The 144,179-nt window shown below is 27.5% G+C and overlaps 10 protein-coding genes across 12 annotated transcripts in view; 5 read left to right on the top strand and 5 right to left on the bottom strand.

The window, feature by feature from the left end:
- Positions 1-7,039, bottom strand: part of mus201 (rad2 superfamily protein mus201) — a 15,924-nt gene extending 8,885 nt beyond the window's left edge. For both annotated transcript variants that reach the window (XM_089215623.1, XM_089215624.1), the window contains exons 1-5: positions 6,829-7,039; positions 3,802-3,977; positions 724-938; positions 439-607; positions 149-365 (exon numbers count right to left, since the gene is read on the bottom strand). In XM_089215623.1, coding sequence (XP_089071749.1) covers positions 149-365; positions 439-607; positions 724-938; positions 3,802-3,977; positions 6,829-6,916 — 865 coding nt within the window. In that variant the 5' untranslated portion in view covers positions 6,917-7,039. The remainder of the gene's footprint in view (positions 1-148; positions 366-438; positions 608-723; positions 939-3,801; positions 3,978-6,828) is intronic.
- Positions 7,040-25,685: 18,646 nt separating this feature from the next.
- LOC149061721 (uncharacterized) lies at positions 25,686-27,511 on the top strand. The gene is made up of 2 exons (XM_089217777.1): positions 25,686-25,767; positions 26,263-27,511. Exon 2 carries the CDS (start codon positions 26,326-26,328, stop codon positions 26,866-26,868), a length of 543 nt encoding a protein of 180 aa, XP_089073903.1. The 5' UTR covers positions 25,686-25,767; positions 26,263-26,325; the 3' UTR covers positions 26,869-27,511.
- Positions 27,512-33,348: 5,837 nt separating this feature from the next.
- Positions 33,349-43,579, bottom strand: LOC107169828 (recombining binding protein suppressor of hairless-like). Its single transcript, XM_015519714.2, has 2 exons — positions 42,858-43,579; positions 33,349-36,920 (listed from the first exon to the last, which is right to left on the bottom strand). Exon 2 carries the CDS (start codon positions 36,914-36,916, stop codon positions 35,369-35,371), a length of 1,548 nt encoding a protein of 515 aa, XP_015375200.1. The 5' UTR covers positions 36,917-36,920; positions 42,858-43,579; the 3' UTR covers positions 33,349-35,368.
- A 1,781-nt stretch (positions 43,580-45,360) lies between these two features.
- On the bottom strand, positions 45,361-46,981 carry LOC149061720 (uncharacterized). The gene is made up of 4 exons (XM_089215084.1): positions 46,968-46,981; positions 46,133-46,301; positions 46,053-46,081; positions 45,361-45,967 (listed from the first exon to the last, which is right to left on the bottom strand). Exons 1-4 carry the CDS (start codon positions 46,979-46,981, stop codon positions 45,361-45,363), a joined length of 819 nt encoding a protein of 272 aa, XP_089071210.1.
- Positions 46,982-69,008: 22,027 nt separating this feature from the next.
- LOC149061719 (piezo-type mechanosensitive ion channel component-like) lies at positions 69,009-88,375 on the top strand. Its single transcript, XM_089215083.1, has 34 exons — positions 69,009-69,072; positions 69,431-69,526; positions 75,222-75,359; positions 75,422-75,863; positions 75,940-76,075; positions 76,192-76,314; positions 76,391-76,630; positions 76,705-76,935; positions 77,066-77,214; positions 77,274-77,565; positions 77,697-77,867; positions 77,959-78,094; positions 78,157-78,335; positions 78,421-78,622; positions 78,700-78,789; positions 78,851-78,995; positions 79,059-79,244; positions 79,490-79,644; positions 79,710-80,009; positions 80,071-80,300; positions 81,911-82,002; positions 82,092-82,335; positions 82,406-82,590; positions 82,648-82,770; positions 82,858-82,996; positions 83,112-83,290; positions 83,361-83,522; positions 83,585-83,711; positions 83,839-84,074; positions 84,575-84,771; positions 85,022-85,285; positions 87,650-87,905; positions 88,060-88,183; positions 88,247-88,375. The coding sequence occupies exons 1-34, from the start codon at positions 69,009-69,011 to the stop codon at positions 88,373-88,375; spliced, it is 6,162 nt and encodes a 2,053-aa protein (XP_089071209.1).
- A 5,141-nt stretch (positions 88,376-93,516) lies between these two features.
- Positions 93,517-112,336, bottom strand: Su(dx) (WW domain containing E3 ubiquitin protein ligase suppressor of deltex). The gene is made up of 14 exons (XM_015519712.2): positions 111,727-112,336; positions 101,747-101,902; positions 100,699-100,840; positions 100,312-100,628; positions 100,166-100,255; positions 99,940-100,099; positions 99,608-99,872; positions 99,366-99,544; positions 99,166-99,309; positions 98,862-99,104; positions 98,623-98,782; positions 98,056-98,556; positions 97,124-97,220; positions 93,517-97,014 (listed from the first exon to the last, which is right to left on the bottom strand). The coding sequence occupies exons 2-14, from the start codon at positions 101,847-101,849 to the stop codon at positions 96,842-96,844; spliced, it is 2,574 nt and encodes an 857-aa protein (XP_015375198.1). The 5' UTR covers positions 101,850-101,902; positions 111,727-112,336; the 3' UTR covers positions 93,517-96,841.
- On the top strand, positions 102,841-104,028 carry LOC149061718 (uncharacterized). Its single transcript, XM_089215082.1, has 3 exons — positions 102,841-103,145; positions 103,552-103,659; positions 103,976-104,028. The coding sequence occupies exons 1-3, from the start codon at positions 102,992-102,994 to the stop codon at positions 104,026-104,028; spliced, it is 315 nt and encodes a 104-aa protein (XP_089071208.1). The 5' UTR covers positions 102,841-102,991.
- Positions 104,137-105,377, top strand: LOC107169824 (zinc finger MYM-type protein 1-like). The gene is made up of 3 exons (XM_089215080.1): positions 104,137-104,583; positions 104,661-104,898; positions 104,944-105,377. Exons 1-3 carry the CDS (start codon positions 104,137-104,139, stop codon positions 105,375-105,377), a joined length of 1,119 nt encoding a protein of 372 aa, XP_089071206.1.
- Positions 105,883-106,790, top strand: LOC149061717 (uncharacterized). The gene is made up of 2 exons (XM_089225803.1): positions 105,883-106,006; positions 106,479-106,790. Exons 1-2 carry the CDS (start codon positions 105,957-105,959, stop codon positions 106,729-106,731), a joined length of 303 nt encoding a protein of 100 aa, XP_089081929.1. The 5' UTR covers positions 105,883-105,956; the 3' UTR covers positions 106,732-106,790.
- A 13,638-nt stretch (positions 112,337-125,974) lies between the features above and the next one.
- On the bottom strand, positions 125,975-133,039 carry LOC107171374 (P2R1A-PPP2R2A-interacting phosphatase regulator 1). Of its 2 annotated transcripts, none has more exons than XM_089216578.1 (6): positions 131,777-133,039; positions 131,290-131,386; positions 130,673-130,831; positions 129,314-129,513; positions 128,413-128,544; positions 125,975-127,217 (listed from the first exon to the last, which is right to left on the bottom strand). In XM_089216578.1, the coding sequence occupies exons 1-6, from the start codon at positions 131,908-131,910 to the stop codon at positions 127,052-127,054; spliced, it is 888 nt and encodes a 295-aa protein (XP_089072704.1). In that variant the 5' UTR covers positions 131,911-133,039; the 3' UTR covers positions 125,975-127,051. The 2 variants fall into 2 exon arrangements, with proteins under 2 accessions (XP_089072704.1, XP_089072705.1); XM_089216579.1 differs by having other exon boundaries at positions 128,413-128,532.
- Between the last annotated feature and the right edge of the window lie 11,140 nt (positions 133,040-144,179).

Raw genomic sequence — 144,179 nt, 5'->3', positions numbered from 1 at the left:
TGTATTTTTTACAAGTTAGGTTGATTAAAAAGATTTTATTTCAACAAAAGTGTAATCATACCAGTCTTTAATGATTTAATTTAACTGTTTAAATTAATAAAATTCTAAATATAATCCTTTCATATTATCTACTGTTTTAATCACATACCAGATTCATAGTAAAAAACAGTATCATGATCAGAATTAATATTTTGACCAAATTCATCAACATTTTTAATAGTCCCACAGTCATTGTTCAAAAACATTTCCAATTCATTTAACGTCATTTCATGCTTTGATTTTTGTTGATTTTTTTTTTCTGATTTACGTCTTTGATCTTCTGAAAATCCATTTAAAAGTTCACCAATTTGCATAGATGAAAATGCCTAAAATCAAATTTTTAAATATTTAAAACTGTATGCAATAATGTTGTTTTTTATAGGTATATATTGTACATGCATTTAATTTTTTTGGAGAACTTGTTTCCTTGTCCTTTATGTCTGCATACAAAAAATCGTTGTTTTGATTTTCTACTGCTAATAGTAGAATATTTTCATTCTTTTCGTTTGACAAATTTAAGTATGACTGGTCTTTTTCATTTATAGGTATTTTGGTCTTCTCTATTTCACTATAAAACATTTTTTTTTAATTCAAATTAGATTTAAAAATAATAATATATAGTTATACACTTAACAATAAAATTAATCCATTTATCAGATAAATTATATATAAAAATCAATTTACATAGGTTCTGGCAATTTTGGTAGCTCAAACAAATCGATTTCGGCTCCTTTATTTAAACTACCAATAGTTTTTGAGATCACTTCATCTTCAGTCAACGAATTTCCAGTATTCATAACAGTTTTCAAGGCTGCCTGTTCTAACATATTTTTTAATAGTTTTTCTTTGGTTTTCCCAGTTGATTTTTTGGCACGATTTTTTTGAGCTTGTCTTTGAGCCTTAAATGAATATTTAAAACAAATTAATACTATCAACATATTGTAATAAGACAGCTTGGATAACTATTACAAATACATATTTAAAAATGTATGTATACTTATAGTTGAACAAAAATGAAAAATAAACTAATGCCTAAAGATGTCAACAGTCAGCCACAAAATTTATTTTCTCTAAATTACCAATACACAATTTAGCAAATTATAATATTAGAGTAAATTGACCTATTATCAAATTTAAAATGAGGAACATTAGTTGTGTTTTTTAAATATATTTGTAATTATAAGTAAGCAAACTATTAGAATTCAGAATTCCTCATATAGTGACATACAACATTAAGATATTGTAAAACAACTAACGTACAAACTTATATTCCTATACATTGTCTCTTGATAGAACATGTCAGTCGCTAGATTTGCATATGTAAAATGAGGTTCGTTAATCAACTAGGTGTTGTGTCCTCTTAAGAAAGAATTTTATCAAAAACAAATATTAACATTAAGGCTACCTCTAATAATATATGCCACCAATCAAGAATTGATGCACAGAGCCAACTTGTTTTTGTGTTCACACAGCATATTCTCTCATTGGACAGACTATAATATTAACCTTGATAAAAACCAATTTGCTTTAACTATAAAGCTGACAACACAAGATTTATTCTATTCAATGCTAATTCTCTATGGGTTAGAGCAGTGGTTATCAATCTGAAGCATGCGTACCACTAGTGATATGCGAAATGCTCTCTGGTGGTATCCTAAGATAATCTCCCTTCATAAAAAAATTATAATGAAACATAATTATTAGTATACTCAATGTTAATAATAATACACCTAATTGTACATATGTATTTTATTTTATTTTTATGCATTAAATATTTATAATATTACCAATATTTTGTAGTTCTTAATAAATACAATTCCATACTTTTAAAATAACGCATACATTTTAATATAAGCCAAAAAAATTTTATTTAGTCATTTTGTAAATGAAAAATTTCAAACTGAGTAGATGGTACGTGAATATAAAATCTTCAAAAAATATTTTTTAAAAAAACGTGGTTTTTGATTGTTAAAAAACAATATTTTCAAAATAAATATAAATATATATTATATCCATATAAGTTTTTTACTTTTTGAATGGCAACATCTAGTTTATTATTTAATTTCATATTCTAAAATAGAAAATTTTTCTATGTATTTTAAGACATCAAATTTAGGATGAGTAGTTTATGAATTACAGCTTTATAAGTACTTTAAAATTTAGATGACCGGAGTAGTGGACCAACATTTAGCAGTTTAACCGTGTACCACTCCATTCATCTTAAAAATGTATAACTTATAAAATACTCATCCTAAATTTGATTTTTATGTAACAAAATACTTATAAAAATATTCTGATTTTGACTATGAAATTATAACTGTATGTTGTCATTCAAAAAAGTAAAAATCTTAAAAAATGTTGAGGATAAAGAATATAAATGTAATGTTAAAATATTGTTTTTAACAAAATATACAAAACAAGTAAATTTTTTTTTTAAACATTTATACTTTTTGAAATAATGAGTTATCGATGATCAAATAATCACCAAGTAGAGAAATTATATACAAAATTATACATATTCAGTCTTAAAAATATTTTGTTAATTAGAAGTTTCACTATGTTACATTAATTACCACCTTTTATGATATAATTAACTTTTATTTGATTAATGAAGATATCACTTACAAGGATATAATATGTAAAAATAAATTTGTTTTATTTACAATATAATTTATATATATGTAAAAACTATCTATGTACTTTTTAATATTATCATAGTATAATACTTTGGTACTTTTATAAATGTATATGAAAAATAAAGTACAATAATATGTTACAAATACAATTGAAAAAATATACACATAACACATGATTCATAAGTGTGTAAGAAAAAACATATTTTTATATGTTTTATTTCTAGTATACAATTAAATCAAAGCAAGTATGAATAAGAAAAAATATTGACATTTCCACTAGTTTTGATTATTATCAGATGGTTTTCTTTACAAATTGTATTGTATTTAAGTAGCACATTCATGAAAACAATGCCAAAGATGATGCATGGTAATTAAGGACTAATTATACCTAAAATAAATTACTATTCATTTCAAACAGTTATTAGTCAAGAAAATGTATTTTTGTTCCCACAGAATCTGTAACAATAAGTTAACATACACTAATTTTCCCATAGATTCTCAAAAATGATTGTGGTCGTCACAACTAAAAACAGAAACAAAAAATGATATCTATTCTATTTTTATTTAATACATAACAGCTAAAAAAAACTACAAGACAATGTGGGAAAATAATTGTATTTGATGCATTTTTGTAATTTTAACACAAATAGGCCAAAATAATATAATAATAGCATAATTTAACTATTTAAATTAAATACATTTTTCAAATCCTATTAAAGTATTAACTCTATGGTTAAAAATAATATAAACAGCATAACATCGTAACATTTACTGTTCAAATTCAAAAACAGTAAAATATTCATAGTATCCAAAATAACCCATCACAGAAAACTAAGATTAATTGACGTTTATTTTTATTTAAGTTTAAAACTTAGATTTTATGCATGAAAGAATAAGTTACTTTTAATAATAATTCATTTTCAAAATTATTAGTAACATATTATAATACATATTTTAAAGTATACAACTAATTTATTTTACTTTGTAATATCTAATGACAATAAAAATATAAAATTTCTAGTCTATTTGTTCCACAAATCTATTTAAATAAATAAAATATATTTCTACACATAAGTTATTAACAAATTATTCTTAAAACATAGATTATTATTTAAATTATACTTACGATAGTTATTTTTTTAAGCTCTGGTACACCCCCATCAAATACAAATATTGGTTTAATACCATAAAACAATAATTTGCATATTCTATGAAACATTACAATTAAATGTCCATTTGTTGTAGCACCATGTTCACTTTCTTGAACACCTTTAATTATTTGGTACATCCATATTGAAACATCTGATTGATAATATATTTAAGGAAATTTATTTAATTTCTATGTTTTTAATGCTTCTAATAATGGCATAAATATATTATGTAATAAACTAACTATAATTCTTAACAATATAAAATTTAATAAAATAATAAACTAAGTTTAACCTTTATTTTTCGCCATGTTATCTTAACATAATGCTTTATATTATATTTCCACAGAAAAATGTATCTGTACTATAGCATAGATAAAATTTTTGTAATAACATTTAAATTGAGTAAAAAAAATTAAACAAAGTGTTCACAAAATGATTGTATTAAAAGCAAATCGTTAAAATTTATATGAACCTATAATACTTTGATGAATATGCAGTTGATTATCATAATATAAATATTATTTATAAAATCTTAATATTATTACAATTTGATTATGAAATATAATTATATAGATTCATGATATGAAAAATCAAGTAGGTAGTTAATTTATTGAAGTTAAAAAATTAATTAAATATATTTGTATTATAACTGCCATGTATCTACTTATCTATTATAGTACAAGTATCCACATTCCACATAATTAGAATATATTTCATAGTTAGTAAAATAATAATACACTGAAATTTTCAACTTTGATTACACATGCTTTTTGCTATCTTTGACTCTTTGACTACTAAGAATATTTTAATTAATTACTTCAAACATTTTTAAAGTGTACCAATTAATATTATATTGTGTTTTAAATAATAAATTAGATTCTCGGAAATTGTTAAAAAAAAATTAAATTACATAAATACATATTTTATACTTCATGGGTCAAAAAAAAAAGGTTTAAATTTGAAAATTTGTGAAAGTTTAAAGGATAAAGTGTTTTATTTTGTATTTTTTAATTACACGAATACATACAATCTTTTTCTGAATTCCCATAATTAATTATTATACACACAATAATTTTATAATTGTGTTATATACAATCAACAATGCACCTTTGTATTGCCATGGGAAAATGAAAATTTGAGTTTACTTTAGAGCACATTAAATATCAAGTCAATAACAATTGTAATGGAAGGGCTTTCACTTTTAAAAAACGAATATAGTAAGAAGCTATTAATTCTATTTTAATCAATACTAAGCATGTTAAGAATATACTATGCGATACAATGTTATGTTATTAAGAAAATCACTGTTATCTAAATTATGATTTATTCATTATTATAAGTAACAGTGTATTAAGTTATAAAATAACTAATACTTAAATGTTAAAATATTTTAACATAATTCTAACAATAACTTTGTTAAATTATTAAGTTAGCAGAGTTAAATTAATCATAAAAATGTAACTTATTTTTATTTTTATTTTTTGTAAGTTAATCTTAAATAAAAACTAATCAGGCTTCATACTAACAAATATTCGATAATTTTTACAGTAATTATTGGCTATTTGTATAAAATATTTAAATTCTAAGAATCTCAGAGAATATAATATTAAATCATGTTTAAAGTGAGTTAAGATTTAAATTCAATCATAATTTAATGTTTATGCAGAAGACTTAATCAATAGATTAATAGTTGATAATATTATTATTATACTCTGTCCAGTAACAAAACACGCTGATTTTGCATATTCCTGCGCTACATATTGCCATTGAGATTGATTTCCAATGACAGGATGTCACATAGGGATGTGCAGAAAAAGCGATTTTTGTAAGGCTTTGCCATGTTTTTTCACTAAAAAAAGTATAGTTATAAAGTCAAAATTTGATTATATATCTGGAAAAAAAATCAAATTTTTAAAATAGCTATAATCAATTTAAAAACTAATTTTATAAACCAAGTAAAAAACTGAAATAAATTTATTTTTCAGAATACTCTAATCAATTTTCAAATTCAAAAGGTCTGATAATCAGTAGGTATTAGGTATCTAGGTAGATATTCTATTACAATTTTGACATATTTTACCAAAAAATCCTTATGCAAAATCAAATAAATATTAATTTAATATTCAGGAATTCAAACTATACACAATATTTAGAAATTGTATTTTATCAATAATAAATAAGAGGCGTTTTAATTGGTAATATTGTTTTTTTTTTTTAAACTTACTTACATCAGTCATATTCAACAAATTACAATTGTTAATTTTAATTTTAAAAAGAAATTGATCCCACTCAACAACAGCTACTAAATAATATTTAACTTTTAAATCAATTTTAGTATATATTACTAGTAGATTCTACGTACCTACATTTAAGTACTATAATCGATTTCACAAAAACTGATTAACTATAAGCCATATAAGATTAAAGCGGTACATATAAATTTAAATAATTTAAAATAAATACAATCTTTTACAAATTACGACAATTCTAACTAAACGTGTGTATATACTCTAATACAGCTACCAACCATAACCAATCATGAAAATAGATTAAAAAACATAACACTGAGTTGAATCAGATTTAAAATAATAACTTGGAGCATACTAATTAAGTATCAACTATCTTATACAAAAAAATTTAGTATACAAAGGCTTGATAAATGGTTTTGAAACAAACCATATGGAAATAATTAAACATACATTATAAGATATTTTATTGGAAGTTAAACTGTTTTAAAGTGTTTAATTGTAAGATAGTTTAATTACAATTCATTGAAAATGAATCAACAGATTTGCAAAAGTATTTAATACATAGGCACCTAACACAAACTGTGAAACTCACTTAATTAGTTTCAATTATAATTCATGAAAGGCGTAAAAATGTCTTACTGAAATAAGATCAATACCTGTATAGTGATTTCAAACTGCTTTATGAAAACAGACAAATCGTTATAATAATATATTATGAATGATTAAAATTACAATTGTTTCACAAAAGGATACCGATACTCAGTACTTTATTCTCCAACTTTTCAACGGGAATCGGTTTCCCAGCAGATTCCAACAATTTCCACAAGCCTTGGACACCCATAATGTATTAATTTAAAAATTTGAAGACTAAAATACTTTAAAATTGTACGGAGAAAAAGAAAACATTTTGCAGCACGGTGTCTTTCATCATCCACAAACAATAAATTATTGTATACAATACCAAGTGGTATCTACTCGGTTTGTTTAGATAACACAACTCTTACGATATTATTATGATAACGATGAAGATGATAACGTGGAATTGGTGGGGAGGGAAGGTTCTCGTGACGTAGCACAAACCATCACAGAATCGACGATCCACGCAGTATTATTATTGCTGACCACTGCAGAGGCGCAAAATAATTCAATTTATGGGGGGAGGGGGGGGGGGGGCAAAAAAAAGTATTCAATACCCACATATTAAAAAAAAATTTCACTGTGCTCACTTACATATAAATAACAATAATAAAATGTATCAAATGAAAATATAATATAATATAAGTGTATTGATGTATGCTTATTGTAACGTCTGAAAATTGACCATCGAGTATCAATCAATTGACCACCTACCTACCAAATGAAGGGGGGCAGTTGCCCCCCCCCTGCAACCTTAGATTTGCGCCTTTGCTGACCAGTAATCAATGTAGGTAAAAAATCTTAAATCAATGGCTTATTTACGGGGGGAAGGGTGTCCCCTGGGTTCAAATCCCTAACCAGAGAACAAAAAAAATTTTAAAAAAACAATTACGTACCTACCTATGTAGGTACTCAATGTTAAATCAATATTTATTATTACGGGTTTTCTGAAAATTGAACAATATAGACAATTGCGTTATTTTGGTATGGAGTATCGCTGCGTTTCAAAGTATGATTAAACAAATAAGCTTTATCATACGATTTTTAAAAATGTATGCTCACCCCCCCCCCCCCCAAAAAAAAAAAAGCGGGAAAGTGGATTACTGTAATGGATGGAATTAAATTTGAATCCAATGATATTATATCATTGTATACGAAAAACGATTTTGAGCGAAGACGGTTTATCTGACTAGGATATATAATTATAGATTATTAAAAATTTTCAAATCTTAGATTCAAAATAAAATTTTTTTATGAATTTCTAGCTTAAAATAATTTGCGAATTTTCGTGATTTTTACGTATGTTGTCAAAATTCAAAATTTGAACGCTTGTAAAAAAAAATTGTGCCTATGTATTTCTTTTATTTTTCAACTGCTATTGTAAAAATATTTTAGGAGCCTTGTATTAAATTTTCAAATCTAGGATATAAAAGGGAAAATTTTTATGAATTTCTAGCGTAAAATAATTTACGAATTTTCGTGATTTTTACATAATATGTTGTCAAAATTCAAACTTTAAATGCTTATAAAAAAAATTGTGACTATGTATTTCTTTTATTTTTCAACTGATATTGTATAAATATGTTAGGAGCCTTGTATTAAATTTTCAAATCTTAGATCTAAAAAGAAGAACTTTTATAAATTTCTATCTAAGATAATTTGAACATTGCCGTAATTTTTACGTATTTAGTCAAAATTTGAACATTAAATGCTTATAAGAAACAATCGTGCCTATGTATTTTTGAATTTTTTTAACTGCTATTGTTACAATGCATTATTATAAGCCGTGTATTAAATTTTCAAGCTTTTATACCCAACAAATAAATTTTTATCGATATTTATAGAAAAAAAACTAAAAAAGTTGAAAAATTGAAATGTCAGTAAACAACTCAAAACAAATCAAAATATTTTGAAGATTTTATAAAATATATTAAATGCCTATATAAACATTCAGTGAAAATTTCAAGTATCTGCGGTCATTTGTTTTAGAGTTACACCAAAATAAGAAAATCGCTAAATATGAAATCCAGTGAAAATCCAATGTTGTAAAAATTTAAATTTCAAATGCTCATAAAAATTTAATTCGAATTTCCGGTGGACTTTTTATTTGTGATAAAGATTGAAAAACTTGTAAGGAATCTTGTATTAAATTTTGAAATCTTATAATTTAAAAAGAAAATTTTTTATGAATTTCTAGCTTAAAATAATTTGTGAATTTTTGTGATTTTTAAGTATTTTGTCAAAATTAAAGCTTTGAATGCTTATAAAAAAAAATTGTGACCATGAATTTCTTTTATTTTTCAACTGCTATTGTAACAATATGTTAAGAACCATGTATTAAATTTTCAAGCTTTTCTGCCAAACAAATAAATTTTTATCGATATTAATTTTAAAAAAAATAATAATGATCGAAAATTGCAAATATCTATGAATAGTTCAACCAAAATCGATTTTGTCGAAAACTGGTTGTGAGTAAAATTTCCCGTTTTTCCCTTAATGTTTAGTTTGTTATTCTTGATTATTTAGAAAAGTATTAAGAATTTTTTACTTTTGATCCCCCCCCCAAAGTACCAACTAGATTCACTTTCTGATCGAACGAGGTACTGAAGTCAAAAATTGAAGCACTTTTAATGCTCCAAAACGTGATGGCAGACACAAAAAAAAATAAATAAATAAAATAAAAACACACATTATGGTAAAATCAATACATTCATCGCTCCGCTCAGAATCTAAAATTATTGAAAATTATTAGAAGTAATCACAACAGTGGTATACTAACGGGGAGGGGGTATAATTTTTTGAATAAAATTAATTTTTTTATTATGAAAATACTAGAATTAAGGGTGACATATCAAATAAAAATTATAACACGAATAACAATTATTAGTAGTCTATTAAAATTTACGATGTGTCTACTGTCTTGTTAGGTGTCAAGTCGTCCAATATGAAAACAATTTAAAAATTAACCATTTATATTACCAATATTATTATTATTTTTTTTTTTTTTTAACTAACAATTAATAATTTTGTGTTGAATTTAATTTTTGGTTTTAATATGTTTTGAGTCTACAATAGTATGATTAAAAGACAGGTTGTAAGTTTACACCAAATATTATAACAATTTTCAACATAATATTTTAACTCTTATAGTGTTATTTTTATCCATGCCAAATTTCCTGTTTGTTAGGTAGGTATTCGTTTAGCAAATGACCTACCGTATTAGGTATTCGTTTAGTGTTATAAGTCAAATTAAAAATCATAGAATTATGTTATTTTATTATTATTAATTTAATTAGGTAGCATTATAAATGTAAAATAATACAAGATATTACATTTAAATGTCAAAATTAGTAAAAACGATGTAAGTATTAAAATATAGAATACCTGCCTATTACTTATTAGTTATTAGTTATTACTTATTAGGTACAATTATAGGAAGTAATAGGACAAAATTTAATTTAGTAAGTTTTAATAATGTAATTTAAAAAAATTAAGCGTTAATCCACGGTAATTTTTATGATTGACTGATGTTAAGATTTTGACGAATTTATCAAAATCTCGAATAACCGAAGATATTTGAAATTTTTACCAAATATTTGTATTAATACATTTTCTATGTATAGTAAAATATCTTTGGTTTTTTTAGTTGTTTTTTATAAATACCAATAAACAATTATTTACTTGGTGAAAAACCTTGGAAATTTAATGCAAAGTTTTTTGATAGAAATTCAAATATTTAAGATACACGCTACACAGCCACACGATTGTTTTTAAATACAGCAGTTAATGTTTAAATTTAGACAAAATTTCGAAAAATTAAAATTGTGTCGAAAAATAGCATTATTCGTAGCCACGAAATTTTTCCGATTTTATAAATTTTTTTAATTAACTATTCAATTTGATTTTTCTACAAGTTTAACACACCGCCGTCTCCGTTCAGAACCAATTTTCATATTCAAAGATAAAAGATTTATCATTTGTATTAAAATGCAATACCTACGCTTATATATGCATTACAATTAATATATAGAGTAAAAATACATTTGATTTATGTTTGAAAAAAAATGTGCGATTGTCATGGTGGATTAGAAGACATCTGAACCGTAAAACGTATATTATAATACAAAATATTTGATCTATTTCAATATTTTTAATAATTGCTATATAAACAATTTAAGGTAGAAATTCTTACTTTACCATAAATTATCGAGCATTTTGATTTATAAAATTGCTATCAACAATAAAATTGAAACAAACTAATACAAATTAACTGAAATAAAAAAGAACCTATTTTTAAAAGGAAATTGTACCTATCCGTCAAGAAAATGCAAAAATAAATATTTTGGCGAATATTTAATATCTGTGGTTAGATGTAAGTAAAATCAGTTTTTTTGTTTAGGGGGAACCCGTGGCAACATAGGCCATTAGGAGTGTGGTCGTACGGTAGGGGTTATTTTTGTGTATTTGTTTGTAGGTTTTTAAGTTGGTAGGGTTGTAACACGTATTCGCGTGTTTGTGACAAGGATATGATGCTAAAAATCCCTGGGATGTCACTGGTCACCGCCATTCGGGAGCTATAGGTCAGCTTGTAACTGAGACCGGTACGTACGCGTACAGTTGTACACGTATCTGCGTTAATAATGGAATAATTCGTAAATATTCAAGGTTTTTTAGTTTTACCCGACAATGTGGAAAATTAGATAGATATACCTATTCATACTTAATAGTTAATTTATTATACCTACTTTTCAATATTAACATTGCAATGCTAGCTTACACCGAGCCAACGATGTGAGACGACTATATAGTAGGTATTGTTATAGATGTATTATAGCTATACTAAATAACATACCTACATAGTTATCCAACACCCCAGATGTCTTTACATAGGTATATCCTGTGACCTGCGCGTTGCTTTACAAGACGTCACAGGATGGACATTATTATAGGTGAGGACTTGCTCGGATTAAAAAAGTTATGCCGTAATAAATGGAGCAATAAAAATCATATGTATATACAGTTACAGCACTACAGTGTATAATTATACTATATGTATCTATACCTATATACTATATAGTGTATATAATGTACATAAAGTCATTGACATAATTATTGTTATATTATATGTGTGTGTGCGTGTGTGTACCTTATAGTGTTATTGTTAAAGTTACGGTTCGTTTTCAAACAAATTTTCAATATAAAAATCAATGATCGGCGATCGCCTATACGTATATACATAATATATATTATATTATATATATATATTTATTTATATAGGTATAATAGTATAATACAATATAAATAACAACAAACATTATTCGTTTGTAAACGGCGTGAAGGTACCTAGAGGGCTAGAGGAAAAAATCCTATTCAACTGCAATGACGGCGTAGTAAATATTTGAGTCTATTCGACTGTTCATACACCCCTTCCGTCCTAGTTCTTACTAGTAACTGCATATTATAATATAGTCTATCCACGTGTTCGTAATATTATTATATACAACAGCGGTGTTTAGTCAGTCGTGTCAATCTCCGCCCAATACACTTGGACCGGTCATCTTGTTAAGAAAAACATAAGATTTAGGTACGTGCACCGACGATAGATGACCCAAACGTCTATATTATATATATATATATATACCTAACTATATATATTATATATTATATTATGTGATATGTATATTATTATGTCGTGATGTTATAATATTATTTACTACATGCAGACGTTTAGTGCTGTGATATAATATGTATACATTTCCCAGAAAATCGTGTACCTATAGGTAATTTTAGCCGATTAATAATACAAATTAGGACAGGTAGTTACAATTTTGTGTAACGTGTAAGTATATGTGGTATATGTTATAATAAAATATAAATAGTTATTTTTGAACTTTTTTATACTTCTGCTGTAGTTTCTAGTAATTGACTGAATAGAGTAGATATTATTATGTTACACATTATTTCATTATTTTATTTATTTTATTTATATAATTTTCTTTATTTACGAAGAAGGATCCATTTAAAAAATTAATCTTTAAATAATATATTATGTAGGATAAAAACTAATACTTGTGAATAACATTAAAATTCAATAAAATTATTATTTTTATTTTCGTGGTTAGTATAACAATTATTAATATAAGTATATAAACATTAAAACATTAAAACATTAAAACATGTAACTTAACTCTAAATCAATACCTACTTTATAATAATACTAAAATAAAATCCATTCCATAGTATTTCCCATATTCATTAATATATTTGCAGGCGGAGAACGTAAATAATTATTGATTCTCATAGCTCACAATTAATAGGTACATGAATAAAGTAATTTCCTAGCTTTATTGATATTAGATGTTTTCCTTTTAGCCTATGTTTTCAAATGAATATTTATACAATTATTAATTTATACCTACCTATAGTAATCTACTTAGAATCGATAAACAATCTTTGCATTTTAAAAATAAAAAGATTGATTTGGGTTTAACCTTGTGGGTTGTGGCTAAATATTATAAATCCATGACAAAGTAACACCAATGTTAATACTGTTAAATAAGTAGTTTACTTACTAAATATTTATTTTAGTATATTACGCACCTGCATAAGCTTAGGGTAATTCATTTTTATCTATTAGAGGCTTTATTATTAGCTAACAATGTTTCGGATACCTATATCTATAAAAATTATGTCTAAAAAAATATATGGAGAGGGCTAATTAAATTCCGGAAGCGCTATCCCCCTTGGCCCCTTAGCAAACCCCCATTCTTTGCCTATGCGTATATGTTGTTATCAGTAATAATTAATTAATATATTTGTCTTAATTATATATACTAGCGTGGACCGACCGATATACCTAACCGATATACGGCCTACTCATATATTGCGTACTATGTACAGTTTAACATTTATTTAACAATTAATAATGTGAGATACGACAAATAAGTAACAGCTATTTAGCAGTTGAATAGTAAAATAAACAGGATTTACTTAAATAAATTAAAACTACAAAGAGTGGCATGCAGCATGCAAGATTCTCTTTATAGTTCCTATATACAATTGAATGGACTTTTTCAAGGGTTGAATAAAAGCTGCAATAATTTATAATATTATGTAATTAAGTGTCATATAATAAAACTATAAAATGAGTGAGCGTTACTTACCTGAAGTCCAAACCATATCTCATTCACTCTATCAACCACCTTATGCAAATTTTTTAAATATGTTTTTATATTTATGCTCTTTTTTTTTCTTTTTTTTTTTGTAGCAAATTGGTATTTGTGCTGTAGTTTGTATATTTAACAAAATCATAAAATTGTTTTTAGAAAAAAAAATGTACCACAATCCCATGGTATACCTATTTTTCTTCCACTTATTTGGTTCTGACTACATATATGCATACTAAACTAGTAATTTTATTTCTAAAAGTGTAAGCGTCAAATTCAAATTTCAAATTATAACTTATAATACCATAACGACGATTTTTGTAAGGCATGTTTCAACGTTTGTGAAAGTTTTTTTTAAATTTCAATAAATATAAAGATATTTCTTATCTATAAACCTATAGTACGTGTTCATCAGCTTCTGTAAATAGGTTATTTTCATTCGCAGTAGATAATGGTTAAATATCCAAGTCAAGCGAGAATGCACTCATTCAAACATGATACAGTATGTATTTGAAAATAATCAGATATATTTTATAAATAATAATTGCCTATAAACAGCAGAGGTGTTTTCACGGGGGGATGAAGTTGTCATATCCCCTCTTTTGGATTTTTTTGTAATATAAAATATACGATAAAGCAATGAATTTAACGTGATAATATAACGTGGTCTGAAAATAGTCAACAATTTATATCCACTTTTTCAAAAAATGCCGAGCAGCCGATGATTTATACTGGTTTGAGTGGGCCATAGTACCTAAATAAGTTTTTGCGGTTTGACCGTAATTTTATTACCTTATGATGGTGAAAAATTACTCATTAGGTAGGTATTATAAACATTTGTATTGCATTTAATTAAATGGAATTATTAAACCATACATTACATGCAGTAGATGTATATATTAGAACTTTAGAAATCATATAACTCATCGATGGCAGATAGCTTGTTTATTAAAAAAACGCTAATGGCCTTCATAATAATTATTAATTTTTTATGCTGTAGATATATTATAAATTATAATATGAACGCCCGAAATATCAAATATGTATCGATATTAAATTCTTTTTTTAAATGTTTTTATAATACTATGAAATATTGAAATTCAAGGCCAATCAAATATGAAAAAAGTATATCTAAACGAGTATACAACATACTACAATTTATTATATAAATAGAATTTTTTTTTTAAAACAAGATAAAAATCCAGACTATTGTATTATTGAGTACATAATTTAAGCTCCTACAAGAAATACCATACACAATAATTATTTAAGTCTTTGATATTTTTATTAGTACTTATTTAATATATTTTACTAATTCTTTTCGATTTTTTTTAATATTTACAAAAACTTACTAACTTACTTTACTAACTCGATTATATATATAATTTATTTCCTAAGTACCTATTTATTTATTTAGAATATATCATTTCATGACGTATGAAAAAAGAAATTTAACTTGTCGTTTTGAAACACATGATACTACCTTCGAATTTCAAGCTCAGGATTTGATCTATCTAGTGAATAGTGATGGAGATTTTAAGGAAACTCTCCTTTATTGGTCCACGCAGTTGATCTTTATTGATATTCGGTGAGAAATTAATATCATTTTTGTGCCAGATAAATGTGTGAAATAATAATAAGCCCCTATTATACAATTATCTTAGATTCACCCTTGCTCATCCCCCCTTTAATTCTGGCACTTTATATATGACTTATCTTAGATAAGTTGTCTATTATATATAAATTTAAAAATGATAACCTTTGAGGACTTGAGGCCTATGTTCTCGGAAAATACTGAACCGATAGTTATGATTTTTGTTTTTTAGTTGAAGAGCTTATTGCGGAGAAGATTTATGGCATTTGATCGATTCTCTAACTTAATAAACAAAGGAGTTATCGACTATTATAAAAAATTAAAAACTTACAATACTGTTTATAAAGAAATATTGGTTAATCGGTAGTTATGTAACATTTTTCCAAAATAATAAAAATTACCGTTCAAAAAAAGTAGTTTTTTTTTAAAGTTTAGTATAAAACGGGAAGTATGAGTTTTATTAGTTGTTGCCATTTCAATTTAGATATTATGTTGTATTCACCGCTTTCTTTCGTCGTATTTTTTATTTTAATCCGCATGCGTTATCTAAATTTTTATATGCATCAGACAGAGAGAGTTGTCATCTGCACAATATACGTATTAGCGCCGTGTAATTCAGCTACCTATTCATATACGTATAAAAATATACTGCTAGCATGATCAAGGATTTTTTATTAATTGATTATATTAATCCACCGTTATTGGAATTAAATAAAAATTACAAACTTGGTATAACTTTAATACTTTAGAGTTAAATCATACACTTAGGTAAAAACAGCAAGAGGTCCACGATATACCTCAGATAGATTGCCTATACCTGTTAATATTATACTTCTGTGAATCAGAATTTTTATTCCAGGTAACGGAAAAGTTAAGATAAGTTTTGAACACCATACACCGATTATTAAATTCGTATTAAACATAAAGTTTGAGTCGTATAGCTTTAGTACATTTAACGCTCAACGAAGTGCACGGGATCAGTTAGTATATATTATAAAGGTACGTTTGTGTTTATCCTACACTTTTTTGTTCCATTATCCACTTCTGCGGCTTAGACTATCAGATGAGTACCGTGTTTAAACATTTTAAATCACACCAATTAAAGTCGAAAAGTACTTATAATACTATAATTAGTATATATTTATATAAAACATATACCTATACTTATACCTATAGTTACATAATATTTTAAAACTATAACTCAGAATAGTGTTATTTCTTTTTATTTATTAATATTACTATAACATGTATTATAACATTACTGTTATTATTGCCTATTAATTATATTAATAAATAATAATGATTTATAATTGGGCTAGAAAAAAAGTTCTTTGAAGTAAAATTAATAGAAATAACTAATACGTAATTATAAAATACGACAAATATAAATGTATTGCATAATTAAGGTAATAAAATAAACAACATTTGATAGCATGTAGGAGACCATAATTGAATTAATTATACGGTAGGTAGTTATGATATTATGATATTGCCATTATTAAATTAATGATTAATATAAAACAAACAGTATAATTTATTTTATAAAATCATAAACATGACGTAAAATGGGATGTGTCAAACACAATCATAATTATATCACACGGGCAATGACATGTTTAATTGAATATATTTTACGCTTGGACCAACTAAATATAACATTTCCATCATAAAAAAATAGGTATCCACTCATATTTTTAGTCAATCGTTTTTAGATACTGCTGTATCAAATTAAAAAAAAAATACTTTATATTTCCTTGGTGTTGCTAGTATCAATATATTATCTCATGAGTTATTATGATGCCAATGCCTTATATTTTTCTATAATAGTAGGTACGTTCAATTAATTAAAATCATTAAGTATGTAAACAACAAATATTATTCACATCACTCTGATTCTTAATACAGAACTTAATATTTAAAATTATATAACGGATTTAGTACAATATTCTATTTTCCTTTTTAATCAATAAGATTTCATTTAAACATTTTTCGTAATGAAAGGTATACAAGGATAGATAATGATAACTCTGATTAATAAATAATTAAACGTATACCTCTACGTATAATATAATGTTATATTGGGTACCAAGGCATATACATAGTACAATGTACGAAACAAAAATATATTATGTTTAGGTAAAAAATGTCTTAGTTTTTCAAAATAAATATAAGTAAAAAAAATATTGACCGTGGGAAACCGGTTCAATTCACTCAAAAATTTCGATGTGCCACCGTTGAATATTGTACCGAGCGGAATTCTCACGGACCTTTTTTCCCACGAGTGCAATCCCACTGATTAACAGGTGCGCGTTTGGGAGTTTCTTTGCTTCCGATTTACCTTTCGTTGCTATTCACACTTGTAACACGTTACATTTAATACGTAAGTCTTACGTCTGCATGTATATATGCAGTAATACTAGTGTATTAGTGTAATTTATAGTGCTACTTACGAGTACTTATATAGAAAACAAAATATTTGTTTAATATTTCATATTGCGTTTATGAAATATTATTATTACAAATCGAACACTTTATACTGAATATCATTTTTACTGAACAAAATTATATAATATTCATAAAAATAATAATAATAATAATAGACCATTCATGTATAATTTTGAGGTACAATTTGTGTGTTTGTATATATACCGACGTACCGTGACATGTCCATCCATTGGCGTAAATATATTATATATTTATTACCCCTCTCCCGATTTTGATGTTTGAGTACCAGTTATTACTTTGCCCATTCATATGAAAAAAATAACAAACTTATAACTATATAGTCTAAGTATAAAATGACCGTATCCATGCATACAAACCGCATCATGTTTATGCCATTACGATTTACGGTAGTAATATATTGTTATATAGGTACGTGAAATTTAAATAATGAATCGAATAATGACTATATGAATTTAAAATATACGAAAAATCTTATAATATTGTACGGTACATAGTTATAATCAGAGGCGAAACTAGGGGGGAAGTCGGGGATTGATCCCCAAACTTAAAATTTAAGTGGGCGTAATTTTTTTTTGAGAATTTATATTAATGTTTGGTCTTAGAAGTTAAGAAAATATTTTTATTTTACATAATAATGAAAAACAAATATAAAATCATACATAGCGTAAAATAATTAATCGTCATTCTATTATTAGATCGCGTAGCTGAGCGATCGATGTACGTCGACGGTCGACAGTACCTACTACCTACATATAAAGACCAGCGGCGTATTTAAGAATTGTTATAGGGAGGGGATGACCCATTGAATATCACACATAAAAGTAACATATAAAAATACTAAACATGATTTAGTGTCTAGTTATATAAAGGTAAATTCTTTAATAATAGAAAAAAATACCAAGGGGGGATCAATCCCCCCCCACCGTAAATACGCCGCTGATTAAGACAGACTAATAAAACAAATTAAATATAAACGTATATTATCAATAATAAATTTAAATATAACAATTATTAATTAATATGAACGTTAAAAAAATAGTAGGTACAAAATTAATTACCACAGACCACAGTGAAAAATTGTGCCATTTGAAAGCTCGGCTTACCCTAATAAAACACTAATTTATTAGTCTAGGCAGACTAATAAAACAAATTAAATATAAACGTATATTATCAATAATAAATTTAAATATAACAATTATTAATTAATATGAACGTTATAAAAATAGTAGGTACAAAATTAATTACCACAGACCACAGTGAAAAATTGTGCCATTTGAAAGCTCGGCTTACCCTATCAGCACACGGAATAGCCAGTTAGTAGGTATAGACAATAGACATCATTTTAGTTAAAGGTAAGATTATGAATAGATTCGTATAAGTATAAGTAATAACTAATAAGTTTACCTATTATAATTATTAAGATTCTGAGTGAAAGTGTCAAACTGAGCATTTATTGATTCTGCTATCGTTAAAATGTCCGATACCTACACAATAACTTTTATAAGATTATCAATCAACTATCAACGTACGATATAATATTATATCTGTTTATTAAAAATTATGTTAATAATGTTAATATTTTATAATATTATTAATTATTATATACTATAATATTTATCGAGATGGTTATACATTTGTTTATGTTTAAAAAAAAGATTTTCTTTTTCTTTTTTCATTATAAATTGTTTAAATTAATTACATTTTTTATTGGCCTAAGAATTATTTAAATAAACAATTTAATAGTTTATAGGTACTATTTTAAATTTGATGTTTTTGGCCTATGTTTAAAAGTAAATTACTTTCATTGATCAATGATATGATATAATGTAGGTATAATCAGTTTTGTAAAGAACATTTAAAAAAAGTATTTTGAGTAAATTTCCAATTAATTTTTTTTAAGTATTTAAAATATTACTCAAATTCTATAATTGTTAAGTATTCCGAATGCTCTTGGTTTTATTTTGTAGGTTTGTAATTTGTAACATATCTAGTATAATAATAATATAATATATAGGTACCTATAATATAATATTAATCATTAAAGAGTTTACTTATTAAATAATTGGTTGTTGCATTTAATAAGTATGATATATTCAAGCTTCAAGGTTATTGTAGGTCATGTAACATGTAAGTTCTTTGTTTGTCATATTCACCCCATCAACAATGCTCTACTAAAACACAATTGTAATGACTAGACGATTAGTGGACAATAATATTTTTCCATACAATTTTGGATAACTTAAAGAAAGGAAAAATATAAAACGAAAGATTATTTTTTGTAGCTTAAGTTTTTTATTGGTGCTAGGAGCCTCAATTTATAATGTATGGTAAATTGTAATGCAGAATGTAACAATATGTCTACATATTATCTTAATTCGTGAATGTAGTTAATTATTCAATGTTTTATAATTTTAATTATACTACAGTAGTCAATATAATATTAATTTAAGTAATTAAACATTGAAGGAAAACTGATTTTATTAAATCTTTAAAATTTCAAAAAAAATGTTAATACATTTAAGGACGAAAATGTCAAAGCGGCCTCCAGGTTCGTTTTTTCGCGATCGGAAGAAGAAGATAGAAGCTGAAAAGATACAATTGGCAAAACAGTGAGACAAAACACGGAAAAACTGGTTAAAGCGTGAAAATTTGGACAATAAGTCTGACGATTCTTTGGATGTTGATGTCAATGAAGTAAATATTGAACAACATGAAAATAAAACATGATCATAAAAGAACCATTATCATTGACAAGTTGTAATTGCAATTTAAATGAACAATTTACTAATGACGATTCTTTGGATGTTAAGATAAATGAAAAAATATAACTGTCAATGACTAAGAACTCATAACATTTAATATAAGTGAGAATTGTCATCAAGTTAATAATGAAAATACTTTTGAGGTACCTATCTTTTGCAGCTCAAAATAAGTATGAACATTTTAAAGCAACACATTTTCCTGAAATTTTATTTGACAATTCTCGTTCTTGGTCTCCTATTAATGATAAACTGCGTTGTATACTAATTATTCTTCATGGACCAAATCGAGGGATGACAGCAATACTAAACCATTCAAAAATCATTAGTTTTCTAAACAAATGAATAATGGTGAAAAGTGTGACAGAACGTGGTTGATGTATTCTGAACCTAATGAGACGTTTTTTTTGTATTTTATTTAGAACCAAATCAAGTGCATTAACAGATCCTAAACAAGGTTTTACAAACTGGAAAAATTAATGGAACGTTTAAGGGAACATGACAATTCTTCAGACCACGTTAAAAATTTCCTTGAATGGAAAATGTTTGAAAAAAAAATAAAATATGGTGGAGCTATTGATGACTGCTTATGAAATAAAATAAAATCGCAAGAAGCTAAATTGAGACACATTTTAAAATAAATATTGAATGCAATATTGTACTGTGCCAACAATAATTTAGGATTAAGCGGATATTAAAACATACCTACCTGGGAGTCCATCCACAGGTCACTTTCTTAATTTGTTAAGATTAATAAGTAAATATGATTTAATATTAAAGGAACACATTGAATCACATAAGAAAGGTTCTATAAATTACTTTTCTCAACAAATTCAAAATGATTTTATAGCTTTGTTGTCCAAAAACGTTCAAATGAAATTATACATCAAATTAAATCTGCTAAATATTATGCAATAATGTTTGATTGCACACCAGATGTATCTAGAATAGAGCAAATGAGTAAAGTTATAAGATATGTTCGTGTCACTGGTAGTAAAGTAATTTGTAGAAGAAAGTTTCTTAGCTTTATAGAATCCCATGAAAAAACTGGTAATGGTTTGACTACTGAAATATTACATCAGACATCTCTAGATGGTTTGGATGTTCAAAATAGTAGGGGCCAATAGCATATGACAACGAATCAAATATGGCAGGGAAGTACAATGGGGTTCAAGCAAAAATTTTAGAAAAAATTCAATTAGTAACATATTTTATACTTTGTACAGCATATTGTTTGAATTTAGCAGGTGTAAATGCTGTAGGTTCAAATAAACAAATGCAGCTATTGTTCGGTAAAATTCAACAACTTTTTAATTTTTTTTTCTGGTTCTACCTTACATTGGGAAATATTGATGAAATCATTGAAAGTAACTCTTAAGCCCTTTTCGGATACTAGATGGTCCTCTAAAGCTGCTGTGTTGAAGGCCCTTTATAAACAATTACCTGATGTGAAATGTGCTTTGATTAATATTATTGAAAAAAGAAATCTTGAATCAAAACCAATTGCAAAATATTTACTTAATTTAGTGGATCATGAATTTATTTGTCTATTAACGGTTTGGAATTCTATACTATCATACTTTGGTGGGTGTATTATTATTGTTGAGGTATTCCTTCAATTTTTGGGTGTTGAGTTTCCTCCATGCCCACCCCTTAATTTAGTTGCTCGGCTTTCCCATGTGCATTGCAATATTATAATGCAAGTACTTATGGTCACTCCTTGATTCTTCATTCAGCGCCGACCATTCAGTAACTTGCGATTCATATATTAAAGTAAAAACATTACATTTTTAAGGTTTTAACACATTTTATTTATATTTATTAATAACTTAATTAAAAATAATAATTATAATATATATAAATGACTGAAAGTAAAACAATTAATTACTAAATTTATTTTTTCTAGTAATTTTAAAATCAAAGCATATATAATATACCTACATATATTATTATATTATATATTCATTTAGTATTTTTAAATATAATTGAATATAAAAATATATCCCACCAATTTTAGATTTTGAGCACACTTAGATTTTAACAAAATTATGCTATAATTTCTTAGTAAAACTTTCTTAATATTTTTTACTTTTTTTGACCTAATTATAAATATTTTAGCTTAAGTACATATTTATTTTTATTTTTTTTAAATACAAATTATTTTTACATATTGCCTACATTTTAAATAAAACTGAGTTAATATTAAATATTCAATAGAATAATAACGATATTAGTTATTTTGTTTTAATTTTAAAATCTTATTCAAGGGTAGGCACTTAAAACTTATAAGTTTATCGATTATTATATTATTAATAATTGATTATATTTGATAAACATAAAATTACATTTTAAAGTCCAATGTTTTGACAAAAATGATCAACAGCCCTCAAACTAATATTTAATAATAAAGTAAATTAGTAATGTAGCAATATAAAATAATAAAATACTTCATAAAAAATAGTTAGTAATATGCTGACAGACTGTCTTCGTTTTTCATAGGAACGCAACGATTTATTTACATTGAATTCAAATTTAACACCTAAATTACAGTATTACATTATTACAATGTAAATCACTACTCAATGACAAGTTAAACACGACACCTTAGGTGCACAGCGTACTGTACAGCAAAGCGGTAACCCATTTTTTTTTTTATTGAGTGGGTATCAACTGTTTGAAAAACTTGTTACATTTACCTTGACTCAGACGTTCAACCCATTATTGGCGTTATTCTTAAAGTTAAGAATATGACTGGCAAAATTGAAAGAACCGTAGATATTCTGTAGATATTATGTTTGTGTAATATGGTCATTCAATATTTCCTATATTTATTATTTACCAATCATTTAAACTATTATTTACCATATAAATGTCAACTCACGAGAGAATACTATACAATATACCAATGCAACTTATTGTTTTATCTAATTTAACGTCATTTTTTAGAACCATCTCAATGAGACAATATCTTAAGATTGATAGCCATTCATAAAAAGTTACTATTGATCCTGAAACAATGTCTGTTGTATCTCAAAATCTAAAAACAAATTTAAAAATTGGTCTAATTAAAAACACCGAGAAAGGCGAAAGCCACTGTAACACGTAGTGTACCTACTATAATTTACAAAAATAATACAGAAAACCGTTTATTTGGTCGCCATTGTGCTGCAGTCTAACACAGCTGTATACTGAAAACTTTAAAAACCCTAGTTTATGGTTATTAAATCAATAAATCATAATACAATGTACAATTTATACTTGATAATACATACATTACTATATTATTATATATATGATTTATTCACGTGCTCTACCAGTTGGGTAACAAGAAACTTGATGGAATTAGGGCAATAAGAGACAGAACCACAAAGACATTCTTTGACGACTTTAACACAGACATTCAATTATAATTTATAATAAAAATATTAGTTATCAAATTATGACTTTAGGAGCTAACAATGATTATAAGGATTGTAAGGAAATAACGATGTAGGACGTAAGCACAACATACAAATTACATATTTTTATCAGTAAATTATAGAACGACGAAGTTTACAATATGACAGTGACTGCCTTAAATAATATTCCTAGAAAAGCTGTGCTGCAATACAATATACAAGCTATGGTAATTTATTTTTATAACTAATAGCTGGTTTGAAAAACTAATGACATGTATAATTATTAGTTAATATACATTATAATAAACGCCACCACTGAACATTTTTTTTTGTATTACAATTCAAATTATTTTCAACATTAATGTAATTTAAATTTAAAAAAAAATGATCAGTATTTTTTTTTAAATGTAATTAGAAATGGCCTGTGCCTCCCCCCCTCCTGCTCGATTCGGGCATACCTTGGGGATCCAGTGGCCCTGGCCAAATATGTGCCACTGGCTTTATTCGTATATCCTGTTCAGAGGCTATCATCACCGTGCATAACAATAAATGCTATAAAAATGAACGCAATAAACGATAATTTTTTATAAAATATGCATGTAATAATAAAAACGTGTTTACAACTCATTTAAAATATTTAAAAACGTTTTTTTCTTGAATTTGATGTTTTATAGATTGGGAAAGAGTTATTTTCACACCTGTTGCTGTATTGAAAAACTATAAGGGGTGCGACGCAATTAAACCCAATAACACTATATATTAAGATGCTTAACCTAATATCCCACTCATTATAACCTTTATGTATATACTCTGGACAAGGCGTTCGTATAAACAAAAAAAATAACAATATATTCGAAACACTATAATATTATATTAGTTGATTATATTTCTTTGTGCGCGGAACATTATAATATTAATATAAGCTGGTTTTATGCCGTATATAGAGGTGTACCGTCATTAATCGTTATTCAAATTTTCTGGTTGTAATCATTCTTTCTTCACGTTTTATAGATATTGATGATAGCTATTATGCCATGCAATTTCAATGAAAATAATTCCAAGTACTTAAATATAATATATATAAACATTAAACACCTATGGGACGAACTGGAAAAACTACACAGAAGGGTAATAATAATTATTACAAACTAAATATTATAATACAAGAGACGACATGGGAATAATATGATCATGCATTACGCGTGTCTATTGTATATTATATTACGCCAAAACGATTTAATTAAATATAATAAAAAAACGTATCTATTCTGGTTTGGTGCAGATATAATGCGCGTATCATAATAACATGACGAATCAAATAATGGTTACGTTTTACATAATTATATGTAAAAAAATAAAACACGTGTCCCAGACATTTTAAAACGACCACGATTATAACATATAGGGTAAAGGAAGGTATGTTCGTGATATATGTAATTTCGTGATATTTCTTTCGGCATTTGTAACGGACATACCTATTAGTCAAAAACATCGAAATTACGTCAAATGGTACCCTGGGTACTACTGTCGTTTGACAAAGAGTCGTTGGGTGCGTATGATACGTTGATTGTTTACTATCAGTTTGTACATTCTTTATCATTATTTTACGTGCGTTCTGCACATTTGTTTTGGAGTACTTGACCAACATTTTTATTTCCAGACTTGTGTTTAAGGTAAGTAAATAATTTTTATTAAATATTAAACTAGAAAACATGCTTGATTTAATGGTAAAACTTTTGTTTTTTTATTGACTTCCTTTAACTTATGATTGCTTATCGCAGATACACATTTTCTTAACGTTTTCACCTCAAATGAATTTACATTTTTAATCATGTTTCTTTTAATAAATATAATGACATTAAAAATTGTTTTAATCACGATATACCTATATAATTAAATGAAGATAATCTGTTTCTCTATACGAATCTGCAAATATTTTTGCAGTTAAGCCTATCACGAAATTACCTACTATCACGAAATTATGATTATCACGAAATTACATTACATTACAAAATTATTTTTTTAATTTATCTTAATCCTATTTTATTACATACATATACTTTATTAATTATTTAAAAATACTTTGTGGTTTTTAGATCTTAAAGTATAATGTCAAAAATGAAATATATTTATTTACATTTTCAGCTCATACTAGTCATTTATTACAGCCACTAGATGTAGGAGTATACAAACCACTTAAGTCAAACTGGGCCACTAGCTTAAATGACTTTATGAGGGAAAATCCTGGAGATAAACCAAATCGGACAACTTTTCATACAATATTGAATCCAGCATTCATTAAAAGCTTTTCTAAAAAAAATATAGAAAATGCATTTAAAAAAAGTGGCATTTGCCCATTAAATAAAAATGCCATTCCTCCAGAAGCAATAGCTCCATCTCAATTGACAAACAGGGATATTCAAAGTAGAGAAATTCAACCACACAGTATTACTGCTATACAAACATTGTTAACTATTCCTTCTGTAGAGCCAACCACACCTAACCCTAATAGGCCAAAAAGGGATTCAAGTGCAAAATGTCTGACTCCTCCTGATCAACCTATTCCATCAACTTCAAAGGAGTCTGTTCCTGTATGTTCTAAAAAAAGTACAAAAAATAAAAATGCATCAAAAGATGATGATTGGAAGTGCGGGGTTTGTAAACAAAGTTACAACAGTGATGTAAAAAAAAAAAATGGAAAAAAATGGGTGCAGTGTTCCTATTGTTTAGTACCTTATCATGAGAGTTGTCAAACATATGAGGACATTGATTAAGTATTTATGTGTGATACATGTTGTCAACAAGAATATGATTTAGAAAAATAAGTAAAACAAATAAATATGGTTAATATTATAGTTATTATATTAAGAGTTTTTTGTAGGTCTGTTATTTTATTTTCTAAGCTTTATATATATAAATATAAAGTACCTAATGAAAGTTTTATTATAATTTTGTTAATAACCTGACTATATTTATATTTTATGAACTTAAAGTCTGATTGAATAGTTATGAATTCAAAAAAGTGTTGATATTTTATGTTATATTATACCAGATGTTATACTTAATTATTAAAGAAAAATTTGAATGAAAAATTTAGTTATTATATAAAGAGTTTTTTGGTTTTTTTTTATATAAAGTTATGTACCTATATATATATCAATATTAGGTGTGTAGGTCTGTTATTTTATTTTCTAAGCTATACCTATGTTAAAAGAAAATTTTTTTATATATATAAATATAAAGTAATGAACATTTTATTATAATTTTGTTAAGTTATAAGCCTGATTATATTTATATTTTATGAACTTAAAGTCTGATTGAATAGTTATGAATTCAAAAAAGTGTTGACATATTTTGTTATATTATACCAGATGTTATACTTAATTATTAAAGAACAATTTGAATGAAAAATTTAAATTATTGTGTACTCACGAAATTACCTAACCGCTATCACGAAATTAAATATCATATCACAAAATTACCTAACTTTTCTCAATGACTTTTGAGCTTTTATAAAAACTTATCAAAGGACTTAAAATCCCAAAACTGCATAGATTCTAGTAACTTTACTCTATGTTCATCAAACAATTAAAGTTATTAAGTAAAATTACTGAAATTGACTTTGTAATTACACATCTAGTTAATTTATCACGAATATACCTTCCTTTACCCTACATATAATATATCGGTTGGTACGTAAAGCATAATTCGTATCCATATAATATTAGAATACAGGTATTGAGGTATACTTGGATAATATTATGGATCAAATCAATTTTGTCATAGATTTTCGCAGACATAGTATACGTTATACCCATAGCTACGGGCAAAAAACGAAAATTGTTTTTAAAAGTGAATACATTTCTTCAGATATTGTGAAGACGTAAACACTATTAGTAGTAGGTATATACTATATATAATATATTGTAAATTATTATTACTTATTAAGTAAACACATACCTAGGTACATTTATAGTTTATAAGTTAACAGTTATGTACATTTTTTGGATTAATACAAATATACCATTTAACCACACACGCACATCACAAAAAGATACTAAAGTAACTATAAATTTGATAATTGTTTTTTTTAACTTTTATTTTTAAAACATACACTCTATAAATAAATTTTACAATAAACATGTATGATGATTTATATAACATATTGGCATGGTTGACATGATTAAATTTGATAATAAATTTAAAATGCGTTCAAACGGCTCATGAACTCTCGACTGTATATGTATAACATCATTGAATTATGTGATAAAAAAAAAGAAAGAAAGGTAGTCTAAACGCATCGGATATTTGCCGAAACGAATCGGATGGGGATGAAATAAATTGTTAACATGGTTTGTTTTTTAAATTTATTTTGTAAATATTATTATTTTTTAATAAATTACAAAATTAATTATGAACAGTTTACCGGAACTAATTATTGCTAATATGCAGCATGGTAGGAGTGTAGGACAACATATACATATTAATTATTTGCTTACGATTTATGATATACATTTTATATTATATTATAACCTATAGTTATTCTATTTTGTGGATTAAAAATGTATTAATTATTAATAATTAATATATTCATAATTAAAGAGCGTGTGTATTTTTATTTCTATTTTATTGGTTGTTTAGTCATTGCGTACCTAGTATAATACATGTTAAGTTATTAAAGGTTAATTGTAATTTATTATTCAAGGTTAGGCCTAGTACTTAAGTGTTTTTAGCAATTACTAGATTTTGTCACGATTACTTAAATGGTTTTGCTATAGACTATTGATAGCGATTATGGTTCGAATTTGTCAATTTAATAAAAAAAAAAAACAACATATATTTGGTTACAATTTATAATTATTATATCTCTGATCTTCTCAAAAAAAAATTTGCTCGACATTTTTATTGATGTCATTTCTAACTTGTGTATAGTTACAGATACGAGTACGAATACTATATAGTATCTAATCTAGCTATATATACAGGGTGTCCCAAAGAGATCTAACATTCTGACAAATGAAATAACTTTTGTTCTAATTAATATTTTTTTTAAATTTCTTTTAAATATAATCCATAGTCACTTGTGCTACATTTTTAGAATACATTTTTTATTTTTTAATACTGAAAATAAAAAACTTAAAAATTGATAAATTTTTTTTCGAAATATTCAATATAGCCAATTTGTAAATCTGATTTTTAGAAAAATGTATATGCTAAAAACACTTATTTAAGTCAAATGGCTGATTTTTTACAATTTTTTTAAATATCAATATTTTCGTTAGGTAAATTATAGTAATTTATAGTTTATACATCACATATTATTAAAATAAATACAATAAAAAAAAATAATTAGATTTTAACATGCACTTATTTAAAAATGTTCTTATAAAATATTTTTAAAAAACTTTATTATTATTATAGCTATTAACAAATAATATTAATTTACAAGTTACGAAATCCCACATTATTCCATCATAATATACCTATTATCAGTTGCATTAATTACACGTTCTGTGCGCGCGTATCCTGCAATGTTGTTACGAAATGAAAATGTCATAGATTTGTATTTATTGAATCTATTTCCATTAAATTATATCATTTCCTTTTGGTATACGTTAATTTTTTTTTCATTATTATCTACTTACTATACCTGATTAGGTCTTTAAGTTTTCTATACTTAAAATAATAATTCATATGCGTTGAAATGCTTAATTAATACATACTGCAACTTCACATATACTTTACGGATTTTCATGGACAATTCTTACAACGGACATCGCAGCCGTAGACTTAAAATTTAACATACGATGTACCTACCATTTTTCACATCAGAGACTGACGGCGAGTGGTAAAAAAATATAAACATCAAACATCACCCGCGAGTATAACTCTCGAAATTCGGAAAACGACATAAATTCTTCATGGTGATGTTTTTTTTTGAATCCGTCAGATTGTGTAGGTACCTACTTTTTCGAGTAGAACAATAAATATTATTATTTTGACAACGCGTTCATTCAAAATACACTTTACAGCTAGCCGCTACCCATTAAAAATGCATCACGTCAATATATTAACCTACCCATCGTATACGTACTGCACACGGCGATTTTATCGATTAAACATCGTCCTCGAATGGTGATCATTGACTATTTTCACTGGCTGTTTTAATAAACTTAAGCATATTAGTCATACAAGCCTATACTCTATAATAATAGTATAATACCTATGTTATGATATAATTTCACAACGTAGGTATCATTTTTTCGAGCAGTTATTCTACAATTACGATACAAATTTCACTCAAAACGTCTCCAGTTATTTAGAATGATTAAAAGTATTCCAGTGACTTACCAGTTCCATCAACGATTATTCCACATACATATGAAAATAAAATAAATAGTAGTTAAGTAGTCACCGTCCCTTCGTGTTAAGGAAGTTCAACCGTTTATAGAAATTTTGAACTACTTATTAAACATTAGTGTCCATAAAACCAAAAAATAAAAATAAATTGTTTTTCTGTAATATCGTAATAAAATAATATATATATATATAAATTAGTTTTTAATAAAGAAGTAGGTATATAATATTATTTAACTTCTGCACACAGCTACGTCAATGCTCCTACCTCCTATATCAACCCACATTTTAATGATAAATTTATATTTTTACACTTATAAATACAGTAATATAAAACATAAAACAATATGTATTTACCTATACCGTTTATAATAATATTATAACAAGAGCAAAAAAAAAAAAATACCAATATGTTTACCTTCACACAAGTCACAGTCCACAAGTATATATTATATATACGGAGAACACTGGAAAATCACATTTATGCGGATATAAAAGTAGTTGTATATCATACCTAATTTAAATAATAAACAATAATACGAGTAATATATTATAATATACCAATTATTACTATATTGTATATTGTATTCGATATTCATGTCGATAGAGCGTGCCAGTTCATTGGTAATTTTTGTCGCAAAATAGAACGTATTAAAAATTAAAATATTATATTATTATTCACATTATATAGTTAATACCATTCTTCGATACAATAATATAATGCGATGGTATAAATAAATATAATTTTCCGATTATGGATTCTTCAAACCTCGGCATCATCAGGTATAATATAAAATACCGATGTTTCTCTACGATCATTTTGAAAATGCATTTATTTACAATATTACAATAATGTATTATAATCGTACTTATACGTCGTACGACGGCGATACAGCACTGTATCATATATTTTATTATATTATATATTATGTGCAACCTTCTCCAACACAATATAATAATTGAATTGAATTTAAAATAATATTAATAATAATAATAATACTATGATAGGTATAACATGGGTAGGTATAATACACGCGCCAATTACGCAAGACCGCGAATAATAATTGTTATGAAGTATAAACCATAATATTATAACGAGAAGTTCGCGCGTATGTTATAATGGAGGTATAAATATGTGTGTTTTCGAACAGTTCAAATAATAGTTTTAGTATGTATATATTATAATAATTCAAATATTTATGTATGCGGTGGATGAAAAACCTTATCGGTGCGTGTGTGCGTGTGTGTGTTAGATTAATGATTGCATGTCAGCTAGGTACTTATATATTGTAAGAGGTACCTGGGTAGTATAGGTATATCCACTTGGCCACTTATGTAATATCGCTGTTCGCTACGGGTGTGCTACAGTCTTAGACAAGCTGGTTCCTATTTCTGCTTGTACAGTATAGCGGGTAAGTTTTTCAAATCAAATCACGTTCATTATATAATGTCACAATAATCATATAATTATTGAACCTGAACATCTCATCGTGACCAGAATGTATAATTATTAGTGTTTTTCCCCCCAGTTATCCGAAACATTATACACGCTTTAACATTTATTATTTAGAATTTTATATAAACAATATATAATAGGACACTATTATACCCATATAATATATTATTATTTAACATTATCAATAATATCATCAATGATTTTTGAATATAATTGGATGGCTAAGAGACCAAAGTTGAATCGTTGAATGTTCAATTTTTCTCAAAATCGTTTTATAAGTCCATATTGGGTTATTCTAGCCACTCAATAGTCTTTTCATTCGACAAAGATATTAAAAATCTAAATCATAATTAAAATATTTTTTTGATATTTAAATTTTTGTGTTTTAGCGCAACATTGCTTTTTTTGGTGCACATTTATTACAAGTCTAAAATTAATAAGATGATAATACGATAAATATTTTATCTTGTCCTATATATTAATATAAATAATTCAGACTTGATACGTTTTCCAAAAACAGTTCAGTTAATTATTTATAGAGTTGTTATTAAAATTAAAATGTTTAATATATGACATAAAAACTATGTATCTATTATGCTACAATAAAAATATATTGTAACTATCATTTATAGGAAGTCCCATTTGAATTTTAAATAGGCAATAATATTAGGAACGTAGTATAAAATGTTAAGACATAAAAGTAGACATTTATGTATGTACCTATACCTGAGCAATAATATATTTTATTTTTTAAATCATTTGTATCACTGAAAAACGAAAATCTTTTAATTAAAATAATTGAAAATGTTAAAATTGTTGTGCTGTAAAATACAAGTATACAACTTCTGGCCTCTTAGCCATTTATATAATATATACATTATACATATTGTATAGAATATTATATTATTATAAAGCCTAATTTCACTTACGTATTATATACTACGCTATTCGAGTGCTTGTGGCCCTTGTTCCAGAAAAATGTGTAATAATAAGTATTACAAGTAGGTACTTCACCAAAATAAATATTCTTTTTTAACAGTTCTGACTTGATTGTGAACGATTCGACGCCGTTTACAGCACTCTCCTTATACATTACGCAGGCAGTTTTAAAGTATTAATATAGATACCTGTTATGCATTATAAAAATCGTATAATATTAAAATGCAGACCCATTGGATGTTATTATTATTAATTATTTTATAGGAATCAATAAGGAAAAACTTGAAAATGTCATAGTGTAAAACAATAAAGTTCGTAACCGACAAACATTTTCATAACATAGAGAAATATTATGTTTTAAGTTTTTACTCAAAAATATATAGTATATAAACGTACGTGTATATTACCTATACGAGTACCAAAAAAACGTATATTTTTTATATATAGAATATTAAAACGTTATATAATTCACATATTTTTGAATAATAATTCAAAGGCGATGTAAAATGATAATTATTTATTAGAGCTGATAACATTATATTGCTTACAAAATTAATTTCAATATAATCATTACAAAATATGTAGGTATCTAAATTTGTTAACAAACATTCTTCGAAACACAAATTATATTTAATGTAATTGTACATATTGTAATAAATAAGTAGGTAACTTATTTATATTATTTACGCGTAATTCAGTGAATTATAGATGGTAAGTTATAACATAGAAAACAATTAATACTACCTACATGTATTTACAATTGAATAAATATTCGAAACTAATACAAATTTACATCTGTGGTTGTTTATCAAATAACATACAGAGAAGAATTGAAAAAATAAATACATATTTAACAGCCCTAATAAATCACAAACAAAATATACCCACCGAAGAAAATAAAATACAATATTAAATATAATATATTTTTATAAACGACAGATTTCTCATGAAAATATCTACGGAAGAAAGCTATACAAGAATAACAAAATAAATGCTCTAAAATATTGATCACAACCATTACAAACTAAATTTTCTTTGGCATTACTGTCTTATAGTTACACTATATAAAATATTATTATACAGTAATAAATTATAATCATCAAGTGTTTGGCATGAATGGTGGCAAACCTAGTAATTAAAATCAACCGAGTTTTAGTTACAACAGGTCAAAGTAAAAACAAAAAAAAACACTACGTTTTGTTTAAAAAAATCAGTCAAGTACAGGTACAGCAATAATTATTAATACATACATAATACATATCATATATATATTCATATATAAGAAGTAATAATTAAAATAAAAATAAAAAACATTTCGGTACAAAATGTTGTAGTAGGCAGATAATAGATTACCACGTGATGTTGTTCAAGAAATAAGCAAATCATTTCGCAATTACGATGTGATTAAATTAAGATTTTTTTTACCACAGGCTTATAAAACTAAATATAATAACATTGATTCACAGTGTAGGTACAGGTATTATAATATTACTGTTTTTTAAACTATTATATAACCCATATCTATCACGTATCATCTTAACTACAAAAACCATAATGACACAAAATGCACTACTAAAAAAAAAATATTTCGTTTCATACAATATAAATCAAAACTACTGTTTGAATTTGAAAACAAAATAATATCATTGTGCCATGATATTGATATATATATATAAGTTTAAGCACCTTAGAATATGCATTTTGCTTTTCTATACTTAAAACTAAATTTATAAAAACTGTAAATTGAAAAGTTCATGAATTCCAAAAGTAAAATAATTAATTTTTAGATACGAAAGTTATTTTTGATTAATTGTATTGATCGTTTTATAATTATATGTTTAAAAAAATTTATTTGACTTAAAATTTAAAGTTGTTAACAACTTCAATTAATGACCAAACTTGTTCTTACTCTTGAGTCTTAAGACAAGACTAATTTACGTCAGTAACTACCTAGTAATTTCGTGAGAAGCCTATAGATAATCACAGTTAGTCATTAAAATCAAAACTGTTCGTAACGGGAACTAAGGCCGGGATGAATGAGGCATTGAAATTGATTCACTTTTGAAATTGAAAATATTTAATGAGCTCCACACACTAATTTACAAATCTATAATTTCAAATACCTTTACCTATAAGATACGCAGGATATGCAGTAATGTTCTATCTAAATGTATCTTAATGACATTGCACAATCGTATAATAACAGAACAGATGTAGCGTCCAATAGAATGAAAATAATTACGATCTTTAGACTTAAACGAGAAATATTCACCAATCAAATGGACGGAAAAAAATCTTAAACAAGAACAACCGTAGAAAATTGCTAAAAGGAACCAATATGTGAACAATTATGTGTAGCTAAAATGTATCCATCTTTAGTGTGTTGATTAATAATTATTTATCCGTACTGCATAAAATGCAAAGAAAATGAATAAATAGTTTTCAATACATTTTAGCAAATTTTTTATTCATTTCAATACTCCATAAAAGTTCTTTTTTGGTCCAAATCACACTACACATCATCATTGATAATCTTTAATATTGGGATGTTGGTTCCATGGAACGTCGCTTATGGCTGGCTGTAACCTATTATGAGGATGTGGCGCTCGCATTATGTCGTCTGTGGGTTGAATGTGATTCCTTGGTCCAGATTCTGGCGTGTATGTAAATGTCAACCCTGTGGCATAAATTATACCATCGTTCCTCACTAGAGATACTGGCACTTGGGTTGGCTGTCTAACCCACAGCCAATCACCCCTAAATGACGATATATCTGGTACAACGGCCAACATACTCTCCTGACAGCGGTACATAGTTTCCGATTCGACATCACCAAACCATACTTGTAGGTGAGGTGTGAAATTTTCTCCAGTCAATTCTAACATTGCCACATCCCCACCGCCGTTCAGGTTCAAACTGTGAACGACTGGAACAGGTGTTATTGGCGAGTTCACGGGACCCATGCCTTCATAAAACTGATACTCGGCTTTGTCCGTACTTATAATCGTCCAACAGGCACCATCGTTAATCATCTCTTTATTGGGTTCCTTGGGGCAAGGCGTTGCTTGGAACTGAATTATACGCTCTTGGGATAAACATAAATACATATGCTCTGTATCTTTCATGTAAAACGCACACTTATGAAGTTGTGACACTGGATCGTCAGCTTCCAGAAGTGCCATTTGTTTATCAACTTTCCTTATTATAAGTCGAGGCAATGCCATACCGGTGACACTACAGACTAGCTTGATAGTACTGCCATAATGAACATATCCATCTCTAACATTGAATTCTTCACTCTCACTTTCATCATCATCTAACAAATGGATAGTAAATGCCCCCCACTGCGTCGAGCTAGCATGAAAGTTACCCTTTTCCACGTGCAAATATCGTGTGCTCACTGTTTGTGATCTTAACCTATTGAATAACGCTACTTTTGTTCCACTTGCGATACATAAGTCGGCATTTTTTAACGATTGTTTTTTCTTTGATGGTTTTGATATAACCTTTATTCGTTTACTATGGAATGTACCAATGTCATAACCAATATTATAAAACATTCTAACCATCAACATAAAATGTTTCCGTTTGTCCGAATCTGAGATGAATAACGTTTTAGCAGCACAATATTGCTTTCCGTTGTTAAGGTCAAGTGGTTGTAACTCTTGGTCAGTGCTTCCAATACCAATGAATGCGCTCATCTGAGAATTAGCTTCAGACACTCCTTCTCTTAACAGTTGTTCTTGCCGAAGTCTCCAGCCATCACCAAGCAAGTATATGCAAGGGGGTGGACAAAAAAATCGTTTTTCATTACCGTAAGATTTTTGAGCTACTTTAGCATGGAGAATAACTAATACTAAATCATTGCGATCTCGCAGATACCTCTCCATTGCATCTCTAGTTAGACGTTGTTCCGGTCGAAACTGCATGGGAGCTTCGGGACCATAATGGTGAGGCATCCTTGCTGGCACTCCAAGAAGTTCCGCGGAGTTATAACAGCTTAAAGACCCAACCACTTCTCCATCGTCCGTATCACCATCTTTCTCTGATTTTAGCGTCCAAGTTCCCATAAATCTAATAAAAACACAAAAAATATTTCTTTAAAAGCAAGTAAAAAGATCAGGACTTATATATTTTTAAACAAAATTATATTTATGGTTAAAAATAATATAGTATTAGGTATTAAATAATTTTTTCTTAGAAAAATTATAAATTAACACATTTATTAATAACTTGTAGAACAATATAAATAAAAAAAATATATATATTAATTTAGGAAATAATAAATTACCTTGCTCAATATATTTTTTTTTAAATGTATATTGTTTTTCAAGTTATTAATAAAATATAGGTATAGAAAATAATATATCAATGTTATTTATAGTTTTTTGCTATTCTTTTAGACTGAGAAACATTTAAGGAATGGCTTTTTCATAAGATGCCACCTGTATTTATTTTTCGATCAATGTATTTATGTGACGTTTTTGAAGAACTTGTGCTACTCAAAGAAGACGCAATAACAGGCAAATAAGAATGCACTGTAGAAACATATGTAAAAAAAAAATAGCTTTATCGTCCACCCTCGTGGTCTAAACTAGTGATACAAAAGCACGTGCATCTGTAGTAATCTTCTGGATCTGTTACTAGAGCTGCAATACGTAGGTACTGATCGTACATTTTAAAACTCAAATATTGAAACAAAATAGCTTTAAAAATTCATATTTATTTTTTTATATTTTTTTTCACATGTGCTTCAACTATTTTAAAAATAATATAGAAATTATAACATCCGCAGTATTGACTATTAAGTATCTAATCAGAATACACATCATAATTATGGTTTTTTAATTTAATTATTTCCTTTTTAGGTATTAATGTAAAATAATAATTTATTTAATATTTTCATTTATTCCAGTACTTAATTTAATATATGTATTCACTTAAATTGCGTGCCTACTTAACAATTAAATATATTTGAATTTAAAATAAATAAATAAATTATACAGTAAATATGATTACTGTACAATGCAATATATAAGTATCTAGTAGGTATCTACACTGTTTATTGATTATGTTGTGTTAACTGAATTACACATGTTATTTATAAATATATTAGAGTTTAGAATATTTTAATTTATTAGATAATTAAAACTTTGCTAAATATAAGTTTGCATTTAGTATATTGGTACCTAATCAAATGTTATTTTTAACATTGTTTTAAATGTATAATATTAATGAATAATTTCTTATATTATGTTAAAAAACTCGTTGGAGAACAAAACAATGTTGGCCGTAATTCGACAATGTTCCCAGATTAGGTATTGATACATACATATAATATGTTTTACACTTTTGTTTAACTTCTATTAAAACACAAAAAACCTTAAACTAATTTTCTAATCAAACACCCTCTCTGGGATCTCTCAAAAGTGATAATGATGCACGGTGGTGCAGTGTCCAATGGATTTTGATAATTCGAATTAATGTTATTGAACAACTCAATCGATATTTTTCCTATTCTCTGCTTACTCACTATATATACTATGGGATCTCCCTTAACAATAGGGATTTTCAATACAATATATACGAATATACGATATGGAAATAGTAATAAATGTGGTGCACAATGTGTATAATAACATGTGATATAGGGAGGGTAGAATATTCAATTAATATATTGGACACCCTACACGCACTTGAAGGGATAATCTCCTTTTAAGAGCACAAAAATGGACCCCATAATAATTTAAACAATACTTTATACTATTATGCTACAGTAAAAGACTTAGTATAATATTATATAGGTAACTTACATATTATATAGATGATGAAAACAAAAACAATATACTATATTTACACGGCTTCCAAATTTATTCCAGTTTTCATTATTTTTTTTCCCCGAAATCATTGTTAGTTCAAATATTTTATGATCTCGCCAAGTCCTCAGCACGTATGACTCTCTTGTTAACATGTGGTACCCATTACAATAATTCATAAATATATGTTTATACTTTATTTGTGGAGTATTACAGATATTATTTATATTCATTCTCTTGAAGTTGTGAATCTAACAATATTTAAAATTTTAAAACGTATCAATTTTTTCAATGAAAAAAAATATTTAGTACAGATTTTGTGTATTATAGGTGTCTTATTATTTCATTATTGTTGTTTTTTACTAAAATAAATTTAAATTAATATTAGTATAGTAAGATAATATAGTGTTTCATCAAAATATTTTTTAAACTACATACTTTAAAAGTATGTTTTAAGTTGTCAACGATTCATTTTAATCATATCAAACTACTCTTGTAAAATAATAATAACGCTTAAAATCGTGGGTTGTAGTTAAATAATAACACGATTAAGATAATATTCTATTTAAATTAAATTTAAAGTACATACATATTATTTAATATCTTTTTATAGGTGTGATTATTATCTATTTCTATTATTAGATACATAATACCTATATATTTAGTTTTTTTTATAAATGTAGAACAAAAACATTTATTTACATTCAATAATATTAGTCTTCTACAAGGCTACAACTTTTATCAATCTGATTACATTGACTTTTATTCAAACGATTGGGCTAAATTAAAAAATGTCCAATTATTTGATTCAACGTTTATATATTGAAATACACTTTTTCTGACTGATATTTGATAAAAAGCATAAATCATAAGCTATATTAATTTATTGTAAACAATATATTAAATAATTAAAAAAAAAAAAATAAGATGTATCTTCACACAAAATAAAATAAAATATCATGATTAATTGTGTGGCCTATTATGTCAATCAAGTAACAATAGCTATAGTTATGTCCCTGATAAAAAAATTCGTTTAGATAAATTTAGTTTACAGATTATTTGGGTCAATAGATTTAAAGTGAAAGTTACCATGGAGACTACAACTTACGATTTGTATTAATTTGTAAAACTTTTTTTCAAATTTGTAATTAAGATCGACAACTTTAATACAACATATTTTTATAGTTATATAAATATGACTTGCGATATATACGCAATATTTTTTTTTTTTGACAATAACATAGTTTTTATTGACATAAGTTTTTACCTAATTTTTAATTTTTATAAAAGTTTTTTGAAAATATCGACCAAATACTTCACTTATAATAAATATTTATTTTACTTCATGTGTTTACTGTTTATAATATATTACATGAGATTTATTTTTAACAAAAATTTTTCGTTATTGTACATAACCTATCACATTCAAATATGCCACATACAACTAATTTATACTTTTTTTGAGTCAAAATTTATCCATTAGAATGTAAATTGAACGTACCTAAGTACAGTATTCTCCCATCAATCAATACAGCATAATAGCCATAATATGGTAATTAATAAAAAAAATTTAATTCTTGGGTTTAAGTAGGTACACCATATTCACTATACAGTACCTAGTTACACATCCTACAAAATATATGTATCACTAAACTATATACTCAATCATTTAGATGTTCAATATAATATAGATAATTACATAATAATATATCTGCAGATAAATAGTATTTAAAATTACATAAATATTGAAACAACGTAGTGTATATTTAGACATTAATATACCTATTATATTATAATAAGACTGATATAGAAATATAATAATAGTTAATATTAGTAAAAAAGTAATTTTAAGACGTATGCCAATGTCTATGGTGATGCGGTCTAGATAAAATTAGCTTAAAGAAAATATTGTAACAAACTAAACACTTAATGCAGCTTAACGTATTATAGGTAATAGATTTATTTATAATTTTAAGCTTTTTTTTTATATAAAATTTGACAATTTAAAATTTTCACGTTTATAAAATGTTTACATATTATACACTTATGAAGAATGTTATTTTATGTTTTTATTTATAACTATAGTTAGGAATATATTATTATCCATTCTATATACATTAAACGGTCTTATTATTAATACAAATTGTATGCTGAACATTTACAATGTTTATTAATGATTAAGTATTCTATGTTTTGATAATCCTATATAAATTATATCTATAGGTACTTATTTCTCTTATGAAACATTTGACTCCCTATTTAAAAACAATATATAACGGGCACAGTGTACATAAACTCTATTAGGTACCTATATACATAATATTATGTACAATGTACTAAATTACGCATAAATGTTTCTTCTTAGTTAAATCAATGACATTGAATACATGGTAAATAGGCAATAAATAAAAATGTTTCTGCATTATTTAAAAAGTACATTAAGTTATGACACTTGTTTACACAAGGTATTATACACGTTTATGATTATCAAACAATATAATATTATATTATAGTACCTACCTATTTCGGGTATGTTGGTTTAGATAATCCGTTTGAACATTGTGAGGAATAATTCAATCAAAACTTTTTTTTTTATTGGTTATAATTATAAGTTATAAAATAAATGAGTGTAATTATAACAATTTAGTGTCAGTCTGCAGCAGTGATTAGTTTAAGACAGCGAACTCTTGTTTAGTTTTTACTTTTAAGTTTATACAAATATAATATGGGTACTTTAAACGTTTGTGTTGGAATAAATATATATAGGTCTTATATAAAGACATATATCACCATAAAGCTTAAAAATAAAACGGTAGGTAACAAAGATTTTAAGGAATTTTAAAAATATTTTGAAAATATTGAAAATCATAAGATTTGGTACGTGATTGGCCATCTTTAAAAACAACCGTAGTCATATATTTTATCGTGTATAGTGTTTACATCGTATATGTGTATGTCATATATAATATAATACAAGTAAAATATACAACATAAAAGCTACTATAATACTTAACGTAATACTATGCGTTATATATTTGTTATATATTATAGTATATATATGATACATTTAGACCCCCGTTGCGTCGTCAGGTACCTATATACATAATAAATATGGGTATTGGGTAGTGACTAATAACAATATTTGCGCACACCCCCACTAGCTATTCCCATGTATTTTTGAAAAGGTAGTTTAAAAAAACGAATAACAAAAAAACGGTTACAATAATGGACAGCATGATGAAGTACTCAATAAATTATTTTATATATATATAAACACATAGGTTCGTTAATCAGATCCCAAAAATTCCCCGATTTGGTCTGATGCGGAAAAATACGAGTTAAGATCTTGTACAAAACACAATAATATCTCATAGACTCCTATATGATAATATTTAACCTAAATTATTGGTGAACAATACATTTGACTAGGTATTTGAGTATATAAATAATGCAATGTGATTCAGGCGTTTAACATTCAATTTATGAACTTGTACATTTTCGTCCTTCTTGATTTTAATGAAATATAATATCGTACAAATTTACAATACGTATATGTGTTATCATATAAACCTATCCTACTACTAGGTACTATAATATTAGTTATTAATACTCATACAAAACTAAACAATTAATCCGGAATTCTAGTGCTCTAATTCTAATTAATAATACATTTTTATTATTTACAAGCTACTATAAGCGGAGATTCGTCTGAATTTTTGGCGGTGCTTAAATCTTTCTTAATAAAATAAGGAGTGGGAACCTTGAAATAATGTTCAATATAGTTATTTTATACATAGTATATTTTTGTATTTTCATTTGTCTATTAGTCTATTGGATATTAGTATAAGATTTGAAGCACAATGAAATTCAAGCATAATAAAGTTCAAATTTGTTAGAAATTTTAAAATATGAACAAAATCTAAAAAATTTAAATATAAACTTAAAAAATTTCGTCCGTAAATTGGAACATAAGTATATTTGAACTCATTTATTCCGAATGCTGGATACATGCACCTATTATAGATATAAATAATATGGTACCAAACTACAACAACGTGAAATGATAAAAATGAGCTTTTACACGTCATTTCGTTCGGTGATTTGGCGTGACGGTCGAAGTCTTCGTATACAATAATAATATCATGCACATAAAAACAATAACAAGTATGGTTAAGTAAATATCATTATGAGTTACCTCGAGTCTTGTCACCGGTGTCCAGAATAGGAAGAAGAACTAGAGCAGCGGTTGTAGCAGCCCAGTGTAAAGTGTTTTGGGGGGAAGGGTGGTGCAGCGTAACTGCACTGCAATATTGGTTTGGCACTCGAGTGACTTGGACGGATGAAAAAGATTGATTGACGGGCACAGCTTATAATATTGTATCAGATCGAATCCGACGATAGCACACGACCCGCAAGAAGCGCGTGCTGCAGACAACTGACTACTTATAGCTGCAGTACGCGACGGGGGTGAGAATCTTTCAAAATTGATTTTTTGAAAATTTGAGACAAATTTACAATACTATTTTAAACTTTTATTGCTGTGCGGCGCTCATCGGTGTCGTCGCGCGATTTTACTCGTCCCGGGACGACGCGAGTTGTGACTTGTGTTGGGCGCGAAGTTTCGGGATTCAGGTACACCGGAACGACGACGAGAACTGCACACGAGTACACGCGGGCGGCGACCGCGTACGACTGAGTGGCGAGTGCCCGACGACGACGACCCTGTTTGGCGGCGGAAAAACGTGATCCGCGGCGGCGCGCGCAAAAACCGTTCGCGCCGACTAGTGCGTATGTGCGTTTACGTGAACGTGTACGTGGCCGCGTGTGTGCGTGTGATATCGGGCGGCGCAAGGGGGAAAATAAAATGGGTAAAGAAAAAAAAAATCAGACGTAAAACGAAATAAAGAGGGACCGCGACGGCCGAGCGGGCCCGGACCAATGGGATCCGTGGGAACATTCCACACTTGTGGCGGCAGCGGCGGCGGTGACGACGACGGGGCAGCACAGCTCATACCACCACCGCCGCCGCCGCAGTTGCGCTCTCTCGCGACCGTACTGTTCTATTTCAATTGCTATTGCTATTGCAGCTATTGCTATTGCTATTACTATTATCGTGTCCTATGTACATTTATAAATTTATAATAAATAGTAATCATAGCGTATATATATATTATATAGTCGCTCCGGTTGCGCCGCCGCCGCCGTTGCTTGTAAACCATTCATGCCTAAATCGGCAGTGGCGCTGTACAATATTATACGAATACACATAATATCATATACATGTTTGTGTGATACTATACGCGTGTACTAACTTATATAGTTTGTGTGTGTGTGTGTGTATGTATACGTGTGCGCGCGCGTGTATATAATATATATATATATATATATATATGCGTCCGCGACTCTCCGCGGACGGACGCCCCCCCCGTCCCGCCGGACCATCATCCAGTCCGCCGTACCATGACCGACCGACCGACCGGCGCGGCGGGGCGGAGGAACCGATTTCAAGGCGAACTCGCCGGTTCCCACGGTGCGTTTGTGTGCGCGCGTCCTACACTGTGCAAAGACTGTGGGAACTAGCCGCTACCGACCGGCGGCGGCTCGACCGCGGTGACGGCGGTGACGGTGGCGGTGACGACTACGACGACGACGACGACGACGACGATGACGGAGGTGCAGGCGGTGCAGGCGGTGCAGGCGGTGGTGGCGGCGGCACGTCGACGATCTTTACTCCAATATCGCCGGCCGCCCCGCCCCCGCTCGTCGCTTCGCTACCGTTACTACCCCCGTCACCCACCCACCCACCGCGGAAGATTCCCGTATAATAATAATAATATATTGTTTATGTTTAAGTCGTCCGCGTTTTTCATGCTCCGTATAATTGCGTACATCCGCACGATGAATCGCTTCCGCGCGCGACGTTTTATAATCATGCATTATACATGGCCTGTTCGTGTACGTAATATCTATATCGTTTTCGTGATATACATGTGTAGGCAAGGCACCAACCCCTTATTTGTGTGGTGTATAATAATGTTTATGATAATGACGATGGGATGATATTATATAGGTATAGTGTTTATCCATAGCTATACATGCAGCGAGTTGTACCTAACTATAAAACTATAATATTACAATATATGATTGCGATTCGAGACGTATTGGTGTAGTAGCCAGTACCTATAGGTATCGCTCGATTAGTGTATCGCTCTACATAATAATAAACAGTACCTACTCGAACTTCAACTTTAGAAAAGCGTATAATAAACCATAAGATGATGTGACAAATTAGGAGAATTTTAAGCTCCAGTCATGACATCATTATAAATAGGTCCCTTAAATACGTAGGTTAGGTTAGGTTAGGTTGGTGGAGACGTGGAGGAGTTTGATTTAAATTATTTTATGTCATCCATTGATTTTCCAACTCTAAAAAAGTATATTGTTGCTACTAAAATTGTACATATATCTTATAATTACCTATACATATAAATATTATTATTATTGTTTATTAAACGTCGAAACGGCAATTTTACACAGTATTACAAATATAGTATAAGTACAGTAAGGTAGAATACATAAATAATTTATTGGATACAGAAATAATTTAGGTAAAAGTATAAATAATTCAGGGTATACATGTTATAATATAGATAAATAGTATAATTATAGAGGTAGAAGTATAATTAGTGGCCTAAGGATTATTGGTTGTTTGTAGCTCTGAGCATGCGATGTAGAGTGTGGTTGTGCCCATTAGAGGTCTTGTGGGTTGGGACATAAAATTGTGTTTGGTTTCTGTAAGAATGAGAAAAAACTCTGAATGGGATGGCTGCAAGGAGATCAGGAACGTCCAAAGAACCATTTAGGATTGAATTTAGAAAGTCTAAGTCTGCTTTAGGACGACGAGAGGTAAAAGTTTGAAAGTTTAAAACTTGCCTTATGTTGGAATAATCATGATTTTCGTGATGAATTTTAATTTTAAAGGCAATAAAGTTAAGAAATGTATTATGGACGCGTTCAAGTCGTAGCTGGTCTTTGACTAAAAACGGTTGCCAAACCATAGATCTATACTCTAGAAGAGAACGGACAAGGGCATAGTATAAAGTACAAAGGCATCCAACCGACTTAAATAGTTTAGTATTGCGTGTGATGAATCCGAGGACTTTAAGTGCTCTATTAACCATCGCATTTATGTGAGTGCTAAAACATAGATTAGGCGAGTAAATTATACCAAGGTCCTTAATGGAGGAAACTCGTTCAAGGTCCATGCCGTTAAGAGAGTAGGTGGTAAAAATTGGAGTTAAAGATCTGGAGAAGGAAATGACGTTACACTTAGAAAGGTTTAGGGTTAAACCTAAATGAGAGACCCATTTTGTAAAAATGTCTAATTTACTCTGAAGTAGGGTAGAATCTGAAGGGGATCTAGTTTTATGAAATATCTTTATATCATTTGTACATAAACAAAAATTTTACTTGGTTAAGCCTTATGGATATAGAGTTAACAAAAAGTGAAAATAGTAATGGGCTTAGGTGGCCGCCCTGAGGAACCCTAGAAGTTGTTTCAGATGATTTTGAAGAGGAGGAGCTCAAGAATTGGTTTCTTCCAGTTATGTAAGATTTAAGCCAAGATAATAGTGGATAACTAATATAAATATGTTGAATTCATTGCCAAAAACACCATTTATTAGAGAACATTTTTTGATAATGGTATCTAATCAACACATAACAGTAGACACATGAGATTAAATAAAATAAAAATTTATAACTAGGGCTTGGAACTTATAGGATTTAAAAAGGAAAGATATGCACGAACCATTGTAAAATATACATGGAAAATATCAAATATGAAAAATAAATTTATCAATATTACAAAAATTCTTAATTCAAAAAAATACAATTTTATGTTGCTATTAATTTAGGTACACTTAAAAAAGAAAATGATATGGAAAAATAAATTTATAACACGTCTTATAGTATGGCATAATACTGTATAGCATTTTGACACTTTATCGAACTGTAAAATAAAGTTAAAAAAATATAATCGACAATATTAGGACATCGGAATATTAGCACGCTAGATTAAATGTGAATCACACCGTCGTGTCAAATTAATATCGACTGCGAATTGCGATAATATCAATTAATACCTAAATTAAATAATATATATAAGACTTAGGTATTAAATTGTTTTACTTTAAAAGCTTATATTATTAAATTGCCGTCTCTCCGGCTTAATATGAAATATACTAACCGACCTACTCGTGCGGGGTTTTATAAACCCCCCCACCTCACTATCATAGGGACTGACTTGCGTGGACCCATTAATCCAGGCTAATGATATACAGGCACGAGTGACAATAAATATACTTAACAGATTTGCCTTATTATTGGTTTGTTAGATACCACAGTACTAAAATTCAGTCAAAGTCAAAGTGATCGATGAGTTAAGTCATAATATAGATATTTGTTTTTATTACTTAATAGTTCACTTATATATATATATATATAAAGATATCGACAACTACATAATAAACCTATGACTATTATAAGCTATCAATGATGAATAAATACGTATATATAGATAATATGAATATATGATATAGTAATATTAAACTCCACATTTATATTATTTTTGTTATAGCAAAAAATATCTAATAACTCAGTTAACGAGTAATAAGTTATAATTTTGGAAGTGGATTTTTGTTTACCTATTATATTATTTACTTGTCACAGTTTTAAGTCAACATTGCAATAAATAGTATAGAAAGTGGATCTGATCAATGAGCTTTGAGTAAATGCACATGATTATTACAAAATTAATTAATAATTAAAATATGTTACTCATTTGTCATTACCCAATATCCTCAATTAAATCCAAAATCAATACAAAATCGTAAAAATACGCTACTGCATTTCATCGACAATCATTGGTATACATAAAGAGATGTTTTAAAAAATAGGCAATAATATAATAATAGTGCCTTTAGAACAACAATCGCATAAAAATGTCATGAAAATTAAAAGCAACAACATCATGGAAGGATTACAGTTAATTTGAAATATTTGTTTGAAAAAAAATGATAGGTAAATATTGAAAAAAAAAATGTATCAAAATGAATTTAAAAAATTAAATACAATATCTTTGAAATATGTGTGGAATGGAGTGAAAACTCAAATACCCAATAAGAGATGCTACCAAAAAGATTGGTATCTTAAAATAAATATATAGGTAGACATCAGTGGCGTGGTGATTGGCGAACTCAAATATTATCAGAGGCAAGTTAATTTTTCGAAATCCACACACCCATCTACAAACCAACGCACCCACGAGAGATCAATAAACAACTATTATTGAATACTGGGTTTTTATCTCTCTCTAAAAATGTAACCTTTAAAAAAATTCTTATGGATCGCCTTTCGCAGAAAATGTTAAAACCATACAGATAATTGTAAGATTAATTGAAATAACATGAAATGAAACAATACTTATTAAAGCATTACTTTGGTCTTGTATTTTAATAGGGTTAAGTTGTTCAACATTCTTATAAAATTAAATTATTACCCAACCACCTATCATCATCCCTTAAAAAATTGAAAGGCGGCCTTCTCTCGATTATCCCCTTCGCCATGCCATCTGCATCTGCAGGTATATTCTTGTGATTACACAAGAAGCAGTAATAGACTAATAATAGCTGTCAGCCGATCTGAATCAATATGATTTTATTGATTTTTTTATTTAATTTTATAACCACGTAACAACCAAAAATGGTAAATAAAATCGGATATTTGTATCTAATTTTAATATATATTTAAATTTTTTAATTTCCTTAAAATATTGTTAAAATTGTCTTTTTAATCCCTTAAACTTTGCAAGTGAAAATCTTTAAAACAGAAAAGGTTAATCATGTTTTATAAAAACGTTTAAGTTGTATAGTCACTACCTATATTATATTAATACGTGATCCAACAATTAAGTGCCAAGTGGGTTTACCATTTACCACTCTATTATTATAGCCATACTTAATTAAGAAAACGAAATATATTCATTTTTTTTTTTTGCATATTCAAGTTAATATTTTTTCCAAATCATACTTAAACCTGTATTGCATAATGATTATTTTAAATTTATATGATTTGCATCTATTATAAATTGACGGGTGTTAACAACTATATAAAATAAAAACACATCACTATAAAATATTTTCTTTTATCTTTACGTGTTACAACTACTTATAACACCGTCAGGGGCGTCATTCAACTTTTTGAAACATATGATAACTAGAAGACGGGCCAATATAATATAGACTTTAGTTATAACAAAAAAAAATTTTTCGCAACGCTCGACAATTTTATCCTCCATAAATCTAATGATTTAAAATATAAGTACACTCACAACTTTATTTCATTATCGAAATATTTTATATTACATAATAGTATTTTAATAATGTATTATTCAACGGTTTAATTTTGAGCATGTAGTGTTATTATTATGGCATAGTGATCAGCCGCAGTCATTTATTTATGTTCTACGTTGCTATAAATAGGTTAGAAACTCAACGTAACATAACTAACCTGCTACTATATACCTACTTACTACAATTTATGACCATAGATAATAGATGCCGATGCTTGAGATCAATCATACTAAAAGAAAAGAATAATCTTTGTCCGGCGCAGAAAAATTATTGTCAGCCCAAAATGCATCTTGATAAATTTTAAGTATGCATTAGCATATCCTGCGACACCCCAAATGACGCCCCTGAACACCGTTCAAAAGTTATTAACCTTTTAATTTTTTGTCGAAAAGGTGTTGAATTTGGATGACAATATTTAATACTTTATAATAAATTAATGGTGAAGGAGAGCTGGCGAGTGTGATGTTATTAGATAACCCTCATCATGCACTCGAACTCTTGAAATTCCTAAATATGCCTCTTGATTAAATTATGCGGGTACCGCCGTAATTTATTGAGGAAATGTACTATTGTGTAATGTAAAAATTGAAAATAAATATTTTATGACAGCTGTCATCGTAAATAATAGAAAATAATTTGACAAGGTAATGTAATTTAAAATAAGATTGCTAAAATGTTATAATTAAATATTTAAATACAAATTTTAAATAAATTTAATAAAAGTGTGCATGTGTTTTTTTATTTCCAATTTTATATCTCCTTATTTGTATAGTGAAAAATATTGTATTTTAAGATAAACTTTAGAAAACAAAAATTATTTATCATAATATTCGTGTGAAAAAAGTATACATCTATACTATCTATCACATAACGACCAGGTCGTGTTTGACTATTGTCTGTTTTTATAATCTTTATAATATTTTTTCTCTGTTAGAATTTAAGTCAATGGTAATAACAATATTACTACAATAGTCTAAACTATTAACAACAACAAATGGATTTATCAAAATATATAGTTCAACTATTAATATCATTCTGGCCATTTGGCATTTATTTTAGTCAAATTTAAATAAACCAGGATACCCTGAAGATACTCCGATTACTATAAATGCGTATTAGATAACTATAGGTATTTAAAATAAAAAAACATATAGGTGTCAAATAAAGAAATATCTGAATAACTAATCAATTTTGTGCCACGGCGGAAAAAAGGAAAGTATCAATAATTTTGTTTTAAAACTTCAATAAATTACAGTAAATTAAAAAAAAAAAATCTCATTGAGAAAAAATATACTTTAAAATACTTAACAGTGAAAAATATAATACTTAATTTGGAGGCAACTACATTAATTATTTCTAGTAACATTAAAATTTAAGAATATTATTTTATTAATTATTTTGTTTGATTAGTAAAAATAAATATATATGCTACCTATCTATATAGTCAATACACATGTAGATAATGTTGTTAATAGTTGTACAAATTTTAACTTTTAAATTATAATTGTTATAATTGTATAGTCTATTATTTCTTGACAATGAGTTACCACCTACCTAGAATTATAAAGTTGCTGTACAACCATTATTATATCATCAAACCGGAATAAGACGCAGGATGGATTTTGTACCCTTTGAATTGGTCTCACAATCAATTAATGAATTAACAGCCCATAGATGTTTTAATCCGAACTTGAATGGTGAATGGTGTGTGATCACTCAGCTACAGTTGGTTGTAGTACTATGTCTAAACATCTAATATAGTCATATAATTAAACTTTATCAAAAAGATTAAAACTTACTTATCAAAAGTTATTTTGGATTTTCGTATATTAATTTTGGGAGTTTAGTATAATATAATATAATGTATAATTATCTTTTTTAGATACAACAAATTATTTTATTTTTTTCATTATTCTATCTTATATTTAGGTTATAGTCACATATTAGGCATAGTATGTCATATATTTGATAAAATAATAAATTATAACTGTTTTTTTTTAATATCTAAGTGATGTTGTTTCTAGAAAATTATAGAAATAGGAAACAACAAAAAATGCACTTGCTATTCCAAAATTGCCTAAATTGATCAATATTATACTACCTGAAGATTTAACTGGACGCCATCACATTTTGAGAGTTATTTTGAGTTATTTTTTGTACCTAAACAACTGCAAGTGATTAATTTTTAAAGGGTAGGAGGGGGGCAGATGATATACTTTTTCATAGGGCAATACTTAAAATACATATCTGCCAATCTGGTAGTGTTGATAACACATCGTTGCAACAAACATAGCAGGTAATGTTTTATCTTTTAGATGCTAAAAAAGCGGGTAAGTCGTGGATGTCGCTCTGCTGTGCAGTAGGTTACAAGTAGATTACTGTAATGGATGGAATTAAATTTGAATACAATTATATTATAATATTATAATTGTATACGTAAAACAATTCTGAGCGGAGCTGGTTTATCTGTCTAGGATATACTATAAATTATTCAAAATTTTCAAATCTTAGATTTAAAAAGAAAAATTGTTATGAATTTCTATCGTAATTTTTACGTATTTTGTCGAAATTCAAACTTTGAAAGCTTATAAAAAAAATTGTGACAATGAATTTATTTTATTTTTCAACTGCTATTGTAGGAATATTTTAGGAGTCTTGTATAAAATTTTCAAGTTTTTCTACCCAACAAATACATTTTTATAGATATTAATTTGGAAAAAACTAATAATGATCGAAAATTGTATAATATGCCTATGAATAGTTCAACTTAAGTCGAAAATTAAACAAAAAAATAAATAAAAATAAAAAAACACATATCATTCACTCCGCTCAGAATCTAAAAAATATTAAATTATATTTTAGAAAAAAAAGTTATAATATAATATATAATTTATTTGTATAAATAGTTATGGGTAGTTATTAGATATACATATATAGGTGTATATATATATATATCACATCTTATTATATATACATATATTATATAGATATTACATATTTGCATCTCGCGATTTGGTTATTAGCTGAAATCATACACATATACGTTATATAATTTCATCATTACATCTCTAGTCGAAGTCTTGGTTACATAATTCAAAATACAAATACGAATTCAGTTCCTAGTTTCTGTATTGTGAAGGTACCTACCTACCTAACAAATATTAGAAAATTAGCATTGAGCAAAAAAATAGTTATTGAAGTCAATAATAACACTGTAAGTCACTTCTAAGCATTTTTTCCCACGTCATAACATAAAAATATCAGAGAAAATTCTATCACCCATTATAAAATGTTAAGTTTATGAATGATATAATGCATATAAACTTACTTACGTTTAACATATTCATCGTTTAAAAGATTTATAAATACCAACATGTTTGAAAACATCAAAAGATTTCCGTTGAATCAAAATGTTTTCCATCTATTGAAAGTTTGTGTTGTTTCAATAATGTTATCACTAATCATACTACTACCTGGGTGGATTTTAGACCTACAGTGCTCGACCTCCGTAGACTGTGAAAAATGTGATGACCCTATGTTCTAATAACCCTCTGTGAAAAGATTTTTAGAATATGTAATTTGTGTTTATATATAAATTTAACCTAACCTAGTCACAACTCACGTGTTAAAATTTTTTCAATCAATTTACAAAAAATCATCTTTCAAATGACATAAAATAATATTATAATTTTATTGGATATATGTATATATTATAAACAATACGTTTATGTGCAATAACATTTAAATTAATTTGAATGAGGTATATTTTTATTTTAGATATGTGTGTAATAAATAAAAACCATATATCTCACTGTATTGTTGACCGGCTGCAGATATTATACACAATTTCAATTTAACTTCAGTACGACAAGTACTATACCTACATATTATTTTGGTATGGATAAAATCTAATATATTATTAGGTATACCTAACATAAACTCTAGGATTTAATAAAAAAAAATGCATAAGATAGTTTGTATTTTGTATGGAAAAATGTTATTTAAAAATTATATCTTGATTCGTGGATGGTGCCCCTAAAATTTGTGGTTATTCGTGGTTATACTATATAGGCTGTATAGCCTAAATAATATATATGGTACTCGCTTAATAGCTTACGCCATAGTCGAAGCCTGCATGCTACAATTTTTAATGACAGTATTATGAATACATTTACTTATTTACGTATAACAGATTTACAATAAATTTAATATTTTTTAACCAATCATTATTAATTATCTCACTCGAGAAATAGAACATTGTTTTATTTTTAAAGACTGATGACGTAAATCTAAATTTTAACCTTTTAAATCAACTGTCCATTTGTCCGGAATATTTAATTTTGTACCAATATTTTAATTATCTGGATATTATTTATAAAATTAAATCATAGGTTACAAGAATATTGATCCTATAAATAAAGTCAAATTTTCGTTTAGTCCGCAATTATCAGTTATGTCCGATATACATTTTTATCCAATGATTCCAACGTCATTTCGCATATTATTTTTAATGTTCCTTGTACTTTTGTATATTATTTTATAAGTGCATGTCTAAAGAAACTAAATTAATAAAAATCACTCATGTATTGTAGATTTAGGTTATACATTAGCATTTAGATTTATATCACTGTGTTTAAGTGGTATGCCAATGCTCTAAGACATTATACTATATAGGCAAACCTATGAAACGCACACGCTCATTTAGTGGCAAACTCAACTTGTTTTTTTTATCATTCAAGATATTATGGGTATAAGATTTTTTTAAGCTTAAAAATTCTATCAACATTTTTATGTTCTTTGTAAAGATTGTGTAATAAATTACTTACTATTTATTAAACTAATTCCTGATGGTGAGCACTACTGCAATTAAGAGGACTGGAGGTGTGACACGTGTATGGACCATTAGACCACCCCTTATCTAGTAATAGTATTTTTGGTTTCTCCTCGAGTATGTTTTATATTTTTTAAAAACTTCCAAATATTAGGACAAAGATTTAATAATTCGGAAAAAACTTTACCCAGTTTCAAATGAAACCTTTTACAACATAGTTAGTTATCTATTTTAGGCTTAATTTTAGTCCATATATACACTATACACTTCTGGGAGAATTTAGGAGGGACAACTTATATATATATATATACAGGGTGATTCTTTTATCATTGAACACTCATTATTTCAAAAAGTATCAATGTTTTTGAAAATATTTTTTTACAAAGTTTCATGTTGTTAAAAAAACAACATTTTTATTAAAAAAATATGTTTTTTAATATTTTTTATCCTTATAATTTTTTAAGTTTTTTACTTTTTTGAATGACAACCTAGAGTTTTAATTTCATATTCCAAAGCAGAATATTTTTCTGAGTATTTTGATACGTAAAAGTCGAATTTTGATGGAGTAGTTTATGAGTTATAAATATTTAAAGTTTAGATTGGCGGAGTGGAGTGGTACAGGGTTAACCCGCAAAATGTTTGTGCACTACTCCGCTTGTCCAAACTTAAAATACTTATAACTCATAAACTACTCGTCCAAAATTCGATTTTTACGTATCAAAATAATTAGAAAAATATTCTGCTTTGGAATATGATATTAAAACTCTATGTTGTCATTCAAAAAAGTAAAAAACTTAAAAAATGATAAGGATAAAAAATATTTAAAAATATAATTTTTTAATAAAAACGTTGGTTTTTTAACAACTTGAAACTATGTAAAAAAATATTTTGAAAAAAGTAAATACTTTTTTGAATAATGAGTGTTCAATGACAAAAGAATCACCCTGTGGCCTGTATATATATATATACATATCTATGTGTTGATTCAATATAACTATATATAAGTAGCAAAGTCAGCAACGCGTTCATCCAAGTTATTCATGAAGTTATCAACAATTCCTTGCAAGTTCTCTGATGATATAATTTTTTTATTAAGTACTTTGGACAAAATATTTATTGGACGAAAAATAGATCTGACTTCATCATATCCTAGCCCTAACTTAAAAGGAAAAAAATCAATTAGAGTTGAGATGACTTTGGACGCCATGAATTGGACCAAAATTCTATTACGATATCAAACATTGATATACCAGCTATACCTATGATTATGTGTAACTAAATACACAACATAAATGTATATACGTGACGTCCGTACTCCATTCCTGTGGAGGTATAATGGTATACCTTCTACGGCACTCTTAAATTACTCTTATATTAATTAATATTATATCAAAAAACATACTATGATTTATATGGGGTTATAGTATTCCATAACGATCCACTGACGAGACTTACATTTTTGTGTCAAATTCATAGAATTTATTGATACACGTATTTGAATAAAAAATAAAATAAAAAATGTGTAATAGCCTAAAGGTATAAGTAGCGTCAATAAATAGATTAGTTTAAAGAAAAATGTATTGAATTAATGCGTATTGTTATTCTCACAAAGCAAATCAAAGTCTAGTACACGGCCGGTCTGACTTCCTGTTTTTCAAACTTATTCATATGAAAATTATATTTAATTACACATAATGTTGGATTCCAAATTCTTTCTATTTTTTTTTTTTTAGAAAAACAACTTCCGTCGATGTCTTATTCTTTGAGAATAAATTCTGTTTGTATTACTGGTACTTAAATTATAATAATATTTTCTATTATAACAATAAGAGAACACAAAATATAAATAAAAATGTATTTTTAGCCGTAAGTACTAGAACACCTACTTGTCAGAATTATATAACTGCAGTGCACATCATACATCATTCAATTAAAACTGTGCCTTCATTTAATAAATAATGTACCTAATTCTTTAACGTCCCAAGGATTTTTACAAGCTGTTTAATAGGTACTATACTATTAACTATTGGTCTATTATAGATTTATAGTACCTAAATAGTATATACTGTAAAGCCAATATGATATATAGTCATATAAACAAACATCAAATAATGCACTGAACGACTGCACAACTCACGATAATGTTAATAAATGTATTCGTAAATAGTAACTATATTATTTTTAATTAAGTTCGAGATTGATAAATATTTACAATATGCGAAATTTAAGTATATAAATTTGGGTACCTATATTAATTATAATATTTTTATGTTTTATATTTGAATGATATACGCACCTACCTACATTAATAATTAACATACAGTGCACATATAAAAAAGAAACTTGTATTATGCGATCTACAGGAAGTGGGAACACGGGAACACTATATATTATTATATAACAGGTGCCTATATCATATTATTAGGAATAATAATATATATTATGAGTCATTTTTAAACTAATATTATCGTCATATCGAGAAAGATTATTGACCACGGGTAACGATATATCAACTGATGAATGACGACTATTATATTATATAGAACCTATAATATTTTAATACGGATGGTTATGTGTAATGATAATAATAATAATAATAATAATAATAATATTATATTATTCTTCCGATGGTGTGTATACGCGCGCCGTGCGTGTGTCCCACGGAACGGCGAGGGTCATTTTTTTCCCACACCCTATACATATTAGTCACTATATTATATACATCTATATATATATGAATATTATTGTTCGTTTATACATTATATTGTGTATGTTTTTGGGGTCGTTCGATCGCGATCGTTACCATAATAATAATGTAATATATGTCGTAAACCATTTAAATCGATTTTGGAATATAACGTAATATTAGTTACACGATAATATTATAATGTTATTCATACTTATTGTACAAGAGACCATCTTAAATATATAAGTGCATATTATATTATACGTTTTCCTATGGGAAAAATGTGATTTGACTGTTTACATCAAAAGACATATATCACGTACCTAAATGGCTAATATGCCACAGTGTAGGTATCTGCAGACTTATATATTATTATTTAGGCGTACCTATTATATTATTATAATAATAATTGTGTATTTTAGTGACGACGTTTATAGTCATCATAGCCTATAGTTCGAAATAAAGAAGAAACAGCTTCAATTGTTAACTCCAATTCGGCATATTTAAAAATATCTATAAAATATAAATCAATATATGCGTTATGTTATACATCAGCCATATAAATTAATTATAGTAGAAGTTCCCAAGTATGTAACACGGTTTCTTAAAAGGAAAGCTATGCTGGAATTTCAAAAAAAAAAATTAAATAAGTTTGAAAACCCGATGATGGAAATGACGAAAACAATTACAATATAAATGTATAAATTATGAATAATTTAAAATAAATATATACTTTTATACTACACATCATAATTTGTTCTGCTTTATATTTATTTTGTCTATTGTTTATTATTAGTCTCCTTCGACTTGTGAAAGACACCTAAGTTCAAAAAAGGCACTACGAGCCAAAAAAATTTGGAAATTGAGGATTATAATGCAACAATAACATTTCATAAGAGTGCCTACATAATATAATAATATTACCTATTTTATTATAGCCATCATATATTCGGGAATATACTAAACATATTTGACACGCACAATATAGACGACAAAGCACATTCACGCCAAATAATATTTTTGTTTTTGTTTTTGAGTAATCTTAGTGAACCATTGCAGAAATGATAGACAATATTATTTTCAAGAGTATGACATATCGATCCATCAAATAGTATTGTCTAAAAAAAATAGATTTAAACATCATTTAAAATTTAAATCTACAAAACTTTTGATTTTATTTTTAAGGTCAAATACAAAAGTCAATTGTTAATAAAACATAAAACCGATATGTCGGTCATACCCTTATAAATATTACTCTGTGATTATTCGAAAATCATAAAAAAAAAAAAATTTTAAGTGAAATCATTTATCTATGTTGCATGTTGCGCGTGGGTCTGAGATAGAAAACAAACAACAAACATTGCGGTGACATACTCTTTAGCACTATATATTAATATTTAATATTACGTATATCCAGGGCTCGTCAATTCTAGCATTTATAAATGTAAATATTTTGAGAGGTCTTAGAGATGACTATTTGAGCCATCAATTTGTTTCTGAAAACCAAGAAGCTGAATAAGAAATTTTATGTTTGTATGCATTTTTCAAAGTATAACTAATTTTTTGTGTCTATTTCAGTACATAAGCTTTCAAAAATATTTTATTTAAGTACCACAACATAATAAGTAATAATCCTGATGTTACATTGTTAAACTATTTTTTTAACTTATAAAAGATTGAACATTTTTTTTTTAAATTTAAGTATTTAAAGTGGGTACATATTTGACCGTTAACATGAATGTTTTAACTTTAAAAGAATTACCGAATTTTATTACGCTTATAATAACCTTCTTTAAGAGCTATAACAGGTATATAAGCACTGCATATTAAAATTTAGCTTTTAGAATTTTAAAATAATATATGGATTCAATATAGTTTGATGTAGGTACGTACTTATCTACTATACAAATATTAGGTACCTTCGTCCTTCGTATACCTACCACAATATTGAATACAAATCGCAAACCATTTTTTTTTATTTATTCATTTTTTCTAACTATATACTATATAGATAGGTACATAATAATAACATAGTATTATAATACTAATCACTATCAAATATGTATAACAAAAACTGTAGATACAATAAACCCGCCAGCTGTCATCCTCGTCAATTTAAATTTTAAATACAGCAAATGTCGTATATAGGTGTACTATAGCAGATACAATAGGAATATATTTTTATTAATGTCGCTCATATACAATAAAAAACGTTTTATCGTGTAAACAGTTTTTTACACACATAGATTATCATGTATAGAGTTGTAAAGACTGTTATCTAAATAATGAATTCTATTGTCTACATAGATTGTAGATATTAATTATATTGTTGAGAGCAATCAAAGCAAACTGTTATGAATGTGAATAATAACTTTATTTATTCAATATTGTAAAATTCAACAACGATCTGATTTATCTGCTATATGGTCTGCCATTACTATTGTTTATTTAAAACGTTCTCATTGCTAAATTTATTTAATATATTGTTTTACAAAAAATATTAAATAATTAGCATGTCAAGTTATTGTAAGTACCATAAGTGTATTTTTAAAATTTTTTGTTAATACACCAAATGCACAGTAAACTAATTCCCTTAGAATATATTATTCAACAACAATTTTTTTTAAATTATCGCCACAATATATAATATAAAAGCCAAACACCAATTTCACATAGCCACATAGTTCACTAGTTCAGACTGATTCGGACTGATGGTCGGCGATTGCTGATGGAGCCCTTGGCTTGTTGATTTATTATTTTATTACATTTTTGTTTTAGATCTTTTAATATTTTACAAAATGCAAATGCAAAAGGGATCAAAAAATATTTTTACTATTTATAAATAACTGTAAATAATATCACTTTAGCTCGTGACAAATTACTATGTAGGTGATAATATGAGAGTATACACTATACAACACAAAACCAGTAAATTTTCGACTTCCCAATGGACAGTATTATTATTTAAGTACTATAACTAAATTTTTTATTGGTAATTATTACATTTTGACATTTTGTTATAACCTTATAACTAACTATGAATGTACCCTGGAATTTTTATTAAAATAAGTATGAACAAATTTGACTTGTTTTCCTTAAAAAATATATATTTTTTTTAAAATCAAATGTGTATTAAACTAAAAGGTATAATAATATGATGTTATCTAATTTGTTCTATTGTAGTATTGTAAATTTATGTAAGACGGTAACTATTTATGTATGGTTTAACATAAGTAGTTAGTAAGATATTAGTAAGAACTAAGAAGTAAAACTAATTTTAAAAAAGCGGGTAAGTCGTGGATGTTGCTCTGCTGTACAGTAGGTTACTGTAATGGATGGGATTAAATTTAAATGCAATGATAGGTATCATTGTATACGAAAAACGATTCTGAACGGAGATGATTTGTCAGTCTAGGATATATTATATTTAAATATTGTCATATAGGTATTCTATTTTGAAACGAATATTTTATTTTTCAATTAAGACGCATTTTGCATAAGGCATGGTTAATCAATTAGTGTAGTTATCATGTAGTTATCATAATTCATAATACCTTATATTATCATAGATATGCGAATACCTGGTATGCGAATACCTGGAGGATAAATCGTTATCATTACGCGATTTCATAAAAATTTAAAACTCAAACGCTCAAAACATTTTTCCTATAATGACGCTTCAAATTTTCTCTATAGCTATTTGAAGCAAAACTTATGGAAAACTTGGTGTTAAATTTTATAACCTTAGATATAAATACAAACAATATTATGAATTTTGAACTCCAAAATAATTTGCAAATATTCATGGTTTTGACGAATTTTTGTCAATATTTGAAATTCAAATGCTAATAAAAATTTAATTTGAATTTCCGGTGGACATTTTTTTTGTGATAAAGATTGACAAATGTGTAAGGAATCTTGTATTACATTTTCAAATCTTAGATTTAAAAAGAAATTTTTTTATGAATTTCTAGCTTATAATAATTTGCAAATTTTCATTATTTTTACGTATGTTGTCAAAATGTAAATTTAAATGCTTGTAAAAAAAAAAATGTGACTATACATTTCTTGTATTTTTCAACTGCTATTGTAAAAATATTTTAGGAGCCTTGTATTAAATTTTCAAATCTTAGGTATAAAAGGAAAATTTTTTATGAATTTCTAGAATAAAATAATTTATGAATTTTCGTGATTTTTACGTATGTTGTCAAAATTAAAATTTGAATGCATGTAAAAAAAAAAATGTGGCTATATATTTCTTTTATTTTTCACCTGCTATTGTGAAAATATGTTGGGAGCCTTATATAAAATTTTAAATTCTAAGATATAAAAAGAAAATTTTTTATGAATTTCTAGCATAAAATAATTTGCGAATTTGATTTTTATGTATTTTGTCAAAATTCAAACTTTGAATGCTTTTAAAAAAAAATTATTCATATATATTTCTGTTACTTTTCAACTGCTATTGTAAAAATATGATAGGAGCCTTGTATTAAATTTTCAAATCTTAGATTTAAAAAGAAAAACTTTTATCGTTATCGTTACGCTATTTCGAAAAAATTTAAAATTCAAACGCACTTAAAATTTTTCCTATAATGAAGCTTCGAGTTTTCTCTATAGCTACTTGAAGAAAAACTTATGCAAAACTTAGTTTTGTATTTTTAATCCTTAGTTATAAACGCAAAAAATTTTATGATTTTTCAACTTCAAAATTACTTGCAAATTTTCGCGTTTTCGACAGATTTCGTAAAATTTTGAACTGTAAACGCTTATTAAAAAAATTGTGACTTACGATTTTTAATTTTTTTTAGCTACAATAAGAACAACTCATAAGGAGCCGTGTATTGAATTTTCAAGTTTTTTTGGTCGTCCAACATTTTATTACCGACACTTCAAAAAAAAATTCTCAAAAAAATCGAAAATTTCAGTATCATCAAACAAACTAAACGATAAGGGAAAAACAGGAAATTTTACGCACAATCAGTTTTCGACAAAATTGATTTTTATTATTGATGTAACTTTAAAAGAAATGACCATTGATACATGAAATGTTCACTGAATGTTTTTATAAGTATATTCTATCCGCTATGAAATTTTCAAAAAATTTTGACTTATGTTGTACTATTCATAAATCATAGGTATATGCAATTTTCGATAATTATTAGTTTTTTTTAAAATTAATATCGATAAAAATTTATTTTTTGGGTAGAATATATTGAAGATTTAATACAAGGCTCTTAACATATTGTTACAATAGAAGTTGAAAAATAAAATAAATTTATAGTCACAATTTTTTTTTATAAGCATTCAAATTTTGAACTTTGACAAAATACGTAATAATCACAAAAATTCGCAAATTGTTTTAAGCTAGAAATTCATAAAAAATGTTCTTTTTAAATCTAAAACTTCAAAATTTAATACAAGATTCATTACAAATTTGTAAATCTGTATCACAAAAAAAATGTCCACTGGAAATGCAAATTAAATTTTTATTAGCATTTGAATTTCAAATATTGACAATAATTCGTCAAAACCATGAATATTTGCGAATTATTTTGTAGTTCAAAATTCATAATATTGTTTGTATTTTTATCTAAGGTTATAAAATTTAACACTAAGTTTTTCATAAGTTTTGCTTCAAATAGCTATAGAGAAATTTTGAAGCGTCATCATAGGAAAAATGTTTTGAGCGTTTGAGATTTAAATTTTTATGAAATGGCGTAATGATAACGGTTTTTCCTCAAACAAGGTATTCATATATCTATGATAATATAAGGTATTAAAAATTATGATAACTACATGCAATGTTTTTGGAAAAATTGATTAACCATGCCTTATGCAAAATGCGTCTTAATTGAAAAATAAAATATTCGTTTCAAAATAGAATACCTATATGACAATATTTAAATATAATATATCCTAGACTGACAAATCATCTCCGTTCAGAATCGTTTTTCGTATACAATGATACCTATCATTGCATTCAAATTTAATTCCATCCATTACAGCAACCTATTGTACAGCAGAGCGACATCCACGACTTACCCGCTTTTTTTTACTTTGAAAATGCATTGTTTTTTTGATCATACAAAAAATACCTAAGTTTAGTTAGAAATAAAAATTGTTTTTATGAACAATTTTTTAGAGTCGTGAAAGTATTTGACGTATACTAGAAATCTTATGATAATCTGATAAGATTAAACTTTTAAATACAAAGTGGCTTTTGGTGGCCCTTAATAGAGATTGCTGGTGCGGCCTTTTGGAACCAGTTCAACACTACAGCACATTGCTGTTTCTCAAGTCAACAAAATAGTACTAACTATTGATGAACATTCTTTTTCTACATTTTCAATCTTTAAGCATTAAAATTAAACATTGTGTACACTTTGACCTATTAATAAATTTGCAATTTTTGAGATTTTAATGAAATTGGTCAAGATTAGAACTTAGAATGCTTATAAAAAAAGTCATGGATATATTAATTGTATCTTTAATATTTTTCAACTGCTGTTTTAACAAATTATGTGGAACTTTGTATGTAATTTTCAAGGATTTTAACTCAAAGAAAATTGTTATGGTATAATAGTGTTATTATGTTATGATATAAATTTATATTTATAGAAAAAATAACTTGGTAAAACAATATTAAAAATGTCTATAAAAAGTATAAATAACTTTAAAAGAGTCAAGATAATGAAAATTTCAATTATTTATGGTTATTATAGTTTTTGAGTTTTACAAAAAACAAACGGTTTTATGTAAGAATCTCCGTTTTCTTAGTTCTATTTACAATTTAACAATTTTTATTTTTTATCTATTAATTTATTCTGTCAGAAACTATCTTCAAAGCGTTTAAAATTTCATAAAATCTGTCAACAGAAACAAAAAAAATAGGTAATAAATTTAATACCACATTCTTGTAACAATATGCATTCATCGCTCCTTTCCGGACCTAAAAGTAAAAATATAGATTAAAATATTTATTTTATTTTATACGACTTCAACTCAAGCAATAAAAAAATAAAAAATATATAAATTAATATTTTCAAGCTCATGAGTTTTTATTGTTAAATACCACCTTGTATCTGTATATATTATAAGCAATTGACTGTTAAAAAAACGATAGAAAACTAGATACAATATAGTATAGACCACTTTAATTTTTTAATTTTAAAATTTTATATCCTGAATGTCTATTATAGTTTGAAATATTTTGGTTTAATGTTTCTTGGATCGTAGGTCTCAGACTCCCTTACTCAATCTTTGTATGTACAGCATACTATTGGTGCCTATTTCTGTACAGATACCTACCTAGTACCTACCTACTTTAAAACTGTTATTAGTTATTATTTTATTAATGATATATAATTATTATAATTATTGTTATAGCATTAGCAATAATTTTCAATCTCCTGTGTACTTATATTTTATTAAATTGATTTATTAACCTTGCAGGGGAAAGAACTTAATGCATTTATTACGTTTTAATGACAATATTGTAGTTAACACGAATGTTATTGAAAATTGCAGCTGTCCATATTATAAGTATACCTTTAATATTATCATATTGACATGTTATCTTATTATAATGTTTTACATAGGTACCTATATATTATATGCATAATATATTATCTTCGTGTTTTACTTCTTCTTCAAATAAGTATTAAAATTTAAATTCCATGTATATGTAACGAGTAGGTCGTATTGATCTGCAGCTAGTCTATTAGACAAATGGTTGAGTACACATTTTGAAGTTAAAATATTTTATAATATACATCAATATAAGAAGTATCTACTCATCTTAGATTCTGAAATCGTACTAGCTACTGCCTACAGATACTTGCAGTATAGATAATATATCTATACCTACACTAATATATAGGTAAGCATAAATTACGTATACAGTAATGCGTTTGTGATTACTCTGGATGTTACACTGTTTCAGACCTCGCGGTTATTGAATCAAACAATCTAATGACTAGTAAAATATAACAGATATAAAATGACAAACAGAAAAAATAATTTTCATTTTTAAAGTGGATTCACGTGAAAATGTACATACCAATTATAAAAATAAAATTCGCACGCCACTCTATTCAAATAAACAGTTATAAGTTATAACATATTTATTCAATTAAAATTATTTTACAATTTCTTTCTAATTCCCAGTAGTTATAATGGACTGCTCTACATCGTCTACATCTACATCATTTTTACGCATAAATTATTTTGCATTCCCTCTTCTAAGTCATTTAGAATTCACGACGTAGCGGTAGAGGTATTATAATTATAAGTCTTCATTGCTTACAGTATAATAATTGGTGTTTTAAATAATGTAGAGCTGCAGTAAATAACTCAATAAGTTATACGTTGAAAATTCTTGTAAATTGACAGTGTACAATGTAGATAGGTATCAGTATTCAAATTTTTTCGTGATTTTTCGGAAAATCGTTAAAAATAAAAATGAAAAATATAAATTATTAAACATGACATATATAATAAGTATATCAAGTTATTAGCTACTTTTCATTAGTGCCTGACTCTAATTACTCTCATAATGGTTTTAAAACATCTCTATATGGTTTTATTTATCTATTCATACAATATAATATATAATAATAATATTTACTTAAAGGTTAAATATAATTAATATTTTCTTAAAGGTTTAATATAATTAATATGTTTGTGGTATATTATAATAATCGATTAAAATAAATTTATAGAAGTACAGGTAGGTAGGTACTAATCAAAAAATAGAAAAAATTTAATAGTGTAGTTTATACTATACTTAGTAGTTATAACTTAAAAGTTAAGAACGTTAAAATAATATTTTACATATCAATATTCCACAATAGCTGTTGTCCATAATCAGAAGTTTAAAACGATGAAACTCCGAAGTTGGCCCTCATACCTTTATAATTCTTTTTAAGTAAGGTCGTAGGGATATAACTGAGAACGTTCTTTATCGCATCACTACTTTTATGATACAACCATTATATAATTGAGCGTGACAACTCATATAACGTCAGCAAATTTAACTCATGCCTACATTAAAATTACCAAATCCATGATCAGGTACAACCGTCAACTGTCACTTTTGGTGGGTAATTTCTATAGTACCTATAATGCATTGCGGTATCGACTAATTTATTACCTATTACAAATTGAAAAAAAAAAATTTTAAATGTGTCAATAACGTGATTTTAGGACTAGGTTTACGCCAATTCAATAGGTATACATATATTTAATTTTAACTCACCACAATTCAGTTTGCAATGGTTTTGATAGGCGTGATTGCACCGTAAATTACGAGAATATATAATTTAATTAGGTATCTAAAAAACTACACACTACCTACGTTTCCTATGAATATCTAGCATGGACAGTGACTATTAACTTTTAATACGTTTTCTGTAACTACCTATTATTAAGAACCGATAAACTATAGGTTAGGTACCTGAAAACTTAGCTAGTGATATAATTCTATCATTACAATATTTTATTTTATTAAATATAATATTTTTTTTTTTCAATGCAGTTAAAAGTTAAGATTTGTATAAAAGCAGTTTAATTTAAAAATGCTTGTTACTATATTTAGATTTTTTTTCCATTAGAATATAATATTTTTCTGGCGGGTGCTTATAACTTATTGATAAATATTACATTTAAATATTTAAACTGTACCGTTCTAAATTATTAGTCTTTTTTTTTTTTACAACTTTTTCAAATTATACATTTTTAGTATGAATATTATACTTCCAGTTAAATGATTGATTTTAGACTTAAAATTACTCAGAAATTAAAAAAAAATATACTGTAGTTTTTTTGTAATGAGAAAGTAACGTACCTAGTAGAGTAATTTAATTACAATTTTACTTAAGTAATGAGAAAAGTAACTTTAGTCTTTAATATATTTATCTTTAAGTAACGAGTAGCTATGAAAATATTTTATTCTTCTGTAATGAAATTTAGGCTTTAAAAACAGTATTTTTTTTATTTTTTAGTAGATTTCAAATACTGAACACATGTATTTCTTTATAGTCAAACATTTAATTTTAAGGGGTTTTATATAGGCAATATTACTGAATATTTGATATTTTTGCGTTTTCTCAAGAAATATTGTAATTATAAAAAACGTTGTACACTAACATAGTTATATAACTTATTGACTTTCATCAGTTTTAATTATTTTAAACTAAAAACTAGAGTTTTGGCTTTATATTTAAAAGTAACTATTTTTTGTTTCATAAACTGTTTATTTTTTATAAATACTAAAAATGCATTGAGTTTGCCTAAATAAAATCCTTCTATACTTTTTTATTAACATACTATTCTTCTTATTGAAAATTCGAAAAGATTAGAAAACTTTTTCAATAAAAAAAAAAAAAAAATACAATGGTATCCAAAATGTTTTTTGTTTACTATGAATAATGTTTTATTGGACGAAAACTAAATCGCTCTTTTTTGAGTTTAGGTAAACAAGGTAATTTGGGAAAAACCAAAAAGTTGATTTTGGACGAAAACAGGGCCGCCGGGGACCGTTAACAAATTTATCATATAATATATCATTAAAAAATTCTTGTCAAAATAAAAAAAATGATTTTTATACTTTTAATTCTATCAAATGCATTAAATTAAACATACATTATATGAGAAATAATTAACCATATCTGATTTAGAGAAATCAAATCTTTTTGGTAATCACTGTTATATTTATTAAATAATATAATAAGAAGAGTTTAGAATAATGTGTTTATTGTGACAACGTTCTATGTTACAAGTCAACATCATGTATATGATATGGTTCTTGTCACGACACTGATGATAATAAATACATACCTATAATGATAATTGATAATACAGTGTTCCCATAACAATCACATGTCCTTAATATTCTCTCCTCGTCTATTTATTCTACACTAGAATAAGAAAATTCATTTTCGTCTTCACCTTTGCCTATATTTCTTCCCACAAAACCGATTTCTCCATTTGTAATTATGTTACTAATTCATAAGCTTTGGCCAAAAATTCACCTGGATATGAAATTAAATGTCAAAAAATTAACCAACTTGGTGTAAATCCCTATTAGGTTTTCGTCGCAAACGTAACACAGTCCACCAAATCCATAGAATTACAAATCTCCTTCGAGACCAAACAGATTGCCCTGAGGGTAGTTCTAGGTGTATCCCAAGCATTTAACCATGCTTGATATGACAATATTCTATTTAAATCAAAACAATTTCTCGCTCACCATATATTTTAATAATAAAATCATATCTAGAAAATCGGTCGTTATCAATTCGAAAAAAATTAATTACTCATTTGTTCAAAATATTAAAGGTGGAGTACCCCAGGATAGTAACATCTCATCTATACTTTTTAATATAATATTCTCTGCTGAAAAAATAAAGAACCTATAACAAACCAAACTCTCCTCACCTTATTTCCTGACGACACAGCTATACGTATACTTATGTCAAATAGGTATCACTCTAGATCAGTGGTTCTCAATCGGGGTGAAATGGATCCAATGTAGGAGTGACAAGAGTACTATATTTTTTATATATTTTTTGTATATATTATTATAATTTTGATGTTAGGGAGACGTAGTATTGGGTTCTCGAGGATGAAGGTGACATGAATCCAAAAAGATTGAGAACCACTGCTCTAAATAAAAGATTAACCAGCCTACCAGTCCTAACCACACTAAGCAAAAACGTTAACAACTCAACTCCCACTTTCATCTACTTAGACCACAATTAAAATCTAACTTGAGTCTTAAAAATAAATTACCGCTACCTATACAAAATGCCAAAATAATCATCAGACCATTACGGTCATATATGGCATCCAAATGCCCAACTAAAACATTCATCTTATTTAAACTTGTACAAATTCATTCTTCCATGTCGACCAAAAAATCCAAACAGTGAATGAGCTTGCAAAAAGCCACCATAAAAGTTATTAAATTAACCTCACCTAATTCAAATTAACAAATCAATAACCATAAAACCCACTCTATTAAAAATAAGTCCTTTTTCACATTACCAGAAACTATCCTCATCGATTAGAATTAAACTGATGATCTAGAGATCTCCTAAATTATGGAAAAAAATTTAAAATTAAAGAAGTTTTTTGGGGTTCTGTTACTGAATGATCTTCTCTTCATTTGATTAATGTTTTTATTTTTATTTATATTTTTCTTGTTATCCTTATCACTTATTGTTTTAATTTTGTAAACAAATGGAATTTATTTAAATAAGAAAAAATACAAAGTTATTATATATTTATATGAGTTACCATGGAAGTATTAAAAATGTTTATTCTATAAATTTAAAATAAACAATAGGTATCTAAAATTCTCCAAACAGCATAAAATATTGATTTAATGTAATAACACAATATTGCACATTAGGTATGAAGAATAATAACAAGTCATTATTTTTAATCAGTTTGATTATAACAACATGTTTATATATGAGTAAGTAATATTTCGTATGAGTTATTTTATGTACCTATTATACTATATGCATACAAATACGAAAAAATCTAAAAACGTAATGTTAAAATTCTTTACTTTGTACCAATTTATAAACATAAAAGTTTTATTACCAAAGGTATTCTAAAATTCACTTGAAATCCACCCTTTGGTCACTATTCTCATCATTTATTATAATTTTTTGTTATTTAGTATACAATTATTGTCATCAATTTAATAATTATACAAAAGTTAATAAATGTATAGTTATTTTACTGTCATAAATTACATCACATAAGGTAAAATAACAATTTATGGTTTGGATTTAAAATAATTCACTCTTTTTGACGTGTTTTAACAGGTGTATGTCTCAGACAAAATGTTTTTTCAATGACTCATTTAATATTTCTTGTTTGTTTTCCTCTATTTCAAACTTCAAAACATCACAATCTAAATGGTATGTATGTACAGAAAAATATAATATTTAGGGCAACAATAATGTTTAAACACCTAAAAGTATCATAGCATACTAGTATATATCGCTGGTAATGCTAGGATCCTTAAAACTATTATACATTATACAGGATGATTTTTTAAGCATACTCTTACTCCCATTTTTCTCTTTTAAAATACATTACCTAGTTCTAATAATATGATTTTAGATTCTGAGCGGAGTGATGAATGTATTTATTGTAGGTACCTACCTGATACATAGAATATTATTTTCATTTTGTGTGTGAGTAAATGACAAGAAATTGAAGTAGAGATTCGATTTTAAACTTCAGTATCTTTTTCAATGGGAAATTAAATCTAAGCACCGGGAAAATTGGGATTTTTTGTTCAAAACTAATTCTATCAGCTCACGTCTGATTTTGGTCCATTCGGGTCCCTCTTATATATAAGAATAATTCTTTACTTCTCCTCTTCTAATTATAAGATAATCCTATTCCCGTGGTTAGCGTAAAATGGGTTCGTACGAGCTTCCAGGAAATAACAACGTTCACGCTCGCACAATCGCCTAGTGGTTATATTTTGTTATTGATATAAAAGTGCGTGGTTCTGATTATTTGTATGACAATATTATACATGTTTGTATATTTATATTAGCTATCAATAAGTAGTATAATTGTATATACTCAAATAATGTCACTCTATATAATATATAATATTATATATATTATTCTCAGAACTATAAAAAAGTCTACTGATATATTATGCAATGATCTCCATTTTTTTAAGTTGCTCTTTGTGTTTATCCTCAGAATTGCTTAAACGATTTCTCTTAAGTATTTTGTCTGTGGTATACCTGGACTATCTAGTCCTACCCGAGGCCATTGGCTGGATTAATCGTATAATATGGTGTTAACATGTATATTATATTATAGTGATCTCGTCGCCTACACGTGTCAGGAACCAAGGATGATGAATAAGGTGACTCTTGTAATGACTCGAACAATTATTTAAGTTATAATAAATGTACTTTTATTCATTAACACAATTGCAAAGTAAAATTATTTTATTTAAAAGAGACTTAAATAATTCGATCAGTGAATAATATTATTAATATAATAATAATAATAATATCAATAATAATTTTAATAATAATAATATTCTAAATGTCTGGAAAATATTCTATTTGACTCGTTTATTTTTTAAATCCAAATATTATGTTGCGCGAATTATTCTAAGTCCAAATTAATTAATCAGAAAACAAACTAGCGCGAAGGTGCTCTGGTGCTCTTGGTCAAATCGCATCTGAATATAGGTCATTTCGGGGTTATTATATAGTACTACCCCCTACTCCTCATAGCCCATGCGACATCATTTCTGTTCCTACGGATGCTGGTAAAGTATTACGCAAAATCCGAAAATCGTTGTCTTTAGTCTGTGAGTCATATGAAAAAGTAATTACCTATTGAAAAATCGTTTCCGTCATTCATTGATCTGTATTTGTTCTCAAGAAAAATTTCCGAAAAATTTCCGAAAACTTTGTTGGTAATGTCGGTACCAATTTCATTATCTTTCTGAACAGCATCTTCTACTTTCGATATATTGCAACTTTTTATTCATGAAGAAACAAGGGTTCGCCTCACTTCGTGGAAACTCCAAGGAACAGATATTGTTAGATTTGAAATCACTTTTTCTTAAATATATAATAATTAATAAAATATTATTATTATTATTATTATTATTAAAATAATATTTAATAATATTATAATATAATTTATACTTCTATTGATTTTATTACTTTTGTTTTAATGAATCAATTGATAAATAAAAAGGTATACATTATTATAATTATTATTATACTAGGTATTATAAATTAAACATTTTATTTTACCTTTCAAGTATCTCGAAATCCACGTCGTGTCAGTTCAACTCCTTATGCTTCAGGTAATTATTATGACATGGATTTTTATTACAGCCGTTTGTGGCCTTAATATTGCTAGTCCTCCATAGTAGTTAATACATTTATAAATAAATAATAATATTTATTATTCCACTACATTTATCAATTCTGTGTATGTAACTTTCTACTACTTACAGCATTTTGTCACGGATTGAATTAATTTTATACCAAGACGGCAAGACATATTATTCACTTTAAAAAAAAACATTTTACAAAACTTGTATAGTTGAATAACTAGTAAACTAGGACTACAACAAGTAAATCTATATAATATTGTGCAACAAAGGTGACTGCAGACTAAAGAATGTGTCTATGCGTAAACCTATTATTATATTATTTGTGACATTTGTAGATCGTAGATGTAAGTTTTTATCATTGTCACAAAATTAACGATAAAATTACTAAACGATGTTTCTACGACAATGCATCTGAAATAACTGCTTATTTCCCACTTAGACACAATATAATAATTTTTTTTAAATAATAAACTTGTTTAGTAACTCCTTCGCGCATCCAAATGATCGAGCTCCGCGATTTCGTACCTAAATTTTCCCCTCTTAATTTTATCATACCTAAGCAATATTGATTGTTGAAAATATTTTTAAATCTATATAAAACTATATATAAAAATTAATTGCTGTCCGTTAGTCCCGCTAAAACTCGAGAACGACCGAACCGATTTGGCTAATTTTGGTCTTGAATTATTTGTGGAAGTCTAGAGAAGATTTAAAAAGTGAATAAATAACAAGGTCTTATTATTTTTTACATTTATATATATATATGGATGTAGATTGATAATAGAAAAGTTGTTAACTAATATGGTTATCTAGCATCTATGTCGATCGGTACCTCAGACAAAGAGTGTATCCTTTTATCTTTGTGATTACCGCTACGTACGTGATAATAATAATAACTTTTAATCCTACATTACAATTGACTGCAGAAATGTACAATGCGATATTTTTATATTTTACAATTATATGTATATATTACAATCATGATAGAAGATATGTTTTTATTGATGACAAATAAAGTATTGTAGTGTTTGGGAAGACAGCACTCAATCATTGTATGCACTATGCATTAAACCACGAGTTGCAAAGAGAACAGTACGATATTGAAGCATTGGTCCAAACAGTTCGTACAAGTGTTCCATAATTAAATCAACAACAAAGAATTGCGTATGACACTTTGATAGAAGCTATGAATAGTGGATCTGGGGAAATTTATTTCCTTGATGCTCTCGGAGGAACCGGAAAAATGTTCTCAATTTCATTGTTTTTGGAGAGGATCAGATAGCAGCTCTAGCGTTGGCTTCATCTGGAATAGCTGTAGCCAACACTAGAATGCGGACAAACTGCACATTCAGCCTAACGAAACAACAATTTGCAACATCGCCAAAAATAGTGCAATGGCCAAGATCCTACATGTATGCAAATTGATTGTTTGGGATGAATGCACAATGGCCATAAGAGGTCACTGGACAGAATGTTGAAAAATCTTCGTGACAGCCAAAATATTTTTTGTGGAGCCATGATTCTGTTATCTAGTGATTATCGTAGACTTCAGGTTATTCTAAATCAACTAAACTAAACGCATGCCTAAAATCATCGAATTTGTGGCGGTATGTAAAGACACTACAATTAATAACTAACATATGAGTTTTTTTGCAACAAAATGAAACTGAAAATGTATTTGTAAAGCAGTTGTTAGACGTTGAAAATAATAAATTCACAGTTAACATCTCGGGCGGATTCAGCAGAATACCAACAGATTTCTGTCACATCACGGAATCATAATAAGAGTTTATTCAGCGTGTTTTCCCAGATATAGCTCAACACTTCAATAACCATAATTTGCATGGTGAACGAGCAATATTGGTGGCGAAAAATAAAGATGTCGAGGATCTCGATGCAACCATTCAGAATTGTCTTCCGGAACAGTTGGTTTCCTTCAAATCAGTCGACAACGTTATGAACCAGGATGACGTAGTCAGTTATCCCACGGAGTTTTTAAATTCATTGGAATTGCCTGGACCTTAACTTTACAATTTGCAGCTAAAGTAGGATTAGTTGTCATCATGCTGCGTAACATTAATCAACCTCGACTGTGCAATGGAACAAGACTGACTGTGAAAAAGGTGACGAATAACGTCATTGAGACAACAACCATTAAAGGTAAATATCAAGGAGAAAATATATTGATGCCGCGTATATCGATAATTCCAACAGATTTACCATTCAATTTTAAACGTTTACAATTTCCAATACGTCTGGCCTTTGCGATGACCATAAATAAATCGCAAGGCCAGTCGTTTGAAGCTTGCGGAATAAACTTTGAGCTTCCATGTTTCGCGCATGTACAATTATTATACGTCGCGTGTTCGTGCGTCGGAAAACCGTCATCTTTGTTTATTTATGCACTACAAAATAAAACTAAAAATATAGTTTATCAGAAAGCTTTAAATTGATTAGCAGACTGTATCATAACTATGTGCGTCTGTCAATATCAAAATGAAACCTAATATATAGCCAGTATTTCAGGAAAACTCTGTTTTGTAAGTAAATAACATCATGTATAATTAATCAAAAATAATAATAAAACTTTATTCTTACCGAGCGCATTTTTTTGTTAATTATCATGGAATAGGTACTTTTTGTTTGTTTTAAGTTTATTTTCTACAAAAGTTTAGGTCTTTTATTTATCGATTGCGGCAGCACGAATATACGTAGGTACCTGATATAACTAATATACGCTTATATACGCGCAAGAAAAAAAAACAAAGAATGTTGTATATCAAAAATTATGATAATAATTGTCTCTAATAAATAATCTAATGCATTAGAATAATGAACACTTTTTTTTTGTAATATGTTTTTCATTAATTATACCGATTCCAATTATATAATAATTAAGACAGGACAACGTCTTTCGGGTCAGCATTTAACACACAGTTTAATACATATTATTAGAAGTAGGATTTTTAACGGGCTACGAAATGCACGGGTTCAGCTAGACAGCTAGTCATTATAATATAAACGTAATGGTGGTGTAGAGGAAGTCCGAGAGGAAAAATGAAAATGTTTGAAATAAATGTAAAAAGGTTAAATTTTGTCTTTTGAGTTAAAACTAAAAATGTTGACTTAATGGAGTATACCGCTTTCATCGAAAAAGTGGGCTGGTAGAAATATTTGCTGCTCTAGACTTGAAACTCTGCGTAAGGTAATGAAGTGGGTGAGCATGTTCAAAAAATCAACCTGTATATTATTGTAGTTTTAATAAATAGTATGCATTGAATTTAGATATTAATACATTGTAAATATTCTTTAGCTTTTTTTAGGCTTTTTTGTAGAATTTAGTGATATTTTGTAACACTGTACTCCAATCACCGGGAGATTGCAAGTCGGCGGCGCCAGAAACGTGTCACCGCGAGTGTCCGAAAGGCGAACGATGCCACCCGACGCATACCGATAGCCCGCTTGGTAGGAGAAATCACGCTCTCCAAACTCGAATTTCTATACGCGGCCGACTTGCGTTCTATCGGCATCTTGAGTATAAAATAAGCATAATTATTATTAATTACCAAACACTTAATACCATAATACTTACATTTAAACATAAAAGTTATTGCTTCTAGTTTTTATAAAAATAATTTAACATAATATATATTTCTGAATGATAAGTCAACAAGTTTTTTGTTTTTATTGCCAATGATTTTTAACAGTTAACATTCTATTTTTAGATATATTTCAGAGTAATCGACTCAAACTATTTATTAGATTTATGGTATATACAACGTTAATTATATTAGTTTTGAAAATTATTTGCATAATAATGGCCAATGTAATATCTGGATATCAACACAATATGAATTATTCATGTAAGTAATTGTCTTTCCATAATAACATGAAAAAAGATCCTTATTTAATTTCTTCAATTCAGATGACAATATTGGGCAGTTGTTAGAGACATTAGGAATGGTTAATGATGCATTCGATGTGACACTGGATGCTGTATTGTTAATTATATTTACAATAGTTTTATATTATTTCCCTAAAAGTGATGAAATTGACACATATACCAATCATGTTTCAATAAGTATACCTGTTTACAAGAAAAACTATTACTTAATATTGGTTTCAAAGTATTCATGTTTGGCTGCAATGTGTTTAAGCGGAATTTTAGTCCCTTCATTTGCTTCTTGTGTTTATTACATACTGTTTACAGTACTTACAACAGTCATTGTTTTATTTAAACTGTCAAATAAAACTATTGCTTGTTTATTTCGGATAATATTTTTCTATACAAGTCTCCATATATTTATGTTATTTACTTATCATATAGAATGGATTCAAAATATCATAATGAATATCAGTCAAAGTAGGTAAAATTAAGATCATTTAAATATTGGGTTAATCATTATGTATCTATTTGGTAATTAAAAAATATTAACTTTTCAGACAAATTGGGTTGATTGCTTTTCATAATCCTAAACATTATACATCCAAGGTATTGCCTGAACTTGAGTTAAATGATTATTTATTACCAATTTTTTTAATTATTCAACAACATATGTTATGGGCATACTCTAATATGGTTTGTAAAAATTATTTGTGTTTGATTTATACATTTTTGTTTTAAAAATATATATATATCATCTTATCAAATTTATGATACTTATTTTAACTTGAGTATATTTTTAAATGAACTAGATTTCGAAAAATGCATCCAAAGAAAATTCAACACAATCAAAAATATTAATGACAAATGAATCTAAACTAAAATCTATCATTTTGGTGGGCATAAAGACTATAGGATTTAAGATTTGTATTCTAGTAAGTTTATTTCTAAATAAACTTTTGTGTAGTGAAACTATTAATAGATATTTAGTACTGCAATTTAATATTATAGGTTTGGTGTATTTGTTATCCTGGATGGCTAACACTTATAATGCTGCTATGGACAACAGTTTTTTGGATGTCTTTAAATTCTCGTAGAAATCTCATAACTATTCTGTTACTTGCTATTATCACGCTTCTTTGTGAATATACATACATTGTTATTGGTAATGATCTACTGAAACAAGTGTTTGGTTTATATTTTAAAGAACGGATTTTTTATAAACACTTATCTTTGGATATTTTGATCAAGGCAAGTATTAAATTATTTAATTAATTATACAAATATATTAAATTAATGTAAAATAAGTTATTCATGTTTTACAGACATTATTTACTGCAACATTTTGGATAGCATTAGACCAAGTCGATCAATACAAATTGAATGAGGGGAATCTGAGATTGTGGTCAGCAAATTTAAAATATTACATATCTTACATATGGCCTGCAACAATTATTTTTATTATGATCACATATGGATTTGTTGGATATCATAAGATTAACATGATCCAAATTGGTTACATTACATTAGCACTTTTATTTTTCATTGTTTTTCAAGTAACTACAATTATTAATGTAAGATCTTAAATATCTACCTACCTAGTTATGTGTAGATATTTGTGATTACAAGGTTAAAGTTAATTAATAGGTAATGTTTTTATTTTTGAAATATAAAAAAATTGTGTAGGTATCTTTTCAAGTATGGAGTAAAATCTTGTATTTATATTGGACAGTAGTAATGTTGTATTGTATAATTGTGATAACTATAACATATGTATTTCAATTACCTGGATTTGCAGACATCTTAATCACACATTTACATATTTCAAATGACTTGTAAATATTTTAGTTTAATTTCTATAAATATTTTAATTAATTAATTTAAATAATTAAAGACAATGTGGTATTGGATTGGACAAGACAGACTCCTTTAAAACAATTGTGCCAGCTATGATTTCAATTACTATTCTAGTTCAATTTCAATATTTTCACAAACATTTAAATAGCTCTTTAAATATAAAGATACCAATTCATATATCAAAAACTAATGAAGAGCCATACAAAATTGAAGCTCATTTAATTAAGAAAATGTTTTTATCAAAAATATTGAATATTTTAGTATTAGTTTTTCATGTACATCTTAATAAATTAGTAATCATACTAGTGATGTTGTTGATCATGAGTAAAGTAAGTCTATTTCATAAATTATTTTTGGTTTTTTTAATTATCAATCTAATGAAATATTATATTATAATAATGCGTGAAAAAATACAATAATTTCATGTTTTAAATATTTTATTTATTTTTACTTATTTTAGCCTTGTTTATTGAATTTAATACTACTTATAACAATGTTATTATGGATATTATTGGATTACAATAAAATTATAACAAATATATTATTCTTACACATTGCTTTGAATTTAATAGTTACACTTGTGTACCAATTATCATACATTAGTCATGAAAAGTTTATATACCAATTTCGAGTAAGAAAATATATTTAATAAGATACACAATTAGATCATGAATATAAAATGTATGTTAATATTTTTAGACAATAAATTATTTTCATTATAGTTACCTATAATTGATGAACAACATGTCAAATTACAAGAAAATGTTACTTCTCATCAACTAAATGTCGCAGAATTATTTGGTATGAAAAAAATTGATACAAATGAATTATTAATTCAGTTCTTAGCATATGAGCTCTGTAAGTCATGACAATTTATATTTATTTTAAATAAACTTACCCTACTAATTTTGTATTTACAGTAATTTTGTCGGTAATGGTCTTACAAAAAATCATATTGGTTTATTTGGAATTCAAGTACTACCCTCAAAAACCGTCATCATTAATTTTTCCAAATATTTCTTTTACTGATACAAATAAAGGAATTCCAGAACTTATCATGTACTTGGCAAACAATGGATTCTTTCTATTCGGCTTGGAGGTAAGAAACTGTTTAAATATCTATTAAAATATACAAACATTTTTGATAAATAAATTAATTGACTTAATAAAAATTGTTAAATTAGATAACTTTTACTACTATTGTGATTGTGATTTATTTGTCTTTGGATGTGTATGCATTGTTATGTGCTTTATGGCTTTTGAGATTTGCTGTTAGAAGCAGACAAACAGTTTCAATTTATTGGTCATATTTTTTAATATTTGTGTACTTAGTAATAATAATTAAGTATGTGTTACATATTGAAACAACATTTAATCACAACTCTGGTAAGCTTTGTAATTTAATGCATCTTTCAAAATATATCATGTTTTTTTATCATTTTTAAATTTAAAATGTTTTACAGAAATTCAATGGAAAAAAATCAATATTATAAATAATTCAACAATAATATTATATGATGTAGGCTATAGCGCTTTGATACGGCCATTAACATGTAAGATGTTGAGTATGGAAAACTTAAATAAATTGAAAATTTACTTTTTATTATTTCACAGCATTTGATTTTATATTGTTAGTTTTTGCATCACATCTATTGGCAGTTTTTAAAAGAGAGGGGTTACAATTATCACATGGAAACCATTTTCAAGAGAATAATAATACGTCCTATGAATATTTTCCCGATTATTTATCCCAAACCAAGTTTGTTTAGATCAAATCCTTTTAAAATGCGTTATATTTTAAATATTAAATGTCTAATTTCAGATCATATTTGGACGTTTTGAAAAAAATTGTTTTCAATAATTCTATGTGGTTAATTTTATTTTTCATATTTTGGACCGGTACAAGTAATGTTAACATATTTTCTCTCGGATATTTATGTGCTGGTACTTTATTCTTTTGGAAAGGTACTTACTATTTCCTAATGCCATTAAACATGATACTTAAACTGTGAGTAAACTATTTAAGTTTTCAATTTATTTAAAAATATAATTGTAAGTTAGTATTATTAATCAAAAATAAAGAATAACATTTCAAACATAAAAAATTGTGTAGCAAAAATATGTAACTACATATTTATAATACCTATTATGCACATAACTCTAGTGTTCTATAAAATAATAATAATGTAAAATGCTCAATTAATAAATTTGTTGATACCATTTAAATATTTTATTTTTTGTATTCATTTTCAGTTGGAATGGATTATTGAAATACACTATTACAGTGATGTTTGTTAAAGTACTATTACACTTATTAGGATGTTTAGTTTTAAACTATTTGAAATGGCATTCTTGTATTTTTATGCGCGTCTTTTCAATATTTTGTCCAGTACAAACTTCAGAAAAACGTAAATTTAATTTATTAATTAACTGTTTTTTTCTTCATATTAATATTATTAAATCATTAAATTAGAAACCTGTGGAACATTCAAAAATGATATTGGTTTATTTTTGGATGTATTTATATTTATGTTGGTATTGTTTCAAAGACGGTTTTTCGAAAGTGGCTACTTTCTTAAACTAATTGATGACACAAAAGTAGTAGCTGTAGTTGCTAATAAAATGTGCCATATAGTCAATGCATGGGAACAGTCTAAAAAAGACTCAAATCGTAAAATAGATTTAGATTCATTGGAAAAAATCAAAGTCAAACTTAATAATATTAGAGAGTCAAAAAAGCGATTAAGTAAAACACAATCAAAACATTCCAGAGGTATTTTTTGATATTTTTATTCAGAAATATTAATATTTTTTTTAAAATGGATATTATACAGCTTGTTTAGATGGTGAATTCATGTTTGAAAAAATTTATGATGATGTAGATTTAGTTGAAAAATATGACACTAATATATTTTCTAAATACCATGGAGATTCAGTTAATGGCTCATGGCTATTTCGACAGTTTGTTTACTTTGTGATGCACTTAACAGAAAAAATGAATAGTTATTCTGAAGAACACAGGCAAATAATGGAAACATTAAATGCAGAAAAAAAGTTACTAATGGTAGGTTTAATTTTATATCATTATTATGTACATATTATATTAATATGTAGTCATATATTACTACCTATTTATTTTTTTCTATTTCAACCATGATATCAGATTTGTATTGCTTTCATCTGGTCACACCTCGTTAATAAAATGTACATCAAATCGGTCTCTGAGAGTTAAAATGGTGTATTAATTACCACTTAGTTTAAATTAGGTCAGTTAGGAGAATGTGGTGAATGACATGTACTCATGGGGTAAATCAGATACATTCCAATATTTTTATCTAATATTGGTAAAAATGATTTAAAATTGTAAATCATTGTTGTCATTAAAAAACTTCCTACATGCTAAATCTATGATTTTGTGGTTTTGGTACACCTGAAATATGAAAAAATAAACTTTAAATTGAGAATATCTCTTAGTAAGTATTATTGTCTATCCTAATAATTTAATTAATGAAAAACAATAAACGAAACTTCTCATGAGTTACATACTTTAAGTCGTTAATGAAATATCTTCTATGTGATTAAAAATGTATGACACCAATTATATTCAAAAACCATACTATAATCAAACCTACAATGTGTCATAATTCTGTTAAATGCTTCTCTATTTGTGTATAATATATCTTAGTGTAATGGATAGGTACTCACGCCACCACAAATATTATATTGTAATGATAAGGACATAAGGTACAATTAATTTATGTGGCAGTTAGTTAGATTCTAGCGTCAGTAAGCATTCTCTAGCTAAGTTGTCCTTGAGGCCAGATCGATTCATGATATTTAAATAATTAAAAATATAATGCAAATGTTATTGATCGAGTGTTCTTTCATCGATAGTTTGTTAATTCACTGTTAACTATATGAGAAAGAAATAGATAGTTAACTATACTGAGGACTGACAGTACATTTTTATTCTATTTATTCTATTTACACAAACATAGAATTTTTTTACTTTGATTATTATTGAATTAAGTATTTAATAATTTATAAAGTTTCATTTGTTTCTTTAGGTATTCAGTAATTTGTTTTATTTTTAGTCTTTTTGGGAAAATTGAGTTTTAACACATGTCATAGTAGGTTTATGCATGCCAACTATGATATAATAATATGATGTAATCGTATAATATTAGTATATCGTGTAGGGTTACCTACTTGTGTGTTACAGTATTGCAATTATTATATATAATTATGTAAATATTATAATAGAAGTAATTAAGGTTTATTAATTGTAATAATATGTGAATAGAATTTTTGTCAGACAAATTTTTTGACCCATATATGAAGCAAAATATGATTAAATTGACTTTTTATTTCTTTGGAACTAAAAATAATATTACTGGAATTAACTCATGTGTCACAAGTCATGAAAATATTAATTTACATATGGTTACAATCATATATTGTACCTATTTATAAATTATAGCAGTATATCATGAAAAATAAATAATTGTTCCCCTATTAATATAAGCACAAAAATTATATTAATTTTAAAAAAGTGATGATATTTTTTTCTGAATTATTAAAGCTTAGAAAAAAACATATGCTAAACTAAGGAAAAAATATATGTTATTTTTTAAATATTAATTGAATTATTCTCCTACTGATATTTTAATATAGAAAGATTCAGAACTGTTTAAATTGGGTCAACACAAAGGATCTGCAATGTTATGGACTCCGATACAAAATGTTATAAACATTACAGACTATGAGTATTTATATTTTTATTAACTAAATATAATATTGGCATTAATTATGTTGGTTTTATCTAATATGTTTCACTGTTTGATTCATCTTGAAGTATGCGTTATCACGAAGATATTAACAAAAATAAGCACTGGTCAATACAATTTATATTGGCAATTTGGAATGTAATACAATCGTCTACACATGTGTTATGTTACTTCTCTATACTTTATAATGCAGTTCAAAACTCAAACGATATAATTTCATTGATACCTGTAACGATGGTATTGTTGTGGGGACAATTATCGGTACCCAGACCAACTAAAACATTTTGGATTGTTTTAATCACGTACATGCAAGTAAATGAAATAAATGCATCAAAAGCCATAAATGTGTACTACCTAATACCTATATATTTAATTTTACCAGATCACAGGCTTAATAAAGTACATTTGTTCTTTTAAAGAGATTCCGTGGATACAAGAGGAAATAACACTAGAGAAAACAAGTTTAGCAGAGTTTTATTTGTATCCAACTATCCGCATTGGAATTGGCAATTACCCAAATAAAATACTAACAGACCTAATTGTTTTATTACTATTGTTTCTACACAGGTAAGTAGGTATCATTTCATAATTATTTACAATATAATTGACAGTATAAACTTGTAGACGGACATTAGTAAGATTAGGCCTTTGGACGTGTAATAATCATCTTAAAGGATGGATTGTCAACAAAAAAATGTTGAAATATAAAAATGTAAACATATCATCATTAAGGTTGATAATGTTTAAGTATGTTTATAATTGTAATATTTTAAAACATTATTTTAATTTAAATTTAAAATTTTTAAATGTCTAATATTGAATTAACCTTGCAAGTATCAAAACTCATTTAAGACCTATAAATGAATTTTATCTAAACCTTAAGAAAGATCACACCGAAGGATCAGTGAATGTGTATCCAACTATGCTCTTGTTGCTTGCCATACAATTACCTCTATCACTTATGCAATCAAGTGTAAGTAAATAATATAAAAATTGCAGATATTAGTAGTAATTATTAGAAGTATAGGAAATAATTATTAACTTCAGACTTTGGCGTACCTAATTAATACGGTTTTGTAATTTTTCAGACAGTCGTGGAATCAGTTGCATTCAATAGAATATCTGGAATGTTTCATTCATCAATCTTTGTGTACCCAATAATCATAGTTTTAGATCGATGGTTCTATGCTAAGCGTTATGTTCAAGGGAAACTAATTTTTCACATATTCTATGTATCATTTATATTATTATCTTTATATAATTACGAGTAAGTGTCAGATATTAAGTATTGATCATTATTTATTAAATATTAACAGTTATTTTATTTGCACTTATAGAGACATGGGAAATAATAAATTAATGGAACAACTTACTCTATACATCACGCATTTATATATTTTGGTTTCAGCCTACCAAATAAGAAACGGGTACTTGTATCGGCACGCAAGTTCATTTCTTTGGTCACGATATACAATATTCAATTTGATGGCTTACAAATTGTAAACTAATTGAAATTATTGATAAAATATAAATAAATTATAAATAATTTTATATTTATAAGATATTACTATTGTCCATTTGTACACGAAATCCGCACAGTATTGGATTGGATATGGACAGATTCGTCGTTGACAATTATGGAATGGTTCAAAATGGATGAACTATTTACCCATGCGTGTTGTGTTAAGGTAGAAGAAAAGTTATTATAAATTACTTATTGAATTAATTATGCGACTGGACTTACTTATAAATTGTAATTTATTTTTAAATCATTTTGAATTTAAATATAAACATGGCGCTTTATTTATGTTTTAGAGCATTTATAATTTTCGTCAATTAGTAGATAATAAACGAGGCGAAAATGTATCCTGGATTTTTAAGCTATTTATTGGTGGAGGGATAATAATAGCAATATTGACAATAATCATATTTCCATTAGTATGGTTTTCAATGTTTAAAAGTGAACCAGACACACCATCTTCAATGGAATTAACTGTAACATTTGGAGAAGATTCAACTGTGTTCTCCACTAAGTCAGATGACATACATAGGTATTTTAAGACATTAAGTTATCTTTAATGTAATAGATTACTATAAAGTCAAACAAAATAATATAAACAAAAATTCATACATAAAATAAACTGCTATCAATAATGCATACAATAATATCAATGTGGCTTGGTGAGGCGTGGTTGTACGCTCAATCTGCGGAAACGCACTGAGCGTACCCACGTACCGGCAGCAGTTGCTAGCTCCCGGATGGGTGACCACCCGGGATTTTTAGCAACATATCCTTGCCACACATACACGTGTTACAACCCTACCCACTTAAAAACCTACAAACAAATATACGAAAATAACCCCTACCGTACCATCCCACACCGTTGCCGTGGGTTCCCCTTACAAAATAAATAAAAATAATATAAATGTACAATATTTATAAAAAAAAAATAAAATAAAATACACAATTATTAACTTAAACCGAGGCAAGAAAATTAATAGTTTTACAAATATATTGTATTTGTATATGACTTGAAATATTAATTTTCAGACTAGATAGATCGGATGTTAAATTAATGAAAGACATATACGATAAGTCATCGAAAATACATAAAGTCAATATTCGGGAATTTTCAGAACAATACGAATTTGACGAAATAAGCTCAATGAACGCAATACCGCAGGGGATAAATACATGGCCCATTACTGCTTATGAGTTCAACAAGTTTAAAAAGATTATTCTTTTAGGTACTAACGTTTTTTTCATATAAAAATATCATTATCATAGAGGTAGGTATACTATAGGTAAGCTATACAATAATATTTACCTTAAATATTCTTTTATGAAGTTAAATCATAGTTATGTCGAATTAGTATTTAATTGTTTTGATTTTTGAGTAAAAATAATTTTCATTCACATTTCAATAGAATGAAGTTTATTAACTATATATTATTTAAATCTCATGATAGATGTTTAAATTTGCATTTACTACAACAGGTTCCAGTATTAAAATTTCAGCAGAATGGGCATTGACACATCACGACGGTGTTAAGATAAGCCGCGGAAAAAACACAGTTATGATGGAAGATTACGTTCATTCCATACTGAATGAATGCCTAAAAATATTAAACAGTAGTTCTAATGAATTAACAGGTTCTTGTAAGCAAGTGATCATACCCAACCTAATACCAAAATTTTTAGTACTTCATTTAAAATCCACCGAAACGGCAATAAAATCGGAACTGATGATACATAACCCATGCAAGTCTACAGTATTTATAAAAGTTTCTTATTTACTTATATTATACGATCTAATTGACAAACTGTGTACTCTGTCCATAAGATATAGAAAATAAATAGGTATAAACTATGATGATTGTATCACAGTGGCGCAATCGAGATTGATTTTAAGTGGAGGATAAGTTTAAATTTTTAAATTACTAAATCAATTATTTACCTTTTGTTTATTATTAATACGTACATATTGGAAAATAATTTAGGCTCAGTTTAAATATTTATATGCATTATAGCTTATTCATTACAAATTCATGTTTCAAATTGTTAAACAAATCCTACAATTATAAAACTATTGAACTACGTTCTTAGTAGAATTCGTTAAACAATCATATTTCGGGTTGATGGGGAGGTTGAAGGAGGCCAAGGGTCATGTATTCAAAACTTCGAATGCTATATTTTCAAGATTCGAAAGATTGATTGTTCAAATATTATTTGGTCGGGATTGTTGAAAAGCAAAAACAACTCATATTGATTATAGTATAATATTTGTATGAGTAATTCGTGTGTCTAAACAAAATTGGAATTCTATTATAATTCAAAGCAAATTAAATCTAGCGTCTTCCATGACCCACTGAATCGAGTATCTTAAACTTTATGAATATCCACTCTTTTTGAATATAATGCCAGATATTTCGGCTGAAAAAAAACACTAAGCAGGATGGATTTACAAATAGTAATTTAATTCAAATACGTCATTGATCGCATTGATCGAAGTTCTTTATTCTTTTAAATTTCTTATTACTTCCAAAATTTTATTTTCAATTGTAAAATTATTAAATACAGTTAGTATTGTCTTATGATCATCTTAAATTCGATTGGTCATCAGTAGGTAATAGGTATATATAACAAGGGTATACACATTTTGTTATTAATACCTCGTAAAATTGACCTCATGTACTGTACCTAAATATTTGTCAATATTTTCATGCTTTGAATGTTCTGATCTATCAGTAAGAAAAAAATTTGATTCCCAAAAGTCTATGCAATTCTAAACTGCTGTGAAAATTAAATTATAAATTTAGTATGTCCTTGGATTACATTTTTTAAAACAAAAATGTTCTTGAAATTTATTTTGAAGTTCCTATAAAATGTCATGAAATTGATTCTAGTTCTTTCTCCTTTTCTATATATTTTTACATAAAAACTGAGCAGCTTAGCAGTGTACGAGTAGCAATGTCGACCTAATGGCGACCAATTAAACTGAACGATTAGGCATTGCGTCTAACTTGGGACTAAGCTAACTATTTTACAAAGCCAAGTATTATGATATATTGATATATGTATTAATAATTATTATAATTTTATCGTCAATCGTCATTGATGAATATGATTATTAATTATGGATATTAGAATATTTAGGCTTCAAGCTATTTTTAGATTGTTTTTCGTTCGACGACTGACATGACGTGTAATATTATTATGAATATATATATATGGCTCCACGTGGAGCCCAGTTTAATAATGTTAGTAATAAATATGTATATATATATACATATATATGTACTGTTTATAAAGAATTGGTTATCTTTTTTTATTACGAGAATCGAGCACCAATGGTACAAAAATAGCTGGAATTTCAAACGACAGTCTGCAGAAGTGCAAATAAATAGCTAATTTTTGTTGTTTATTATATTTGTAAATCTATATTTTTTAAACGGTTTCAGATTAAAATTGATACCAATAATGTAACTATTTAAAATTTGTCACTATTGTGAAAAAACAATGACTTACTTATGAGGGTCGAGGGACTCAAAAATATAATCTGTAATTTTAAATTTTATATAGACTTAAAAAACAACTAACTAAATTTTTGAACCTCTAAGCCCCCCCCCCCCTTGGTGAGTGATAAAACCTGCCCCTGCATTGCGTTGAGTAGGACGTAATTCTGCAGTACCTACGCTGCTTTGTAATATGTAGCATTACGATAGTTTAGGTGAAGTGAAGAAATACCTAGTATAGTGTGTGAATTTGTGATCATATATAAGTAGTTACCTTTTTATTTTGTAACGATATATGAATAATTCTTTGGGTGGCTAACAATTTTCGTCAGGTACCACACACCTTGACAAATTATAGGTTTTTTCAACTTTTAGATACCTAAGCTTTTATTTTTGATGATCAGCATCAAACAAAAAATCGATTTCCGTATTAATGTTTGCTAATTACAAGATGGTTTTTTTTAATAATAAAGATATGATCCTGAGAATGTGACACTCGGCTGCGGGTTATTCTTATATATAATGGAGTATATTATTTGTTAACATCTAATCCTAAAAACAAATAGATGTACAATAAACAAAGTTAAAAAAATGTTAAATAATATTATAGCTAAACCATACATGGACGTTGGTCTAACATTTCATTATGACGATGTATCTAAATTAACGTATTGGTGGGACTTAATAGAAATATGTCCGAGCAATGACGAAAAGACCAATTATTTGAGAAAGTTGCCTTATTCATCATGCGCTGATATTGATATAAATTTGGGCACAACTAACAACACTCATGTGGATACAATATATAATATATATGTGTTTAGCGATAGATATTCGAGCACAATACAGTTTTTAGACGACAAAGGGTAATTTTTTACTGTTCAACATCTATAAAATGTAATAATTTAATTGTACCATCATTATTGTTATTAAATAATTATACTGTGAAACTAACTCTATATATTGTAGTATGTACACTATAACAATTATTCGAGTATAAACTAACTAAACTTATTTCAGAATTTCTGGATTATACACAATAATTATAGTTTATATTGGATATAAGTTGGCATTTGATATATTTCGATCGTTCAAATTCAAATTGGGATACACCGAAACACCTTATCCAGACCGTATACTACAAGTAACATGAAGCATGTTAATTTGGATATGTCTTTTTCTATATAGTAGAATGCAATGTTTGTAGCTTTGTTACGAAATTTATATGGTGAGATTCTTCAAAGAATATGAAATGGAAGAAGATTTATACGCAATGTTAATATATTTGTTTCGATCACCAGAAACGATGATTCGTTATACAAGGCGACCAGAATAGAATATGCAAGAAACATGCTTTTTATAAAATATTAATAATAAAACTTAATGTATTTCTTCGACCAGTTTAATTAAATTATAGTATTTTTTTTTTTTATCGAATTATACAGATTTATAAACAGAACATAATATTATAATGTTATTATTTAATAAATCAATATTCATTTTATTGTTAAATACTAAATAAATAAATAATTCACATTTGTTTAGCTATAATGGTGCATGGTGCATCATATAGTAAGCCGACAAGAATATTGAAAATATAATTAAGTCAAACACAGAAGACATAGGTCCAATTATAACAGAAAGCGAATTCGTTAAAGCACTAAGTGAATGAAAACAATGCAAAGCGGCAGGAGTAGATGACATCCCAGCAGAATTATTAAAAAACGTTGGAAAGGATATAGAATAATAAGCTATTTGAAATGATTGAGTAAATGTAAAGGGACAGATTCCGAATGACTTTGCAAAAGCAAAATTGTACTAATCCCTAAAAAAGAAAATTCCACAAAATGCAAGAACTGCAGAACAATAAGTTTATTAACAAACGCGTCAAAGATGATTCTTACTACCATAAAAGTTGTTTAACACCGATTGAAGGATCTTCCAGGCTTAATTAAAAGTTTAATTGATAATTCTCACCCTCTATCAAAACATTTCCTTGATAATTCTAGACGGTATAATACCTACTCTGTTTCAAATGATATCGTTTGGAGCAAACAAAATAGCCGAAGGGAACTTCATGCCCAATTTTAAAATTCTGGGTCAAGTGCATCATTTAATAGGTAGTTTATTACCCGAAATTGGAAATAATGCTAAATTTTTACAAATATATTTTATGTCAGAGTTGGATCAAATATCTATTCGAACATTATTACAAACCATTATTCAGCCAATTCGCCGTAGATATGTTTGCAAAAATGATTTCTGAAAGACTACACTTTATTCGTAACAATCAAAAACAACTACGAGCGGATGTTTATGTTCACCTCCGAGATGATGTTAACAATGATGCAAATATTAATGCTAATAACGTGGGGCAACAAGTAATTCTTCCCTCCTCTTTTACTGGCTCCCCGCGTTACATGCATGAAAAAAATCAGGATGACTTATGTTCGTAAATTTGGCAGTCCAGATTTATTTATTACTTTCACATGCAACCCGGAATGGCCGGAAATAAAAAATGAATTATTTCAAGACCAAAAGTCGTTTGATAGACACGATATAATCTCTAGAAATTTTCATCTCAAACTAAGTTTTTATGCATGTATTAAAAAATAAATGTATTTTCGGAGATGTAAATTGTTATGTTTACAGTGTTGAGTGGCAAAAACGAGGTTTGCCACATTGCCACATTCTTTTGTGGTTACAAACAAAAATTCAGCCAGATGAAATTGATAAAATTATTTCTGCCGAGATACCGAACAAAGACAGAGATCTTATACTTTATGAAATAGTATGCAAGAATATGATTCATGGCCCATGCGGCGAGTTAAATTTTAGATCGCCATGTAACATAATCGAATCGTGGTAAAATGAGTCGGGGTGAAAACGTCCAAATTAAAAAGGTCCAGATGAGTATATTATATACATAACAATATTTAAAATAGTTTATTAAAAAAAAAAAAATGCGATGATTATAAACTATAATTACGTACTTATTAGTATCATATCTATATATTATATCAAAATGGATTTCTGTCTGTTTGTCCTTTATGCATTCCTAAACGAATGAACCAATTGCGACGAAATTTGGTACAGAGATATATTAGACCTATGCATAGGCGCCCGCAGATATTTTTCTGTGGGGGGGGGGGGAATGTTAGGATTTTAGGATAAATATTATAATTTTACTAGGTGTTTTAAAATAATAACCTTTTTTATTATACTCGTATACAATATATTATATTTATAACTTATTTTATACTTTAAATTTGTTGTATAGTATATAGTAATTTATCTTAAAACATTCAATTTAAAAAAGTCAGGGGGCAAATGCCCCAGCTTGCCCCCCCCTGCGGGCGCCTATGCACCTATGGGCATAAGATAGGCTAAGTTAAAAAGTGACAAACTTAGATATTCTATTGAATATTTGAATTGTCAGACTTTTCTAGACAAAACGAATAAGTTTACATAATGATAAACTAAATTGATTATCAGTGTAAGTTTATTACTAGGTATATTTTAACCATTATCTATCTATATGTATAAAAAATACTACTAGCATGATCACAAACAACGAATTTAATTAACAGTTTGAGACATTCAAGAGGTATGATTTTTAACGGGCTACGAAGTTCACGGGTTCAGCTGTGTTACTATACAAAGAGAAAGAAACCTTAATAGAGGTAAGAAAACATAGTACTACAGCAAAAAATAAAAGAAGAGTAAGACAAGGTTGCTCATTATCTTCTTATTTGTTCAATTTATTCGTCAAATAAATCATAGATAAGTATAAGAAAAACTTTAATGCGGAATAAGCGTAAATTGAGAAAAGATCCACTGCATAGGATTTGCAGATGATATTGCTTTAGTGTCTAAATCGGAAATACTTTAGCTTTTAACAGAGAAGAATGGTGAACCAGATTTGCAACGACAAGGCAAGTCCTTTAGTAGAGAATAAGTAGAAAAATAAGCACTAATTCATCATAGACGACCTAATAATTTTCTGACTTTATAGAGAAATTTTTTATTTTATCAGCTGCCGAGTGCGTTACACTGAAATTTAAATAAAGAAGCCATTGCAGATCACTTAATTGTGTATTATTGTGGAACAAAATGTTGAAAGTATCACTGAATGATGGCTAATCTTCCAAATTGCCATTAAATATAGGTGTTTGTATCAATGGTTTAATCTTAATTCCACTTGAAATAGTAGAAGAATGAACAATATTGTGGTGGTGTTCATCTTAGAAATAATATCTTCAATGTTGGCTATATTAAAGTATCGTCAGATTCGTGTCTTTGAAATCCAATCGTTCTCCATCTTCTTCTTGTCTTTAATATGATTCTATGATGCATTATTTAACATTATTAAATTCAGGAATATGTTATGTTAGAGACTTAAGTCAGATTTTAAGTAGGTGACTACATTGAATATTTTTATTGAATTTATTGACATAACTGCAGATAACATTAATGGAGGATAGGTATAATAGATCATCTCTTCTTTATTAGCTTGGTTAGCTGTAAAGATATAACGGTAATCATTTTTCTAGACTTTATGAATATAAAGACTATAATAAAAAAAGAAAAAATACAATAAAACAAAGTATATTAGTAACAATATAAAAAATACATGAATTACCATATGCAACCGCTTAATATAGCTACTTGTATATGGTTTATTGATATTAATTAGTATAATAATATAGAATAATGATACCCAATATTCATTAAAAAATTTTAAAAATTAAAAATTAAAACTGTCTTGATGGTGTAACAGTGTATAATAATAATTAGAATACTATAAGTAATAAGTATTGAAACACATGATCATGTCTAGGTCACCAATGTGGCACTGTTTCTGATAACTAATTGGCAATAATATTAGTAATAATTTTAATCAATGATAATACTGTAAATAAAAAACTACACGCCAGCCAATTACCTGTCTGCCTCAAATAAAATAGTTGGATTTTCACCCATGCTACCTATCTGAAATGTGTAATTAATTAACAAATTAATAATAATTTGATATAACAACAACCTCGAAATGTGTATGACTATTGGATTAATGGAGTGTAATGATAGACAACATATAATTCACAGATCACAGCCACAGATGGTGTGATCAGACATGTATTTAAGATAAGACAATCAAAGATTGGCAATGACCATTATCCTCATAATAGTATAAATTCAAATGCTTATAACTTATAATGACCATATCCAACATCCCGTAGAAATCAACAGTATTAAATTTAGTGGAAATATTAGCTAACCTTTAGATTTTTTTAATTTTTATTATTTATATTAAGCCTCGGCGTCAAAGGCCATTTAAAGATTATTTAAAAGAAACAAATGCATTTATATGATATTACAACCAAGCAAAATATCAGAGCTTTCTGAAAGAATTTACCTGGGAATGATTTTGTGTACGTATTCAGTTTATATACAAACAACAACAAAAAAGAAAAGAGGAATTTAAATGTATCATTTTTTGAAAAACAGTTCACTGATGAACTCTAATAATCTCAAAAGAGTGTTATTTTGCAAGTATTGTGTTCTTTATGCTGATAAAGGAAGAAAATTCAAAATAACAGTACTACAACAATTTGTTGTAACACCTTTAAACAAATATTCCAAAATCTCAGGGCAATAATTACAGCCATATAAATATCACATTAATACAATTACTACCGCACAATGTTTTTACACAATCACAAAAATCCTTAAAAAGAAGTATCAATATAGTACTCACACATAAAAAAAAATCTGTTATGGGAAATCTAGAGAAATAGAAGTCAATATTGTAGAGACTATAATTTTTCTTGGTTGACAAAATATTCTCCTGATAGAAAATTTTGATCCTGGAGAACTTTTCAACGGTGAAGATGGTATACTTACAATTCAAAAGTCACTAGGGTACAGTTCAATTTGTAGTCTTTGCACCTCATGTCATATAGTCTCCAAATTGTATATATGGTATTTAAAATTCAAAATTCGACAAAATTCATCAAAATGTTCAAATTATTTTACAATGACAAATTCCTTAAATGTTCAGTTTTTATAGCTAAATTTAAAATTTAAAACAAAGTTATTAATGAGTAGTTCATACTGTTACTTTATATCTAAAAACATATAAATATATTTTTTTTATTGCTGTTTTAAGCTTAAATTTGGACGAAAAAAGACAACTAACAATGTTGCGTTAGCATACATGTCATTAGCATATCGTAATACATAACAATATTTATATATATAGAGTATAGACTCACACTGATATGACTGGATTATTACAAACAACACTAATAAAAAACCAACACTTTAATATAATTATTGCAAATTGAGTCATACAGTATAATATCTTAAATATGGATCATTGTATAACCACAGAATATGCTGTGGTATAACAGTTAACCAATGATACTGGTTATCAGTAGGAAATTATTCTAACACAACTCAATACTAAAAACAAAATTAATTTTTATATATTTTTTTTTATTAATGAAATATAGTATTAAACAACAATATTGAGATAATATATTATATTCTAAAAGTATATACATAATAATATTTAATAACTCTCCAAATAGTATTTTAATTTATATTTGTATTATAAATTGTGTCTATTTATAAAGACTACTAGACTCATATTATAATCATATGCATAGGAGTGCGCACTTTTGATGCAAATACGACTACTATTTTTTTTTTACCATCGACCCACCTTTTCACAGTTTAGACTCCCTCCCCCCCTTTCCCATAAAAAAGTACATACTAAAATATGTATAAATTAAACATATTCAAACAGAAAATTAAAATGTGTTAAATAAATAAAATAATGCATCTCTCGTGTTCTGGAATCGTGCTTGTGATAATACTTCCAAATTCCAGTAGTTAGATGGAAATAGCTTTAGGCCATGGAGGGCAAATATTGTCTAGCGATATATGCCAAAAATGATGGAATTATTTTTTCTAATGTGCTATTAAATTGTGAAATATATATATATATATATATATAAACAAATTGTGGCCTTGTTGTTTAATATAAAAATATAATTGTTGGTATGTTTTTTGTTAATTTTTAAAAATATCTTAAAATATCCCTTATTCAGGGGATAGTCTTTTTTGGTGCCCATCTCAAAAAATACTTTAGGTGGGGCTATAGCCCTATACAAGCCACATCTGTGCACACGCCTATGCTCAAATGCAGTGGCGCCGAACACATACTTCAAGTAGTTCAATTGAACTGCCTTCAAAATTGGGTGGGTAGATAAAATAATAGAGTATACTTCCTAATCTTGCTGCTATAATTTTATGAAATAAAGGAATGTCATAAAGTTATGTATTTATAATCAGTTAAACCTGTTTCTCAGTCGTTTGAAGGGATGGGTGGATCAATCGAACTATTTAAACTGCCAGTTTTAATATCATTCGGCACCACTGCTCATTGTCTAGATATATTTAATTTAACAAAAAAAAGAATACATTTCGAGCACAAGAACTATTTAAATATTTTCGTAAAGGTAAGGTATAATTAGTTTATATTTAAGCCATATAATATACGCACACACAGCAAAGTAGTACCATAAAACGGCCAAAACGTTTTTAAAAATATATTAATTTTAAAACATTAAGGATATCAGTGGTGAACAGTTATTTTAGCTCATATAGGTATATCAATATTTTGTCCACTGGTCAAACTGATCGACCAAGTAATGCGATAATATTAAAAACTTATAATTTGCTATAATTAGAGCTCGTATGTTTATGGCAGCATTTTTTTTTCGTGTAACCAGAATTATACCAGAGTATATGTAAATTTAGTTTGAGTATATATATACATATATTGATTATTTCTAGGTTATTTAGTAAATATATTATAAATTATAAGTATAATATTAAAAATTGACTATATTATTATCATTTATCATAGTTAGTTTTTTATACTTCAAAAAATAAAATAAAAAATCATCATTAATATTTTTTATGAGTAACACTCATATAACTAAGAGATATTTATAAACCAACAACACAGTGACTAAGATATCTGACAACATCGATAAATTTAAGTATGCACCAATCAACTTCAGTAGACGTGGAGCTGTCGTTTTCAATTTATAAAAATATATAATCGATCGTCAAAAATCTTTCAAATTTGAAAATATTTGAAAAATAATTGTTAAACAGTGTAATCCTGATACTATTAATGTACTAAACCTATGTTAAATTTAATTTTAATAGATTGGAAGCTAATTTATAATTTTTCTTATCGTTAATAGCTGTGTATTTTGTAATAAATTAATTTTAAATACACATTTAAAAGAGTATATAATTTTTTTTTTTTTTATTAATATTTTTGTTGAAGAAATAAGTATATTAAATATATTTTAAAACATTTAATTGAATAATTTGATTTTTTTAAAGCATATTTTTATGACATTTTGGTCATCAACATTCGAGCTCTACTTATTATGCTAACTTGAGATTGATCAGTTCACTTTTCTTAATTTCACCCCCCTTCCCCAACCACAACAACTGTTATTTAGTTTAAATATTTGGAAATTTTCAAACAAGTAGATATCATAAAGAATTCAGATCAGTTTCTTGAAATATAAATTATTAGCCCAATCGGTATGATGGACAAAAAGTACATACAAATGAGCATAAACTGTTTACTGATCACGCACATAATGCGCGACACACATTTACAGAATCTTCATGCATGCAATTTTAAAATTGCCTATTTTTAACTCTTTAACAACTGTCCATCACCAATTACCTTAAATGAATTTTAATTTTCTAATAACATAATAACCAGAGAAATAATGTCTGAACAAATTTTATAAACATTTTTTAAAGATATCTCCTATAAAATATTTTAAACAGTTTGAGCTAAATTTTTATTTTTCGTAAATGCTCATTCATAAGAAAAAACTGAATACATTTATGTTTCAGCATTTTTAAACACAACTGTTACTAAATGCTGTATGGTCCTAATCCTATATATTGTAATTAATGCTAAAATTCTTCATAATAAGATTTTAAAATACAAAATAAACAAATGTTATACATGGTAACTTTAAATGTTTTAAAAAAATAAACATGTTTGCAAAAACATAAGCACAATCTAAGAAAAACAACAATAATAAATTTGATTATCATTGCAGTTTTAGATCACATGCATTTTCAATTCTAATATTCTTGCATAGTACTGCAATAAATAAATATTTTAATGTATTATATAATATTTAAGTACCCTATGTTTAATTAACAAATAGAACAGATATAAGTTCAATTAAATAATAAAAACTATTTAAAATGAATAAGTGGATTATGTTTTATTTAAATATAAATTAAACTTTCTTTCACCAAAATCATAGTTTGTTATAAATCATAACCACCATTCATTTTTTTTTTGTACATCAAGTTTTACATTCCATACATTATATTTAAAGTACTTTTTTATTTATTTATTACATACATGCGCCTTATTTATAAAAACACAGTTCTTAAAATCTATAATAGTAACTATATGAATGGGAGATATATAACGAGAAACATCAATGAATAAAACACCTTAACTCCAAAATTAATTAACGATGCATAAAATAAAAACAGAATATAAATTAAGGAATGTATTTTAAACCTCTATCAAGCTAAATACGGTTTCACTGTTTATTTGATCTCGTGAGGTCATGATATCAATGTTCGGTTTTGTAAATATTAGTATATTATACTACTATATCTATATTTAAAATCGTAACAATTGAGGGAACATTAACCTGAAAATATTTGTGTTTCATTCTTGAGAAAACCCTTCAGTCTCCTCAATAGCATAATTGAGTTTTTCAACTAGTTGGTCATAGCTCTTGTATGGCGGTAAGTCTAACCTATTAAAGCATGTGTGAGACCGAGGTAACCATGTTTCTTTACCAACCTTTTCAATACAAAACCTCTGTGCTCCATTGCTCCCTAAACATAAGTATAATTATATTTAATAGTAATTACTAATAACAATATTGATCTAAAGAAAAATGTATAGTTTTTTTTAACATTATTTTTAGTTTTTAGTTTGACTCACCCATAAGCTCAGCAAACCCACCCACTGGAACTCTGCATGTTCCAGTCACAAACTGAAGAAGTCTTGCTCGTTTTTCATTGTCTGCTTGTCTTACAAACTAAATTTCAGAACAAAATATATAAAAAATCGTCAAAATCCAAGTACAAAAAAAAGCTGGAAGGATATATTTGTTTTATAGTGAGTTTTGTCGAAAACACACTTTTAGTAAGATAATAATAATTTTGATATTAATTTGAATTTGAATTATTCAACAAATTTCTTGGAATATACAAACAATATATATATTTTTTGAAGCAAAAAGAAAAGAAAAAATTTACAAAACTTAACATTATAATGTATAAGACTCATAAAAATTAAAATTATGAAATCATAATTATACATTCAAATATTATTCAATTTTTTTTAATGAATTTATTAAATTACTTAACTTTTTGATATTATAATATTACTTATTTTATAATATTTACAGTTTATTTATTTAAAAAATTATTTTTTATAGTTGGTATGGGATTTTATAAATATTAAGTAAAATTTTTAATTATATTAAATTATAAATTATTTTTATATATATGATTTAAAATTAATTTCCTATTTTTGAAGAATTTGGATTTTATTTATTGTTATTGATAAATATAATATGAATATAAATGTAAAATTATACATTTAGAATGAATTTTACATAATGTGTTATTCCTTTCACTGTTCCAAACATACTTTTATGTTACTGTATTTTTAAATATTATCATTTACTGCTAACCATACTATTTTAGGAAACCCTCACATTATTTTAAACTGAAATGATTAGATCATAATATAGATCTCAAAATTTAAAAAAAATATATACATATATTATTTTATGAGGCATACACAGACTGCATTAGTGTGACAGTGGAAAAGTCGAATAGGAATATCAATTCAATTAGCTTTAGTACCTGCCAAAACCAGTTGATTTGCTTGCTAGTTCTATTATAATGTCGATAAATTGTGTGCTGCTGCCAGTCTTCAACATCAATCTCTTGCATCCCACACAGCATGAGTTCAAGTTCACGTTCATCAAAATATTTCAACCATTCTAGTGCTACTACTTCGTTAAAACCATCTAATAATGCCTGAGTCTGTTCTTCAATGCCACGTGTCATTCTCCATTCAGTCATTAATTTAATGTATTCTTCTTTATTAGCATCAGTAACCTTTACTTTGTCACCATTTTCAATCAACTCGTGATGCACAACTTGACCAAGTACTTCAAAATCCACCCCAAAATACATTTCAATATCACTTTCTTCTAAATTATTTTCACTTATCCAAACCAATGAGTTATAAAATTCTGGGTCAATGGATTCAATATCTTTCATGTTAAGTTTTTTGTGTAGCATACGCTTATAAAAGGGCATTGTGAAACCAGAATAAATAAAACGTCCATGATATAAAGCCTGTAATTTTGATCACAAAATGTATAAATATTTCATAATTTAAAACATATTTATTATAAGACTTACCATAGCTATGAATCGTCCAATAAATTTAAAATATAACAAATGGTCAGGATTCACATATGAAGCAGGATTAATTTGTAAGCTATAATTATTTTTGTTGGCATATTCAAATAGACAGTACATTGGGTTGAGTACTTCATGGGAAAGTAAGAAAAACCATTCTCTGTGGGATTCAAAAAAATTATATTATTAATTATTATACTGGTATTGAATTGTTTTAGTAATTATAAGAAATTATGTACCGTGAAACACCACCATAATCTAAGCCTTCTTCGCCACGGAATACTATGTACAAACGTTTCCTCATTTCATATGCAGCAGATCTCATTATTTGATGATAGGAATCTTCAAACAGTGTCTGTCTGGAAACCGTTATCTTAATGTGGCTTGATATTGCATTACTTTGACATAAATATCGGAACTGGCTTAATTTCCAACGGAATGATCTTTCATAAGCGGCAGGTACCCCATAAGGACCAGAAGAACTAAAATCATAAACATTATTAATACCTTATAATAGATAACTAATATTCTCTTATTATTTACCATTGAATGGGTGGTACATGGATACGAGGATCTTCAAATGTAGTTGTATGTGTATTATGATCAACAAAATATCTAATTCCATCAGTGGTTTTTCTTACTTCCCAACCAGTTGGTAAATCAGAATTATCAATAATCATCTCAGTTCTAAAAAAAATTAATAACTTGAAAATAAAATAAAAAATAAAATTTCTTATATATACCCTTGTGTACGTGGATCTTCCCATTGGGTAATGCGACTTTTATGATTAACAAAATAATTTCTTCCATCTGGTTGTATACGCTTTTCCCAACCACTAGGCAATGGTTCTTCTTCCACAACAGGGGTTGGTGGAACTGCAATTTGTCTATTATTTGGTCCAGAACCTGTTCCCAAAGCATGCTAAACAAATCATAAAAACAGAATTAGTTACATATAAAAATATAAAATATTTATACATTTTACCTGAGGATAAAGAAATCTTTGGTTTCCTTGTTGAACTACATGAGCTCTTTCGCCTTGCCAATGTTGATAATGCTGCAGTCTTTCCATGTTTGGACGTTGCCATGTTGTAGTACGAGTATTGTGATCCACATAATAAATACGCCCACGGTTATCTCTTCTTAGCTCCCAACCAGCAGGTAATGGTTGAGGTCGTTCCCAAGATGTTGATTTTGTGTTATGATCTACATAATATTGTCGTTCAAATGAATCAAATCTCATTTCCCAGCTACAATAAAATTTATAAATTAAAATATTTTCTAGCTCAAAAATAATATATTATTTATTTCACAAACCCAGCGGGCAATGGCTCTTCTATTGGTAGTGTAACAGGACCATTTTGATGATGAACAGTAATTGTCCCCTCATTAGAATTATTGTGTGATGGTGGATTTTGTGATGTCCGAATGTTATTTGTTAACACATTATTTACAAGACGATTTGATACATTCATGTCTAAAATATGTATAAATGAAATTCATTAAAAATCATTAAATGGTTTAAATAAAAAACAGGTATTACCTGTTGTTTGAACTGATGATGCAACAACAGCCCTTGTAGAGGTTCGACTACGAGCTCTAACTCCATTACTAAAATCGCCATTTGATAATCCTATTGAAAAATAATGACCTAAATAAATTTTTCTTTTATATATTAAGTATGTGTACCTTGACGATTATTGATACTAGAGCCTGATTCTCTAGATGGATTCGAAACTTGAGATATATCAATTTGAAAACCGTGTAATATAGTAATCAACTCTCCAACCTTGACCAAATTGTTAGATGTGGATGAACTTGAAGCTTGATGATCATGATGACGAGTTCGTATCAAATCAATTGTCAACTCCAAATTATCACAGACGCCATTATAATTACATAAAATATCATAAAGGCTAATATTCTTTTCAGCTATGAGCACATCTTTTTGAAATTTACAATAATCTAGTACACGATAGTGTAATATTGAGTATGGAGTAACAAGTCTAAAAGAAAATAATGTTTCAACACCAATTATAATTAAATTTAAAACTTTTATAATAACTATTAACATACACAGTGAATTCTTCATTCCATTTTGGTTGATATGTATTTTTGATAACTTCAGTTTTATTTCTTTTGCAATCATCAACAATAAGTTCAACATATGGATGTGGTTTAATCAATCCACCACTATTTTTTATATTTGCACTTTCAACTAAAATAGCAATATAGATTAGATGAACAATGAATTATCATAGAAACATAATTATAATAAAATGCATTAAATTGAAAAAAAAAATTAAGTTATGTTTTAAATTTTCCAGTCATATTGCACAAGTTCTTCTCTTTTATGGTGAATATAACCTGGCTTGGCTTAGCTTTGACTAGAGCACGGTATGCATTTGTATATTTATACTGGTTGATTGTACGATATGCTAAATGAGCATAAAAATTGTTTTATAGCATAACGATTTAAAAAATAAAACTTTTCAACTGCATATTATGATATTTATCCATTTTTCCTATTTAAGGGCTTATTATACAATTTTGATTGCATATTTCATTTTGTAGAGCATATTTTGAAGTTTTCTTGTTTATCAAGAATTTTTTTAAATAATATATACTACCTATTTTTAAATATTTTATCTTAATAGTTTTGATTAATATCAAAATTAATTGATAGGTATAAACGGTTTTTCAAAAGATCTTAGACCTTAAATCAATGGTAAGTGAAATAAAATAGATAATAATTATACTAAGATAAGAAAATATCGATTGCGACCATTCACCATTGACATTATTTTAGAACAAAATTTAAAAAAATATTTACAGTAGGGTTTCATAATTTTAAATAATATGTTGATATACCTAATTAAATGTTCAAAAATTATATTTTTTGCTATTTTTTTTTATGCATATTTTTTATTTTTCACACATATTTTATCAGTTTAGTGCATATAAGATTTTTTCGCACTTATTTGTTTGGTCTTAATGCATATAAATCGGTGCTCTAACTATGACTATATTTAAAATGGTTATATCCCTCGTGAAACAGTATTAAATTAACAATTTATAGATGGTGCCGATGGTGGTATATTTCTAATACAAATGTTGAACTTACTTGTTACAATGAGTTGAAAAATTTGAATTTGATTTGAAGGAGCAATTACTCTGTCCTGAGTTGATATTGAACAATTAGCCATACTTTCTACAATAGTACCCATGGCTATAATATTTTTTGGATTCACAGTGACTTACAAAACAATTATTGGCTAACCTATTAAAAAACAACAACAAAAAGTTGTGAAAATTTTTAGTTTATATCAATTCAAATATAATCTTATCTTTTATACATATTATACAAAAAAAAAACTGCTAATTAAATGAAATAATTGATTTAAATTTTAAGTTTGGGTAATTAATGTATTTGTTTCAATAGATGCTCAATGAAAAATAAATAGATACCAGTAATATATTATTGGTACATAAATAGCTTATCTTTATTATGTAACCTATACACCTTAAATAAATGTTTCAATTTTATTAATGACTTCACAAATAAATGAATATCAAATACAAAATTTTAGTTTAAGTAATAAATTCACAAACAAATTTATGTATAATACTTAATATATAAAATGTTGATTCTCACAAAAGAATAATAATATTCCATCATAACTTTGACTAGAGTTGGAATAGGTAGTAAAAAATATTTATTATGATTAAGTGCCTATAATAATATATCATTGTAAATAATATGAAATTTATATCAGGCAGTGCCGCAACTACCGGTGGTGCAGAGGGTGCATTGCACCCTCAGTAGAGAATTTAATTTAGAATTAATTGATAAATACTTAAAATTATTACATAGAAAATTAGAAACTGATATAGATAATAATATATTAATATGTGTTTATGAATAAAATATATAATATTATAATATATGTTATTATGTTCTGTTGCAACTTGCAACAAACATGTTACCAGTTAAAGCAGAATAGTCATAGTTTATATTATTTAATAAGCCACCGTGGATTAGGAAATGGTTGCTTTTGAAAACTATACTATTACATTATAATATAGACTAGTGTCTAGTACGGTGGTACCGTTTCAAGTTAATCTTATCTTATCTAGCAGTGACTGTTGTATGTCTATTTTTAGTATTCTGTCGATCGGGGATATTAGGTTGATTCATAGAATAGTCGGACGCTCGCACACAGAAATAGATTACAGTGTATACGGTTGTGCGGTACACTTGCCAATATTGTTAATAATTTTAATATTCACCACTACAGTACTTGTACCCGTACAGTTTATAGGTACATATTTTATAAATTTTATTTTATATATTTATCCTAACTTTGAAATGGCTCTTCCGAGTGAATATGCAAAAAGAAAATTAAAACTACAAAGAGAAGAGCAAGAAAAAAAGTTGGCTGGATCGTTAAATCGATTTATGGTACCAAAGGTGATCTCAGATACTACAACAGCATCACCTATATATAATAATGGTAATACTGGTAAGTAATAATTTTGACAAAGGAAAGGATTTGATTTGCAAGCTTTAGGGTTAACCTTTAGGGTTAAATTAAATTAAATTAAAATTAGCAAAAAAAAAAAATGTCATGCAGTGTAGGGTTCTCCAATTTTATTTTAAAAAATAACCTATATAGAACTATGAATAGGTTATTAGATAATTTATAGAAAAGAAATTATTTAATGATTAAAAGTAGTAGGTAATCAAAATTATTATTTTATTTATTTATTTATTATTACAGCTTAAATAATAATAAATATGCTGGAATATTTTATATTATAATTAGAGAGAAGAATTTCATTTTTTTTTTAAACAATTTTATTTCAAAATATATATAGATTATTAGATTGTAGTTTATATAGTATGAATTGGTTTATTCTGATATTCAGGTATTACAAAAAATGAAGATATTGAATTGAAAACAATTAATACAATTGATTCCATTGAAAAAGAAGATGAAATGTCTGAAACCAAAATTGATATGGATGATCCTAATGGTATTATTATATTTTATATAAATTATAATTATTCTTTAAATTGGTACAGTAATTAAAATTCAGTCGTTAATTATTTTAGACAGTAGTTTTTTTTAAATATAATCAATGGAATATCTGAAAATCATTTTAAATAAAGATATAAATATATTTTATGAGTAATATTTTACTAATAATAATTATTAGATCATTTTTCAATAATTTGGTTGTACAGATGGTTTTTTTTTAAGGAAATATGTCAATAAGTTAAAATTATTATTATTATTATTTATTCTAGAAATTTAACATTTATTTATTTTTTTAATTTGCATATGATTAGTTGATGAATTGGATTTAAAGTTGGAGTTTCCAACAGATAGAGGACATTTTTAAAATATCACAATCAGTTCTAATTTTAAAAAACAAATTCTATCATATGGTCCTTGTAAACCTTCAATAAACTTTTCTTCAAACAACATTTTTAGTGATGAAAATGAAACTATGAAATCTAGCAGACACTTTTCCAAAGACTATTATTATATGATTAATAAAGCCGGTGTTAAAGTACCTAGAATGTGGCTGTGTTATTCATTAGTTTTAAAAAAAGTATATTGTGAGTCTTGTTGGTTGTTTGCGGATCGAAAAAATCATAAACTTCAATTAAATTGGATAAATGGTATAAATGACTGGCAACATTTAACCCAAAAAATTATCAAACATGAAAACTGTACACAGCATGTAGAAGCCACACAATTGCGAATCATTTGGTTGAAAAATGAAACTATAGATAAAAACTTGGAAAAGCATATATCCGAAGAAGCAAAATTCTGGAGAGAAGTTTTAAAACGATTAATAAAAATAATATTATGCCTTAACACAGGAAATACTGCATTGAGGGGAAATGAAGGAAAAGCTAACAGTAATTCTGAAGGCAATTTTTTACGCACAGTTAAATTGATGGCAGAGTTTGATCCTATTTTAAGTAAACTTTTATATACTGAAGAATCAAAAATAAAATATTTAAGTTGGAAGATACAAAAGGAACTATTGAATTATTGGCTGCTGAGTTAAGAAAAAATATATGTGAAGAAATAAAAAAGGCACAGTGTTTCTCAATCATAGTGGATTCAACACAAGACATAGCCAAAATTGACCAGATTTCTGTGATACTGAGGTATATTGTTGTGAATTATAATGAACATAATGTGCAAATAAAGGAATTGTTCTTAGGATTTTATGCATTGATGAATCATAGCGCAGAAGGTCATTTTAAATTAATACTTGATATTTTGAAAAAATATAATTTAGATGTTACAAAATGTAGAGAACAAGTCTACAACAGAGCCTCAGTTATGACCGATGCTAAATCAGTGGTACAAAAAAGGATTTCTGATATAGTCCCTAGTTCCTCATATGTACATTGTACTGCTCATAACTTAAATCTAGTAATTTCTGATGTTGCCAAAAGTCCATTAAAAATGTCTACATTTTTCGATATAGTCAAAATATATTTTTTTTTCAGCCAAAGTGCTCCTAGATGGGCATCATTAGCATTTGGAGATGATATAGCAAATCAAATACAAAAAAAAGTTGTAAAAAAAATTTGTAATACAAGATGGGAAGCTAGACATTCATCTGTATATGCATTAAAAGAAAATTGTATTAATGTGTTGAAATCGTTGACAAATATTTCACTAACTAGCAAAAAAAGTGATGAATTAAATAGAGCAAAATCTCTTTAAAAAAAAATAAAATCTTATGAGTTTGTTTTGCTTATAACCCGGCTTATAATTATTTGGGAAAATGTTTTGAAACCATTATCTGTGGTATCCAAGGTGTTACAGTGCTCACAAACCAGTATCCACCAAGCCAGTGAGTTTTTGCAAATTGGTATTAATTCAATTAAAAACATGAGACATAATTATAAAGAACTGGTAGAATTAGCAAAAAATATGTGTCTAAAATGAGGAATACAATTTCAGAATGAAAATAAAAGAAAAATTTATTTTAAAAAACGATTTGGTGAAGTTGATGGTGACAGGAGATTGGATATTACAGAAGAAAAATTTTATGTTTCAGTATTTTTACCATTAGTTGATATTGCTTTATTTCAACTAGAAGATCGTTTTAAAGGACTTAAAATAGTATCAAATACTTTTAATTTTTTATTGCCACCAAATATGATAAAATTAAATGAAGCAGAAATAGTAAAATCATGCTATGATTTTAATTAGTTTTACAAAACTGATGTAACTTCCGATTTAACTAGTCAAGTTCAATCTTTAAAGGAATTTACAGGGGAATTTATAAAAAACACTGATATGAAAACAATTACAGAATTATGTTTATATTTAATAGAAAACGACCTATTATCATTGTATATCAGCGTTTTCCAACCTTTTTGCAATGGTGACCCATACATTTAATCTTTATTAGGTACGCGACCCCCCCCCCCCTTAAAAAAAGTATGCCTTAAATAAATAAGATTTTTACTATAATCCATTTTATCATTGAGTTTTTTTATAAAATACAATACGAATACAATATACTGAATAATAATAACTTAATTAATAAATAAATAAAATAAATAATAAAAAAATACAAAAAATTAGTATAATAGAAAATGTAGTGTGAATATCGACTAGTTACTAGTCATTAGCACATTCACCGATAACATAAAAAAAATTCCATAATCTTAATAACTTTACGTCATTTATTCTACAATACTAGTTATTGTAATATAGTTATTTATACTATTTATCAATTTACGACTAAAATAACTGTAATCGTAACCGCGAGTCGCGACCCATCAAAAAAATTTCGCGACCCATGGTTTGGGAAACGCTGTTGTATAGTGAAGTTGTTACATGTTGTATTATATTTTTAAGTTTACCAGTGACTGTTGCATCGGCCGAACGATTGTTTTCTAAACTTAAACTGATTAAAAACTATTTAAGAAACTCAATATCTCAAGATCAACTAACAAACATAAGTATTTTAAATATAGAAAAAGGTCGCACTGAAGAACTTGATGTAGAAAAATTAATTGTTGACTTTGCCAATCAAAAAAGCAGGAAAAAAAATTTTTTAAAGTAATGTTGATATTATAAATATGTAATTATTTTTATAATTTTAAATGTATTTACTATTTTGTATAATGGTGTAAATATATGTATTATGTATAATATTTAAACATATGAAAATTTTTTTTATAATTTTAAAGGTATTAACCATTATTATCTAGTGTAAATTTGTATTTTTTTAGTTAAAAGGAAATTTAAATGGTGATGGATGTTTAACGTTTACATATATAAATATATTTTTCATGCAAATATTTTTTGTAAAATTTTCAAAAGTAGAGGGCCCTATTATTTGGTATTGCACCCCGGCTCTAAAAACCTTAGTTGCAGTACTGATATTAGGTACCTACAATTTGTTTATTATTTCATAGCTACTATAAAATACAAAAAATAAAAGAAACTAGTTGTCATGATTGAATATTGATTGTATCTTAAATAATTGTATTAAATAATTATTAAAAAGACAAAATCAAAAGGGCACTACCAAATTGCAATACTATTTCAAAACTTTATGCTGTACTCAAGTACCTATATATTTTTTATTATTCTTTTATTTTAATGCTAAATGTTTCTATTATAAATACTACTGAATAGTTAGGTATGTAAGTTATTATTAAAAATAAAAATAAAATAAATGCCAAAAATAAAATTAATGCTGATATCATTAGTAAAAAAATGTATTTTAATAACCTAAATTAAGTAAGGTTAGTGTTATTTTTTACTTATACAACATAAAAATCGGTGTGGGTACCTTCTGATGCTAAGTTTTTCTTATATCCAGATGATAATTAACTTATACCAAAAATTAATAAAACAATATAACACTTCTTGGATGTGAAGATCAAAGAATATAATAAATATTAGATTTAGATTTAAACAACAAATGGATATGATAAAATAAAACTCTTAGTTTATCAAATACCTTCACATCTACATTTAAATTATGATCAAGGCCATGAATAAACATATTTAAACAATCAAAATTAGAGAAATATACACAAATAATTCTAAACCATAACTATGTTTATATGATGGCTTTAAAATGGTTTGAAATTAAATCGGTTTTAAATTCTCAAGCTATATAGTACAAGCAAGGGTGCAAGCGTTTTAAAATAAACGTTGTATATGACTAATAATTTAAAATGTATTTATTAAAATTAAATAACATTTCAGTTTATGGGTTTTTTAATAAACAACACGAGAATAATACTAAAAATGGGATTAATAATATATAAAAATAAAAGTATCTAACTATCTAAATTTTTGGTACCTAGGTATTATATCACGTACAAGTAACAACTCAACCACTTCAAACACTATCCTGGACAAATATCCACTACTAGACCACATAAATGAACTTTTAAGACAAAAAAGAAAGGCTCGTTCTAAATGGCAAATCACAATTACTTATCCCAACGACAAGCAGATCTTTAATAACAACCTACCCAACAAACTTAAAAAACAACTCCAAAATCACAAAAATAAATCTTATGATACTTAAATTTCAAACCTAAATCCAACAAATAGTTAGCTTTGGAAAACAACCAAAAAATCCTTAGACACATTGAACCCACTTCTCCTACACTCCGTCGCCCCGATAACTCTAAAATCACTGAAGATGTTGAATAATTCAATGATTTTGCCAAACACCTTGCAACAGTATTTAACCAAACATTATCTAAACTAATCCCCAGCACTCAGCCAGAGTATATAAGATCTTGGATAGCCCACTACCTGTCTCTTTACCTACCAAACCTACAAACCCAAATGAAGTACTTTTCTATATAAAACATCTAAAAAACGGTAAAGCACCTGGTCATACTTTCATAACTGTTTCGCTCTTAAAACAACTATCACCCAAAACAATAATCCTATTATCATATATTTTCAACTCTATGCTCCGCCTTTTGTACATGCCATTTATCTGGAAACATGCTCAAATTATACTGATTCATAAACCAGACAAATCTCCCAAAAATCCATTCTCTTATCGACTTTATAAGCCTTCTGTCTGTTGATGGAAAATTATTCAAAAAATTACACCTTTAAAGAATTTCAAAAATTACCATAGAAAATAAAATAATTCACGACATTCAATTCGGGTTCAAACCCACACAATACGCCAACTTCACAGAGTTGTCTATCAAATTTTGAAGCATTCGAGAGCAAAAAAGTCCGTATGGGTATTTTCCTCGATATTGCACAGGCTTTTGCCAGAGTTTGGCACCCAGGCCTACTCTTCAATCTTAAATCCTTCTTGCCCGCTCCATATTACCTACTAATTAAATCTTATCTAAAACAAAGAACATTTGTCACAAAAATGAACGGCACCATTTCTAATTCTCAAATAGCAACTGCTGGTGTTCCTCAAGACAGTGACATAACTACTTTTCTATTCAATATCTTTACCATCGACCTACCGCTAAACGAAAACACTCTACTTTGTACATTTACGGATGATACTGCTATTTTTGTTATCAACAAAGATCACATCCAAGCTGCTTAAAAAATCCAAAACCACCTAACTGTGCTAAACACTTGGTTCACAACTAGAAAATACAAGTCAATCCATCAAAATCCTCTCAAATTACCTTTACACTTAGATTTTTGAAATGTCACCCAACTTTTGTTGGTAATGCATAAATTTCATTTTCCACGCAAACCAAATACTAGGGTTTAATTCTTGAAAAACGCCTTACATGGGGTCCTCACTTATAAAACAAGAGTAAAGATCTCAATCAGAGACTTCACCTCCACCCTTACTCTGCTCAAAGCTCATTAAAAACAATATATAGCCCTTATATGGCCCTTCTAAGACCTATATGGTACTATGGTATTCAAATTGGGTGCTCAGCCAAACCGTCAAATGTCAGAACAATACAGGCATTCCAGTCTAAATGTCTACGATTATTATCAGGTGCCCCTTGGTATATCACCAATGCATGATTCATTCCATAAAGACATCTGCATTCCAACCTTAAAAAAATCTCGCTAAGATCATCTACAAAAAATCACGCAAAATACAGTACTCACTCAAATCCTATAATTAAGCAACTATCATCCAAAGAAATTGCAGGTAACCCACCCATGTGCCTGAAAAGGAACTGGTGCAGGGACCTACTCTCTGCTTAAAATTTCGCTTTCCGCAGGGATGCCACCACTGGGTGACTTCCCCTTCCCGACAATCAAATCTCATCCAATTTACTTATTTATAACTTGTAAATACAGATTGTAAATATATTAAATTTTGTTTCAATTAGAAAAAAAAAGGTATTATACTACAATATAAAGTATATTATATACATATATTAATGCACAGCATCAAATTCATAATTTTTTTTACATATTGGTATGCATTAACATCTAAAATATGCTAAATAAAATTTTTTACTTAGAATAGTAAGGTGATAATAATGAAATAATTGTATAATAATGGTAATAATGAAGTAAATTTATATCTCACTAATTTTGAGTTAAGAATAAAATTTATCGAAATAAAAAATAATTGAATTCATAGTACTGTTTATGATTATCAAAACAAATGAAACATATTAATTAGGTATAACTGAAAAAAAATTCCTATTCAAAAAGTAGGTATAGAAAACAATGTGGGGAACATAAATTAATCCTTAATTTATTCGTTTTATACTTAGGTTGAGACCAAATATAATTTAAATAATTATTAAAGATAGAACGAGGGCTAAACAATATAACAGTGGTAGGTACAAAATTAAATTTTTATCTTTTAAATGGGTACTGCTTTAAATTGTTTGCTATAAGTCTTGTAAGCTTAGTAGTAACATAGTTTTGTTTCGTAGGTAATTAAAATTAGCTACTACAACACCGGATACAAAACTATACTCCATACCAAGAGAGAGATTGTCTCATACATCCAGAGTGATGGTAGTGACTGGTCCAAGGCACAATTCCCCCCCCCCCCACTTTATGCCATAATATTATTGGTTATATATATATATAAATTATAGCGTCAAGTGTTGTGAAACATACCAAACATTAACAAACTGTTGCTGAATGGAGATTGCACAGATTCACATGAGTACTGGCTTGATCACAGTAATGCTTTCTTCTGGTGCAGAATATAGCAGCAATTGGTGTGTACCAATTTATTATAATTAATATACATAATGCCATAGTCAATATCTACCTACCTTTTGACTCATGAAACTCAAGTGCCCAGATACTCAATCAAAAAAACTTATTTTGTTATCTCCAAAATATTAAGTATGCCGACACTCACAAAAGAAATCACAAGATACTAATTATGAATCAAATTATTAACAATGAATCCACATTACTTCATTAATACCTAAATTTAGCAATTAATAAAATCGTTTAAGTACAGTTTACATAAGTTATACCCTAAGTCAAACTGACATAATTATTTTAGACAACCACAATTAAAATAATAATTAACATTGACACCTAATGCATCAAACGAGAAGTGATTCATCTTATGATTTACTCACTCGATACAATTTACAATCACTCATTTGGTACAAAAAAGAAAGACCTTCTGATAAAAGAAAAAATGGATTATGTTCAGGTGGGGTTTTAGCACTTGAATCTCATACTTCTGAAATGTAGGTAATTAAGATAAGACCCAAAGACCTAGGACAAAAGCCCATATGTTTATCACACTGTTATATAACAGCATTATCCGAAATGTTCATCAATCGTCCTGACCTAGAAACAATTATGATGACCAACGAAACGCTTGTCAGCCAATCAAATAAACAGGGAAATAGTGTAGAGTGTGATATGAAATTTTATTTATATGTCAAGAAGACGACAAACAATTCGATAACAGAGAGCTAGCTAACAGTGGTCGTTGCCTGATAGACACTAATATCAAAACTCGAGTGACACGATACGGGAGAAGACAACAAAACATTATGATATACCTAATATTTTGACCAAAAACAAAAAAAAATATACGTCGTGATACTGTAAATTTAGTCGTGGTGAATGGACGAGGGGGAGTGGCACTTACCGTGTATTGACGGTCAATCAGCACAGCTCGGTGGCAGCAAGTGCACTCCAACACAATATTATAATATTAGCTCCGATTTGGGACTGCGCTGTACTCGTCGGCATATGGCTAGCGATCGGGTGATACGGAGAAGAACAGCAGGGAAAAAGTCGAAACGTCTCTCCCGACGTTATCGACGATTACCGATCGTACTACGGCGGCGGACACGACGACGCCATGAGTGTTAGCGCTAAGTACGACGACAATGTCACTGTTGATGCAGCGCCGGAGATTTCAGCAACCGGACGACGGTGACCATCAATAATCACGATCGATTATTGTCTCAATGCAACGAATGCGGGCGAACGTGATCGGATTAATGTAGGTACTACACACATAACGTAGAGGCGGTCGTATGAACAATTGCACTGTGTACAACTTAAAATAATAAATTAATAACCAATAATGGTAAATCGTAATGACAAAGACAGTAGTAATAATTGCGTACGTGCGTGCGTGGGTTAATTTTCCAAACCAATTTAACTATAGCAAGTTGCTTAAGCAGACTAGAGAGAGTGCGTTTTGGGTCGCGAACGAGATAAGGATAACACGACAGGCGCGCGCGCACACATATGTATTTGCACACACACACACACACACACACACACACACACACACACACAAACACACACACACACACAAACAGAGATAAGTAATATGCATACACACACGCATGCACAGGTACACCGCACTTTAGTACTTTACGCGCAACCACGACTGTTCGCTGTTGCACAATGCGCAAGCTAGGTGGCTGCTTACCAACTGTTTACGGCTTACCGTATTCGTAATGATTATTATAGTGTCATGTTTACTTATTATAATAAATCGTGCCACGCATTAAAATAATAAAATAAGCACTATTATTTATTATGATACTGATTACAATATTTGTGTTTATATTATGATAACGACGAAATCGTTTTTTAAGTCAATATTATATTCAGATTCGTGCACGTAATTCTATGCACGTAGCATAGATTACGATATTATTAAAAGTTCTCATATTATTATTATCTGCGAGTCGCATCCACTGACTGAGTGACTAACCGTCTAGGCCGTAGGCAATTCCAAATTAGTAGTTTCGTAGAACAAAACAGTTTTAGACGTTTTAGGGCGTGATTGTGCAATGCGCCAATGCGATTTTCGATGACGGCCGAACGGTTCGCACCATAGCGTGTCGTCCGTACCGGTTGACGACGACAATCAGCTGTGAAGTCGACGACGAATACAAACAGGCGCGACTCCTTACTATTAGCTTTATTTAGTAGTTAACAAGAGTCAAGAATTTACAAATTACGCATAGAAAACAAAGATATGGATAGGCCACGACTATGTTAAATATATTTGTGGCTGCGTTCCTGGAGGCGAAGGCAATTGCCGATTTAGGCCTTTCTATCAATGCTTTTATATTGATAGTCGATAATCGATATAGATATACTTACTTGGCCTCTATTGTAAAATTTAAGTACCGCTAATAAGACCATTATGTCCTATCCATTTTATTATCTATGAAATTACAGTACTACTAGACTAACTACCTCAATTAGTTATTGAGCGACTTATATTCCCCCGGCCCCCATGCTCAAGTTTAGTCTTTTTCTCTACACTAGTCACTTATGTCTACGCTGTGGCTTAGAAATGATTTCTGAGAGGGATAAAAAAAAAGATTTAGCTTTAAGGGGGGGAATTGGTAAATCCTCCCCTAAGACCAATATTTACTATTTAGAGACATTTTCGTGTATAAATATTGTCACAAATCGTAAGTTATTAAATAATATGAAGACTCGGTGTACGGAGTGTACCGGAGTAGTCATCAATGCATGATCAATTTAGTTAGTGTATCTGCCATCTGGGGACCTCCAGGTACGTTTATGTATTTCCTTATGTGAGAATAATGTACTTTTTATTTTTAAACCCCTTCCTGTAAATTCGATTAGTCTGAATCCATTGTTATTTAATAGCTGATGTAAACTATTCGATCCAGCAGTTGCTTTGATGCACTCTTCTTTACCAATTTTTGCATTAAAATCACCTAATAAGATTATGATGCAATTTTGAAGAATTTTCCCTCTACTATGAGAATAGTTAGCCTGAAGTTCACTACTTTGAAATCTTTAATATTGCGAGTACAGTCAACTCGCGATATAACGAAAATCTTGATATAACGAATAAAACTACCGGTCCCTTGAAAATATCGCGGTATAAGTTATACCGTATAACGAACAAAATATGTAATGACATGATGTATATCAGTAAACATTTGTTTGAATTAAAAACTGTACCAACATTTCTTAATTTATATTTATATATTTAATTTTATCGTTTTATTTATATTAATTGTCATTAGGTAAATAATTACTTATAGCCTTATTAGTTATTATGGTATAATTGATTTATAATCTTATAAAATAAATCGAATATAACAAATCTATATAGCATAAAGACTACATTTATAATTTAAGTTGATAATTTAAAATTTACGTAATAATTAAGGGCCCCATTAGAAATTCGACCCAGGCGGCCGGGCACCAAAATTCCTAAATTGGGCTCTGCCTGACACCCTAATTGGCCGACTTTACATGTTCCCGAATTGCTGATTCCAAATTCACCGGCATATTAAAAATATGATAAAATAAAAGTAAATAGTTATATTGTTCATGTATAAATAAACTGATATGAGAAAACAGGGGCGGAGTGGCCCAACAATTCTTACCGGGCAAACAGATATTTTCAGGCCATTTTTTTCAAATTTAATTTCTTACAATTTATTGTCTTACTGCTAGATGTGTGCTTACCATTTTTTTGATTGGGTGAAGTATAAAACAATTTATTTAGCCTACATATTGCTAGAAGATATTATCAATTTATTATTATACACATTTTATATTCTTCCTAGCTTCTATTGTAAAGTAGGTAGTAGGTATGAACCATAAAAATGTTTATTCATTATAATATCAAGTATTTGAACCAAAAAACTCCTTCTAAGTAATCTTATAACTGAACACAGATATTATTTTATATTAACACAAATATATCATTACTATAGAAATTTATTTTTTATACTTATATATTATAAAAACACTTAAGCTTCTTGTTTTAGGAAATTTATTAAATAATATTTTACAATAACAATTTGCTTAGTAAATTATTATTACTGCCCAACTCGTTAGTAATGACAGCGTTATCTACTTCTTAAATAAGAAAAGTAATACCATCAGCTTATTTGCATGAGCATAATATATTATGCATTGACAAAAATTTAAAAATTTACCTAAATTAAAAGTAATAACATACTACCAGAGTAGGGGGTATTTAAATACAATTTTATTTATATAATATTTTACTATAAAAATATGTTTATTCGAATATTTTTTTATTCCAAATTATACTAATTCAAATAATTAACTAGATAATATTATTTTGCCCAACTCTGCATACTACAATATGTCAATACCTACCTTTGAAATATTAATTAATTTTTTCACACTTTTTCCCAATCACAGACAAGAGCCTTTTATTTTTATTTTTATTTTTATTTATTTTTTTTTTTTTATTAAGAATAAACCCTCGGCGACATCGGCCATTGGGAACAATGGAATTCCGTTATTTACATCTAAAATTTACAGTATTTAAATTTGAATAAGTGTACATTTGTTTTTTTTAAATTTTGTTTAGAAGTTCTGCCAATGAGATGAAGTTGAATGTGACTGCGAGTGAAGAGTTGTTGTGACCGAGTGATTCTGCCAGGTGTTCAGGAAGATTTGATTTCAATCTTGAATCGGTATATGATAGACATTCAGTCATAATGTGTTTAACTGATAGGTACGTGCCGCAAGTTGTGCATATCGGGGGATCATTTTTACTCATTAAATAACTGTGAGTGATCTTGGTGTGGCCGATCCGTAGTCTTGTTAGTATAACTTCAAATTTTCTAGGAAGGTGTGTGGGATGAGGCCATGGGAAAACATCTTGTTAAATTTCGTGTAGTTTAGTGCGCGCGGAGTTCCAGTTTGTCTGCCATAACTTGGTACAATGCTGGACAATTAAGGATGATATATCTTGCTTGGACACGTGCTGAACTACTGATGCTAAGGGGTTAGTAATTGCGTCTTTTGCTGCCTTATCGGCCATCTCATTTTCGATGATACCAGAATGACCCGGTATCCAGCAAAGTTGAATGGTATTTCCTTTTTCTTTCCCTTGTTGAAGCAGATTTTGAACCTTTATGTTTAACTCATTGGTGTTTTGTGAATTCTTTATGTTATTTATCGCGCTGAGAGAATCTGAAAAAATTGTTGCTTTTGTGATGTTTGAGTCAATTGCTAATTGAATCGCTTTGAGAATTGCGAATGATTCTGCAGTAAAAATAGAACTTGTATTAGGTAGCTTGTATATGAGCTTTATGTTATTCCATATTACTGAAGCTCCGACCCCTACTTCATTTTTTGAGGCATCTGTATATATTCTTTCATCCGGTAAGTTATGTAATATTTGTAGATATTGCTGCTTATACGTTTGATTATTTGTGGAGTCTTTTTTAAATTCTGATAGATTAGTGATGGCGGCTATTGAGTGAATCCAAGGAGGTGTTGTTAGTTGAAGTGAAGGGAGGATGTCGGAGGTCTGGAGATTGTGATGTTTCAATAATGATGATAATTTTTGTAGATTAGGAGTAAAGTTTAGAGTTTATGAAGATGCTAATTTTGCCTCGTATTTGAGGGCTATCTGAAGTCTTCTTACTTCTAGTGGAGGTATTCCTGCGAGGTTGAGTATGCTTAGGATAGGGCTAGACCGATATGCTCCAATGGCCATTCGAAGACCCGCATTGTGTATTACGTCCAGTTTTCTCGTGACTTTTTTTCTGAGTTTCCCCATTTATAGGAACCGAAATCCAATTTAGACAAGATTAGTGATTTATATATTTGTATAAGTGCATTTGTTTTGGATCCCCAAGAAGTATGAGCAAGCACCTTTATTATGTTTAAGCGAGGGGCAGTGGAATCTTTTAGGTTGATGATGTGGTGTGTCCATGTTAATCTAGTATCTAAGGTAACTCCTAAAATTTTGATAATATTTTTTTCTTTGATATGTTGTTGGCCCATGTTTAAAATCAGTGAAGTGTTTTTTTTTTTTTTTAGTGAAAACTATGCATTGAGATTTCTCTGGAGAGAAATTGAAGCCCGAAATTTTTGACCATTCAATGAGGTTTTTGGTTGTGCTCTGAAGCATATTTCTAACTGTTTCAAAGTTGCGACTACTGCAATAAAAATTAAAATCATCAGCATATAAAGAGGCTTTAACAGGTGATTCTAAGTTATTAGTGATACTGTTGATGGCGATAAGAAAAAGTGTAGGGGATAGAGATGACCCTTGAGGTACCCCATTTAGTTGTTCGTATTCTTCTGATAAGATATTGTTAATTTTGACTTGAAATGTTCGAGTGTCAAGAAAGTTGCAAATAAAATTATAGAGTTGTCCGATACTAAGGATTTTGTTCAGGTTCTGAGTGATGAGGGGTTTCCATGTTGAATCATACGCCTTCGATATGTCCAGGCTTACCATTCCCATGTATTGTTTGTTGAGGAAAGTGTTTTGAATATCGAAATAGATTTGTGATAAGCTGTCGTTTATTCCTTTGCCTTTTCTGAACCCGCTTTGTTCGGGGACCAAATAATTAATTTTTTCCAAGTACCACGTAAGTCTCAGATTTGCTATTTTTTCCAGGAGTTTGCACATCGTATTCAGCAGTGAAATGGGTCTATATCCTTCTGGGGAAAATTTGTTTTTATTTGGTTTATTAATCGGAATGATGATACTGTTTCTCCATGATTTTGGGAAGTCGTTGTTATCCCATATCCAGTTGAAAATTTTGAGTAATGTTCTTAGAGTTTTTATGGAGAAATTGTGAATGAATATAAATGGAATGTTGTCGGGACTGGGGCTTTTACTTGTGCATTTTCTTAGTACGAATACAAGTTCGTCCAACTCTATGGATGAGTTTAGGTGCAGTTGTGTGATGTCCGAGGGGGAAACATTAAAACTCCTAGGTATTCTATGATCAGTAAGATTGCGGTTGCGCAAGTCAGGGTGGTAATTTGAGTTACTAGTTTTCTTTAAAATGTTCACCTAACTTTGAAGCGATCGTGAACGAGTCCGTTATCAATTCATGGTTTTGTACCAAATTAATAGTGTTATGCCTTTTGCGACCTTGAAGACTCCGAATCTTGTCCCACATTAACGAAGGGTCGGTTTTTGCATTAATGGAGTTTATGAAGTTTTGCCAGGTTTCTTTTTGCTGTTTTTGACCATAAATCGGGTTTTGGCTCTCAATTCTTTCAGTTTGATATGATCTTATGTTGATTTTGAGGTTAAGAAAGTTTTAAGAGCTTGGTTTTTTTTTTACGCATTGTTTGATGTCGTCATTCCACCACGGTACGCGGGGGCCTGTTTTTTTTTTAATTTGAATATCCAATAGTTTTTTCAGCCGAGCTTATTATGGACCTAGTAAAGTCTAGGACAATATCATCGATATTTGAATTGTTGTCAAATGGGCAGATAGCGTTGATAACAGAATCGAGATATATCGAGAAAAGTGACCAGTCAGGCTTTTTTAGATTCCATCTGGAAGGAGTGTCAATGCTTTGATGAGCGTTTGATAAGATTTGTATGTTAATAGGAATATGATCGCTGTTGTAAATTTCTGGGAGCACTTGCCATTGAATTCTTTGGGCAATAGTGGGTGTTGAGAAAGAGAGGTAGATTGCTGATAGATTTCCGTTGCTAGGATTAATTCTAGTCTGTTCGTTATTATTAAGAAGTACTAGGAGGTTGTCTTGAATGAGTAACTGTTCGAGAATTTTTCCCCTATGGTCCGTTTTGTAAGAACCCCATAAGCTGTTATGGCTGTTGAAGTCTCCAACTAAGATAAATGGGCGAGGTAATTGACCGATTAAGGAAGTCAGGTCTTCGAGTTTGAATTGAGTTAGATTGGGAATATATATGTTACAAAGGGTGATTTTGGATTCGAGAGTTATGGATACTGCTACTACTTCCAGGTTTGAGATGATTGGTATTTCCTCTCACGGTATATTGTTGTTAATGAAAATGCAGACTCCTCCGCTTGCTCTGAGGTAGTTTTGACGGTTTTTAATTACACTGTTATAGTTGTTAAGCTTGGGAGGGGGATCATTAGATTTTAGATTTGTTTCTTGTAGACATATCGCAATAGGTTTGTGTGCATTGATTATTAATTTTATGTCATCAAGATTCCTGTAAAGTCCATTCAGATTCCACTGAATGATATTGTTTGTGAAAGATTGCATTTATTTTAATTTTAATTTATATTTTGAGTAATTGAGATTGTGGATAATTTACGAACATATGTTGTATGTACGAAGAGTGAGTCTATTCTTGATGCTACTCAGAGGAGAGAGCTTTATCAAGGAGAGCAGTACAGAGTCTGGTTAATCTATTTTTTATACCTTGGTTTCTGATTTTAGACTTAATGATCTCTATGTATTCGATCATTTCAAAGCTTGTTATGTTGAAATTATTAAGTACTGTATCTGGGTTGGATACGCCGATGGAGTTTTAAACTATGAATTTGAACTGTTCATAATTTATTTTTTTATTGGGAATTTCTTCGAATCTAGTTTTAGCAGGTTCAAGCAATTCATCAAGTTGTGTTATAAGATTTTCAACAGATTTGTTGCGTTTAATTTTTTTTGTTGCTGCAATGGTTGAGATGTTTTGGTTGATTTGGAATTAGAAGGGGTAATTTCATTTGAGGTTGTGTCTTGAGGTGAAGATTTAGGCGGAGGAGAGTCGATAGTTAAACTTGAGGAAGTTGAGGTGAGTGCTGGTCTTTTTTTCATGCTGGTTGTAATAGGTGCTGTTGCTGTGTTATCATCCGTTGAATCTTCACACGCTAGTGGGTCATCAATGATGGATGATTGACTTAAGGTACGTGTGGCGCTGAACGACTTAATGTCAACATTTTGGTCACCAAAGATATCACACATGGGTTCGTTTGTTCTTGTTTTATCATCAGTGGTATTAGGGTTGCTATATGGTTCGTTATAAGTTGGAGCTTCATGCATCTTGGTGTTATAAGCTTCAAGAGGTGGATTTTTACATTGTTTCGAAGTGTGACCTTTGAGTTTGCATATATAACAGAATAGTGTGTCGTCGGACAGAAAAATTCTATGAGGGGTATTTTCGTGGTTAATCAGGAGAGAGCTAGGAAGTTTCTGAAAGTCGTCCGGATTTATGTAAACCTGACGTCTGAAGCTAAGTATGTGAGCCAGTTCTGCGATGTTGAAACCTGCGTTGATGTGAGTTATCGGAGATGCAATTTGCATGTTGGGTGATTTTAAATAAGATATGATGTCTTCGTTTGGTATAGCTGGGGAGACATTAGAGATTATGATTCTTTTAGCTGGGTTGATTAATCGTCTAATTTTAATTGTCTTTTGGTCGTTTAGTGTGATATTGGTGTGATTATCAATGAGAAAGTCAACAGTATTTTTGTCATTGAAATATATACAGAAACTGTTGTTCGATATGCGTGAGACAAATTTTATGTTTTTTGGAGGTATTAATTTGCTAATTGCAATGATGTATTCGACCTGGGGTGTATTGTCTATCGAGTCGAAGACGATTGCGTATTCTTTTTTTGGTATTGAAGTGTTGAGAGAAATTTCGGCAAAATTTCGGCATTGTCCCGGTTGCCCGGTGGGCCACTCCGCCCCTGTGAGAAAATGTACATTATTTTTTACTTACTTATAATTTATTTGAAAACCACGATTATCTAACTCTGTTGGGTGATTAAAATTACTCAATAATACCTAACCTATAGTGTTTTTTCAAAATACATGAACCCCCAAAATTTTGGATACATTTAAAATATTCAGTTTTATAGTGTATTCTGTCAACTCAATAAATAAAGTTATTTATTACGTATTAATGTATAATATATGTTTTTTAATTTTGTTTTGAATCATTCTATTTTAATTTTTTAATTGTTAATAAACACTATTCAATTTCAATGGTTATTAAATTTTGAATTCCATAGTAAAAACGGCTAAAATAAAGTGAATTCACTAAACTAAAACATTGAACTTATCAACAAAATACTGTAATATTATCACTGCCATAATATCCATTATTGAAAAAATTACTGTCACTCAGCGCCGGATAGAGACTTTTTGGCCCAACGAGATTTTAAATTTCTACCGGCCCTCAACAAAGTATCGGCCCATTCGAAAAACATTTATTTATGATCACACTTTTAGTATATGTGCTTTAAATAATAATTGTTTCTCTAAAGCACATTTACAAATTACCTATTCAATAAGTACATTACATTAAATTACTTAGTATACTTCAGTTATATTATTTAAAAAAACGCAAAATATAAGATAGATAATATAGTTAATATAATTTTTTACGCGGCCCACCGAGATTTTCTCGGTAGCTCGTCGGTCCAATCCGGGCCTGCTGTCACTTGTAAGCGAATTGGGATTATTGAAACTCTATTGGTACATCCGATATAATTTATGGCCGAATTACGATTCGGCAAAGTTGGTATACTAGTTTTTGAAAGAAATAGAAAGTACCTACCATTGAAAATGAAATAATAATAAAAAAAAACTAAAATACTGAAAATATAGCATTGTTGGAATATTACATATAAAAAATACAGTAAGCATGATAGAAGAAAAAATCCTAGCTCGAACATAACAATTGATTTTTTGAAAATGTATCTAAAAAAAAGCGGGTAAGTCGTGGATGTCGCTCAGCTGTACAGTAGGTTACTGTAATGGATGGGATTAAATTTGAATGCAATGATAGGTATCATTGTATACGAAAAACGATTCTGAACGGAGATGATTTGTCAGTCTAGGATATATTATATTTAAATATTGTCATATATTCTATTTTGAAACAAATATTTTATTTTTGAATTAAGACGCATTTTGCGTAAGGCATGGTTAATCAATTAGTGACATTAGTGTAGTTATCTGGTTATCATAATTCATAATACCTTATATTATCATAGATATACGAATACCTGGTTTGAGGATAAATCGTTATCATTACGCGATTTCATAAAAATTTAAAACTCAAACGCTCAAAACATTTTTCCTACAATGACACTTCAAATTTTCTCTATAGCTATTTGAAGCAAAACTTATGTAAAACTTGGTATTAAATTTTATAACCTTAGATAATATAAATACAAACAATATTATGCATTTTGAACTACAAAATAATTCGCAAATATTCGTGGTTTTAAAGAATTTTTGTCAATATTTGAAATTCAAATGCTTATAAAAATTTAATTTGCATTTCCGGTGGACATTTTTTTGTGATAAAGATTGAAAAACTTGTAAGGAATCTTATATTAAATTTTTAAATCTTAGTTTAAAAAAAAAATTTTTTTATGAATTTCAATCTAAGATAATTTGAACATTGCCGTAATTTTTATGTATTTAGTCAAAATTTGAACTTCAAATGCTAATAAAAAAAAAAATCGTGCCTATGTATTTTTATAATTTTTCAATCACTATATGAATAACTTATGAGGAACTTTGTATTAAATTTTCAAGTATTTTGATAGGGCCAAAAAATTTTATCAACACTTCAAAAAAAAAATTTTTCAGAAAAATTGAAAATTTCAATTGTCTATAAATACCTAAAAAAAGTTAAAATATTTTGAAAATTAAATCATGTAAAGAATATGCCAATCTAAATAACTGATAAAATTTTCAAGTATCTACGACTTATACTTTTTGAATAATAACAAATATTAAAAATCGTTTGAGGATAAATCGTTATTGTTACGCTATTTCGTAAAAATTTAAAATTCAAACGCACTTAAAATTTTTCCTATAATGATGATTCGAGTTTTCTCTATAGCTACTTTAAGGGAAACTTATGGAAAACTTAGTGTTGTATTTTTAATCCTTAGTTATAAACGGAAAAATTTTTATGATTTTTCAACTTCAAAATTACTTGCAAATTTTCCCGTTTTCGACAGATTTCGTAAAACTGTAAACGCTTATTAAAAAAAATTGTAACTTACGATTTTTAATTCTTTTTAGCTACAAAAAGAACAACTCATAAGGAACCGTGTATCAAAAAAATTGAAAATTTCAGTGGTCTATAATTAACTAAAAAAAATTTTTTTGAAAATTAAATTGTATATAGATAACACTAACATAAACATTTGGTGAAAATTTCAAGTATTTGCAGTGATTAGTTTTTGAACTACATCCATATAAAAAAATCGATTTGGTCGAGAACTGTTTTTGCGTAAAAATTCACGTTTTTCTGTCATTTTTTTTTTTGTTTTTCTCGATTTTTTTGAAAACTGTTGGAAAATGTTTACCTAAATGTTTAATTTTTATGACCTCTATAATGCACCAAGAATCTTCAATTTTACATCGGAAACCACCCCCAAAGTTTGAAATCGAAGCATTATTTCGACTAGTTATGCTGTACACAGACACAAAAAAAAAAAAAATAAACACACACATCATTGTAAAATCAATACATTCATCATTTTGTTCAGAATCTAAAATATAAAATAATTATCAAGAAAATTGTATTACAAAAGTAGTACAAAATAGTTGAATGTTCAATATCATTGAAACATATGAATCGTTCTGGTCGTTTTACAATATGAGTTTAAACAACCACAATTTTATTAATAGAAGATCAAGTGTATAACGAGATATTAAATGGTAGAAAACAGTTGACAGTTTGTTGAACAAAAAAAAAAAAAATTATTCAAGAAAAATCTTAGTTCACCACAAAATGTAAATAAAAATAGTCTAAAATAATACAAAACCTTATACAATAATGGCATTTAGAAATTAAAACTAATAAACAAAGTATAAAATAAATTTAACAGATTGCCTTATTTCATGTAGCTTCTATACTTTTGTACTTGTAAACATTGTAAATATAATAACAAAGTATCTAAATACTAAATTACTGTATTTTTATTTAATTTATGAAGTAATTGATGCCAATAACATTAAATTTTAAAGTGTAATTTTGTTTTTAAAATATTTAGATGTTTAATAAGTAAATTATGTTAAATATTTCAAGGACCATAATTAATATATTTTAAATGTTAAATTTTAAATTACAAAAGAAAAAAACTACAATTATTAGTTTTTGTTAAATTATCTACAATGTTTTCCTAATTTGAACTTAAAATTACCATAAATAAAACTATGGTTATATGATTTTTAAATATATTGGCTAAAGTATGACTAAATCTAATGAAACTAAAACTGCTATTATGAGAAACCTTTTATTAATTTTTGAATCTCCACTTATAAAAGTTGAACATTTCATAAATTTAATTAAGAATTTTTCATGATTTTAAAAACCTCAATTTCAAACATTCATAAAAGAAAATTATACCTCAGTATTTTTAATATTTATAAATTTTAACAATAAAAACGTATAAGGAATATCATATTATATTTTCAAACAATTTGACTAAGAGAAAGCAATATTATATGGACATTTTTTATGGAAATATAATTTCAAGAAAATAATACAAACAATGATTACAAAAAAAAATATTCTTACACATAATATATTATTGTATTATCATTTTTTTATAAGAATTTCAAGTATTTATGTAGTAGTTATATCCATTTTATTCAGTTACTTTTATCTATACAGATAATATAGGTACACATACACTTGATAATAAATTTAGGACCATATATAGACATTATGTTAAATTTATGGTATCAGTGAAGTTATGTTTGAAACCAAAACACATAATTCAATAAAATAAAAATTGTGCTAAAATTTTATAAAAAAAAAAACAAGAATACAGAAAGTAATTTGTACCTAGTGGGCAGCCATGCGGTCTGGCTATTGGTCTTAGCAAGTGTATTTCAATGTAGTTCGATCCTTTTATCTGAAAAAGAAATTGGTGCAGCCCCCTTTCAACTCAAATCTATACAGTGATCGGTCATGGTTTTCCTAATTCATTGTAAATGAAACTATTCAGTCCAGTTGTAGTCTTCGTTAAAATGTATCAGTTTGGTTTGGGTCTATATAAAAATGGACCATGCAGAAATCTGTGACTATCTTCCAATAATCAAACGAATTAATTTATAATCCATATTAGTAAATATAATATAACACAGTGGAACTTCTATATATGGTCACCAAGAATGCAGAAAAATAACCGCTACATAGAAATGGACGTACTGTAGAAGTGAATATTAACAGATATAGGTTCCAAGTAGCTTACTGCTACATACAGCATATTATACATCTTAAATTGTCTTATATTTTATTGTGCAGCACAAAACTATTCATATGAAACATTATTGTTATTGGTGGATTTGGTAAATAAGTATGTTGTCTTTATTTTAAATATCTAATCTTTTATTTTTAATGAGATTCATAACTTGAGTTTTCCCGAAGGTAATTTTATTAGGTAGGGCCATCTATTCACAATTTCTTTCTCAAAAAATTCAAATAACTTGATTTTTATCTTTTGAAAAGTTGTAATTTAGTCATCATAAAATGATCTACATTATCAACTTAACAATAAAATTGTTCTAAAATATTTCATCGTATAAACGGAAAGCTATCCAATTTAGGACTAAAAAACTTACTAAGAATCAAAATATTCATTAATCTTAAATCACTTATAAACTTAATTGAAGTTTTTTCCCATTATGTAGCAAAAGTGACAATAATATTTGTTTTATATCAAAAGCCATAAAGAATATGACTTTGTTCTTGAGTAATTAGTAAAAATTAGTAAAATTTTTAACCGCATTCAAATTACAAAATACATTATACACTAGTTAATCAATATACATACAAATTACATAGTTTAACCTTATATTAAACACTATAGAAAATAGATAATACGCGTAAAATATCATGCATAAAGGACATGATTTAAGAATTACTATTTTCACATTAAAAAACATAATAAATGCAATATAAGGAGCACAATAATGTATTAATTTGGATTACTCATAAATATCATAATTATTTGTATACAGATTATAAGTGTTGATGACCCCGGCTGTATCATACCAAAGATAAAATTACTACCTAGTAAAAATCAAAATTAGCATAAATATTTTACAGGCAAATTAAACGAGTGCATAGCTTTAGAGGTAAATTAAAATATCATGTTTCATTGAACAATAACTGGCAATTGTAATGTAAATTTATTTTCAATTTTAATTCAGTAATAAAATTTTATTTAATGATTTTATATCACCAAAATATAAATTACAGACCAAACACAAATATACAATATCAATAATTTTAATACGGCATTTCAGTCTTGCTGTAACAATTTATATTTTTTTTGTTAAAAAAAAAAAAAAAAAAAACAGAACATAAAAAAGATAATGTACCAACTAAAAGTAAAAATCTTTTTAATGCTTAACTGTTAACTACCATATCTTATGACAAAATTAGCCCAGCCATAATAATGAATAATAATGTATAATATGATAGAGGTAGTTTTATAAAGTACAAAATAAAATAGTAAACACTAAACATCATATATTAATTAGATTTAAACAAAATTCCAAATTGACATCAATAGAATAATGGATTTTGTTAAAATCAACATTAATTAAATGATAACTTATGTACATTGGACTAGTTAACAAAAATGTATAATAACAGTATTTTCAATATGTTTTGACGTTTGTAATAAAAATTTTTTTTTTTTTTTAATGCTTAACTTAGCATATTTTAGGATATGATTAAACAAGCAATAATAATGAATAATAATATACAATAGAGGTAGTTTTAAAACATAAAAATAAAATATTAAAAAACTAAATTTTTAGCATCATAATATATTAAGATTTCAACAAAATTCCAAGTGAACACCAATCAAATAATGCAATTTTGTTAAAATCAATATTAATCAAATGCAAACTTATTTACAGGGGGACTAGTCAAAAATAATTTTTAATAACATCATCTTCAATTTGTTATGACGTTTATAAAATCCAGTCATGATAATAATGAGGGTAATAAGAATAGTATTAATTATAATAATAATAGTAATGATAATAATAATTGTAATAATAATAATAATAATAATAGAAATAATAATAAAAATAAAAATAATAATAATAATAATAATAATAGAAATAATAAAGTAATAATTATTATTTTCACTGTGATAATAAAATAAGAATAGCCAAAATTATAATAATCAACAGTAAAATATGAAATAATATTATTTCTTGCAAAAATATTTTAGTTATTGGGAATTACTTTTTGATTCATCCATTAAAGGTTGCAATGGTCTAAAGGAAAATGAATGATTACTATTTGAAGAATCACCACTGCTACTACATATGGAATCTGTAACTAAAGTTGCGTTCATTGTTGTAGGAACAATACCGGTCACTTGCATTGGTTCAGGCCTAAAATATATAAAAACCATATATAATAAATAATAATCAAAATTAATCGTGATTAACATAAAAGCATAACAATCACAAAGATAAATACAAACAATAACTTTAAATTTTTTTTAAGAGTATTTGGTATCACTTGTACAAAAAACTAAAATTTTATTACAATTATCTGGGAAATTTATTAAATAATAAAGGCAATCATCATGTGATATGCATTAATTTTTGAATTATTATGCCAAGTATTTAAGGAAATGTTATACAGACACTTGTTGTTTGTTTCTTTCAAATTAATAGCATAACAAATTTACGTTCAACACATCACATTAAGAAATTAGAGAACATGAAATGTATTTGTATATGGGTTTTTACAATAATTCAATTTTTTTAACAAGATTGCAATATATTACATAATACCTCGCATAACACATATATTTAAAAAAAAACCTATAATTCACTAAGAATTGAATCATCATAAAAAAAAACCCACAACACGGATAATACTCTTACCGTCAAGTTTCATAATAGTTTCTCAATTTAGACTAATTTGTAAAATAATTGGTGGGAAATAATCTTAACATAATCTGCTGAGCATAGATATGCTATGTTACACACAAGATAGAGACTAAAAATGCGCTGTATAGCAACAAATTTGCTTTGATATCTGTTTGTTAATTTAATCAAAACAAACACTTAAATTAAAATAATATTCTTATCGTTTAATTTTTCTATGTTAGATATGTATTTATTATTTAATAAATATAGATTAACTCGATGTTAATAGTATTCTCCTAGTTGTATAATGTAAGAATACAATTAATTGTGTACTATACAGTTTAAATTTTAAGAGACAATTTTAACTTAAATAACCCATAAATAACTGAAATTTAAATTATAATATAAAAAACATTAGCTTTAAGATGAAATATTTTATGCACAATAATCCACATTTAAATAATATGTGTACAGTACAGATCTTATTTGTTGATGCACTGTATCTTTGCTTATATAAAAAGGATAAACATACAAAAAAACATAAAATTGTTTTAAATCGGGTTTTAAATTCAAATTAAATTATTGTTTAATTATTGATTGTTGCACTAATTCTGTAATAATATAATAATAATAAATTAAAATGCATTTAATATTATGATGCAAAATGATTTTGTTAATAAATAAGTGGAATAAAAATTATATAACATACCTATTATTGGTAATCAGCAATCCCCATTTCTTTGAAATTGGTTCATAGTCATCCATGTCACATTTCCTTTTAACAGGTCCTAAAGTACTAGGACGCATTGAAATTGGACTCAAGCTTCGTCTAAAACATAAACTATGTAAAAAATTATCAAATCTAAAATCTGCTAGCATATTAATTTATTATGCATAAAAAAATTATAAGTATTCAGTATTTATAAATACATGTTTAAACTTAATTATGAATTTTATAGCACAACTTGAAATTTCATATAGTTTAAGAAACTTTATGGTTCAATATAGATTTATCAGTTTAATATTTTGGATGTATATAAAAATGATTATATTATTAAAATTACTGTGAACTCATTCAAGACAGACTGTCATATTCTAAAAGTTACGTTTGAGACAAGTCACACGACTGATGCGTTACAATATTTTACTCATGAAAGCCGAGTCACGCGTCTCGAGCGTATGTCTACTATTGAATTTTAAAAATTAATATACAAATCATATACTCACACCATTGTTTTCATTTAGCAATATATCGATAGAAAATATTGTATCAATTATTTACATTAAATTATTAAAATATTTGCTCCACGTGGAATTTGATTCATAACGCCTATTGGCTGTTAATAATAGATGGATTTAAAAACTGTTTGTCTTCGAGGGGCAAAGGGAGCAAAAATGTTCCATATCCATTGTACATTGTAGTATAACACGCCTAGCTTGTAATTCATCTCGAATGTGTTGATATAAATTACAATAATATAACATTGTTGTCAGTTTATTTTAAGTGGCTCAAATTCGATGACAATAGTATTATAAAACATGATTAATAAAGTATAATAAATAATATATACCTAATATAATTAAATATAAAATATTTTAGAAATAATTACCCGGATGTAAAGGTTTTACGAGTAGGACTAGGCGATAAATTAGGTTTAAAAAGTGATGGTGATACACAATGTCTCAATGATCTGGTTGGTGATGGTGATGACGGAGCAGAAGTCATTGAAAAATTTAAATGCAGTGGATCATATACATTAGGTCTAACATGTATTCCACCAGGTTGTTTACCAAACTGTCCTTCATCCGGCTATAAAATAAGAAATATTATACACATTATATTTTCAGTTTCTAATTAGGTATAGGGACAAATTTAAGTTTTAAAAAAAAAATTGTTTTTAAAATGTTTTTATAATATTTTGGTGACTTAAGAATCAAAGTATGGTAAACATATTGTAAAATCGTTTTTTAATAAATATTAATTGATTATTGAACGTTTTCATTAGCACAAGTATGCATTCATGTTTTAACTGATCATAATCATAAGATAATTTTTATCCAAAAAATTTTACGAACAGTGAATATAAATCATAATATTGTAATAGGAATGTCAGAATACGATCACAAATATTGAAATTTTATAATTTGATGTATTGACATATTCGATATATTTCTCAATTTAATTTAAATAGTTTTTGTGGGTATCAATTGGCTATTATCATAAGTATTTTTTTAATATATTATTTTAAACTTAACTACCTATATAATTTGTTAAAATATTAACTATATATTTAATCATGAATATAATAAGAATGATACAAATTGTGTATGTACTATGTTTATATTTACACAATGTTTGTCATATTTTAATTTAGGACTCGTGTCTGTTTATATGTTAAATAAATTATATGAAATACAATCTATATTAAGTATCTTATCTGTTTTATACATTTTTTTAGGCGTACAGATTATTTCATGACAAAATTGGATAATACATTGACATACAGGATTTCAAAATATATTTTGAAGTTCCTATACTCTATTCGCCGTAAGTTGACCCACTTGCGCGCATGCATACTGAGCCGCCGGAACGTTCAGACCCCCCACGTCGGAGACAGGTGGTTTGTGATTGGTCAGTGGTGTTCGGCAATCGGCGGTGTTCGTCGTAGTAGTCAGCTGCCGTCGTGCATACAGAATGTTATACAAAATAATTGTTATGAATTATATCAATATAATAGCGCGCGTTCGCGGAGATAGTGTCGATACGTCGTGAAGATAATCAAATCACTACGTATACGCCAGGTGCGGTGGCAACGATCAACACTAGCGCTCCGAAGACGTGGTGGTCTGCGCAGCTACGACCGGTTTTCGTCGAGCTAGTGGGTCAACTTACGGCGAATAGAGTATAATAGTACCTGCTATATTAAATCATAATATAATAGGTATGTTTGGCTACATTATTAAATTACCTTTGTTGGTGAATCCATCATGATAGATAAATCTTCCCATGATTGTGATATTTGCATTGCAGAGTGTATTTCTCTTTCATGGGCCACTTCTCTATTAATCAAATCAACTGTTTCTTCCTGTCGCAGCTGATTAACTCTATGAACTAATTTTGGCGAAGTCTGAAACAAAATAATTTATTTCAATATTTCAATGTTTTTTTTATAATTTAAGTTAAATATGTTAATATAATATTTTGAATAAATAAATATATTTTTATTATTTCTAAAAATGTGTTTAAAGTGTTAACATATAAAAGGCGATTTGATGAGAGGATATTTTTATTTTCATTCCATAAAACCTAGTATAGTACCTAACATTTATAAATTAATAAAAACCGTACTAAAATCAAAAATGGGTAACTTAATATACACATATCATTATTCATTTTCCTAGTCATTTGAAAGTAATATCGAATATTATATTAATACCATTACAATTAGCTTAAAATTAATGTTTCTGGTCAGAAAAAATTAATTTTGTACCTAAATGCTCAAATTAAAATTCGAAAGATTGCCTTATAAGCTACAGACAAAGATAAGTGCATATTATGTAGACAGAAGAACCATTAGTGACTTACGTTTGGCATTACATTATGAGGGCTTCCACTTGTGCTAAATCTACGAAAGCGTGGTTGTACTTGTACATTTCGTAAAAATATGTTACACGTATTTTCTCTGAAACAAAAGAGAATCCAATTTAGTACAACGTTGTATGAACATCATATTGCATTACATTAATTGCTTGATTATAAAAACTTTCTAATGGATACTTATTTATTGAAATGGTTTACATAGTTATTCGAAAATTATTTGATACACATTGTAAAGGTAGTTGGACTAGAATAATAATAATGTTCCAACACCAAAACAGGATATAAGTAAAAATATGTAAAAGATCTTACTCAGTTAACGATGCTAAGTACTGAAAATATCTATGTAAATAATTCATTAGATTAGGCAAGTACATTGTACATAGGTACTGTAAGAAAGGCAAATACTAAAAGCGAAAAAGTTATAATGTCAGACACTGAAGACAATAGAGTTACCATCTGGATATAACAGTACCTAGACAGAGCAGTGCATGGTGACCCAACTATGGAAGCATTCATATCGTTGATCATCGGCGCACTGTTGGATCTTTTGAGACTCGATGGACAGTCTACATCCATCTTGACGATAGGTCCGTCCTTGACAGACATTTCAATTCTCTAGCGAATCGGTATTGAACGCAACACACAGCAGGCGCTTCGCACCAGACGATTGTGACTAGACACGGGGGGCGTTCTAGCACATGGTCGCACCGGCACAGTTGTGTGTACAGGGCTCGAGAACAATGTGACTTATGCCGTCTGATCGTCGGAGTCAGATGACCAGTCGACTTCGGATATCGAATCGCAGTCCGATGTCGTGTCGGAGTCCGACGTGAAGAACTCAGCGTAAACTACCTCGTGGTTCGGCTGGATCACGAACTGCGGCCGTTGCAATACTACTACGGCGGCGGCGGCGGCTTCCGACTGTTCCGTCGTTGGGGCGCCGGACAGCTGGTGCTCGTGAATTCGCGCTAGCACAGCAACTCCAAACAATGCTACGGCTGCAAAGACGGCGACACCGACGACGACGACGACGCGAGAGACGAGCGCGTGAGTCGACGGCGGCCGGCGGAACCGGAGTGTTAAAAACAGGACAAGAGAGAGTGTCATATATTATGAATTATTACAATAGTAATAACGATAATAATAATTATTATTATTATTACGATATAATTAACGATAATAGTGCACAATGCAAGTAACACGGGAGTGTGTGTGCGTTATTGTTGAATATTATGCGGGCACGCACGCACGCGGACAATTACGTACAGTCATGCGGGGACGCACATACACACAGACACAAGCGCGCGCGGACGGGCGGGCTCGCGCTAAAACGGATCGTCCGGACTCCGGAGCGAGGAGAAATTGAACAAAATTATTAACAGCGAGTAGAACAAAACGATATACGAAACGTGCGCGCTCGCTCGCGTGCTGGTGGGAGGGTGTTGGTTGACCGTCGGCGTGCGGGCGAGCGGCCTGCTATCGGAAGAAAACGGTAACGAAACGACGACGAATAATAATAATGATTGAGTAATTAGCGAAAAGGAATAACAAATTAAATGGAATGAAGAGAGAGCGAGGGGGGTGGGAAGAAGTGGGCGAGAGGAGAGAATCAACAACCGATTCTTATTAGAATATAATTATGTTATTCTATCAACACGGCACACCGACTACATCACATTTCGAACGCGGAAAAATAAAACATGTGTTGCGATCGGTTCAAAACACGACTCGAATGTGATACAGCGCTAGTGCGCATGCGCGAGAATGTCTCTCCCGTCGTTGTTCGGCGGCGATGCCGATGCGTGTTTTTCACACCACGCATAGCGCCACAGGCCGCTAGCTGCCTGCTGCCTGCTGCCTGTTCAGGACGCTTTGCCGCACGGCGGTGCGCGTGCGCGTACATCACCGTATCCGGGCTTATCATTAGCACGTTCCGATGTTCATGTTGTACGAGCACCGGGCACACCGGAGTCCGAGTGAACGTTTTTATTTCTACCTACACGCATTGGCTCCACAACAATGCTGACCTCGCCTAATCCCCTTGTCCATTTCGCCGATTTTTTTTCCAAATGTTTGGAAAATAAACTACCCAATTCTACTAGATAACTAACTGTACTAATAAATACTAAATATTCTAAATATTACCTATACGGCTATACCTACTGGGAAAAGAAATCCCAATGCTTTTAAATTAATTTTTGTACAGGTTTTCTTTGTAGCCAACAAAAAAAAAAATGAATAAATCTGATTAAATGTATACTATATCTACAATTTATACGCAATGCAATGGGTGTATTATGTCACCGTGATTAGAAGAAGATAATATAATATTGGCCATGTGTTTAAAACTTAAAACTGCACAAATGGAAAACATCTAATTATAAAATAAGATAATTTTCATTAAATTCGGAAATTGAACTAATGCACATTGCATATTATGAAGTATTAAATAAATAATAAGTAATATTCTAAAATCCAATATGTAATAATAACGATAAATATAAATATAAAGTACATATTATTATTGTCTCTGCAGCGTTGTACCCAACTGATGTCAGCAATTTTTAGTCAAGTGTGTTGCAATGTGCCAAATGCCCATATATACTGGGTGATTAATTTAACATAACAATAAGAGATACTAATTCAAATTCAATATAAGTATTTTTGAAAATATTAAGTGTTGTCAAAGTGTCGAAAAGTTTTAAAACAGCGTTTTTATTAGAAAATTACTTTTAAATAAATTTTGAAGTTTTTTACTTTTTTAAATTACAACATGTACCTATTACAACAATTATACATTTAATCTTCGAGGGCAAAATATTTTTCTGAGTACCTTTTTTGGTATATAAAAATCGAATTGAGGACAAGTACCTATTAATTATTATGAGTTATATAAGTATTTAAAATCTGGATTAGCTGAGAAATGAATCAACATAATTATTATAACTTATAAGCTATTATACTCGTCCTAAATTGCGATATTAAGAAAAAATATTTTAATTTCAAAAGTGAAATTAAAACTGTATGTTATTGTAATTCGTAAATCGCAATTCAAAACAGTGAAAAACAAAATATTTTTTTTAATAAAAACGTTGTTTTGAATGACTTGAAATTGCGTAATTTATTTTTTTTCGAAACATTTATGATTTTTAAAATAATGGGTGTTTGAAGATAAAAGAATCACCTAGTCCTAGTGTAAGCAAATGGCAATCATTTTATTATAATTTGTAATGCATACGACTGTAATGGCTGTATGGTTTTACATTTATAACGTTTAACATTTAACAGTTATATGGAGATGTAAAAAGAAATCATTAAAAATGAAAATTAGTGTTTGAAGGATAAATTATTACAATAAGTGTTTAATTATAAATTATAATCCAAGGTAAAAAAAAAAAACAATTGAGTATAAAATATGTATAATGTGTATAGTTTAAAATGCCTATCTATATAATACAAATAATGCACATATATTAATAGATAGTACAGGTATTTTCAAAGTTATATTGATTTATTATACATTGATTTGATTTTAGATTCTGAGCGGAGCAATGAGCTGATGTATATATTGATTTTACATTGTTGTGTTTTTTTTCGTGTCTGTGTACACGATATATAAGTTATTAAAATAATAATTAATTTTTGAAAAAATCAAATCCAGATTATTGATGTAACTCAAAAACAAATTACTGTAGAAGTGTAGTCACATGAAATTTAAACTGAATATTTCTACTGCCATTTTCAATATACATGATAAAATTTTAAAAATATTTTAAATCTTTTTAAGTTATTTATATACATATTAAATTTTCGATTTTTTTCGATTTTTTAGATTCTGAGCGGAGCGATGAATGTATTGACTTTACCATGATGTGTGTTTTTATTTTTTTATTTATTTCTTTTTTGTGTCTGTCATCACGTTTTGGGGCAGTAAAAATGCTTCCGTTTTTGACTTCAGTACCTCGTTCGATCAGAAAGTGAATCTAGTTGGTACTTTGGGGGGTCAAAAATGAAAAATTCTTAATACTTTTCTAAATAATCGAGAATAACAAACTAAACATTAAGGGAAAAACGGGAAATTTTACTCACAAACAGTTTCCGACAAAATCGATTTTGGTTTTTGAAGTAACTTTAAAACAAATGACCATTATAAATACGTGCAATTTTCACCGAATGTATATATTTTGATATATTTTCTATCCACCATAAAATTTTCAAAAAATTTCGACTTAAGTTGAACTATTCATAGATATTTGCAATTTTCGATCATTATTATTTTTTTTTAAATTAATATCGATAAAAATTTATTTGTTGGGCAGAAAAGCTTGAAAATTTAATACAAGGCCCTTAACATATTGTTACAATAGAAGTTAAAAAATAAAATAAATTCATAGTCACAATTCTTTTTTATAAGCATTTAAAGATTTAATTTTGACAAAATACGTAAAAATCACGAAAATTCACAAATTATTTTAAGCTAGAAATTCATAAAAAAATTTCTTTTTAAATCTAAGATTTAAAAATTTAATACAAGATTCCTTACAAGTTTTTCAATCTTTATCACAAATGAAAAGTCTACAGGAAATTCAATTTAAATTTTTATGAGCATTTGAAATTTAAATTTTTACAACATTGGATTTTCACTTTTAGCGATTTCCTTATTTTGGTGTAACTCTAAAGCAAATGACCGCAGATACTTGAAATTTTCACTGAATGTTTATATAGGCATTTTATATACTTGATAAAGATTTAAAAATATTTAGATTTGTTTTGAGCTGTTTACTGACATTTTAGTTTTTCAACCTTTTTAGTTTTTTTTTATATAAATATCGATAAAAATTTATTTGTTCGGTAGAAAAGCTTGAAAATTTAATACAAGGCTTCTAACACATTGTAACAATAGCAGTTAAAAAATATTAAAAATTCGTAGGCACGATTTTTTTTTATAAGCATTTAAAGTTGAAATTTTGACTACACATACGTAAAAATTACGGCAATGTTCAAATTATCTTAGATAGAAATTCATAAAAGTTTTTCTTTTTAATTCTAAGATTTGAAAATTTAATACAAGGTTCCTAACATATTTTTACAATAGCAGTTGCAAAATAAAAGGAATACATAGTCATAATTTTTATTTATAAGCATTTAAAGTTCAAATTTTGACAACATATTATGTAAAAATCACGAAAATTAGTAAATTATTTTATGCTAGAAATTCATAAAAAAATTTTCCTTTTATATCTAAGATTTAAAAATTTAATACAAGGCTCATAATATATTTTTACAATAGCAATTGAAAAATCAAATAAATACATGTCAGAAAACATCTCGGAATACTACCATCAAAAATCATTTGTGATGATTTACAAAAATCAAAAAACGTTTAAATCTTATGAACCAATTTACCGATAGTCTAAACTATAGACACAGTAGTTGTTACAGCACTGCGATAATTTAATATAATCCAATATTCAGTAGTCACTCGATAATTCGAACCTAGTTAATTCGAAAAATTCCATAACTCGTATTAATTATCTTCCCCTGATTATTCGAACACTTGGTAAATCGAAAACCTCTATAAGCTTAGTCCCCTGAATTTCGAATTATAAAGCGACTTTGTAGTCTGTAATATATAAAGAATATAAAGGTACCCGCAATGGTGCAGGCTTTAACAGTATAAACTAAATTTTGTTTAACTTCTTCTCGGTCAAAAATAGATTGACATTATTCTTGTATTCTAATACCTATTCTAATATCCTTAGTGTGTATTTCGTTACCTATTTGTTGATTCATTAATTTATTAATATTTAATCGTAATATGATGTAATGATGCATTATTAACTATTATCGAATGATTTAAGTATTCTAATCAAGATGTTTAATTTACTGGTTGCTGTTTGCTGATCTCGGTTTCAGGTTGAGAAATTTATAACTGGCTATTTATTTGATTGAACAATTTTATAACTTTGTAAAATATTCTTTTATACAGTTTTATCTGTGTGTGTTTTTTACTTGTTGATTATAACAGTTTATTAATATAATAGATATAATCGATACTTTATGATACATTCAACATTGATGCTCTATTATACAACTATTACTCATATACTCAGTTTGTTGGTTTTATTTACTAATTTGTTTCCAAAAATAGATTATGTCGGATTATTAATCTCTAAATTCGGTAGGTAAGTATAAAAGTCGTACTAGCTAGGGTGCTCAGGCGTCCTGTATTTTACAAAAAAAACTTGTTTCCTGCGTCCTAGGAGATAATGAAAAACACATATTTTGGTTTAACACGTCCTTTTATTTATTAAATCTAGATTCAAATAGTTTCTCTAAAAAACCAATTATTTTTCTTCAAATTACCACTTTAGTAACTATTTTTTGATATGAGTATATAGATCTTTTATACCGTATGGACCACTAGATTGTCAGTGTTACCACAAAAAAATAACCATAGAAATTTATATCCCGAAAAAACCTTGAAAAAATAATTCCATATGAAATTTTACATGATTAAAAAAGTTAAGTGTAATGGATAATATCCATTGGATATTTTTAATTTAAATTCAATAATATAATATATTGCCAATGATAGACAATTATTAATATTTAATTATTATATAATATACTATGTTTATATGTATGATGGCGTTAAAACGATTTGGAATTAAATCAGTTTGAAATTCTTAAGCTACATTGTAGTGCGAGCGTTTTAACTTTTAACGTTTTCATTTTTTAAACCATTTTTACGTCATCATATAAATGTAGTAATAGTGTATATTTTAAAATTGTATTATTAACTATAGAAGTTATTGACTTTTGAGTTAATAATAACTTACCGTAGATGAACCGCGAGAAAGGGTTCATTGTATAAATATTAAATAGGCATAATACTTTTAATAGGCAATTGCTTAAAATTAATTTAAATATTTTCATGTTATTGTATATGGTACAATAATTGGTAATTCCCCACAATCCTACAAATATATGAAATCATATTTTTAAATACTTAACAAATAATTAATAATTATTGAAAAATCCTTTTTAATTGTAGTTCAATTTTTTTTAAATTGAATTTGTATTAAATTATAAATCATTTTGTAAATCTATGATAAAAATAATTTAGAACAGAGACAGTCTGTAGTCTGTCATAAACCCATACGTGTTGATTATAGATATATAATAACTGACATGGATGGACATAATGGATTATAAAATTACTATTTTTTCTTTATAAGAATATATCTTATTATTGACATAGTGCAGATACAAATTAATTATGACCAAAATTGATCATTTGTTTGTTTTTAAAACATATATATTATACTGAAATTAATATTTTGAAATTCGAATCCATTAAAACAATTCATTCAGGTTATTTTATAGTTCTAAAATTCAAATATTTTACATTTAAATTGTCCTATTGATTTTTAATTTTTCACTATTCACCATTTACTACCATTATGTAGTAATATTAAGTACATCATTTAAATATGAACACAATGTACCACATGAAGTGCCCAGTGCAACGTTTTTGAGAAATTGTTTTGATTGTGGTTACTGGTTTTAGAACAAGAAATATAATCTAGACGTTTCGGTGCAGTCGATATAGGTATGTCTGGACATTATCCTTGGCTGTTGCACCGAAATTGATTACGTTTTTGAACCACATGTTAATTGATAATAAAATGTTAATTGTTTATTAATTTATCATTATCGAACGACTGTAATATTATTATTTAATTAATTAAATGAGTATTTTTGATAAGACCATAAAGAGTTTATTGTTTCTATTTAATATGCTTATTAATTTATGAGTAAGAAATAAGGTAAGTCTATTTAATGTTTATTCTATTCGATGATCATAATTTGTAAAAAATTGGAATCATATAAAGGCAATTCGAATACACATTTTTAATGCATAAACAGGTATGCCAATTGTTTCATCCACAACTAAAATATAATATATCACAAGATACAAAATATCAATGTTTTATTTTGACTTTTCCGTTTAAAAAATCATATGAGAAAGAAATAAGGTAAATTCATACTTTTCAATTTATATATTTTGCCATCTATTGCACGTATAGTAGGTAATAATAACTGTCTATGAGTTACTAAAAAAGTTATAATATCTATAATTCTATAAGTGAAATATGAAAAGGAAAGTTACATGTTTAAAATATAAATGTATGAGTTATCACAAATATTGATAAATAACACGCATTTTCAGTCTTTCTTCTACTGAACAATTTTGTGGACTTAACTGATTGTTGCACTAGATCCTTCAAGTACGTAATATGTGAAGATAGTTCAACTATTCACATAATATTATAAAACGATGTTATAATATAATAAATTAGACTGTCAAAACTTCATTATAGGCGGATATAGCAAACAAAAAGGTTTAAATTTAAAATTAAAAATTTACTCATAATGCGAATTTTATACCTAAGACCTAACACTTTATTCATAATATTATGATATATTACAGGCATGAGGTACCACCACAATTATTATTTTCTTGAGTTTTTTTCGTTTTAATCTTAAACACGTGTGTAGTGTGTTCCTTATCTCCGAGAGAATAATCTAATATTATGCTTCTTACAACAACGCCGACTCCTATGTTTAAATAACTAATAAGTAACTACAGTTAAACCCTTTATGGAATTATTATTAATATTGTACTCGAACATTAAATAAAAACTGAAACGAATATCATATCAGCCGCTAAGCCAGTGTTATACAAACGACCATTCTTCAATTCTTTATTGCATATAGTAAAAAAATATTTTATCATATTGAATAATATTTGAATAAGTAATCATTATAAGTATAGACTCATTTTCAGTTATTATACGCATTTAAATAATTGGGTCCACTGTCCACAGAATAAATAATATCTAAAAATATTAGTCATGTGTATTATGTACGATTATTAAAATCAAGTATTTTTACATAAGCATATTGTTATCGAAACAATTTGGCTTGGAAACATTATTCTGATTTATCTAATTTTGAAACCAATTACGTTCAAATTATTGATATAGTTGTTTATGTTACATATTATTTAATTTCATTGTCCAAATAGCAATAATTGTGAAACGACTAATGACTGTAAGTATAATGAATAGTATTCTCACAAAGATGGTTTTAATATTTTTCTCTCAAGATAATTTCATTTAATATATTTCCCGTTAATTTGAATTTGTATCAAATTAAAATTATCTTTATTGGTATATATTTTCTGTCAGTGAAAACGAATTCAACTACCGATTCGATTTTAATTTAGGTTAGACTGATACGTCGAAATTCGTAAAACTATTATATCATCAAAATTACAATATAATATTGTCAATAATATCAAATTTTGTTTTATATTAATTGTCTATTAGTTTGTTGGGTGAGCTACACGCCTATACCAACATACTGTAAATAGCTTACTTGTGTAAGACGTATAGAACAAATTATATAACCTATAACGATAAACGTTTTAATAAAATTAGGGTAGATACGACGTATTTCTTAGTTTTCTATTTGATTTATTCATGGGAATATGCGATGTCCATGATTCACTCGGGTATTATATATTATAAATAAAACAATATTTTGTCTGTTTCTTATATTAGGTTTGTAAAAACGTGAATAAGTTAGGTAGGTACCTCATCGTACCTATTATACAGTCGCGTACCTGTATATAATATACATATTGACGTACGACGTATCTACAACATAATAATATAGACGATGTATATATGTAATAACTAGAATTGCCATTACCTACATAATATTAAACTAGTTTAAAATTGAAATTTCATGATTTTCGGCTAGACGCTTTATAACGAACTGTAAGGTGAAAAACGTCAAAACGTCTAGAACACAAAAATAGGTCAAATTGGGTGGTGTAATACTTATTATTATTATATTATTATACTAATTATATTCCTATTTATGTATGGTTTGTTAGGACAGTTAGGTCATGCCGGAGAGAAATATAATTTCAAATCGCCGAGTAACAATGTCGACCACAATGTACAATGGAAATTAAATACTACTATATGGTACTAAATAGTGGTTTTGACATAAATCATTACGGAAACCAGAGATCCACTGAACCAATGCGTCGTATCGCGGTTACAAGTTACAACTGCCAACTAGTTCAACTTCTTCATTTGGCTTTAGAATAAAACTATAAAATAACGCGTTGTGTTTTCATCAACGATGGAATATAAGTTGTAGGTATGTTGCAAACGATGTAGGTCCATGATCTACGATATATTATATAATATAATATAACGTCCTAGTTTTCCAGTGATTGAACATTCAATACATCCAATGGTGACCACATGGCCACACGAAATACTGAAAAAGCACCTAAAGGAATATCCATATTATTCTTAAAATGTCAACAAATTAGTATTTATTATACTCAGGGTTTAAGGTGTATAAACATTTTCTAGACATGACAAATTTGTGGACTCTGTTTGAGCTATTTATAAACATAAGAAATTATCGACTTTTTTAATTTTTTATTTGATTTATGCATTATACAATTTTTATATTTACCAAAGTAAAAAACGCGCACATTTAGTACAAGATTTTAGATTTCTCATAAGATTTCCTTATACAAATTTAACAAAAACTTTAAGCGTAAAAATAAATTAGGTTTTCAATTTAATACTTTGACAAAAAATCAAAATTGTGAATTATTTGTAAACACTATAGACATAATACTGATCGGTGCCCGGTGGTGGACCGTCTTCGATCAGAATCGTTTTTTATCATATACAATGTTTTATCATTGATTTTAAGTTTAACACAGTATCTATTATTATGGCTTAAGTACTTAAATACTCAATTAATAGGTAAAATAATACACTATTTGAAAGCTTGCACCTGAACTATACACCAATAAAAAGATACTTCTTAGGTATTTTAAACTTTTTAGGACATGTAAATTGTATATAGGTACTAACACAAGTAACCTAATAATATTACTTGAGTTAAGCGGACATGGGTAGTGTTTAATTGACAGTAAAATAGATTGGAAAAAAAAATAATGAAAATCTATTCATCCCAAACTTACGCAAAATAAATAATACCCTGAAATGTTCCTTTTATTGCAACCGTGCATTGAAACGTATTGATCAATCTGTCCATTAAAAAAAGATGCTAATACACTGAAACCTGATCCTATATAGACAATTATGTCATAGACATACAGAAACAATATGTTAAACTGTTTAAGATCTCTGCACTATTATATATATAATATTATATTATAATATATATAGAATTTGCCCATAGAATATAAATTAAATGAACGGTTTATCGTTTACATATATCGGCGCTGTGACCATAGAGAGAGAATTTGTAAAAAATAATCACTAGTTGTAGAGTAAATAAACCATTTATCTCGTCGGCAATATAATATATCATATAATAGTAGGTAGGTATGTATATCTTTGTGTGTATACTATGATATATAAACAAAAAAATGGAGCTTAATATTTACCTAAATGATAATGGGTATATTATATATCAGTGTACAATGTACATACTACCTATACATAGACACATAATATAATATGTTAAAGAATACTCGATTAGAATATTGTTGAAATGTAGGTTCTTAAAATACATTAGATTATTAATAGTAAATACGTGAACATATTTTCATAAGGTACTTATTCAAATGTAAAATATATAATTCTGTAAATAGTATTATAATTTCTAAATTTTCTATTATCGGTCTTCAAAATCAGATGACTTTGGGCAGGTAGGTAGGTACTATAGGTACTAAATACTTGGTGAGTGAATTAAAAATTATCAGATTTTCAGTCCTCATTTAAATATAATTACGTTTTTTTAGTATTTTATATTTTGAAATATAAAACGTGTATACCTACTGTACAACATTATAATAATAATAAGTTGGTAGATATGTAAAATTGTTTTTAAATATTTTTCTCTAAACGTGTTTCAAATATATTTTTTAAATTGATTAAAAAAATAAGTTATATTTAAAGTTATTGAGGTAGTTATAAGTATTACTAGATTATTAATATTATTTTATAAATTTAAATTTAGGAATTATCTAGTAATTTAAATATTTTTCGATGTGATAAAAAAAAATATTTGTTACTTAAAATTATATAATATATTTAATGGACACAGCAATAATGTAGGATCATATTTAGTATTTTATTTTTATTGACCATGCGACTTAATTATTTATTTATCAACACGAAAATTATCGCATCATAACATAATTACAATTAATAACTGCAACTATTTTTTATTTTTTTGTTTAATAATAATATTCTGATAATTTTACTATCACTATTTTATATTACAAGGAAATAAATTATCAAATAATTAGACTTACGACTATCACGGAATTTTCATAATATGACGATCCTTCACTTTAAATATAATAGTAATTATAAAATATAAATAATAATAGTATATTATTACATACTATATATTATTATTATGTTCCAACCGCCCAATTATCGTTAAAATTTCTTCATGCAGCTTGTACAATGTTACATGTTATATCGTATTATGTTTTATGTATATAATCATAAACTAAACACAATAAATATATGAAATATTCTTTGCATCACATAAATATGCCATTTTTGACTCTGAATTATTATTGTTTTATTAAATATTTTTATATTTATTTATATAAGATTTAAAATTTTAAACTGTGTGTCGAAACTGTTGTTTTTACTCTCTGTATTAAAATCTACGATGTTTTTTAATCAAAGCATATTATTTTGGTCGATGTTAAAAATAACTATGTTTAATAATTTATGTTTATTTTTTGTTATCCACAATGTGTTATCTATATTTTTAACATTAAG

Source organism: Diuraphis noxia, unplaced genomic scaffold (assembly GCF_037042655.1).
Source record: "Diuraphis noxia isolate RWA-SAM2 unplaced genomic scaffold, SU_Dnox_SAM2 contig0001, whole genome shotgun sequence".
Classification (NCBI taxonomy): Eukaryota; Metazoa; Arthropoda; class Insecta; order Hemiptera; family Aphididae; genus Diuraphis; species Diuraphis noxia.
This window is presented reverse-complemented; position numbering and strand designations above follow the sequence as displayed.

What these genes read in the sequence shown, in the direction of transcription:
- LOC149061721 (XM_089217777.1), top strand. Translation starts at nt 26,326, where the DNA reads ATGAGGGAAAATCCTGGAGATAAACCAAATCGGACAACTTTTCATACA.
- LOC107169828 (XM_015519714.2), bottom strand. Translation starts at nt 36,916, where the DNA reads ATGGGAACTTGGACGCTAAAATCAGAGAAAGATGGTGATACGGACGAT.
- LOC149061720 (XM_089215084.1), bottom strand. An exon ending in TATCCATAAGGCTTAACCAA is followed by an intron (nt 46,082 to 46,132) that starts GTAAAATTTTTG and finishes TCATAAAACTAG; the next exon opens with ATCCCCTTCAGATTCTACCC. An exon ending in AGATTCTACCCTACTTCAGA is followed by an intron (nt 45,968 to 46,052) that starts GTAAATTAGACA and finishes TTCCTTCTCCAG; the next exon opens with ATCTTTAACTCCAATTTTTA.
- LOC149061719 (XM_089215083.1), top strand. Translation starts at nt 69,009, where the DNA reads ATGAAGAATAATAACAAGTCATTATTTTTAATCAGTTTGATTATAACA. An exon ending in TATGGGCATACTCTAATATG is followed by an intron (nt 76,076 to 76,191) that starts GTTTGTAAAAAT and finishes TAAATGAACTAG; the next exon opens with ATTTCGAAAAATGCATCCAA. An exon ending in AATTTGATGGCTTACAAATT is followed by an intron (nt 83,523 to 83,584) that starts GTAAACTAATTG and finishes TATATTTATAAG; the next exon opens with ATATTACTATTGTCCATTTG.
- LOC149061718 (XM_089215082.1), top strand. Translation starts at nt 102,992, where the DNA reads ATGGCTCTTCCGAGTGAATATGCAAAAAGAAAATTAAAACTACAAAGA. An exon ending in ATATAATAATGGTAATACTG is followed by an intron (nt 103,146 to 103,551) that starts GTAAGTAATAAT and finishes TCTGATATTCAG; the next exon opens with GTATTACAAAAAATGAAGAT. An exon ending in TGATATGGATGATCCTAATG is followed by an intron (nt 103,660 to 103,975) that starts GTATTATTATAT and finishes GCATATGATTAG; the next exon opens with TTGATGAATTGGATTTAAAG.
- LOC107169824 (XM_089215080.1), top strand. Translation starts at nt 104,137, where the DNA reads ATGAAATCTAGCAGACACTTTTCCAAAGACTATTATTATATGATTAAT. An exon ending in AAGGCAATTTTTTACGCACA is followed by an intron (nt 104,584 to 104,660) that starts GTTAAATTGATG and finishes AAAATATTTAAG; the next exon opens with TTGGAAGATACAAAAGGAAC. An exon ending in GATGAATCATAGCGCAGAAG is followed by an intron (nt 104,899 to 104,943) that starts GTCATTTTAAAT and finishes AATATAATTTAG; the next exon opens with ATGTTACAAAATGTAGAGAA.
- LOC149061717 (XM_089225803.1), top strand. Translation starts at nt 105,957, where the DNA reads ATGAAAACAATTACAGAATTATGTTTATATTTAATAGAAAACGACCTA. An exon ending in TTAATAGAAAACGACCTATT is followed by an intron (nt 106,007 to 106,478) that starts ATCATTGTATAT and finishes GGTTTGGGAAAC; the next exon opens with GCTGTTGTATAGTGAAGTTG.
- LOC107171374 (XM_089216578.1), bottom strand. Translation starts at nt 131,910, where the DNA reads ATGTCTGTCAAGGACGGACCTATCGTCAAGATGGATGTAGACTGTCCA. An exon ending in CCATGCACTGCTCTGTCTAG is followed by an intron (nt 131,387 to 131,776) that starts GTACTGTTATAT and finishes CTTTTGTTTCAG; the next exon opens with AGAAAATACGTGTAACATAT. An exon ending in TGATGGATTCACCAACAAAG is followed by an intron (nt 129,514 to 130,672) that starts GTAATTTAATAA and finishes CTTATTTTATAG; the next exon opens with CCGGATGAAGGACAGTTTGG.